Source organism: Cryptomeria japonica, chromosome 11 (assembly GCF_030272615.1).
Source record: "Cryptomeria japonica chromosome 11, Sugi_1.0, whole genome shotgun sequence".
In the NCBI taxonomy this organism is placed as follows: domain Eukaryota; kingdom Viridiplantae; phylum Streptophyta; class Pinopsida; order Cupressales; family Cupressaceae; genus Cryptomeria; species Cryptomeria japonica.
Window position 1 is genome coordinate 682,618,887 of NC_081415.1, and position 144,179 is coordinate 682,763,065.

The following is a 144,179-nucleotide window of genomic DNA, read 5'->3' on the forward strand; positions in this document are numbered from 1 at the left end:
AATAAAGAAATCCATTTATATATATTTTTTTTAAAATAGAATATTCACTTAAAACAACTTTTTTTTTATAAAAAAATACATAGAAATCTTTCAACAACAATAATCTTTTATTTGCCACAAGTGAAATATAATTAAAGACAAAATGAAAAAACAAATCTTTTATTTCTTTCCATAATACAAGAAGCTTTTGCATGCAACACAATTTAACCCCTTTTTTTTATAAACCAGAAGTAGAAATAACAAGCTTTTCTTTCTTTAAAACATCTCTAAAATATTCTACCAAATTTACAGAATGATTTCTCTGAACAGTCACAACATTAAGACTTCAAGTCTACTATTACAAATTTCAACTTGCTTCTCCTTTCTCTTGAATTTGAGGCATTTATTTACAACAACTTTAAACATACATCTGCAACTGAATTCAAATATCTTCAAATACAATCTTCTGAATATCTTTCATGAATCCTATCCTCTTTCTTCTGAATTTCCTGCATAATAGAAAACACAAAATTGACCACGGAGTGCTCACCTTCCAGCCTAGGCTAACTGGTAGCCACCCCCGAGCTCGGAGAACCAATTCCTAGACGGGTACAAACAGGCAAACACAAAGAAATACAAAACCTACAAATATTCCAGACACATTCCCAACCTGGCTTCCACAGCACCACACTCTGGTGGTGAACATTTTCAAAGGGTGGTAGTGGACCAAATACCCTGAGGAGAATCTGCAAGTATGTAATAACAAGAAGCCACCTCATGGCACAAATAACATATCAAAATCTCAACCCCATAAATTCCTTATGCCCCCCAAAGGCATTCTAGCCTTATAACCCTCCTTATGACCCCCATTGCACAAACAGGCCATGCAGCAAGGGTCACACAAAGATCCCTTGTGATCGCTCTCTAAAGAGAGTCTCTCACTCGAGGGCTGTCACTGCTACCACCCTCAAGATCCTCTTCTCTCCCAAGAGAAAGAGAGATCTTGAGAAAACTCCCAAAACACATTCATTCATAAAACAAAACCAAAAGATTTTCAAACATTCGTTTTCAAGAATACAGATTTTCTTATTCAACAACTTTCAGAAATAAACAAAAACAAGTCATTAAAAGTAAAAATGAAACCAACCTTAATCTGCCCAAAGGTTATAATGATATCTGAAGAAGAGCTGCCCAATCCACAATTCTTTATTTTCCTTAATCAATTTCTTTATCCCATAAAATTATTTTTCTTCCAAATTTTCTTCTGTCTCCAAAAATGGAGAGTGGGTGATTAACCAGCTATTCCCAAAAATCTTCCTTAAGAAGCTCACTCTCTGAGTTCTCATAGGATTCTAAAAAAAATCAACAAAAAGAAGGAAGAAAGCAAAAATGCAAAAAGACTTTCCTTCCAAGAGGGAAAATCTTGATTTGATTTTCACTTCAATTTTCAATTTTCGCTCAACTCAAAAAAACCAATTTTTAAAGCGCTAAAAAGATCATTATAAAGTAGAAACTTGCCTAAAATTACCCCTAACCCCTATGTATACCTTATGGGCTTCAGGAAACCCTAATAAACTACCCCTAGGTGTTCATTTAACCCATTTTAAACCCCTTTGAAGTTTATTTTCGGGTCAAACATAAGTTGACCTCTCCAAATATTATATTCTCAAAATATCTTTTTGACAACACATTATTTTATTTAAAATTAATTATAATTAACACTTTCCCATCAAGAGACAAAATAAAATATTTAAATTTAAATCCTCACATGTGTCAAGTGACACTAATAAAATACTTTTACAAAAATAAACATGAAATTGTCTCTTGAGGTTTTTTTACACAATAAATTTAAATAACACATAACACACATGCAGCATATACTGATACGAATAAAATACAACACAAACGGGGTGTTGTCTCTCCAAATAGACAAACCCTGGCTTTACGAACATACATAAGTCTAGGTTTGATTCTCCATAATTTTCCATGGTCACATGGTAAATTTCCTGCGCATCTCAATTTACACATTAGTACTCCCAAATATTCATATAAAATATAATTCAATAATACAACAATGCACATCATTACTTGCATACAATTTTTCATCTGCACAGATTAAATACATCTTTTGTCAAGCAAATTCACATAAGCAATTTTCATCCCAATTCACATAAACTAAACATACATCATAGTTCTATATTCAAAGTAAAGTCCTGCAAATTCAATAACGACATCTATCATTGCAATATCATTCTTTCTAATAATCATGTAGTGTTCTATCTCATAAAGCATGTAAGTAAAACATCAATTCATAGCAATGTTATCCAATATCCTGAAATCATAAAAGTTCTAAATCTCAAAATGCATCAAAACAAAGTATCCTTAGTAGTCTAAAATATAAAATCCACTGAATGTCAAACTGAGTCGAGGTGAGGCCTCACAAATATCTTCTCCATTTCACATCTTCTCCCCCTTTTACAACAATGCCAAAGTGGAGGCACAAATAGCTATGTTCCACTATGCTGCTCCTGCTAAGGAGTAGCATCTTTCAACACACCAATCCTAAAAAAGATTTATTAATGCAATACCTGACTGATGTGGAGCACACACCTTTAGTTCACCTCTTGAAGAGGCAACACCCCTAATTCACCCTTAAATAGGTAAATGTAGCCTTCGGTAGAGGCTTGGTGAATATGTCTGCTAACTGCTGCTTACTGGAAACATGTTCCAATACAACCTCTTTGTTCTGAACCTTCTCTGTCAAGAAATGATACTTGAGCTCGAAGTTCTTGGTTCTAGCATGTAAAACCAAATTCTTGGAAATATTAATTGCACTTGTGTTGTCACAAAATATACTTACCGATTCAGATACAGGAACTTTGAAACCACTTAATACATGTTTCATCCAAATTGTCTAAGTGCAGTTCATAAATGCTGCAACATATTCTGCTTCTTCTATAGACTGAGAGATACAACTCTACTTCATACTCATCCATGAGACTAGTCTACCACCAAGAAAGAATGCACCACCGGTTGTGCTCTTTTGGTCATCCACATTACTAGCCCAATCAAAATCTATAAACACTTTGAGGTTGAAATCATTACTATATGGATACCACAATCCATAGTCAATAGTTCCATTCAGATATCTAAGAATCCACTTGATTGATACCAAGTGGGATTCTCTTGGACCTTTCTGGAACCATGCAATAATGCCCACTACATGTGCAATGTCCGATCTACTATGTACTATATAGTGCAACTTACCAATCATTGATCGATATTCCTTCTCATTCACCAACACTGAGTTATCCTCTTTTGACAATTTACAACCGGTCACCATCAGTGTACCAACCAGTTTGTTTTCTTCCATGTGAAAGGTCTTCAATGCCTCTTTGACATACTTGGACTGAGTGATAAAGATACCATCTTTTATTTTTTGATTCTATAGTCCAATGAAGAACTTAATCTCCCCTATAAGTGACATCTCAAATTCCTTCTTCATCTCATCTGCAAAATCATGACTCATCTTGTCATCTCCACCAAAAATTATGTCATCAACAAATACTTCATAGATCAAAATCTGATCTCCTTCTGAGTTCAAATAGATATTCTATCTTTACTTGTTCTTTCAAATCCAATCTTCACAAGCTGGGAGTGTAAGCATTCATACCATGCTCTAGGTGTCTGCTTCAATCCATACAAGGCTTTATGTAGCCTACACACCATGTCACTATCTTCTGATAGGGCAAACCCATCTCATTTCTCTATATACACCTCCTCTTCAAGTATTCCATTCAGGAATGTAGATTTTACATCCATTTGATGTACTTTGAATCCTTGGAAGGCTGCATATGCAAGAAGCATACAAACTCCTTCCAATCTAGCTACTCGAACAAAGGTTTCTCCATAATCTTCTCCTTCTTCTTGAGCATATCCCTTACACACCAATCTAGCTTTGTTTCTTACCACTGTGCCATCTTCATTCAGCTTATTTCTAAAAACCCATTTGGTGCCAATGACATTTTTATGCTCAGGTGTGGGTTCCAAGGACCATGTACCATTCTTTTCTATTTGGTCAAGTTCCTCTTCCATTGCCTTAATCCAGTCTTCATCTTTATGTGCCTCTTTAAAAGTTTTAGGCTCAAATTTAGAAATCATGCAAGAATTTTCTCTGACCTTTCTTCTTGTAAGAATTCCTGCATCCTTATCTCCTATTATCTACTTTGGATCATGGTTCAGCTTTACATACCTAGGAATGATCTTAGTTTTTCCTCTTGTTTTTCTTCTTCATCCTCATCCTCATTAGAATTAGCATCTACTGGTGTAGAAGCACTGTTACTGGTACTAGGCTATTTTGCAACCAGTTCCCAGAAGGTTACAACTGGTTCTTCTACCACTAGCTTGCTATCGGTTTCCTTAGGTTTCTCAGAGGTTTCATCAACTCTAACATTGATACTTTCAACAATTTGCCGAGTCCTATTGTTGAAACATTTGATAACTTTTCTCTTGGTGGAATACCCTAGGAATATTCCCTCATCACATTTTACATCAAACTTGCTCTGATGTTCACTCCTCTTGATATAATACTTGCTACCAAACACTCTAAAGTAGCTTACCACTGGTGTCTTACTAGTCCAATACTCATAAGGAGTTTTATACTTACCTTTCTCTATGAGTACCCAGTTCATAGTGTACACTTCAGTTCTCATCGCTTCTCTCTAGAAGGCGTGAGCAACCTTCCCTTGAATCAACATCATTCTGGCTGATTCAACTATAGTCTGGTTGTTCCTCTCTGCTAGGTCATTCTACTATGGAGTCCGGGGGGTAGACAATTGCCTCCTTATTCCCTTCTCTTCACAGTACTTTTTGAATTCACTGGAAGTGAATTCTCCTCCTTGATTGGTTCTTAGGCACTTAATCCTCTTACCACTTTTCTTTTCGACTAGTGCTCTGAAAGCTTTAAACTTTCAAAAATCTTTAGACTTATCTTTCAAGAATGTGACCCACATCATTCTTGAGAAGTCATCAATGAGAATCATAAAGTACCTATCTCCCTACACACTCCTATTTTTCATAGGACCACACAAATCAGTATGCACAAGATCAAGTAAATTGTCTATAGTGAAAGATTTACCTTTGAAGGTTGACGAAGACATTTTGCCTAGTTGACACTCTCTGCACAAAGGATTCTCTAGTTTGCTCAGCACAAGCAATCCTCTAACTACATTGATCTTACTGACCTTCACAATATTATCAAAGTTTGCATGGAAGAGTCTGTTATGCCATATCCAACTATCATCAAACTTAGCCATTAGACATGTACTGATATTTGCATTCAACTGAAATAAGTTACCTCTGGTCTGCATACCAGTGGCCATCAACTCACCACTCTTTCCTTTTATTTTGCACACTCCATCTTTGAATTCCAAAGTGAGTGCATTATCATTCAGCTGGGAAACACTCAAAAGGTTGTGCTTGAGACCTTCTACCCAATACACATTATTAGCACTGCTTTTTCCATTTAGAGAGATGGACCTACTGCCTTTTACCATACATGGTTGCATATAAGAAAGCCCTTGATTTTATACATCAATTTGACACTAGCTATGATCCTCTCTTTAGCTTCAACACATTTGAGGAGAAAATAAAGTTCCTGATTCTTTATTTTGAAGACCTCATGTAGACTTTCAAAGAAAAGAGGGAGGCCATAATGCAAAATGATCCTGATAAGGCTAAGATGGTATTGGCTTAGCCTGCCTTTGCTAGAGATATCCCACCTGGTGACTATGTAATGCACAAAAGGTCAAAGTATACTGTGATGATGCCAGTGATAGGTGACCCTTCCACCTCAAAAGGGAAGAGGAAAATTTAAGATGTCATTGACATTCAGGAGTCCCCTAAGAGGAAAAAAGTGGGAAAGGAAATTGAAACTGATGAGCCTCAATATTCTCCATCTCAGTCTCCTATCCACATTGGAGATGAACAAGCTGTGGATGAACAATTATTGCAGCTATGGAGTCTCAGTGATATTGCCTGTACCTACAAGCAGACACAAGAGGGGATGCTTGAAGAGGCACCTACTACTGAAATGGACTTGACTGATGGTGAGTTAAAGGGCCAAGAAATGGACCTTACTGTTAAGAAAGCTAGTGAGGAATTCCTAGTTGATAGCAATTTTGTCACATCAGAAGCTTTTATGCAGTTTGTATGGAAGCAAAACATGGAACAATTCAGTGTCAGATGTGAACAAAGGAAAAGTGAATAGCCCCTCAAAAATACAACTTAGGTAGAAGAAGAAATAAAGCAAGAAATGATGGAAGAATTCAAAACAATCACCCCTGAGAAAGGAAGAGAGATGGTAATAAACGCTGGTGTGTTGATTCTCCCTAAATGGGATATTGTTGATGCCTTAGTGCTTGATGTAGTGAGGAAAGAAACAAAGCCTATGGAAGGAGTGACATTCAGTGAGGATAATGTTGCTCTTGTCATGTGGTCATTAAAGAAGGACAAAAACAAAAGAAGGAAGAATACATCAGATTCTAGCCTCTTAGGAGGCATGTTAGTTAAAAGAGTCCAAGACACAAGGGTAGTGGAAGATGCTAGAATAGTACTAGAGACAAAAAAGTTTAATGTGGCAGTAGAAGACAAAGAGGCACAAGAAAAGGCTAATCTCCAACTGAAGTTGGAGACTGTTTTAAAAGCTTACAATGATGCTAAAGAAGGAATAGCCAATAAAGACAACATAATTGCTAGACTCCAGAGTCAATTGGTAGGTCAACATCATCTAGGTGAGTCTTCTACACTCATGATAGCCTCCTCTCTAGCAAGGCCCCCTCCTACTAGTCCCATCATTGAATACCCCTCTTCTCCCATGCCTTCTAGTTCCCAATTACTTGAAAATGTCCAACATGAGTTGGAAAAGTTGAAACAAGCTCAAACCTTGTATGCAAACAAATATGACGAGAAGGTAAAAGCCACCATTTTGAAGTTTGCTGACTTAGTCAAAACCTCCAATGTATACACAAACATAAAGAGGATTCTTGAGATTTTGATCAAATTCAAAGAAGAAGAAGCCACTTTGGAACCAATTCTGAACAAGTGGGTACCTAGAGGTAAGGAGTTAGAGCTCATGTGTTCCTCCCATGCAGATGCAGAAGAGAATGACAATCTTAGGTCCACCTATGACTTTATAAAAGAGATGAATATTCTTTTAGTGGAAGGAATAGGTATAAAAAGAAAAGCCCAACTTTATAGAAAAGAATATTCAGATCATAAATTTGAAATATTTCCAGGAGGTTTCATTGGTCCTGTTCAGCTAAAGGAAGAGAAGATTTGGTTAAAGGAGGTGGACCACAATTTGTCCCTGAGGATCAATTAGATTATTAGTACTAATGACACATCCTTGTTTGTCCAAACAATTGAGGAAATTGAAAAAGTGAAATCTCATTATGGTTTCATAGAAACAAAGATTGGGCATGTATGAGTCACTTGGAAGCAGCTAGAAGATATGAAATAGAAGGTTGCTAGTTTTACTTGGCCTAGGGATGATGTGTATCAGGAGTGGAAAAATAAGTATATGGGACAGAAAGAAGATGCTCGGGAGTAGTTACAAGAGGGTGCAACAAAACAAAAAGCAGAAGAAGTCGTAGATGCTGAAAAGGACCTATAGCCGCTTCTTGGAAAAGGTTGTTGTTTGTAACAAACTTTCTTTTGAAAGGTCTGAAGCTTGTATGCATCCAGGATATTATAAATGGATAGTGGGACCTTCTAAAAAAGGATCGCAAGAATTTGTAAGAAAACTCTGCAAAAATATATCTGGGATATCGATTTTCTAATCTTATGGAGAATACTCTGAGTTTTGTAATATTTTCTCAAAATTAATATCAATATATAGACTATCAACTTTCGAGCCTAAATTTTGTGTTGTCTTCTGGTCTACTTGCAAATATTCACTGTTTTCAAATATGATTAATCTAGGGTTATTCATTTGAAGATTGGATTGTAAGGTAGCCTTAATAGAGTCATTTCTTAGCTTTTCTCTCTAGGAGGGAAGTTAAATACGCATGAAGCATTTCTATCAGTGAATTCCTTGTGGGAGATTTTGAATTTGATGAATGCAGTCTAGTTTCATAAGGGTAAAATCTTATGTATGTTAGGCATATGTGGGGTTTTATAGAAGCCAAGGTGATGGGATGTGTGGAGATATTTGATTGTGGGAGTACTGTTTAAACTTTAGATGACTCTATGGCCTGGATAAGGCACTGGTATCAATTGTGGTTATCTTTTACATATCTTGTAGGTCAATACAAAATACGATTATAAGCTTTCTGTCTTTGTTTCAGTGAGTTTTGAGGCGATAGGATTCATTGGTTTTTGGACTAGTTTACTGTGGATCTATCTTTTAAAAGTGTGAAGTCAATTCACATAAGGTATACTCACCTGAACTTTGGATAAGTTCGAAGTGTAGAAGGTTGTAAAACCTTGTCATATGTTGCTCTGAAGTTTCCTTCTCTTTGATCTCTCTTCTGCAAACAGAGTTTATCATTTTATTATAAGGGTTTTAAGGGGAATCAGATTTTGTAACCAACAAAAGTGGCAACTCTACTAGGGAGAGTCATACTATTAATCCAGATGCTGATTGTTGCTTCAATAAAATATCGGTGTTGTCTTGATATATTCATTTAAAAAAAAAGTGGCACGATATTTGATTTGTGATGTTGTTTTGAGGATTTACAATATTTCGTTTGAAGCTTGTTTTCATATTTCCCATAGATCTATGGATGGTGACTTTGTTAGTTCAACTAGTCCTTAAAATAAGAAATTCTGAAAAGGAAACAAGCATAATGCAAGGAGGAAAGAACACTAGGTCCTTCATGAAGAAACATCCTCATGAGACGTTGTAGGAGGGATTACCTAAACAGTCACAAAGAGGTGAAAAAATATCAATACAACATGAGCCATCAAATGCTGCAGGGGTGCAGAAAAGTAACATTACTGGTAAGGTATCTGATAGACCTGTATATGCAAAGTCTAATTCTTCTTCCCGAGAATTTGAACATGATGTTTTAGGATTTCATTCTAGATTATTTGGAAATATAGATGATGTTCAAGTTTTAAATCAAGAGTTATCTCATGTTAGCTTTTCTGGGAAAGATAGAAGTAGTTCCATTGTAGTCAGACACTCTATGCCTAGAACAGTTGATGGAAACATCAGCTTGATTGAGGTAGACCAAGTTAACATATCTGACTCTGAGGAGATCTTCCCTAATGAAGATGAAGTGTCCCAAGAAATAGAAGAGTTAAATAGAAAGGTCCATCACTTAATCTCCTTAAGAGCCCAAAAGGAAGCAAATAGGGAGAGAGAAGTCAAAGAAAAACTGATGGAAACAGATAGGCTTCTCAGGCAGATTGCTAACCTTGAATTGTTAGCCCAAGAAAAGGAAAAAAGTGATGATGGAGGTCCTGTGATTAGGGAAATTATAGTCCCCAAAGACAAACCAGCATATAAGTCAGTAATCCAACCAAGTAAGGAGGTTTTTAGTGACCCATAGCCTATTAGAAATGAGGTTGATAAAGGTAAACAAAAGTGCATGGAAGGTGTGTCAGGATCAAAGACTATGATGGAGATCTCCCATAGACTATTAGCACATGAGAGGGAGATGGAAAGAATGAGGAAGGAGAAAGAAGATCTACAAATGGAGTTAGAAAAAGTTGAGTTGGAGGCAGCTAACCAGGAAGTCAAAAGAAAAATTGGTTATCTCAAAGCTCCCCCTATCATTTTCCCATCGGAGGATCTCAATAAGCCTGTTCCTCAGCAAGTTTCCCTCCCCCCTGTTAAAATTCATCCCACTTTCCCTGTCAACACATCAATAGTTAGTCATGCCCCTGTAATCAATCAGAATAACCAGATATCTCAAACTCAAAACCCTACTGTGAGAATGAACATGGGTAATAATAATGTTGTTAACCATTTCCAAAGAAGACCTATCAACTTATAACATTATAGACAATTATTCTTTGATGGAATCCCAGGATATCCCAACCATGTTCCTACTGAGTTAAGAGATAGGCTCCCTAAATTTGTTGGAAATAATGAAATTAGTGCAAAGGAGCATTTAAAATCCTTTAGTGACTTGATAAATGATTATGAGATAGCTGATGAAGATGTCATAATGAAGTTATTTGTCCAGTCCCTATAGATGATGTAAGAGATTGGTTTAGAGGTCTCCCTATTAATAGCATTGGGTCTTGGGAAGATTTCAAGAATTGTTTTCAAGAGCAATATGGTGACAAAACAAATGTGAGTTTCATGTTAAATGAATTCAATAATATTAGAAAATCTGATAATGAGATGGTCAACAATTTCAATGCTAGATTTCAGAAAGCCATGCATAGGTTGTATCAGGTGATGAGACTAGATGATAACATGTGCCTGAACACTTATTATAATGCATTTGATTCCAAAATGGCTTACATTTTAAGGGATAAGAATCCACATAGCCTAAGAGATGCATTCAAAATTGCTATCAATGTGGAGAGAAATAGGAAAGTATTCGAAAAATTAGGGAGAAGAACTGATGGTAGGCTATGGCAGGAAACACAACAACAACCAAACAAAGTTGCTAAGGAGGAAGATAAGATAGAAAAGTTAGTCACTACTATGAAGGATCTAACTACCAAGGTAAATAAAAATGATAAGCCTCATTATAATTTTCAAGATAGACCTCCCAGATTGCATGATATGCCTTATAATACCAATTAGAAGGATGGTAAACTTGAAAATGAGAAGCCTAAGAATGCTCAAAGCCAAGACACCCCTGATCCCTTAAAAGGAAAAAATATTCACAATATAAAGAACACTCCCTGGTGTATTGCTTGTGATAGGCCACATTCTCCTCATAAGTGTGTAGTAGCTCAAGCCCTTGAAGAATCCTTAAGGCAAGAGGCTGAGCCTGATATTAATATGTTTGAAACCATAGTAGAAAGTGATGAGGAATCAGTACAAAGTGAATTTAGTGATGTGCTAGATAGTAAAAGGTCTTTTCAAGGACAACTAACACTTGATTGGCATCCTACTCTGAATGTGGTAGCCATTGAAGATGAAGAAGATCATCTTAGAAGACGTAGTGAGGAAGAAGTGAAAAATCTCACCAAGGCTACTATAGCTAAGGCAAAGCATAATTATAACCTACGGATCACCAAAAGAGATAGTGACTAGGGTGAACCTGGTTTTATGTTTATAAAAGAGGTTCTTTAGAAAAAGGCAACAAGTAGGGCTACCTCAGATGGGTCAAGAAAAGAAAGATCAAATTAAAGATGTACCCAAGAGTACAGATGATAATAATACAAATGATACACAAGGAGCTGCCACAACAAAGAAGGTGAGTCAGCCTAAGGTAGAAAGAGTTAAAGCTAATGCTGAGTTGAGCAACAATTCCACATTTGACATGGCTCGTGCTCTTACACAAATGAAAGTTACTGTCCAACTAATAGAGTTATTGCAAATAAAAGAACATAGAGAAGCTCCCTTGTCTTTGTTTTCTAATATATCTGACAGTGACACAATACTACCCACTGGTGCAACTAAAAATGGAAAGGATTAGGAGTTCCAAACCCCAAAGGTTTATGTTGGAACAACTATTACTCAAGAGCCTTCACAGGTAGATCCTTTTTATGTCACTTTGTTAGTAAACAACTGGTTGATAAAAAATTGTATGATAGATTCAAGTGCAGCTGCTAATGTAATGCCTTATGGTGTCATGAAAGAATTAGGATTATTAGTAACTATAGTATATGGAAAATGCTATGCTATGGATAACAGGGAAGTGCCTATGATAGGTACAATGAGAGATGTTGAAGTAAAGATAGCAGCATTCCCTGAAGTGACCTATAAGATGGATGTTATTGTCACTGACACTAAGCCTCGTTATGGCATGTTATTATCCAGGCAGTGGGCAGTAGCAGTAGGCAGAAATGTCCAATTGGATCTATCTTATGCTACCATCCCAATCAATGGGAATCAATTCAAACTATACAGAGAACCATGTGCTCCTAGAGTGATTGAAAATGTAGATCCTAGCATGCTCAATTGTATGATTGATGTGGATCTTGATAACTTTAGAGTGCAACCAATTTTACCTCAGTTAAAGAATACTGACTCCATTGTGATTGAATTAGAATCACAGTAGCATGGTCTATGGCAAATGTATTTTGATGGAGCTTGCTCCAAAGAAGGGTCTGGAGCAGGAGTTCTCTTTGTATCCCCATTAGGTATAACTTTTAAATATTCCTTTCTATTAGCCTTTCAGTGCACAAATAACACTGCAGAGTATGAAGCTCTATTATTGGGGCTTGAAGCTGCAAAGAGGCATGGGATACAATTGTTGAAAGTTCTAGGAGATTCAGAATTGGTTGTCTCTCAGGTAAGATCCAAATATGCATCAAAAAATGATAGATTAAAAAGGTATAAGCATGTAGTTTGGGATATCATTGAGCATTTTAGTGCTTTTTCTCTTAATTGGATAGAGAGATCATGGTAGACTTTTTAGCCAATGTTGCATTGAAAAATGATGATGCAACACTAACCGGCATATCCACTGTGGAAATAAAATCTAGGCCTGCCATCTCTGATAATGTGTATAATTGACAATTTTTTGCCGATGATGAAGATATTCTTAGGTTCATACAATACATTGATGATTACGACAGATAGAAGATTAACTGCAATGCATTAGTAGAGGTGGTTGACAACAAAGAGACAATATTTGGCAATGACTTGGTTAAGTTGGAAATAAATGAGATACCAAAAGGGTTGGTAGAGCTTGAGGGCATGTTCAGCTATAATGACAGTCACCTGCACCAGCAATCTACTACTAAGTTAGAAGAATTGGAGGAAGTAAACTTGGGGATAGAATTATCCCCTAAGTTGGTATACATTGGAAAAAACTTGCCTCCTCATGTCAGAACTAATCTTATTAAGTTATTGAAGAGATATAAGCATGTGTTTTCTTGGTCATATTAAGACCTAAAGGCGTATAGACAAGACCTTTTTCAGCATGAAGTTACTTTACTTCCAGATGCTAAGCCTTTTAGACAGAAGTAGAGACCTATTAATCCCCTGCTAGAAACCAAGATGTAGCAAGAATTGACTAAGCTAAGAGAAGGGGGGATTATTAAACCTATAAGACATTCTTCATGGGTCTCAAATTTGGTCCTGGTTAGAAAGAAGAATGGAGACATAAGATTGTGTGTCGATTTTAGAAATCTAAATGTTGCTTCCCTGAAGGATAATTATTCTTCTCCCAATATGGAAGCCATGTTGCAGAGAGTAACTGGTTGTGATCTTTTATCCATGATGGACGGTTTCTCAGGGTACAACTAGGTGCTAGTAAAAGAATCTGAGCAATTCAAGACCACTTTCACCACCCCATGGGGAATGTATGTTTATGTAACGATGCCATTTGGATTAAAAAATGTTGGAGCTACATTTCAGAGAGCAATGGATGTAGCCTTCAAAGAATTTATCAACATCATCATGGTTGTGTACCAAGATGATTTAGCATGTTTCTCTTAAAGGGCTGATGACCACTATGGACATTTGGAGAAGGTGTTCAATAAGGCTTTGGAATTTGGTGTGTCATTAAACCCCAAGAAATGTCATTTTTCTATTACTGAAGGGAAGTTGCTGGGGCATATTGTCTCCAAGGAAGGGGTAAGGATAGACCCTAAAAGAATTGAAGCAATAAACAATGTGCCTAAACCAAAAACTGTTAAAGGTATTCAATCTTTTTTAGGCAAAGTTAATTTTGTTAGAAGATTCATTGCAAACTTTACAGAGGTGGTAAAGCCCATTGTTAGATTACTCAAGAAGGATACAAAATTTTGCTGGGATCAAGAAGCTTCAAAAGCTTTTGCTAAGATTAAAAGAGCTATTCAGGAAGCACCTATGTTGAAATCTCTGGATTATAGTAAGCCTTTTTCTTTGTTCTCTTTTGCTTCATATCATACAATAGCTGTAGTGTTGTTGCAAAAGGACAATGAGGGACATGAACATCCCATAGCTTTCTATAGCAAGTCTTTACAAGAAGCAAAATTAAAATATGAGATCATGGAAAAATAGGCATATGCTTTGGTTAAAGCTGTCAAGGCTTTTAGGCCATATCTTATAAATGCACAAGTATTTGCTTATATTTCACATGCTGTAGTCAAGGACATTTTATCCCAATCTGAAGTCACAGGCAAAAGGTGCAGATGGATTAACAGAATCCAAGAATTTGACTTGGAAATAAAGATCACCAAATTGGTGAGAGGCTTAGGCCTGGCCAAGCTTATGGCTGAATCCAATCTTCTTGGTGTTGAAATAAACAATGTTGAGGTTGAAAACATTGTAGTCACTAGTATTGAACAACAACCCTGGTATTCAGAAGTAGTACATTTCTTGAGAGATGCTACATTTTCAGAAGTGATGACCCACAATCAGAAAAGGACATTAAAGCTTAAGTCACCAAAATATGTTCTCATCCAAGGTGACCCTTTTTAGAGAAATAGAGATGGAGCATTGTTAATGTGTTTGGATGAATTCTAGGCCAAGGAAGTGTTGATTCAAATGCATGATGGAGTATGCAGAGGTCATTACTCTGCTAAGACAACTGCTAGAAAGATAGTCAGGGCTGGGTATTATTGGCCTACCTTATTTAAAGATTCTCATGAACATGTTAGGAAATGTGACCCATGCCAAAGGTTTTCATCTAAGCTAAAATATGAAGGAGCTTTACCTTTAAATCCGGTCACAGTGGAAGCCCCTTTCGTCCAATGGGGCATTGATTTTATTGGAGAAATTGTTGAAAGATCAGGAAGAGGCCACAGGTGGATTATAGTAGCAACTAATTATTTTACTAAATGGATCGAAGCCATACCCACCAGGAGAGCTACAAGTAAAGTTGTCATCGTTTTCCTGATAGATAATGTTATAACTAGATTTGGAGTCCCTACAAAATTAGTAATGGATAATGCTATGAGTTTTAGATCTGAAGAGTTTGTTACATTTTGCACTAGTCATGGGATAATCATGTCCTACTCTTCACCCTATCATCCTCAAGGGAACAGACAAGCTGAATCCAGTAATAAAAGCCTCTTGAACATTATTAAGAAAATCTTAGAAGAGAATAAGAGATCATGGGATCAAAAGTTGAAGTTATCTTTGTGGGTTGACAGAATTACTATCAAGAAGGTGATTGGAATGTCACCTTTTGAACAAGTTTATGGTACACAAGCTAGAGTGCCAATAAACAATCTTCTTCCAGTGTATAAATTCTTACAAGCTAAAGACATGGAGTTGTCTAAGCCTATGGAGGACTGAATGATTTAGATGGTGGAAGTGGAAGAAATCAAAACTTTAGCCCATAAGAGAAATTTGAAGATCTAATTGTAGTATAAGTATCTATTTGATAAAAGGACATCATTGAGGAAGTTTCAAATTGGTGATGTTGTTCTTCAGTGGAATGCAAAAGGATAGGACAAGGGAAAGCATAAGAAGTTTGAGTCATTATGGATTGGCCCCTCTGTGGTCTATGATGTGAATGGAAAAGACTCATACTTTCTAAAGAATATAAATGATGAAGTACAGGAATTTCCAGTGCATGGACAATTCCTGAAGCATTACTTTTCTTGAGGTCCATGCACAGTAGGTCCCTATTTGTATATATTTAGGTTTCCTTTAGTTGCTATTTTTGGGCTTGTTTTTGGTCTGTTTCTCCAGAGTTTCTAAGTTTCTTGTGTTGATCTTGCAATCAACCATCCCCAGTCAGAGCTGTTGTTATCACTATTTTAAAAATGGATATTTTCGGTCCATAAATGGCTATGTTTTTGAAAACTTTGTGTCTCGTATGCCCATGTTCTTTCAAATTGTTTTAGATCCTAAGGGGTTCAGGGTTTAGGTTTTAAGTTGCTTCAATATCTAAGAAAAACCCTTTTGGTTTCTAATTTGGTGTTACTTTGTTCACTTAAGTGATGGGTCCCTTTATCATAAAAGTGTTCCCCCTTGTCATTTACCTAGGCGGTCGCTTTTAAATATTTAATTTTTGTTCACTTTTAATATGCCTTTTCTAATGTCCATCGGGCCTTATAAGCATTATGCAACTTTCTGTTAATCTGATATCCCGCGTCGATTCGCTACCAAAAAGTACTCGAAAGTTAGCTTCCACAAAGTAGAAAAAGGCAAAAGTGGACCTGGCATATAGGTTTGAACTGAAGCTAAACACCGATCAAGTTCATCTAATCGGATGAACGATGTGGTTTTGTGAGATCAAGCTGAACATGTTTTAACATTTGCGAAATGGCGAAAGGTTTTGGTGGGTCCCTGAAACAAGCAATCTTCTTTGGTTAAGGAATGATTGGGTTGGAAAGAGATGAATGGCTCACGTTGATTCATGGCCATGAGATGCATGAGTTCTACATTTAGCAAAATAGAAAAAAGGTGGTGGGTCTTGCTAAAGGTGGTAGTGAACGTGGTAGGTCCAACTGGCAATGACAAAGAAATGACAAGGTGCTTAGTTGGTGGTCTGCAGTGGGCCCGAGCATGGTTGTCATAGAAAGGAGTAAAAACTAGCAAGTTGTTTTGATCTAATAGCTCACGTGAATTTGAAAAGAGAAGATGCCAGCTGGTTAACCTTCATGAAGTGGCGAAAACACTGGTGGGCCCAAGGGACAGGTAGGGCATGAAGCTAAAAGCAGATCAGGTCTATTTTGATCTAACGGTTCTCGTACTTTCGTGGCTGCAAGCCAAACAAAGAATAATGTTCGCAAAGTTGTGAAAGATAGGTGGAGATCACAAGGAGGCGTGACATGGCATAACAACTACCACTTTTTGTAGAGCTCGATAGTGATGTGTTGGGTGACATGTGGTTTTAAAAGTGGTTGAGGGCCCGCCTAGGTGTAACCGATAGTTATGTGGGAATAATAAAGATAGTACGTGGCAGATCAAAGGTGGAACCCAGAGTAGTTTCCAAGGCTAATGACCGACCGTCATGTGGCATTTTTCAACCAGAGAACAAGTGGGGTAAGTAATTCCTAGATAAAGGGCCCACTTAAAAGGCATTCATCTCAAGATTGATCTAATGCTTCTCGTTGTTTTGTGGCCCGAAGATGCCCACAGCTTAACTTTAGTGAAATGGCAAAAAACCATTAGCCATCAAGATGAGGTGTGGTTAGTTTGTAGAATTGACCATCCTGGTTGGAGGTAAAGGTCGGGTGATTTGAGTTTGATCTAACGCTTGGCACAGCCTCACAAAGGAAAAGTGAATGACTGTTAAAGTCCACGAAGTGGTGAAAAGGAGGTAGGGCCCGACACTAAAACAAAGAGATCAATGGAGATAAAGGCGATGTAAGTCCTCATGATCCAACGACCAACGTTGTTTCGCGAAAGAAAAGATCACTGGTTTTATGTTCTGTGGCATAGCGAAGGAGCGAAATAGAGGAAAGACTTAGAGAAATTATGACCCATTGGAGCCAGTTTTGAATTCAATTCTAAAAAGAAAGCCGAAGTATGCGGAGTTAATTTCCAAAAAACCTTAAATGCTAACTTGTCATGTTGAGTCTACATCAATTTGTTTGCTAAATATTATTTCATCAAAGTTTGTTGCAAAACAAATTGTTGTAGAGAGAATTGTTGCAGGGCGATTTTCTTCAGGCGAATAATCAAGTTTTCTGTGCTTTCTTGATAACTCTTGGTTTGTTCTCAAATACAGCTGTGTGAATTACTTCATTGGAGGTCTATGATAGCTTCTAGTGCTATAATTGTTTGACCAGAATGGCACCCAGAAGAAAATTAACAGGGAAGGTGAATTACCAGGACCGAAATATCTGTGATGATTTTTTAGAACAATTAACCATGTCCACCAATGCTAGGGCCAAGGCCAAAGAGCTAGTACCCAAGAACCCTCGTCTAAAAATTGGAGATGGCCTCTATGATAAGGGTAATTGGTTGAGGGACCTTGAAGTAGGATTATCAGGCTTAGGATTATTCAAAGTCAGTTTTGGGCAGAGGAATTCCCCAGCTCCTTTAAATGGCATATGGGAACAAGATGTAGGAAAGCTTGTGGTCCCAGGTGTTTTTATGGATGTAGATATGTTAGCCCTGATTGCACAGAATTATGACCCTGTGGCAAGATGCATCAGGAACATAAAGGGACTAGTCTTGATTGAGATAAATGAAGATGAATTCAAGAAAGTGTTTAAACTCAGTGAGTCCTCCAATTAGTTAGAGCCTATTGACTTTGAGTCACTAGCCCAAGTGTACAAAGCTCAAAGGGATCATGTTAGAAGTGGCCCATTGAAAGAATTCTTTGTAAAGATAGGGGGGTTAACAGTTGTAGGCCCCAACACAATGGAACCATTCTCTGTCAACTTATTTACTCTAAGAGCTAAGGGTATGTATTGGATGCTATGCTAGATCTTTGGAGAGGATGCTGAAAAGAATATGCCAACCCATTGTATGTTAATGATTGCACAAATTCTAAACCCCTTCCTAGCAGTAACATTTGATTTTGCATCATACCTTGTTGATGCAACTCATAAAGGGCTAGTGGGAATCAAGAATGGTAAAGTGGATAGGCCTTTTGGATGGTATTCCATGTTAATGCACATGTTCTTGTTCCAGGGTGCTGATTATTTTTCAAAGGAAATGGACCTGATCAAGATAAAGGATAAAGAGGAGATGCCAATGCAATTGTGGAGTACTATTCTATCTTGGGATAGAGAGGATGCAAGTTATCTAAAATTTGATAGATGCTTTGCATCTAAAATTAGGATTCTTCTATGCAGAGAAAACCCTAGAATTCCTAAGGCTCTTTTGGATTTTATTAGACCAAAGGAGTTTGTAGAGGATATCAAAATTGTTCACAATTGGGAAAACATATATTTGTACCCTATGTCTACTGTTTTTAGAGTGTTTAGATTTAGAGGCATCCCCTATTTACTACCCTATCAGGTCCCATTGAAGATAGGGATTGCAGATGTCCTGAGACAGATTGGAGGAGTGCAGGAGGCTGAGCTAACTAATAGGAGTAAAGGGACTATTTTCCCAACTATTACCATGGCTCACCATTTTGTGATCACTAAAGGTGGATGGAAATTTTTTGAATAATTCTTCAAGCCATATAGGCTATCTACTACAGTATCATGATGTGTGGATCCCGAGGATTTTTTCAATGGCATGTTCAGAAAAAGAGCAGTGTGCAGAGGTAGGCCACATCAATTTTAGTTCCCAGAAGATTTGATTAGAAATGAGTTCAGCCTAGATGAAAAGGAATTGAGGAAGAAGAAGTGGGTTGCATATAAGAAAGCCCTTGATTTTATACATCAATTTGACACTAGCTATGATCCTCTCTCTAGCTTCAACCCATTTTAGGAGAAAATAAAGTTCCTGTTTCTTTATATTGAAGACCTCATGCAGAATTTAAAAGAAAAGAGGGAGGCAATCATGCAAAATGATCCTGATAAGGCTAAGATGGTATTGGCTAAGCCTACCTTTGCTAGATATATCTCACCTGGTGACTATGTAATGCACAAAAGGTCAAAGTACACTGTGATGATGCCAGTGACAGGTGAGCCTTCCACCTCAAAAGGGATGAGGAAAATTGAAGATGCCATTGACATTCAAGATTCCCCTAAGAGGGAAAAAGTTGGAAAGGAAATTGAAATTGATGAGCCTCAATATTCTCCATCTCAGTCTCCTATCCACATTGGAGATGAACAAGTTGTGGCTGAACAATTATTGCAGCTAGGGATTCTCGGTGAGATTGCCTATACCTATGAGGAGACCCAAGAGGGGATGCTCAAAGAGCCACCTACTGTTGAAATGGACTTGACTGATGGTGAGTTAAAGGGCCAAGAAATTGACCTTACTGTTAAGCAGGCTAGTGAAGAATTCCTAGCTGATAGCAATTTTATGACATCAGAAGCTTTTATGCAGTTTGTATGGAAGCAAAACATGGAGCAATTCAGGGTCAGATGTGAACAAAGGAAAAGTGAATAGCCTCTCAAAAATACAACTCAGGTAGAAGAAGAAATAAAGCAAGAAATGATGGAAAAATTCAAAACAATCACCCTTGAGAAAGGAAGAGAGATGGTAACAAAGGCTGGTGTGTTGATTCTCCCTGAATGGGATATAGGTGATTCCTTAGTGCTTGATGTAGTGAGGAAAGAAACAAAGCCTATGGAAGGAGTGACATTCAACAAGGATAATTTTGCTCTTGTCATGTGGTCATTAAAGAAGGATGAAAACAAAAGAAGGAAGAATACATCAGATTCTAGCCTCTTAGGAGGCATGATAGTTAAAAGAGTCCAAGACATAGGGGTAGTGGAAGATGCTAGCACAGTACTAGAGACAACAAAGTTTAATATGGCAGTAGCAGAGAGAGAGGCACAAGAAAAGGCTAATCTCCAACTGAAGTTGGAGACTATTTTAAAAGCTTGCAATGATGCTAAAGAAGGAATAGCCAATAAAGACAACAAAATTACTAGATTCCAGAGTCAATTGACAGGTCAACATCATCTAGGTGTGTCTTCTACACTCATGATAGCCTCCTCTCTAGCAAGGCCCCCTCCTACTAGTCCCATCATTGAATACCCCCCTTCTCCTATTCCTTCTAGTTCCCAATTACCTAAAAATGTCCAACATCAGTTCGAAATGTTGAAACAAGCTCAAACCTTGTATGCAAACAAATATGAGGAGAAGGTAAAAGCCACCGCTTTCAAGTTTGTTGACTCAATCAAAACCTCCAATGTATACACAAAAATTAAGAGGATTCTTGAGATTTTGATCAAATTAAAAGAAGAAGAAGCCACTTTGGGACCAATCCTCAACAAGTGGGTACCTAGAGGTAAGGAGTTAGAGCTCATGTGTTCCTCCCATGCAGATGCAGAAGAGAATGACAATCTTAGGTCCACATGTGAGTTTATAAAAGAGATGAATATTGTTTCAGTGGAAGGAACAAGTATAAAAAGAAAATCCCAACTTTATAGAAAAGAATATTCAGATCATAAATTTGAAATATTTTGAGAAGGTTTCATTGGTCCTATTCAGCTAAAGGAAGAGAAGATTTGGTTAAAGGAGGTGGACCACAATTTGTCCCTAAGGATCAATCAGATTATTAGTACTGATGACACATCCTTGTTTGTCCAAACAATTGAGGAAATTGAAAATGTGAAATCTCATTATGGTTTCATAGAAACATAGATTGGGCATGTACGAGTCACTTGGAAATAGCTAGAAGATATGAAACATAAGGTTGCAAGTTTTACTTGGCCTAGTGATGATGTGTATCAGGAGTGGAAAAATAAGTATATGGGACAGAAAGAAGATGCTTGGAAGTAGTTACAAGAGGGTGCAACGGAACAACAAGTAGAAGAAGCCGTAGATGTTGAAAAGGACCTATAACCACTTCTTGGAAAAGGTTGTTGTTTGTAACAAACTTTCTTTTGAAAGGTCTGAAGCTTGTATGCATACATGATATTATAAATGGATAGCAGGACCTTCTAAAAAAGGATCGCAAGAATTTGTAAGAAAACTCTTCAGAAATATATCTGGGATATCAATTTTCTAGTCTCATGGAGAATACTCTGAGTTTTGTAATATTTTCTCAAAATTAATATCAATATATAGACTATCAACTTTCGAGCCTAAATTTTGTGTTGTCTTCTAGTCTACTTGCAAATATTCATTGTTTTCAAATATGAGTAATCTAGGGTTATTCATTTCAAAATTAGGTTGTAAGGCAGTCTTAATAGAGGCATTTCTTAGCTTTTCTCTCCAAGAGGGAAATTAAATATGCATATAGCATTTCTATCAGTGAATTCCTTGTGGGAGATTTTGAATTTGATGAATGCAATCTAGTTTCATAAGGGTAAACTCTTATGTATGTCAGGCATATGTGGGGTTTTATAGAAGCAGAGGTGATGGGATGTGTGAAGATATTTGATTGTGGGAGTATTGTTTAATCTTTAGATGACTCTGTGGCCTGGAGAAGGTAGTGGTATCAATTGTGGTTATCTTTTACATATCTTGTAGGTCAATACTGAATACGATTATAAGCTTTCTTTCTTTGTTTCAGTGAGTTTTGAGGTGATAGGATTCATTTTTTTTTGGAGTGGTTTACTGTGGATCTATCTTTTAAAAGTGTGAAGTCAATTCACATAAGATATGCCTGCCTGAACTTTGGATAAGTTTGAAGTGTAGAAGGTTGTAAAACCTTGTCATATGTTGCTCTAAAGTTTCCTTCTGTTTGATCTCTCTTTTGCAAATAGAGTTTATGATTTTATTATAATGGTTTTAAGGGGAATCAGATTTTGAGACCAACAGGCCCAACAATTTCAAGATCTCAAGAGAGAAATATATGACATTCAAGCCCAACAAAAAGATTCAATGACCCCTCTGAAGATAAAATTTCATGATATCAAGAACATCAGATTTCAAAAAATGCTAAAACAATTATATAAGGTGGAACAAAAGTAATTGAAAATCAAATGCCAAATCTCATACAAGATCACAAGACATCTTCACCAAGACAAAAAGACATCTAACCCCTAGATAGATAATTTACACCTTTGGGGCAATCTATTGAGTTAGCTTTGTAAGAGGTTCTTGAGCACATTCTTATCATATTGCTTAATAAGATCACATGGGGATGTGAATTTTTGAGTAATTATTGTGCATATCATAGGCATAACAAGCACAGGACTTCAATGTGTAGGAATTTAAAACATAAAATTCAAGACCTTCTTGATGATGGTGTTATTGAAATTGAAGATCCTAAAAATTCACCTAAAGAGAAACCAAATGTCATTACCAAGCATGATCAAAATTATGAACCTGTGTCTAGCAATGGCTCACATGTAGCCTCCATCACTTCCATGATGCCTCCATCTCCTAAGACTTCTCAAGAAAAATCCATATCATATCCCTCAAATAATGAACCTAATGATGAAACTTCTCATGTTGACCCTCAAGGGCTATCTCAAGGGCCATCCAATCCAATGGTTGACCAAGATCCTATCTCCCTAGGATCCCATGATGGTCCCCTTATACCTTTCCATTTCTTGGAAGATGATCCCTTTCCATCTCAAGAGAAAATCATCCTTCCAAATCCCATTCCTAATCCACTTCCTAAGAAAGATCATGATGCCTCTTCCACCTTTTCAAACAATCCTATTCAAAATGAAGAGTCAAACACCCTTCCTACTCTATCCAATGGTCCTCTTCCATGTAAAGATCAAAGTATCTCTTCATCTCCTTGTCATAATCCTCCATGTTCACCTCAAGGATCCATCATGCCTACAAAGCCCTCTCATGATCCTATCATTCCCTACATTCCACCTCCACCTCATAATGGACTTGCATCTTCTTCCCAAAGCAAAGTGTATCATACAAGTCAAAATATTTTTATAGGAAAAGGGATAAACCTTCACAAGCAAGAACCCCTCCATATTAAAAAAAATATTAAGGGTCATTGCCTAAGTAACATTCCTTAAGATTTTGGTATCCCTACTAAACCAAAATCCAAATGTTTTACTTATGGTTGGGTAGTGATTTCACTATTTGAGACTTGTCAACCCAAAATCTATCAATTGCTATATCTCAAACACAATAACAAAATATATAATTCATTCTAGACACCTAGTTGATCATATATGATTGGCGAAAAATCTAAAATTGTACTTCAGTGATGCTATAATTGTCACACCCAAGTAGGTTTCATTACTTAAAAATCAAGGCAAGAAAAAGTGCTATGCCAAATATTCATCTCAAGGCAAAAGAGAAATGATATATAACTGAAATATCAGGCATACAAGTGTGACAAAAAGCTTGACTATGGGAACATGCGAGTAACTCTATCAGGGCTATGAACACTTGCTGGCAATGGACCAATATTTGAGAAATTACATTCTATAACCACGTTGGAGCTCTAAAAGATTGCTGGCAGCGAGGCTCTATTCGGGATGCTTTTGAATTTAGAATAATCCATGTATCTAGTCATATAGGATGCTAAGGATCTTTAGTGAACACAAGAGTGATCATTAACTCATGTACACACACATGGGCCAAAAAAGATCAAAGTTTCAAGAACCGGTGGGGAAGTTTTTTGTGTCTGCATTTGTAAATCCTAGTCACTAAGTGTGTTAATTTGGATGTTCCAAGGGACCTTAAAGATCGATTGACCACTAATCTATTAAATTTTTTGTACCTCCAATTCAATTGGTGTATTACAAAATGCTAAACAAACACAGTCGTCCTTGTTCAAATAGGAAATGCATCTTCATCATCCATATTGCATTAACATAAGTCATATCGAAAATTCATTGTCTCGACATGCATTTTACAGATCATCATGTCATATATGTCTACATACTAGGGGCATAGCTCAAAAAAATCATAAAAATCATAAAAAGTCATAAATTTTTGCAAAAAACGTGAAAATTGTTGGCATATGATGAACCAGTATGATGATAATGCATGTTGTCATTGATGTCAATAAGTGCAGGAGGACCGATATGAAGATTGGAAGAAGTTGTTATTGATGTTCAAGTAGGATAATCAGTATGAAGAGATGAAGTGGACCGGTGTTAGGGTTTCACTAAGTGTGACTACCGGTTGGTAGTCTCAGCTCTAGGGTTTCCGGTTTGGCAATCTAGCTTTTATGATGCAACCGGTGATATTATCTTATGAGTTAGCTAGGAGATAAGGATGAGATCGAGATGCCACATCAGTTTTGTGCACGTGAAGGATTTCCTTGAGGATCTTGCATGTGAAGATCGATTGCATTAAATGTCTACCTCAGGAATGAACATTCTTCTTAGCGATATGTGAAGAGAGCATGGTGGGTTACTAATTTCTATATGAGGTGAAGAATAGATGATGCAAAATGACTTTTGTTTTGTTTGAGATTGTTTTATTCTATGCAAAGTGTTTGAATGGTCAGGATTGGACCACTTGTAATTGTAAACCTAAAATGTTTAGGGTTTAGGGTTTATGCTACCAACCTGATTATTGTTTATAAGGTCGATGATTTTTGGTATTGTAAGTGTTGGCAAATGTTGTGTTTTATATCAAAGTGATGAGATACTTGCCAGAACAGTGAGTGGAAAACTGCAAAGTGTGATTGCAGAGTAGAGGAACTGAAAAGGATTTGCCTTAGCATGTAGTGTTGTTCATTATTCATCAATTGGTATCAGAGCAACTCTAGGTCCTCAGTGATATAAGCTTAACTGCTTGAGGTAAAAGATCCTGCTTTAATGATGAAGAGGGAAGGTCCTAAGTTCAATAGAGATAACTTCAAAATATGGAAGGATATAATGAAGATTTGTATCAAGAGTTTGGGTGCTCAACACTGGAGCTATGTTGAGACTTCCTATGTAATCCCCACTGGCACTCTAACTGATGATCAGAAAAGAGAGATTAAAAAAAATGGGCAATTCATGAAAGCCCTTATTAGCAGCTTGTCTGATATTGAGTTCATTGATGTACAAGATAAGGAAACTCCTAAGGATGTATGGGACACATTGGAAACCATTTATCATGGCAATGAGCATGTCAACCAAGCTAAGGAAGAGAACCCTAGAGGAAAATTTGAAGACATGAGGATGGTTGAAGGAGAGACCATTCAGTAATATGGCATAAGGATCAAGACTGTGGTTGGAGATATCAAGAGCACTGGTGGAACAATTGATGATGCCACCATTGTCAGTATAGTTTTGAGATCATGTCTATGCAATCAAAGTTGCTGATATTCAGGAGCCAAGGTCTATCGACAAAACCAAGGTATGCTTAGACTCTATCATTGCAAAGTTGACAACATACGAGTTGAATAGCTATGATGGCAGTGTTCAGAAGACTGAGTTAGCCTTTAGAGAATTTGCTACACCTACCAGAAAAGGATAAGAAGTAAGTACCAGTTATGAATCCAGGTAACACAGAGATATGGATGATGAAGAGATTCTAATGGAGTTCAAGGTTCTTCTTGCTAAGAGACTTCCAAAAGGCACAGGAAAATATAGAGGTAAACTTCCTTTCAAATGTTTTTCTTGTAATAAGATATGGCATATAGTTGTTAACTGTCCTAACAATGACAATAAGGATAAACCAGAGAGGTTTAGAAAGTATAAAGGAGGAGGTAGGATAAATTGTCTTATTGTAGTGAATGACGGTGTTACTGATAAAGAATCTAAGGATGAAGAGAATGAGGACATAGTGTTTGTAGTTGTAAAGGAAGAAGTGTCTGACAAGAAATCCCTTGTCTCTCGCATTGACAACTCTAATGAGTGGATTATTGATAGTGGTTGTTATCACCACATGAATGGTGACCAGAGAAAGTTTCTGTCTTTGGAAGAATATGATGGAGGTGTTGTCTGGTTTGGCAACGATACACCATGCTTGGTGAAAGGTAAAGGATCCATCTCACTGAATGGATAGAGCAGTGCAGATGATGTCTATTGGGTTAAAGGTCTCAAGCATAACCTTTTGAGTGTTGCTCAGCTAAATGGCAAAGGACTCATTCTAGAGTTTAAAGGTGGAGTCTACAGTATAATTAGAAAGAGTGGTGAACTTATTGTCACCGGTAAGTAGACCAAAGGTAACTTGTTTCAATTGAATGCCAAGATTAGTCAGTTTCTCATGGTGAAGATTGATGACAGTTGGATATGGCATAGGAGACTTTGTCATATGAATTTTTATAATATTGTAAAGGCAAGTAAGATCAAGGTAGTAAGAGGATTGCCTTTGTTGAACAAACCAGAAAATTCTTTGTGCAGAGAATGCTAACTTGGAAAGATGTCTTCCTCAACTTTCAAAGGTAAGTCTTTTTTAGCAGAGAACTTACTTGATCTTGTGCACACCAATCTATGTGGTCCAATGAAAACTATAAGTATTCAGGGAGATAGGTATTTCATGATTCTCACTGATGACTACTCAAGAATGATATGGGTCACATTCTTGAAAGACAAGTCTGAGGCATTGGGAAAGTTCAAAGCCTTTAGAGCATTGGTAGAGAAGGAAAGTGGTCAAAGGATAAAATGACTAAGAACTGATCAAGGAGGTGAATTCACTGATGATGAATTCAAAATATACTATGAAGAGAATAGTATCAAGAGGTAGTTGTCTTCCCCAAGGACACCACAACAAAATGGCATAGAAGAAAGGAATAACATGACTGTAGTTGAAGTAGCTAGAACAATGTTGATCCAAGGAAAGGTTTCTCACAATTTTTGCAGAGAAGCGATGAGCACTACAGTCTACACTATGACCCAGGTACTCATCAAGAAAGGTAAAGATAAAACCCCTTATGAGTACTGGACCGGGAAGACTCCCACTATGAGTTATTTTAAAGTATTTGGCAATAAGTGTTATATCAAGAGAGGTGAGCATCTGAGCAAGTTTGATTCTAAATGTGATGAAGGAATATTTCTTGGATATTCCACTAAGAGAAAAGCTGTGAAGTGCTATAAAAATAGGACTTAGAAAATTGTTGAGAGTATCAATGTCAAGGTTGATGAATCCCCTGAGGAGCCTAAGGAAACCTGCAGCAAGAAAGTGGAAGATGATTCGGGTGTAGCCTTCTAGGAACCGGTTAAGAAAGAAACAAGCAAAGACCTCAATGTTCCTATACTGATAGAGGCTGCAGTAGATGAAGAAGAAGATGGAGAAGAAGAAGAAGAAGAGAAAAAGCAAGTAGAACCAGCTAGAGTCATTCCTAGATATGTGAAACTACATCATGATCTGAAGCAAATCATAGGAGATAAAGATGCATGGATACTCACAAGAGGAAAGGTGAAAGAAAACTCTTGCATGATTTTTGAATTTGAGCCTAAGACCATTAGAGAGGCATTTACGGATGAAGACTAGATTAAGGCAATGGAAGAGGAGCTAGACCAAATAGAAAAGAATGCAGCATGGTCTTTGGTACCTAGATCAGAACACAAGAATGACATAGCTATTAAAAGGGTCTCAGGAATAAGCTGAATGAAGAAGGCATAGTTGTAAGGAACAAGGCAATACTTGTATGCAAGGGATATGCTCAGGAAGAGGGAGAAGACTATGGAGAAACCTTTCCCGCAGTGGCTAGACTAGAAGGTGTTTGAATGCTACTTGCATTTGCAGCATTTAAGGGATTCAAGGTATACCAGATGGATGTGAAGTCTACATTCTTGAATGGAATCCTCGAAGAGGAAGTGTATATTGAGCGATCGCATGGGTTTTCCTTATTAGAATATAGTAACATGGTGTATAGATTACACAAGGCCCTATATGGATTGAAACAAACACCAAGAGAATGGTATGAATGGTTACACTCTCATCTTGTGAAAATAGGATTTCAGAGAATAAGTGAGGAGAGTAACATCTACCCAAAATGTGAAGGTGATCAGATTCTGATCTGTGAAGTGTTTATAGATGACATAATCTTTGGAGGAGATGATGAAATGAGCCCTGCATTTGCAGATGTAATGAAGAAAGAGTTTGAGATGTCTTTGATTGGAGAGATAAATTTCTTCATGATGAACAATGATGAATAGTTAGTACCAAACCAGTAGTGAGAGGGGGGGTGAATCAGTATAGACAAAAACTTACTCTGAACTAGTTTGACTGCAAAGACTGCACTTAACTGGTAAACAGTAACATCGGTCTAAATCGAGACACTACCGGTAAAGCACAGTGAGAATGTGAAAGACATAAATTGATAACACTTAGATCTCCACACAATCTAATATGTCATTTCCACTTCACCCGTATGCATAAACAAGTAATATATTATTAGAAATATAATGACTACTGATTCAACATGATTTACCACTTGATAGAAAATATAAAAGCATCACATGAAAAGCATCACACATGACACATTGATTTTTCACGTGGAACCCAACTGGGAAAAACCACAATGGGGATGAATACCCACAAGCTATTCTTTGAACTCTTCTAAAGTCCACTCTGTTAAGAGCCTCATCCGCTTAAAGACTTTTACAATAGGTTTTTCTAGGAACCGATCCTGTTAGGGATCACCAGGTTAAGGGATGGATAAATACCTGGTTAAAGGTTAGAACCATGGTAAAGGTTACCTCGCAAGAGGATTTGAAGAACTCATTGAATTGAGTAACCCTGTTAAAGGATTTACATAAAAGCCTGTTAAAGCTACCTAGTGAAGGGATTTTCCAACTACTGAAATGGTTAGAAGTCAATAGGTAATACACTGATTTGATAACAACACACAATGCTAAGGTAGATCCTCTTTAGCTCCTTTGCTTCTGCAATCACACTCTGCAGGTATCAACACACTTCTCTAATCTATCAAGAATCAAGTATCTCTTCACTTGGATACACACATAAAATTTTCCAACAACCTCAAAATGAAAAACATCATCGACCTTATAAGAAACAGATAGGTCGGTAGCATAAACCCTAAACCCTAAATATTTAGGTTTAACAATTCAGTTGGTTCAATCCGGACTGTTAATCATACTGCATTGAATACAATAGTCTTGAATAGATCTCAAGACATTCTCCAATGTTCATTATTTGCCGCTATAGGAAGTTGATAACCCATCATGCACTCTCCACCATTTATAGAGACTTCACACATTCTCGAGGTAGATAGTATCAATCTCCATGCAAGGTCCTCAAGGAAATCCTTCATGTGCACAAGGTTGACGTGGCAACACAATCTGATCTTCATTACAATTCTAACTCATCACAAGATGTCATTAGTTGAATCACATGGGCTTTGAATGCATCAACCAAATACCTTGAAGCTGAGACTACCAATTGGTAGTCATGCCAAAAGAAACCCTGATACAGAACTTCCCATATACCAGTTCTCATTCCAACATATCGCTTCACTTTTTCACATATACCAGTTCACAATATCATACTGGCTCTCACATATACCGGTTCACAATATCATACTATTTCTCTTGCCAGTTTGCTTGCTTCAATATACCAGTTCATACTTCAGCATATTGACATCAATGACAACATACAATATCATCATGTCATCAAGCTCTGCACATATGTCAACAATCTCCCCCTTTGGCATTAATGGAAATATGCAAATATAACTCTCTACTTCACATCTTCTCCCCAATACTGTAGATATCTTCTCCATTTCACATCTTCTCCCCCTTTTAAAACAATGCCAAAGTGGAGGCACAAATAGCTATGTTCCACTATGTTGCTCCTGCTAAGGAGTAGCATCCTTCAACACACCAATCCTGAAAAAGATTTATTAATGCAATACCTAAGTGATGTGGAGCACACACCTTTAGTTCACCTCTAGAAGAGGCAGCACCCCTAATTCACCTCTTAAATAGGTAAATGTAGCCTTCGGTAGAGGCTTGGTGAATATGTCTGCTAATTGCTCCTTACTGGAAACATGTTCCAATACAACCTCTTTGTTCTGAACCTTCTCCATCAAGAAATGATACTTGAGCTCGAAGTGCTTGGTTCTAGCATGTAAAACCGGATTCTTGGAAATATTAATTGCACTTGTGTTGTCACAAAATATACTTAATGATTCAGATACAAGAACTTTGAAACCACTTAATACATGCTTCATCCAAATTGTCTGAGTGTAGTTCATAAATGCATGAACATATTCTGCTTCTTCTATAGACTAAGAGATACAACTCTACTTCTTACTCATCAATGAGACTAGTCTACCACCAAGAAAGAATGCACCATTGGTTGTGCTCTTTTGGTCATCCACATTACTAGCCCAATCAACATCTATAAACACTTTGAGGTTGAAATCATTATTGTATGGATACCATAATCCGTAGTCAATAATTCCCTTTAGATATCTAAGAATTCTCTTGACTCCTACCAAGTGGGATTCTCTTGGACCTTTCTGGAACTGTGCAGTAATGCCCACTACATGTGCAATGTCTGATCTACTATTTACTACATAGTACAACTTACCAATCATTGATCGATATTCCCTTGCATTCACCAACACTGAGTCATCCTCTTTTGACAATTTACAACTGGTCACCATCAGTGTACCAACCAGTTGGTTGTCTTCCATGTGAAAGGTCTTCAGTGCCTCTTTGACATACTTGGACTGAGTGATAAAGATACCATTTTTCATTTGTTGAATTTGTAGTCCAATGAAGAACTTAATCTCCCCTATAAGTGACATCTCAAATTCCTTCTTCATCTCATCTACAAAATCATGATTCATCTTGTCATCTCCACCAAAAATTATGTCATCAACAAATACTTCACAGATCAGAATCTGATCTCCTTCTGAGTTCAAATAGATATTCTATCTTCACTTGTTGTTTCAAATCCAATCTTCACAAGTTGGGAGTGTAAGCATTCATACCATGCTCTAGGTGCTTGCTTCAATCCATACAAGGATTTATGTAGCATACACACCATGTCACTATCTTCTAATAGGGCAAACTCATTTGGTTGCTTTATATACACCTCCTCTTGATGTATTCCATTCAGAAATGTAGATTTTACATCCATTTGATATACTTTGAATCCCTTGAAGGCTGCATATGCAAGAAGAATACAAACTCCTTCTAATCTAGCTACTGGAGTTAAGGTTTCTCCATAATCTTCTCCTTCTTCTTAAGCATATCCCTTACACACCAGTCTGGCTTTGTTTCTTACCACTGTGCCATCTTCATTCATTTTATTTCTGAAAACCCATTTGGTGCCAATGACATTTTTATGCTCAGGTCTGGGTACCAAAGACCATGTACCATTATTTTCTATTTGGTCAAGTTCCTCTTCCATTGCCTTGATCTAGTCTTCATCTTTATGTGCCTCTTTAAAAATTTTAGGCTCAAATTCAGAAATCATGCAAGAATTTTCTCTGACCTTTCTTCTTGTAAGAATTCTTGTATCCTTATCTCCTATGATCTACTTTGGATCATGGTTTAGCTTTACATACCTAGGAATGATCTAAGTTTTTCTTCTTGCTTTTCTTCTTCATCCTCATCTTCATTAGAATCAGCATCTACCGATGTAGAAGCATTGTTACTAGTACTAGGCTATTTTGCAACCGGTTCCCAGAAGGTTACAACTGGTTCATCTACCACTAGCTCACTACCGGTTTCCTTAGGTTTCTCAGAGGTTTGATCAACTCTAACATTGATACTTTCAACAATTCATTGAGTCCTATTGTTGAAACATTTGAGATGTTTTCTCTTGGTGGAATACCCTACGAATATTCCCCCATCACATTTTGCATCAAACTTGCTCTGGTGGTCACTCCTCTTGATATAATACTTGCTACCAAGCACTCTAAAGTAGCTTACAACTAGTGTCTTACTAGTCCAATACTCATAAGGAGTTTTATCCTTACCTTTCTCTATGAGTTCTTGGTTCATAGTGCAAATTGCAGTGCTCATCGCTTCTCTCCAGAAGGTGTGAGGAACCTTCCCTTGAATTAGCATTGCTTTGGCTGATTCAACTATAGTTTGGTTGTTCCTCTCTACTAGGCCATTCTGCTGTGGAGTTCAGGGGGCAGACAATTGCCTCTTGAATCCCTTCTCTTCATAGTACTTTTTGAATTCACTGGAAGTGAATTCTCCTCCTTGATTAGTTCTTAGGCACTTAATCCTCTTACCACTTTCCTTTTCGACTAGTGCTCTAAAAGCTTTGAACTTTCCAAAATCTTCAGACTTATCTTTCAAGAATGTGACCCACATCATTCTTGAGAAGTCATCAGTGAGAATCATAAAGTACCTATCTCCCTGCACACTCCTATTTTTCATAGGACCACATAGATCAGTATGCACAAGATCAAGTAAATTGTCTGTAGTGAAAGACTTACGTTTGAAGGTTGAGGAAGACATTTTCCCTAGTTGACACTCTCTGCATAAAGGATTCTCTGGTTTTTTCAGCACAAGCAATCCTCTAACTGCCTTGATCTTACTAGCCTTCACAATATTATCAAAGTTTGCATGGAAGAGTTTGCTATGCCATATCCAGCTATCATCAAACTTAGCCATTAGACATGTACTGATATTTGCATTCAACTGAAATAAGTTACCTCTGGTCTGCATACCAATGGCCATCAGCTCACCACTCTTTCTTTTTATTTTGCACACTCCATCTTTGAATTCTAGAGTGAGTCCATTATCATTCAGCTAGGCAACACTCAAAAGGTTGTGCTTGATACCTTCTACCCAATACACATTATCAGCATTGCTTTTTCCATTTAGAGAGATGGACCCTCTGCCTTTTACCATACATGGTACATCATTACCGAATCGGACTACACCACCATCATACTCTTCCAGCGACAGAAACTTACTCTGGTCACCAGTCATGTGGTGAGAACAACCACTGTCAATAATCCACTCATTGGAATTATCAAAGCAGGAGACAAGAGCCTTCTTGTTTGAGACATCTTCCTTAACTGCTACAAACATAATGTCTTCACTTTCTTCATCTTCTAATTCCTCACCAGTGACACCTTCATCAACTACTACAAAATAGTTTCTCCCGTTTCCTCCTTTGAACTTCTTGAACTTCTCAGGTTTGTCCTTATTATCACCATTAGGATAGTTTACAGCAGTGTGTTGTATCCTATTGCAAGAAAAGCATTTCAAAGGGAGCTTACCTCTGTATTTACCAATTCCCTTAGGAAGTCTCTTGGCAAGAAGAGCTTCAAATTCCATCAGGATCTCCTCATCATCCATTTCTCTACTTTGTCTTGGTTCACAACTGGTACTAGCTTCGTTTCCCTTTCTAGATGGTGCAGCAGATTCTCTAAAGGCTGATTCAGTCTTCTGAATACTGCCATCATAATTATTTAGCTCATATGTGGTCAACTTAGCAATGATGGAGTCTAGGGATACCTTTATCTTGTCTATAGACCTCAACTCCTGAATAGCAGCAACCCTTATTGCATAGACTGGTAGCAAGGATCTCAAGACTTTGCTAACAACAGTGGAATCATCTATTTTACCTCCTACACTATTGATGTCTCCAACAACAGTTTTGATTCTTATTCCATATTGTTGAATGGTCTCTCCTTCAAACATCTGCATGTCTTCAAACTTTCCCCTAAGGCTCTCTTCCTTAGCTTGTTTCACATGCTCATCACCGCCATAGATATTCTCCAGAGCATCCCATACTTCTTTGGGATTGTCTTTATCCTGAACATCAATAAACTCAATGTTAGATAGACTGGTGATTAGGGATTCCATGACTTGCCCATTCTTTTGAATCTCTCTTTTTTAATCATCGATGAGAGTACTAGTTGGGATAACATAAGAATTCTCAACATAGCTCCACTGTTGAGCACCCATGCTTCTAATGTAGATCTTTATTCTATCCTTCCATATCTTAAAGCTATCTTTGTTGAACTTTGGACCTTCCCTCTTCATCATTTAGAGTAGGATTTTTTCCTCAAGCGGTTAAGCTTTCAACACAGAGGACCTGGAAGATGATCTAATACCAATTGATGAATAGTTAGTACCAAACTAGTACTGAGAGGGGGGGGTGAATCAATACAGACAAAAACTTACTCTGAACCAGTTTGACTACAAAGACTGCACCTAACTAGTAAACAATAACACTGATCTAAATCAGGGCACTATCGGTAAAGCACAATGAGAATGTGAAAGACATAAATTGGTAACACTTAGATCTCCACACAATCTAATATTTCATTCCCACTTCACCCATATGCATAAACAAGTAATATATCATTAGAAATATAATGACTACTGATTCAACATGCTTTACCACTTGACAGAAAATATTAAAGCATCACACATGACACATTGATTTTTCACGTGGAAACCCAACTGGGAAAAACCACGGTGGGGATGAATACCCATAAGCTATTCTTTGAACTCTTCTAAAGTCTGCTATGTTACGAGCCTGGCCCAGTTAAAGACTTTTACAATAGGTTCTGCTAGGAACCGATCCTGTTAGGGATCACCCAGTTAAGGGATGGATAAATACCTGATTAAAGGTTATATCCCTGTTAAAGGTTACCTCGCAAGAGGATTTGAAGAACTCATTGAATTGAGTCACCCTGTTAAAGGATTTACACAAAATCCTATTAAAGCTACCTAGTTAAGGGATTTTCCAACTGCTGAAATGGTTAGAAGTCAACAGGTAATACACTGATCTACTAACAGCACACAATGCCAAGGTAGATCCTCTTTAGCTCCTTTACTTCTGCAATCACACTCTGCAGGTATCAACACAATTCTCTGGTCTAGCAAGAATCAAGTATCTCTTCATTTGGATACACACATAACATTTTCCAACAACCTCAAAATGAAAAACCTCATCAAACTTATAGGAAACAGATAGGTTGGTAGCATAAACCCTAAACCCTAAACATTTAGGTTTAACAATTTAGTCAGTTCAATCTCAACCATTAATCATACTGCATTGAATACAACAGTCTTGAACAGATCTCAAGACATTCTCCAACATTCATTCTTTGCCACTTCAAGAAGTTGATAACCCATCATGCGCTCTCCACCGTTTATAGAGACTTCGCACATTCCCAAGGTAGATAGGATCAATCTCCATGCAAGATCCTCAATGAAATCCTTCATGTGCACAAGGCTGACATGGCAACATGATTTGATCTTTATTACAATGCTAACTCATCACAAGATGTCATCGATTGAATCACACAGGCTTTGAATGCATCAACTGGAAACCCTAAAGCTAAGACTACCAACCGGTAGTCATGCCAAATGAAACCCCGATACAGAATTTCCCATATACCAGTTCTCATTCCAACATATCGCTTCACTTTTTCACATATACTGGTTCACAATATCATGATGCTTCTCACATATACCGGTTCACAATATCATACCAATTCTCTTGCTAGTTTGCTTACTTCAATATACCGGTTCACACTTCAGCATATTGACAACATACAATATCATCATGTCTTCAAGCTCTGCACATATGCCAACACTTCATTTTTCTATAGATTTAGCAGATGAAAGAGGGTATCTTTATTACCCAGTCCAAGTATGTCAAAGAGGTATTGAATACCTTTGGCATGTAGGAGAGAAAACTGGTTGGTACACCGATGGTGACCAACTGCAAATTGAATAAGGAAGATGATTCAACATTGGTGAGTGAGAAGGAGTACTAGTCAATTATCTATAAGCTACAGTATGTGGTACATAATAGACTAAATATTTCTCATGCAGTGGGCATTGTGGCCCATTTTCAGAAAAGTCCAAGAGAATCCCACTTGGTAGCAGTCAAGAGGATTCTTAGATACCTGAAAGAGATAGTTGATTATGGATTGTGGTATCCATACAATGGTGATTTTAATCTCAAAGTATTTATCGATGCAGATTGGGAAGGTAATATGGATGATCAGAAAAGCACAACTAGTGGAGCGTTCTTTCTTGGTGGAAAACTAGTTTCATGGACAAGTAAGAAGCAGAGCTGTATTTCCCAGTCTACAACTGAAGCAGAAAATGTGGCAGCATTTATGAACTACACTCAGGCAATCTAGATGAAACATGTATTAGATGGTTTCAAAGTACCTATATCTGAACCAGTGAGTATATTTTGTGACAACACAAGCGCAATAAACATTTCCTAGAATCCGGTATTGCATGCTAGGAAAAAGAACATTGAGCTCAAGTATCATTTCTTGAGAGAAAATGTTCAAAACAAAGAGGTTGTATTAGAACATGTTTCCAGTAAGGAGCAACTAGCTGACATATTCACTAAGCCCATACCGAAGACTACATTTACCTATTTGAGAGGTGAATTAGGGGTTTTGCCCCTTCATGAAGGAAGAGAGCCCTAGAGGAAAATTTGAAGACATGAGGATGGTTGAAGGAGAGACCATTCATCAATATGGCATAAGGATCAAGATTGTGGTTGGAGATATCAAGAGCACTAGTGGAACAATTGATGATGCCACCATTGTTAGTAAAGTCTTGAGATCATTGTTACTAGTCTATACAATTAGGGTTGCTACTATTCAGGAGCTAAGGTCTATCGACAAAACCAAGGTATCCTTAGACTCTATCATTGCAAAGTTGACAACATATGAGTTGAATAGCTATGTTGGCAATGTTCAGAAGATTGAGTTAGCCTTTAGAGCATCTATTGTACCTACCAGAAAAGGAAAAGAAGTAAGTACCAGTTATGAATCCAAGAAATGCAGAGATATGGATGATGATGAGATTCTGATGGAGTTTGAAGCTCTTCTTGCCAAGAGACTTCCAAAAGGCACCAAAAATTACTGAGGTAAGCTTCCTTTAAAATATTTTTCTTGCAATAAGATATGACATATAGATGTTAACTGTCCTAACATTGACAATAAGGATAAATTGGAGAGGTTTAGAAAGTCTAAAGGAGGAGGTAGGAGAATTTGTCTTATTGCAGTGGATGGTGTTACTGATGAAGAATTTGAGGATGAAGAGAATGAGGACATAGTGTTTGTAGCTATAAAGGAAGAAGTGTCTGACAAGAAAGGCCTTGTCTCTCGAATTGACAACTCTAATGAGTGGATTATTGATAGTGGGTGTTCTCACCACATGACTGGTGACCGGAGAATGTTTCTGTATTTGGAAGAATATGATGGAGGTGTTGTCTGGTTTGGCAACGATGCAACATGATTGGTGAAAAGTAAAGGATCCATCTCACTGAATGGAAAGAGAAGTGCAGATAATGTCTACTAGTAGAAGGTCTCAAGCATAACCTTTTGGGTGTTGCTTAGCTAACTGACAAAGGACTCATTCTGGAGTTCCAAGGTGAAGTCTGCAATATAATTGGAAAGAGTGGTAAACTTATTGCCACTGGTAAGTAGACCAGAGGTAACTTGTTTGATTTGAATGTCAAGATTAGTTAGTGTCTGATGGCAAAGTTTGATGATAGTTGGATATGGCATAGGAGACTTTGTCATATGAATTTTGATAATATTGTAAAGGAGAGTAAGATCAAGGTAGTAAGAGGATTGCCTTTGCTGAACAAATCAGAGAATTATTTGTGCAGAGAATTCCAACTTGGGAGGATGACTTCCTCAACTTTCAAAGGTTAGTCTTTTTTAGCAGAAAACTTACTTGGTCTTGTGCACACCGATCTGTGTGGTCCAATGAAAACTATAAGTATTCAGGGAGATAGGTATTTCATGATTCTTACTGATGACTACTCAAGAATGATGTGGGTCACATTCTTGAAAGACAAGTCTGAGGCATTTGGAAAGTTCAAATCCTTTAGAGCATTGGTAGAGAAGGAAAGTGGTCAAAGGATAAAATGACTAAGAACTGATCAAGGAGGTGAATTCACTTCTGATGAATTCAAAAAGTACTGTGAAGAGAATGGTATCAAGAAGCAATTGTCTGGCCCAAGGACACTACAACAAAATGGAATAGCAGAAAGGAATAACAGGAATATAGTTGAAGCAACCAGAACTATGCTGATCCAAGGAAAGGTTGCTCACAATTTTTAGAGAGAAGCGGTGAGCACTACAGTCTACACTATGAACCAGGTACTCATCAAGAAAGGTAAAGATAAAACCCCTTATGAGTACTAGACTAGGAAGACTCCCACTATGATTTATTTTAAAGTATTTGGCAGTAAGTGTTATATCAAGAGAGGTGAGCATCATAGAAAGTTTGAAGCTAAATGTGATGAAGGAATATTTATGGGATATTCCACTAAGAGGAAAGCTCTCAATTGCTACAACAATAGGACTCAGAAAATTGTTAAGAGTATCAATGTCAGGGTTGATGAATCCCCTGAGGAGCCCTAGGAAACTTGTAGCGAGCAAGTGGAAGATGAATCAGGTGTAGCCTTCTGGGAACCAGTTAAGAAAGAAACAAGCAAAGACCTCAGTGTTCTTGTACCGATAGAGGTTGCAGTAGGTGAAGAAGAAGATGGAGAATAAGAAGAAGAGGAAATGCAAGTAGAACTAACTAGATTCATTCCTAGATATGTGAAACTACATCATGATCCAAAGTAGATCATAGGAGATAAAGATGCATGGATACTCACAAGAAGAAAGGTGAAAGAAAACTCTTGCATGATTTTTGAATTTGAGCCTAAGACCACTAGAGAGGCACTTACAGATGAAGACTGGATTAAGGAAATGGAAGAGGAGCTGGACCAGATAGAAAAGAATGTCATAGGTACCAAATGGATCTTCAGGAATAAGCTAAATGAAGAAGGCACATTTGTAAGGAACAAGGCAAGACTTGTATGCTCAGGATATGCTCAGGAAGAGGGAGAAGACTATGGAGAAACCTTTTCTCCAGTGGCTAGACTGCAAGGTGTTTGAATGCTACTTGCATTTGCAGCATTTAAGGGATTCAAGGTATACCAGATGGATGTGAAGTCTTCATTCTTGAATGGAATCCTAGAAGATGAAGTGTATATTGAGCAACCAGATGGGTTTTCCTTATCAGAAGATAGTAACATGGTGTGTAGATTACACAAGGCCCTGTATGGATTGAAACAAGCACCTAGGCATCGTATGAACGGTTACACTCTCATCTTTTGAAGATAGGATTTCAGAGAACAAGTGAGGATAGAAACATCTACCTGAAATCTAAAGATGTTTAGATTCTGATCTATGAAGTGTTTGTAGATGACATAATCTTTAGAGGAGATGATGAAATGAGCCATGCATTTGCAAATGCAATGAAGAAAGAGTTTGAGATGTCTCTGATTGGAGAGATAAATTTCTTCATTGGTCTACAAATTTAGTAGATGAAAGAGGGTGTCTTTATTACCCAGTCCAAGTATGTCAAAGAGGTATTGAAGACTTTTGGCATGGAGGAGAGCAAACCAGTTGGTACACCGATGGTAACCAGCTGGAAATTGACTAAGGAAGATGATTCAACATTGGTGAATGAGAAGGAGTACCTGTCAATGATCAGTAAGCTACACTATATGGTACACAACAGACTGAATATTGCTCATGCAGTGGGCATTGTGGCCCATTTTTTAGAAAAGTCCAAGAGAATCCCACTTGGTAGCTGTCAAGAGGATTCTTAGATACCTAAAAGGGATAGTTGATTATGGATTGTGGTATCCATACAATGGTGACTTTAATCTCAAAGTATTTATCGATGCAGATTGGGCAGGTAATATGGATGATCAGAAAAGCACAACCGGTGGAGCGTTGTTTCTTGGTGGAAAACTAGTTTCATAGATGAGTAAGAAGCAGTGCTGTATTTCCCAGTCTACAGCTGAAGAAAATTATGTGGTAGCATTTATGAACTGAACTCAAGCAATCTGGATGAAACATGTATTGGATGGTTTCAAAGTACCTATATTTGAACCAGTGAGTATATTTTGTGACAACACAAGGGGAATAAACATTTCCAAGAATTTGGTATTGCATGCTAGGACAAAGCTCATTGAGCTCAAGTATCATTTCTTGAGAGAAAAGGTTCAAAACAAGGAGGTTGTATTAGAACATGTTTCCAGTAAGGAGCAACTAGCTGACATATTCACTAAGCCCTTACCAAAGACTAAACTTACCTATTTGAGAGGTGAATTAGGGGTTCTGCCCCTTCATGAAGTAAACTAGATTTTTGTGCTCCACATCAGTCATATACTATAGTGTTAATATTTTAGGATTGATGTGTTGAAGGATGCTACTCCACAGGGAGAGCAACATAGTGGAGCTTGGAAGCTTGTGCCTCAACTTTGGCATTGTTGTCAAAGGGGGAGAAGATATTTGATGATGTATGATATGGGAGAAGATATCTGATGTATGGGGGATAAGATATCTTATGATGAAGATATATGTTATAGTTGCACTAGTCTATGGTTTTTATAGTTGCAATGCTACACTGAGTATTGCCATCAATGCCAAAGGGAGAGATTGTTGGCATATGATGAACTGGTATGATGATCATGTATGTTGTCATTGATGTCAATAAGTGTAGGTGAACTAGTATGAAGATTGGAAGAAGTTGTTATTGATGTTCAAGTAGGAGAACCGGTATGAAGAGATGAAGTGGACCGGTGTTGGGATTTCACTAAGTGTGACTATTATTGGTAGTCTTAGCTCTAGGGTTTCTAGTTTGGCAATCTAGCTTATGTGATGCAACTGGTGACATTCTGTGATGAGTTAGCTAAGAGATAAGGATGAGATCGAGAGGCCATGTCAGTTTTGGGCATGTGAAGGATTTCCTTGAGGATCTTGCATGTGAAGATCAATTGCGTTAAACGTCTACCTCGAGAATGAACATTCTTCTTAGTGGTATGTGAAGAGAGCATGATGGGTTACTGATTTCCATATGTGGTGAAGAATGGATGATGTAGAATGACTTATGATCTATTTGAGATTGTTTTATTCTATGCAAAGTGTTTGAAAGGTCAGGATTGGACCACTTGTAATTGTAAACCTAAAATGTTTAGGGTTTAGGGTTTATGCTACCTACCTAATTGTTGTCTATAAGATCGATGAGTTTTGATATTGTAAGTGTTGGAAAATGTTATGTTTTGTATCTAAGTGATGAGATACTTGCCAGACTAATGAGTGGAAAACTGCAGAGTGTGATTGCAGAGTAGAGGAACTGGAAAGGATCTGCCTTAGCATGTAATGTTGTTATCAGATCAGAGCTTTACCTATTGTCTTCTAACCATTTCAACAATAGGAAAATCCCTTTATCGGGTACCTTTAACAGGCTTATTGCAAATCCTCTAACTAGGTGACTCAAGATCATTGAGTTCTTCAAATCCTCTAGCAAGGTAACCTTTAACAAGGTATATAGACATCCCTTAACCGAGTGATCTTTAACAAGATCGGTTCCTAATAGAACCTTATTGTAAAGTCTTTAACCAGACCAGGCTCCTAATAGAGCAAGCTTCAAAAGAGTTCAAAAAAAAGCTTGTGGGTATTCACCCCCACCGTGGTTTTTCCCATTTGGGTTTCCACTTGAAAAATCTATGTGTCATCAGTTGTACATTTTTCATGTGATGATTGTGCAGTCTTTGTTTAGGTGAATATGCATGCAAAGCTAATGGTTATGGTATTACTAATTAAACACATGCATGAGTATATTAGTGAAGTAGTTATCAAGTGTTGAATGTTATTTGAAGTATTCAATTTTACTGGTTTAGCTGTTTGAAGTCTTACCGTGTTTAGTCGATATTTCCATGGTTAAGTTCAATGATGAAGACAACCAGTTAGCATTTTTTTAATTTGATAAGTTGTTGAGAAGTTTTTGTATGTACTGATTCACCCCCCCTCTTAGTACTGATTAGCGTATTTGTTATTCATCATTATTCATCAAAAACCTGGTAAACATGCACTTTGGTAGTAAAACCAAATAGAGAATCTCTGCCAAGAAGGTGAAATACTGGTAAACAAGTGCCTCTTATATTGAAGTGCTCCATCTATCAATGCAAATTTGACATTTCCTATTTTATTTCCCGCTTTCCTGCATCTTTTCTTTAGCTTGTACGTATCTTTCAATCACTTTTGTTAGACCCTGGTTCTTCTTGGAACCATCATGGCTTGAAACCGATCAACGTTCTACTCTTAGGGTAATCGACTAAATAATCTAAATTTCCTAAGAAGCCTTAACCAAGTCATCTTTCTATCGCTAGTACCAGGTCATCCAATCCAAGTCAGTTACCTGTCTCCTAACCACTGTAGGGTTTTACCACTGAGTAAACAAGCAAAACAAGAACAATGAAAACAATCACTAAAACTGTTTGAGATTTGATTGAAATTTTCTTTGTGTGTTGTCTTTGAAATTGGTTTTCAGTTATTATTCCCTTTGAGTAACTCGAGGAAGTCTATCTTGATTAAGAGGAGCAATGACTGGGGCATAATACTTTTCTTTATTTTCTGCTTGTAGGAGTGATTTCGATGATCTGAAAACATCTCATAAGATGGGTGTTTGTGATAAGTGCCTTCATATTAAGGTTAAATCACCACACATACCTCGACTCCATTTATTTGTATTCTACAGGGAGGTTGGAATTGTTTCCTTGTTTGTTTTGAGTAATTTTATTTATCATGCAATCTTGATACATGCTTAATCTATCCTAAGATATGAACAATAAAAGGTCATTATGGACAAGATAATCAGTATTGCATATAAAAAGGAAGGAACTCTACTTTGTCTAGTGTGTTTGCATGCAAGCAATATTCAGGCATCTTGTCTCTTTCTGCCTTGGTGCTTATGTTCACTTACTAGATCAAAAGGACGTGACATTCAGGTCATCCTGGCTCTTCATGCCTTGGTGCTTATGTCTATCTCCGACATTGTAAAATGCTTAGTGATGATAGATAAGCATACCAAATCTAGTGACTAAGTTTATAAGTTGCATTCATACTAAGCTTTGTGCATTTCAAGTGATTTCATCATAATAACTCTACTTTTTCTTTCCTTCGAATGAAGCTTGAATTTGAAACGATCATCATTTTTTTAAAATTGCTCCGATTGCTTCAAAATTTGTACTCTTGGCACTTTTTGGGATCGAAATCATAATCTGACGTCAATTTTCTAGTCAAATTCTCACAATGTTTACCACTTGGCACTTCCATCTTCAGGTCAATCTTTACATCATTTTATTCTCAAATCTTTTCTGAATCTACTATGATTTCAAATTAGTTCTTATATCAATCTCCATGCTCAAATTATCATCGCTAAATAAGTTTATTAAAATTTCCTAAAATCACTATAATCTCGCTATCTTTCCATTTTGCTCCTGAGGGGGCATACTCATTACATCATCGAAAAGTCAAGAAATTTTTCAAATCTTCATCTAAAGTCAACCAAAAAATATTTTTAATCAAAGATTAATTGATTAATAATCAAATCAACTAAAACCTTGTTGCTAGGGGTATCTTAACTACATCGCATCATATCAAGTTGAGATTCTTTGATGTCAAATAAAAACAATCTCTAGGGGCATATCAGTTTTTTATCCTCATCTGAATCAATCTTCAAATAGGTGTTCAGTTTCATCACATCAAATCAAGCTGAACATTTTGTTTCACTAATCAGTTCTTGTTCAATCAAGTTCGAAATCGGTTTTATCTCTTCGCTCAACCAATTCTAGTTCAATCAAGTTCTAAATTGGTACCCTCTTCTTGCTCCATCAAGTTCAAGATCGGTATCTCGCTCTTCATCGGTCCTAGTTCAATCAAGTTCAGGATCGGTATCGCTTTAATAAATTTGTTCAGTTTCATCACTTTAAATCAAGTTGAACATCTCGCTCTTCATCGGTTTCTGATCCATCAAGTTCAGATTTGATATCTATTTGACATCAACTATTCTTTGAATCAATATGTCTCGCACATCAATTCAAAGAGGGGCAAATGTAATACCCTAAAAATGGTCATCTAAACCATGGGCCCCTAATCTCAACTATATCACCAAGGTCCTAACCAAAGACAATTAAATAAATCTTGAGTACCTAATTAATTAATTCTTAAATCATCAATGTCACATGGCAAATAAATCATCTTAAATTAATTAAATATTTATTTAATTAATTAATCATTCCAAGTAAATCATTTTAATCAATTATCTCATTTATTTAATTAAATATCCTAGCATATTTAATTAATAAATCAATTTTTCATTAAATCGTTAAAAAGAAATTAATTTGAAGAAAGGAATCAAATTGAGATATCTTGAAAATCTAATAAATTGAAAAATCTCAAGAAAAGCAATTAAATCTCAAAATTGAATAAAAATATGGAATAAATCAATTTTTCTAATTTTATCTTAATTTTAGTTCAACCTTATTTCCTTCAAATCTGAATAGAAGCACCCAATCATTTCAATTCACCTAGATTGTGCTTTTTCTTGAGGAATCTCAACCACTTATCATCATTCGACCTCAACCATTGGTTTCTTTTTGGATTCTCTAGAAATTCAACCTTTCATCTCTCATTCAAAAACACCCTGGAGATTTATTGTTATTATGTAGTTTTTGCTCTAGAGTCATTGAGAATATTGTGCTTTGAGATTATTGCATCTTAGCTTTTTGCATATTTAGTTTAATCATTCATAGCTTAATCTTGCATATCTACTAGATTAATATTGCATATGTAGCTTAATCTTGCATCCATTTATCTCAACTCTATGCTCATATAGATAAAATCTTCTGTCTTGGTGTAGTCTAGTCACTGGTATTGCTTAGCAAAATCTAAGAGCAAGTCTATACTTGCATCTTTTAGGATGTAATAGGTTGATTTGTTATGGTTTTTTATATTCATGATTATATCTATCTAACCATGCATGCAATGATTTATTGAAGTGTTGTGTCTTATAGCTTACAAATTACCACTTTTTAGACACACAACTCAATGTAGACTTCCTCTTCAAGATATCCATTCAGAAATGTGCATTTGACATCCATCTGATATACCTTGTAGTTCTTGTGTGCAACATAAGCAAGAAAAAGTATTGCCACTTTAATTCTTGCAACCGGGGCATAAGTCTCACCATAATTAACTCCTTCTTCCTGTGAATAACCTTTGCAAAGGAATCTAGCCTTATTTATCATAATTTGACTTTCCTCATTCAATTTATTCCTATAAACCCATTTAGTTCCAATAATTTTTTTGTCTTTAGGTCTAGGAACTAGTTCCCATGTCTTATTCTTTTCAATCTGATCTAATTCTTCTTCCATTGCCTTTATCCAATTTTCATCTTTACTTGCTTCAATAAATTATTCTAGTTCAATTTGAGAAATCAAAAATACCTCTTCAGTAGCTAGCCTTCTCCTAGTCATCACACCTTTTCTTTTATCTCCAATGATTTGATCTTCAGAATAATTTAGTTTTACATATGTGGGAGTGTTTGATTTTTTTTGATTTACTGACTCTTTCTCTTGTTCGTCTATCATAGTTGAGGTTTCTGATGTTACCGGAGTGACAGGTTCACTATTCTAAGTAGCTTCATGCATTACCGGTTTTGGTCTACTAAATTCATCTTTCGGTCCACAGTCATATGATCTGATTTGATTACTGTCATGTTCATCCACCTTGACATTTATTCTCTTTGTTATCCTATTGAATCTTTTGTTATAACATCTATATGCTTTGCTCTTGGTAGAATAACCCAAAAATATCCCTTCATCACTTTTAGGATCAAATTTTCTTCCAAAAATTCAAAAATGTCTGATAGGAGTATGACCAAACCATAATTCATAAGGAGTCTTACCAAAATCACCTTTTATGTGTACTCTATTGAAAGAGTATACAACTATATTGACAACTTCCCTCCAATAAATATTAGACAATTTAGCTTATGTCGTCATAGTCCTTTTCGCATCCAATATGGTTTTGTTCTTCCTTTCCACCAATCCATTCTGTTGTGGAGTCCTAGGTGCAAAAAGTTGTCTTCTTATTCCATTCTTCTCACAAAAGTTGTTGAATTCATTGGATGTAAACTCACTATCTTGATCTGATCTCAAACACTTTATCTTCAGTCCTATCTCAGTCTCAACCATAGCTTTAAGATTTTGAATTTCTCAAAAGCTTCAATTTTTTCTTTCAAAAATGATACCCACATCACTCTATAATAATCATCAATAAGTAACATAAAGTATCTGTTACCTTGAAAAATTTTAGTTATTGGCGGTCCACACAGATCAGTATAAATAAGATCAAGAATTTAATTATGTTTATCATGTATGCTTCTAAAAGAAGTTTTGACTTGCTTACCCATTTGACATTCTCTACATACCAGATTATGAGGTTTGACAATTTTGGGCAAATCTCTGACAACCTATGTTGAACTAATCTTCATTATGCAATCAAGATTTACATGACACATCCTCTTATGCCATAACCAACTTTCATCAATCTGAGAAATCAAGCAATCTTTTTCACCTAAGTTCAAATGAAAGATATTTCCATTGGTATGAGTTCTGGAAGCTATTTCCAAACTAGATCTATTGATGATCTTACATTTTCCATCCTTGAATTGTAAATGAAATCCTTTATCCACCATTTGAACTACACTTAAAATATTATTCTTTAAGCCTTCAACATAATAAACATAATTAGTGTTAGTCTTACCATCCAATGATATTGTTCCCTTGCCTTTGATCCTACATGCCTTGTTGTCTCCAAATCTGACTAATCCATCATCAAATTCTTGTAGTGATAGAAATTTTCTCTTCTCACCAGTCATGTGATGTGAGCATCCACTATCTATAATCCATTCATCCTTTTCTTCAATTTTAGAAGCTAGAGCCTTTTCCTCAGTATGAGTTGCTTCAATGATAGGTTCCAGATAATCACCCTTGATAGCAATAAAAAGCCAGTCCTTGTTGGCTTGATGATGGTTGTAATGAATAACTTCATCATATGTTGTCATTGATCAAACACATACACACACACATATGTTCATATTGTCTACTGGTGTGACTTCAAGGTTGTTTATATTACAATTGGTATACTAGAGGTTTATATCTAACTGGTACATGGTAAAACCGGTATATACATGGAGACAACCAGTGAATATACATAACTCAGCATCAACCTGAATATCCAATAGAGACTATCATAGGAGCATCAAAAGATAAACGGTTTATATATTTAATTCCAACTGGTATTCATTGATTATGTGATGAGTTATCCTTATCGACAATTTTTGGTGCTATTTTTGTGATGAGTTATGTTTGTTTGACCAGATACACTACACCTAGGAAATTGTGATATGATTTCTAGAGGTCGACATGAAATATAAATGTCTATATATTGACATCACAATGAATTATTTTGTATGAGTGAAGGAGATATGTTATGTGATGATTTGATGTGAAGGAAGAAGTGTTAAGTTGAAGAGTATGTTGGTAATGAAGTGTTGAGTGCATAGAAGAGGATCTAAACAAGCAAATTGTGCTACTACTAGATCACACCACCTATTGTTTTCTAATCACTGCAACAGTCAAATCCCCTAACCGGGTAAGCTCTAACAAGCTTCATTGTACAAATCCTCTAACTAGGTGATCCATTAGTTTGGATTTAGAAATCCTCTATCGAGGTTATTCCTTATAGGGTACAACCTTTTACAGGGTATAGCTTTTAACTAAGCTTTGAGATCTTTAACAAGATTCGCTCGTAGCAAAACAACCTTTTGTAGACCTTAACCAGTTAGTTATCTTGTGAGTCCCATCTCACTACAGTTTTTACCCATTTGGGTTTTTTGCATATAAACACTTGTGTTATGGTGGATGTTTTACTTATTGTGGAAGTTGTTATATCTTTTGGATTGTATGCATATCATTTAACAAACTTGTTAAGTATATCTATCGGTCAGTGTTTAAAGTAGTATTGTTTTTGGTGTCATTGATTCACCCCCCCCCTCTCTCAGTGCTTTACAAGTCCATCAATTGGTATCAGAGCCTAACTTCTTTAAAGCCTAATCTCTTGGAAGGAAACCCTAAAGCTACCATGGGGGATATAAGCTACTTTGAGATGGCTAGAGAGCTTGAGGCTTGTAGAAATGAACCTGAAACCCTAAGGGTCAAACTGAAAGCTTCTCAATTTAAAAGGAGAGAGCTAACTGAACAACTATTAGAAATATCTGATAATAGTTCTTTAGATGAGGTCAATATTGATGCTTTAGCTAAGGAAGTTGAAAAACTAAATAGTGAAAAGCTAAATCTGAGGAGTGAGCTAGAAGGTCTTACTATCCGCATGAGTCAGGAACTAGAAGCTAGGAGAACTATTGAAGATCTCATCAAGGAAAGAGATAATGAGATTGCCAAGATCAAGCAAGAAAATGCTACTTTGCATGAGCATTTGAATGCAGAGAAAGAAGAAAAAGAGAACTTATAGCTAGATCTTAAATTGGCATCATCTCTAAGAGAGAACCTATCAAAACATAATGAAGATCTCACTAGATAGCTCACTGAAGCAAATGGGAAATTGGAAAAATTTAATACAAGTTCTACCTTGCTAGAAGAGCAAATTCAATCACAAAGGATGAATGGTGATACCTCCAGACTTGGTTTTCACACATCTGAAAAAGGAGAATCCTCCGGTACCAAGAGCAACACTCATAAGAAAAAATCTTCTCCTAAGGCTAAAAATCCTACCAGTAAGAAGGTGTTTAAACCTATTTGTTTTGTTTGTCATAAACCTGGTCACACTGAAAATGTTTTCAGAAATAAACCTAATGGAAATGCAAGCTACAATACAAATGCTAGGTATGGGTCCAAGAAATTTGAAGGTCATTGCTTCACATGTAAAATGTATGGACATAGATCAGTTGAATGTAGATATGGAGCAAATAATCTAGTACCGCATATGCATCCAAGACCAAATGACAACTAGATGAGAAATTATGATAATTGGGGTAACATGAACTAGCAAAGACCCTACAACAACCGGTTTAGTCCATTCAAGATGGAAAAGGTAACAAATGTCATTCGCACCATCTGTAATAACTATGGTCATGTGGCTATGAATTGCAGAAGAAGAACTAGGAGAGGTAATGCAAGACCTTGGAGATCATCTGGAATGGCTTGCTATCATTGTCATAAACTGGGACACATGGCAAAGTTTTGTAGATCCAAAAAGAACAAACCGGTCAATCCTTCTAAAGATCAAAAAGGCAAGCAAAAGGTCAATATTGAAGAAACCAGAGAAGAAATGAATCGAATATGGAAGAAGAAGAGTGATGATTTACCTGGAGAAGAAACTAATCCTTCACCCAATGTGGAGAATCCTGCATCAGTGAATTAAGCCTTTTCAATATGGCTAAGGGGAGCATAAAGACAAATCTACTTCCATATTCCTTGTAATGAATGAGTGGTAAGAGAATTTCAATGCATAAAATTTTGATAACTTTTTGTCAATCGGTTATCAACTAGTTTTACACCTATCAATATTGTATCTATCATTAAGTGGTGTAATTAGGGTTTGTAACCCTAACGGGTGAGAATTTAATGTAGTAGGTAAAAAGGATAAAAGCGAGTTTCACTTTGTTATTTTTACCCTAATACATTCGAGAAAGAATTTTTGAGCGCTTGCAGAGCTAAGAAAGGATTGTTAGTTGATTTTAGTCAAAGTTTTATCATGATTTGAGTGATCAAGCTGATTTGAAGGTTAGTGAAGACAGAATTGGTGTACACTTGAGTATTCAACTGGTAAACGAGGCAGTGTGCGTAAAATAAGGTATTTCTTTGAAAAATCCTGCTTTGAATCTACTCTATCTAAAATGGCATCATCTTCTAAACCAGTAGAGGAATTGATGATCACATCTGAACCTATGGAAGTTGTAAAGGTGGAACGAATTTTGTTTTATAATGCTCTATCACAAGTTCCTAGTGGTGTCATAGTGAAAGGAGATTTGTCCAGCTACATTGATTGCAAGATTGAGGATTTAGGGTCATTGTCGATATATTCTCAATTGAAAACCCTTTGCAATGAAAATGAAAAGATTCAACCAGAATATCTTAGGGTTTACAAGAAAGGTTTTCATAATGTAGCTTATTTTCTTGAATATTTTGAAGAGGAACATATCCGAATTATTTTGAGTCGTGTTCATGGGGAAAACATATATTTAGAAAGGACTCATACTATAACCAAGGAAGCTATTCAAGTTGTAACTAGTTTTTACTCAATCGGTGAAGTACCTGAGTTGAGGAGAATTTCAAAAGAGACAGTAAACTCTCTAATTGGATCAACCTTTGATGGGCATTCTTTTTCTGTCAATAACATCAAGGACCCAGTGGTTAAGTTGGTAGCAATGGTTATACGCTACTGGATATTCTATTCTATCAGATTGAATAGTGTTCCATCTATAGTAGTGCATACTGCTTATAAGATGATAGCTAAAAATGCTAATTATGACCTATGTGAGGCCATAAGGAGCCAATTATTGTTGAATCTTTAGTCTATCAAGAAGGACAACAGTCAAAAGTTTAAATTTGGACAGTTGTTGATTGGTCTATTCTTTTATTTCTAGAATTTCTTACTAGGAATTAGTGATCTTGAATGGTCTAAGGATCTACCAATATCTGCCTAGATTAAGAACAACATCAAGGTTGTGAGGAACACTTTCTTTTCTGCCATGAATAAATATTTCAATGAATTTCTGAAGAAAATGAGTATGAGAGTAAGATTGCCTAGGGATGTGGTGAAACACTTTTCTAAGGACATTATTTTCACAGTTACCACTGATTTCTATTTGATGGAGGCTATTGAGCCTAGAGAAGAAGAAATGGAAGACATGAGCTATGAAGTCAACTATGACATTAATTGGTTATGCCAATAACCTATTGGCATCTCCAATGGACAAAAAGAAGGCAAAATTGGATACAGTTGAAGTTCAAACTGCAAAAGCTGAAACCAGTAGTATTCCAACCATAAGTGGTCAAGGTAAGAAGAAGAAGAAGGTTGAGCAAGAACCTCCGGTGATAAAAAGTACAAGAGTGACATGAAGTGTCCAAACCAAAAAGGAACCAGAACCTAAAGTATATGCAAAGAAGGAGACTGCATAAAAGAAAAGAGGTCCGAGATTGATTCTTCGAGAAGAATTTGAAGGTACTAATATTGAGGAGGAACCCAAGAAAAGGAAAGCAACTGGTAAAACAACCAAACAAGTGAAGGAAGTTCCAAAGGCAATTGTGCCTATTGATTTCTTAACTTACAAGCCTAAGACTAACTTTGAGAGAATAGTGAAGACATTAGGAAGAAACAGATTTGATAATGCCAAAGATCATTTTGATTCACTCAATGAAGATGAAAAGGAACAAATTATTCAATAGGTAATCAATTATTTGTGCTATTATAATAGATTACCTCATGATCTAGTAAAGGATATCTCTAATTCCTTATATACTATTCTTTTGAATAAATGAGAGGAAGCAATAAAGAAAGAAAAAGAAATCACAGAGGATGTATCTGTGCAATATTTTTTTGATTTGACAAAAGGTGAGTTAATTGAATTGGTTGATGAGTACAAAGCCCAATTTTCTTTCAAGACAAGAAGATTGAAGCTACTTAGCGGAAAGGTGCAACCTATTGAGACTGAGACTCATCAGATTGTTCGTAATATCCAATGGATGCAAGAACTTATACATTCCTCTAAGGATGAGCAAGATACTGTTGATGTACTTGAAATGGATGAGGAAGAAATTGTGCAAGCTGATGTTGTCTATCCTTTCGAGGAGAAGGATGACACTATTTTCCAAAGAGTCATACTTGTTGATGATATTCAGGATGTAATAGATCTATCTGGAAATGTTACTACACTAGATATGCAGCCACTGACAATTTCAGACTCACAAGTTACTTAAGTTGAGAAATTGACAACTCAACCGAGAGTGGATATTCCACTAGCCAAGGAACAACTAGTGAAACCCCAAATCCCACTGGTTTCACAGGCCACTCAAAAGGAATCCAATGAAAAAGTTGATACACAGATTTCTGAACAGGAAACAGAGAAAGAACAAGAGAAAAAAAAGATTATTAAGGTAACATCTCCTGAACCGGTAAAATTATTAGTCATACAATAGATTGAGGAAGATGATGATGACTCATTAGGCATCTTAGGGCCTATAATTGTTGATAATATGAGTGCATCTGAAATGATAAAGATTGCAACTGTCATGCAATCTAGGGCACACAAGAAGAGACTTAAAGAACAAAGAATGGAATTTGAAACCATTCAGAATGTTGTGGATATTCTGACAAGTCTACTTTTAAAAACTACTACAGGGCATCTGACAACTCCTATTAGCAAACTTGGTCAATTGGTTGTTGATGCATCTGACCAACTTAAGTCCCTAGAAGAAGCAGTGAAACTTATGCTGAGAAGAGTTACAGGAAGAAGCGTGGAGAACAAATTATGAAAGAGATTGATATAGGAAAAATTGCTCTATCTCTTAATAAAGATTTATTAAGAAAAGCTATTGAAACAAGAGGGAAATTCCTTGCATCAACTTCTAATGTTTCATTATTTTATTCTAAAATCAATAATAGGTGAATTGAAGCACAGAAAGAGCTAGAGAATATATGCAATGCATATGTACCACTTCAAGATTATATTTTTGCTTTTGGATGATTTGCAAAACAAGTTAGAAACCTATGATCTTGAAATGGCAAAAAGACTTTGATCCATGAAGGAATTGAGGAATCTACTCAGACCCCAAGTGGACATACTACAAAAAGCCTACAAGAATGCAGAAGCTATTTTGGCTACTCCAAAAACATGTACACTTGATTCAATGGAAGAGTTCCATACTCAGTTTATGTCTACACTTGAGTTCACTGAGAACTTGCTGGAGACATGGGAACATGCTTTTTCTCAATTGAAGAGAAAATTAAGTGACATTTTTCTGAGGCTTGCAATGCATGAGTCTTGATTCAGTTTTTCAAGTTTTTTGTATATGTAAAACATTTTGATACAAATTTTTCTATATATATATGTGTATTTTGCTTTTTAATTTGGCATTCTTGTTAAAGGGGGAGTAGAAATATGTATGTGTGTTGTGCAAATTTTGTATGTTGTATGTAGTAAGGGGGAGTATATGTATATGTGTATAATTTTTTTTTGTAAGCACACTTAGCGATATTACTGTAAAATTTTCTAAGTGTTGCCATCAATGCCAAAGGGGGAGATTGTTGGCTTGATGATGATTGTAATGAATAACTTCATCATATGTTGTCATTGATGAAACACATACACACACATATGTTCATATTGTCTACCGATGTGAATTCAAAGTTGTTTATATTACAACTGGTATACTAGAGGTTTATATCTAACTGGTACATGGTGACAACCAATATATACATGGAGACAACTAGTGGATATACATAACTCGACATCAACCTGAAGATCCAGTGGAGATTATCATAGTAGCATCAAAGGATAAATGGTTTATATGTTTAATTCCAACTGGTGTTGTTGTTCCAATCGGTATTCATTGATTATGTGTGATTTATCCTTACCGACAATTTTTGGCGGTATTTTTGTGATGAGTTATGAATGTTTGACCAAATGCAATGCACCTAGGAAATTGTGATATGATTTCTAGAGGCTGACATGAAATCTAATGTCTATATATTGACATCACAATGAATTATTTTGTATGAGTGAAGGAGATATGTTATGTGATGATTTGATGTGAAGGCAGAAGTGTTAAGTTGAATAGTATGTTGGTAATGAAGTGTTGAGTGCATAGAAGAGATCTATACAAGCAAATTGTGCTACTACTAGATCACACCACCTATTGTTTTCTAATCACTGCAATAGTCAAATCCCCTAACCAGGTAAGCTCTAACTAGGTGATCCATTAGTTTGGATTTAGAAATCCTCTATCGAGGCTACTCCTTACAAGGTACTACCTTTTACAGGGTATGGCTTTTAACTAAGCTTTGGGATCTTTAACAGGATTCGCTCCTAGTAGAGCAACCTTTTGTAGACCTTAATCGGTCAGTTATCTATTACTGCAGATAGTTAACTTGTGAGTCCCATCTCACCATGGTTTTTACCTATTTTGGTTTTCCACATATAAATACTTATGTTATGGTGGATGTTTTACTTATTGTGGATGTTGTTATATCATTTTGGATTGCATGCATATTGTTTAACAAACTTGTTAAGTATATCTATCAGCCAGTGTTTAAAGTAGTATTGTTTTTGGTGTCACTAATTCACCCCCCCCCCCCCCTCTTAGAGCTTTGCAAATCCATCAGTCCTTACTAGAGGTAGCTCATTACCGGTTGCACTCACAATTTTATCATTATCACCAGCATGATAACATGATTTATCCTTATTCCTTCTGAATCTAGGTTTGTTCTGATATTTTGGATTAGGCTTATAACTCTTCACAAATATTTCATGATTCCTAGTATCTCTTTCAGGGCATCTAGAAGCAAAATGATCAATTTTATTGCATGAAAAATATTTAAAAGGGACTTTTCCTTCATACTTACTTCCAGCTAGTCCTTTTGGAATTCTTCTAGCAATCAGGGCTTCTATCTCTTCAAGTTCTCTTTCTTCTCTTTCAATGTCCTCCATATCTTTAGTATACATCTCTTTCCAATATATATTTTTATTACCAAAGGCAGATGCTCTAAATGTAGTCTCAATTTTAGTAGCACTTTGATCTCCAAGTTCCTCAAGCTCAAAAGCAGTCAATTTCCCAAGCAGTGTATCTCTAGTAACAGGGGTACTTGACATTTTCTGGAGTTCATTGATTGTAGTAGCCTTCATCTTATAAGCTAAAGGAAGAACTCTCAAAAATTTTGACACTATGTCATCCTCACTAACTGATCTACCACAACATTTGATTTCCATAACAATCTCATTTACTCTAACCATGAAATAACTTATCTTCTCATCTTCTTCCATCTTCAAAGTTTCATACCTTACTCGAAAACCTTCAAGTTTTGCAATTTTCACAACCTAGTCACCTTCATAAAGAGTTTCAAGCTTTGTCCAGATTAGCTTTGCATTCTCCAACTCTATGACATTCAATAGCTTTTCATCAAATAGGGCGCTTAAAAATGATTCTTTAGCTCTGACATCATTTTAAGCCTTCTTTTGTTCATCAGCAGGTGTTGGTATTCCATAATTAGGATCATGAGGTATACCCTTTCTCCACTATCTCCCAAACTTCAGCTCCAAGACATCTGAGATAAATCTTCATTCGCTCCTTCCATATTCTATAATTTGTACCATCAAATCTAAGACTCTCCTTCCAATAGGGATTGAATGTAGAACCAGATGCAGTTGTCATCGAATCTCCTCAAGCAGTTAAACTTTTGCAAAGAGGACCTCGCTTTGATACCAATTGTTAGATAGATCTGATACTAGGAGTAAACTAAGAGAGGGGGGGAGTGAATCAATTTACCATCAGAAATCAGAACTTAATGCATATCAAAACCATTAAACTAGACCACAAAAGAACCAACACAATGAAGAATAGAACATGAAATATCAGTATACACAACACCAATATTTTGATGTGGAAAACCTGGTAAAGAGAAAAACCACGATGGGAAACCCTACTCACAATCAGATGAATACTCTACAATAGTATTGTGAACAATTATAATGGGATTTGCACTTGTAGAAATGCCAACAACCTAGAGCACACTGCTCATCACAAAAAGAAGTCTCACTGACTTACAAAAACATTGGACTACAATTCGGAAAGAATTATCTATGAAAGTAGCATCTCCTAATGCTTGATACAATTTTGGTTAAGCACAAATGTCTACCCTACAATACAAAAACCTTCACTGAATGATATATCGCTTGTTTGCACATAAACCTTCCTATGATAATGCAGACTTAACCATCCATCTCATCAATCCCAGTGATATCCAAATTACATGAATAAGTCACCTATAAATACAGATCATCAATCTTATTGACAAGGTCGGCTAAACCCTAAACCCATAAACACATAATACAAAAATTACATTACATGGTATCACTGGACCAATATTATGATTTACATTACATAGTATGGGCCTAAATCAAGTAATCAAACAATTCCATCCATCAAAAATTCCGCTAAGACCAAAATCCAACACACTTCACCAACTGGTAGAAACCCTTAGTGAAGTAACACAAAAAGTCTAACCGGATCCAAATAGGACCACCATAATAGCATGCCACCCAATACAAAGTCACCAAACACTTGAAATATTATCAAGAAGCACCTTCAGTATGATAGAAACTGATTCCATAAGTTGGACCAAGATCATCTGACCAAAACATCAAATATCACTTACCGGTAAAGCTAACCGAGAAAGCTAGAAGCTAGCTAGTACCGGTAAATACCAAAAGTGATAATAACTAAAGAACCAAATCATAAACCAATAGAATATAGAAAGAATATAGCCAACCAAAGTAAAGATCCAAAACCAATTCCAAAGATCTGATCATACCAGATCAAAATCATAGCCAAAACCAAGATGATCACCAAGACTAACTGAGATAGGTCCTACCAAGATAATCTCCAACAAGGATACAGTGTTGACATCAATGACAACACTTAACCAAATCTAGCATATTGCCAACAATATCACTAGGTGCTTCCCACATCAAATCTATCATCTCGAGGTCCCACTTGATGATCCTCTTTAGTCAAGGTCAACTTACCTCATCGAGAGATATATCATCTCTTTGGAAGCCACACCTTACTTTAGATCACACGTATCTTGGACTTACACTTTTGGACATTGCAAGACAACCTTAGATTCATTCCATCTCATATTCCTTTTGGTCTTCCATAGTTTTCACATTTTCTTCCATCCTTCCTTTTAGCCAAGGTTTAGTTCATGATTGAAACCTGTTCCCAAAGGTCTAGAAGAGAAGTTGAGTAAGATCTAAGATCTCTCAACATGATTACCTATGAGTTTGATGGAGATGAATTTTACAAACCATTTGAGAATCGTAATAATATACCAGATAATGACAATGACAATGCATCCATTACCTCTGTAGATATTGAACAGACTATCATAGATCCAAGGTTCAATAGATTGGTTGAAGAAATCATGAGAAGAGATAGACAATACCTCTTTTAGGTCATGGAACAAAGTGGAATAAAACTACCTCATGATTTTGATATGTCACAAATTTTAGAGGAGGATCCTAATCAAATGAATCAAACAAATACAAATCCTAGAGAACATAATTGTGGTAATAGGAGAGAATGTTTCATGCCAGAGTCACCATCGTCCTTATTTCAAAAAACTAAAGTTACCAACACTCATGCTTAAGACAATTTTGTTAGAAACTCTCATGAACAACCCTGCGATATGTTAGGTCCTGGAGACAATTGAGAGGGGGGGGGTGAATCAGTTGTCTAATAAATTCAAACCAAAAGCAACTTAATCAACTTTCTGCTTAATACTGGTGAAACAGTCTGTTATATCGGTGGACAGTTTTATTAGATAATTTCAATATCAGTAAAGATTAATGCATGAAACAATAAGACAAAGTCATCCACAACACATAACACCAATATTTGTATGTGGAAACCCTATAATGGGAAAAACCATGGTGGGAAACCTTACCCACAATCAGATGATACTACTGTAGATAGTAAGTGTATACAAATGGGGTTTGCACATGCAGAAAGGCCAAGTGCCTAGAGCTCACTACTCAAACACAAAATGGGAGTCACACTGACTACAATTGGATGGTTAAATCCAATAAGAATGTACTGCTCAAAATAACATCTTCATATGCTAGATTCAGTACCGGTGTAGTTCTGATATGCTTTCACAAAAAAAAACCCTTTAACCTTCAAATGATGTCTGCATGTATAGCTCTGCTTATTCTCGCCTATACCTTCACACAATTCTTTTCGCATTCCACACTTGATCTTACAAATAATATCTTACATTTATACCATACCCTAAGACCAATTTTAGTAGGTTGGCTCTAAAGGATAATACAATAAAATCAATTTACAAATATATTAATGCCCAATGCAATAACCGATTCAACATGTCGGCTTAGTGAATTTACAACAATAATAAATCATCTTCATAGCATGTCATGCTGATCTGGAAAAGATAAACCTGTCGGTGCATAACCTGGACCTATTTACTGGTAACAACAAATATGTAAATACGAATATACCAATAAACAATTCTCCAAGATAAGATGTCCAAACAATGTCTTCGACGTAAGCAAGTGTTTTCCATGCCATTCCAAGTGTCGTTGGTCATTATATCCTACCGGTGTACTAGATACCGATGATTGTTCATAAGTCATTAGCTTGCCGGTAAATGTTGTTGAATCTCCAAAGTGCTAGAGTTTTAGTAGGTGTTGACATCAATGACAAAACCATACCAAAATACCAACAATCTCCCCCTTTGGCATTGATGGCAACACAAGATGGAAAAACCATCAAAGTGCCAAAATAGAAACGCCAAATACCAAAGTACCAACAATTACCAAGGTATAAGTAAACTCAATCTCAAAGTAACAATCTCTCCCCCTGAGAGTAACATGTGTTTCCTTGTGTTCCATATTTTTCCATACCAATCTCTCCCCCTTTGACATCAAATTCCAAAGTTATTACAAAACCAAGTTCATATACAAAATATCAATAAATTTAGTATACCAACTACTCCCCCTGAGAAGTAGCTTCCCCATCAAAGCTGGAGTAAAATATTTCTCTGTTAATTCTGTCAGTTGATGACAATCATCAACTATCTAAGTTTCTACCGGTGGGGGTATGACCCCAAACTGATCTCTGAGATATTCAAAAGTCTCCTTAGATAGAGGTTTAGTGAAAATATCTGCAATCTGCTCTTTAGTATTCACATAAACTAGTTTTATCTCTTTTTCTTCAACATGCTCTCTTAGAAAATTTAGTTTGATAGAGACATGTTTTTTTTTAGAATGTAATACTAGATTCTTAGATATATCAATTGCTGCAGTGTTATCACAATAGATAGTAATAGGTTCCTTGCATATTATCTTTATGTCCTTCAACATTTGCTTAAGCCATAATACCTGTGTACAGTTAGTTGTTGCTGCAACATATTCTGATTCTGCTATTGATAAAGATGTACAACTCTGTTTCTTCCTTAACCAAGAAACTAGTTTGCTTCCAAGAAAAAATGCTCCGCTGGTGGTGCTTTTTCTATCATCCAAATCTCTTGCCCAATTTGCATCTACGTACGCACATAGTTCAAATTTTTCATCTCTAGGATACCATAATCTAAGATCTGAAGTGCCTTGTAAGTACCAAAAAATCCTTTTTACTATTGATTCATGATTTTCTCTAGGATTACTCTAAAATGTTGAAACAATACATACTGCATTCATGATATCAGGTCTGGTTTGTGTCAGATACAGTAAACCTCCTATCATAGATTTGTACCTAGTTGGATTAATAGGTGTAGATTCATCCCTTAGTGATAATTTGTCATTTGTAGTCATAGGTGTGCTTACCGGTTTAGATTTCTCCATCCCAAATTTCTTTAGTAACTCTTTCAAGTACTTGGATTGACTCAAGAATATACCTTTATCAGTCTGAGAAATCTGCAATCCTAAAAAGAATTTTATTTCTCCAATCAATGTATCCCTAGTTACTGATGTATTAGGCATTGTTCTTAACTCATTTATAGCAGTGAATTTCATTTTATATGCTGGTGTCAATCCTCTTAAGAATTTTGAAACAATTTCATCTTCACTTAAGGTTCCTCCACAACATTTAATACCCAAAACAATTTCATTAACTCTTTCCATAAAAGAAAAAATCCTTTCATCTTCTTCCATTTTTCAGATTTTCATACCTGACCCGGAAGCTTTCAAGTTTTGCAATTTTGACTATGAAATCTCCTTCATTCAGTGTTTCCAAATGATCCCAAATAGCTTTAGCAGTAGACCTGTCCAATAATCCCATGATTTGCTGATTTGTTAATGAGCTCAAAAGTGCTTCTCTTGCTTTGCAATCATTTTCCTCATCTTTTCCCAAGGTAGGTGGATTAGGTTGACCAGGAGTAGGAGCAGTATAACCATTCTTTGTAACATCCTAGATGTCCTTTCCAATGCAATTTAGATGTGTCTCCATTCTGATCATCCATATGCCATAGTTGGTTCCATCAAGTTTAGGATTGTCCTTCCTGAAATAGTTAGTAGACATTGGATCTCCTCAAGCTGTTAAACTTCTGCAAAAAGAGGACTAGGATTTGATACCAATTGTTAGGTCCTAGAGACAAATACGAGGGGGGGGGGGGTGAATCAGTTGTCTAATAAATTCAAACCAAAAACAACTTAATCAACTTTCTTCTTAATACCGGTGAAACAGTCTGTTATACCGGTGGACAGTTTTATTAGATAATTGCAATACCGGTAAAGATTAATGCATGAAATAATAAGACAAAGTCATCCACAACACATAACACCAATATTTGTACGTGGAAACCCTGTAAGGGGAAAAACCATGGTGGGAAACCTTACCCACAATCAGATGATACTACTGCAGATAGTAAGTGTATACAAATGGGGTCTGCACATGCAAAAAGGCCAAGCACCTAGAGCTCACTGTTCAAACACAAAATGGGAGTCACACTGACTACAATTGGATGGTTAAATCCAATAAGAATGTACTACTCAAAATAGCATCTTCATATGCTGGATTCAGTACCGATGTAGTTTTGATATGCTTTCACAAAAAAAAACCCTTTAACCTTCAAATGATTTCTGCGTGTGTAGCTCTGCTTATTCTCGCGTATACCTTCACACAATTCTTTTTTGCATTCCACACTTGATCTTACAAATAATATCTTACATTTATACCATACTCTAAGACCAATTTTAGTAGGTCGGCTCTAAAGGATAATACAATAAAATCAATTTACAAATAAATTAATGCCCAATGCAATAACCGATTCAACATGTCAGCTTAGTGAATTTACAACAATAATAAATCATCTTCATAGCATGTCGTGCTGATCTGGAAAAGATAAACCTGTCGGTGCATAACCTGGACCTATTTACTGGTAACAGCAAATATGTAAATATGAATATACCAATAAACAATTCTCCAAGATAAGATGTCCAAACAATGTCTTCGACGTAAGCAAGTGTTTTCCATGCCATTCCAAGTGTCGCTGGTCATTATATCCTGCCGGTGTACTAGATACCGGTGATTGTTCATAAGTCATTAGCTTGCCGGTAAATGTTGTTGAATCTCCAAAGTGCTAGAGTTTTAGTAGGTGTTGACATCAATGACAAAACTATACCAAAATACCAACACGATATTCCTCTTGCATGGAGGAGAAATCATAATACACATGATAATACCCCTGATCATACCAATGCATACAATTACACTCAAGGGAACATTCAAAATCATGACACAAGGAGACCCTGTGTCAAATTTGGAGGTAATATCCAAGATAATTCTTATGATACCTCCTATCCTCATAATCGTGACATGTATAATCGACCTCGACCTAGTGCGCCTTATTATAATACCATAACATGTGGTCCATATGCTAGCTACAACTATGTTCCTCCTCCATATGAATACATCTATGACCAATTCCATCCATACATGCATTATATCCCTCCTCCTCCACCCAGTGGCTCAGGTATGAGACTAACTCAAAGAGATAAGACACCACCTATATTGGAATCCAAGAACATTGAGAAGGGGGGGGGGGGAATCAATGTTCTATTGGTAATGTCAGTTTTGAACTTATTACTTATCAACCGGTTAACAGTAAATAAAATTAAAGTGCATATACCAAATAACACATAGAAAGGCAACACCATAACACCAGTATTTGTATGCGAAAAACCCTGCAAAGGGAAAAACCATGGTGGGGATGATACCCCCAATATCTATATACTTGATCAAGGTATACAAATATTACATGAGAGGGTATGCACATGTAGAAAGACAAATTGTCTAGAGCTCACTGCTCAAACACAAAATAAGAAGTCTCATTGACTTATAGAATATAACAAAGTGTTTACAACTAAAAATGAACTTATAAATTATATCTAACCATGCTGGATAAGTTTTGCTGAATGCTCTAATATCCTTCTCTTTATACCAGTTTGTTGATGCTCTATTATGCTCTATTCTACTACTAGTTATGTTGTGCACATGAAACTGCACGCAGACACTTCTAATCGCTGACCAAAACACTCACTGAAAATATTCGCAACCAATAATTTGCATTTTATCACACATATGATCTATCACTGAAAAGATCTTAAATATCCTTCCAACTTTACCATGTCGGCTTCAATGAGAAATATAAACATGTCGGTTGTTGGAACATAATGAAATCCAAACATAATCCTAATGACCATATCAATCGTCACACGTTACCATAAAATAAATAATCGGGACCAAAAGATTTCCTAACTGGGTCCTATCCGTTATCGGGTTCCATATACACGTTACCAAGATCAGAACATGTTATTGGGATCAGGACTGAGCCAGGTATGAAGTGAATACCAGTGCGGGTGTCAATGTAAAGCAATGTGAATACCAATACCGGTTAAGTGCAATGAATGTCAGTTAACCAAACAATGAAACCATTGACCCTGAGATAGTGAGTTGCCATCAATGACAACCCAAAATTCCATTAACTCTAAGAAGATGAGTGTCAATTGCCAACAATCTCCCCCTTTGGCATTGATGGCAACACTCATGTGAAAAATGATACCATCCATGAAATTGCCACTGAATCTCCATGACCTTCTGACCTGTACATGAATCTTCTATATACATCTGATTCTCCCCTTGAGAAATATATAAATTTTTCACCTAATCCTCCCCCTTTGGCATCAATGACAAAGCAGGGTGCCCACAAATAATTCTATACAATTGTAAACATGAGCCAATTCTATACAAAATTCAAAATATCTGCATATGTATTCTTCAAAAATGAAAAGTAGTTATCCCAATTATGCTTAAGAGATTCAAGAATGAAGATGAATCCATTCAAGATACTGACATAATACTCTATTTCTTCCGAGGTAGTGGGATCCTCCTTCTACAAGTTAGAAGTACACTCTGTTTTATGAAACAACAAATTTTCAAGTTGAGGACCGATCAGATTTCGGAGCTTATTTGCTCTTTTTATTATTCTATCCCTATCCTTCTCCAGTTCCAAAATTTGATCCATAATCACCAAAATTGGACCATCCAAAGAGTTTGTTAGATTGAGTGCTAGGTTGTAGGAGTTAGAAATTTGAATTAAGTTTTTCCTACAATCAGACAATTGCTTGTCTATGGAGCTAGTGAGCTTATAAAAATCTAGACAAGTCTTATATAAACTTCCTCCTTCAGCCAAAGTTGCATCAATGGACTGCAAGAAGGTCTGGAGTTTCTCCTTATTAGTCTCAATCATTTACAAAAATGTTAACTTCTAGGCCACTACAAAATTTTCTTTAGACTCTGTTAGTGAAATTTTCAAGAAAGAATCATAGTGCTTAGGGATAAAATCAATAATTTCTTCTAGTTTACTTGAAGAACTTACACCTTCCTAAGCTTGAAATTCTAGGACTAACTAGTTCAAAACCTCAAAACAACATTCAATCAATTTTTTGTCCTTTGACTCTGCTTGAGACAATTCCTAAGTGGCTTGTGCCTCAAGAGCTACCTTTGTCAAAATATTTTCTATTAGTGACATTTGTTGGTAGGGTTTGTCAAAACTGATGGAAAATTGTGGTAAATTTCCTTTAGCTATGGTAGAAGTGTCAATTTACAAGCTGGAGGAGATATCCACCATAGTCTCCTTACCCTTATCAGCCAGTGAGATACCTTAGAATCTTTTAGCTCATGTGCATTGGTGGCTTTGCCACTTGGTGCCTCATCCAAAACCTGAGTATCCTCTACACCTTTATTCTCTGAATCCTTATTTACATCTGCCTTTGTATCTTCTACAATCATTACATTTTCTATTGGGATGTCATCTAATACAAAATGTGACTCAGTAACCGGTATAGTGGTATCCAGTGGAGTGCTTGTCAGTTTCACAATATCTTTACTTTGTTGATCTATCGGTTGCTTATCCTTAGGCAATTGAATATTCTGGGATTGCACAAAACTGGAACTCAACTCATAGCCTAAACCCAAAATAATTCTTATCCAAATCTCACTTGTTTCCTTCCTAATCTCTTCAAACCTTTCCAACATAAGGCTATTTATCCTGTACTTGGGGTTAAATTTTGATGATCCGATTTTATTAATCAAGTTATCCATTTATCGAGGAGTTATTATGGGACAAATATTGACCAATTCGATCTCCTTAATGTGTCTGTCTAGAGATAGAGCATGTAGTTTTATGATCTCTAACTTATCATATAACTCCTTAGGAAAAATTTTCTCTAGTTCTATCAATTCCCCACTAAAAGAATCAAGATACAAGAGAATACCCTCTTCTATTTTATTCTTGTCCTTTTCCTCAAAATCATCAAAGAATGAAGAAATATTATCTAAATTACCATCATTTGTTATCTGATCAATCAAATCTTGAGCGTTCATTTTCTTCTTACTAGTTCTTCTTTGACTGATTCTTTCTTTTGTTCCTCTTTCTTCTCCCTCACAACACCTTTCTTCTTTGAAATTTCCTGTACACCCTCACGTGATTTTGTTTCCTTAGAAGAAATGGTCATATATTGTCGGGTAGCCTTTGGCTTCTTCTTAGGTGGTTGTACCATTGTCTGACTAGCAGGCTTAGCTGAAGATTCTTCTAATTGTTTGGAAGTCTATGTTGTAATTGGGACCACATTGGGTGTGGCTTGAGCTTCTTTTTGGGCTTGCCTTTCCTCTTTCCTCTGCTACTTCATTTCTTCCTTCCCCTATTCTTCCAAAATTTTGACTTTCTTCTCAACCTTGGCCCTGTCATGACCTTCACTTATCAATGTTTCTGCTGCTACCTTGGTCATCTTCTTCCAGATTGTTGGAGCTACCTATTATTTATGAACTTTAAGTCCTTTCTCCTGGGCAGTACCAAATTTTTCTTCCTTCTCATCTATTAGTGCCCACAATAGATGTTGTGCATAGGCATCTAGTGTGGCCTCATCAACCTCATAGCCCATTGGCATTATCTAGATTATTCTAGGTTGTACAAACTCCATCATACATTCATCTTTATTGACCATAAAAGAAATGGTATACTTATACTTCTTTATTATATATTTGAGAATCTGAGACCCATTCTTCATTTCCTCCTGAAATGTCTTGAAACATTCCCATAAATTTGCTTTGCTAACCTTGTCCCCTTCCTTATCCAAAATTTGTGCAATTTGTGTTTCTACTGGGCAGTAAAAAGTCCATTGAATCTTACCAAAATCGAGAACAGTTCCCAAAAAGTAAAATACCAAACAGATAATGAAGGAGCCATATCGGAAGGTATTCTTCTTGTATTGCTTGATCTTCAGCAGGTTAGTCATGAGTTCTTTCAACATCACACTACATAGATCATAATGGGCATCCAACTTAATCATCTGATGTGCCATTAAAATTGTGTTACCAGAGACAAAGTTTAACTCGTTTGACTGATAAACCTTATATCTGATAATCATTGCAGCAAAATTTACATCTATATATCTGACATCATCTACTCTTAGAGAATTTCCATCAAAAGTTGTGCCGATAAGTTTATTGAGCTCCGTGTTAGATAACTTACACCTTGTGCTAGGAATGCCTCTGATTTTGTGTAAACAGTTGACATTTTTTATGACTTCCTCTATAATCTTGTATGACTAGTCCAACCAAATGAATTCTCCATGAATGCAGCTCAAGACATAATGCACCCATTCTTCCTCATCGAAAGTTGGAAAATCCATGAATTGTGTATAACCCTTTCTCTATAGGTGTGCAAATTGCCATTTGAGCTGGTTGTCAAAAATTATGTTTTGGGTGGAAATGAAGGACAACTCATAATCTCCAAGTTCTTTGATATCACAATGGATATAAGCCCTAATATCCTCAGTATGAAGAACTCCATGATAGACTTTTGAAAAAGCGCCCAATGGTTCATCCAAAAGAGATTTGTATGAATGCTTCTTGAAAATGAGACAAGGGTGGTTCTTAATCTCAACCACCAAAGGAATATCGATGCAGGATGAAGATGAAGCCATTATAACCAAACACACAAACTAGGGTTTCTAAAAAATGAAAAATACCTTGAAAAACTTTTGGGAGATCAAATTGCCTTGAAAGAAAGTGCTCGCTTAGATCACCTTGAACTCTAAAATGCTCAAAAAATTCGCTCATTTGATCGCTGTGTGAAGAAAATAACTTAACCTTTTCCATTTTATCTTTGTTAACCCTAATTTTTCACTGTCATAAATGTTGTGGGGAAGCATTACCTATTCACATAGTCTGCGAGTAGGTTCCGGTAAATGTTTGAGATCTCCTGAGTACCCATCCGCAATCATAATTTTCTGACTACAAACCTAATCCAGGTTATTTGCATGATCTTCAATGATTTGCCTACCGCTAAGGCCGAGTGCCTTAGATACTGGTTGTATCTACTATCGGTGTAGGACATGATGACTTTGTTGGTTGTTCTGCCTGTGGTGTATCAAATATTCATACCCATCTCATCTCATGCTACTTCCTGATGTATTCCAATTTTGCTTTGCCTTTCTCATCTACATTTTCATTAGTTGTCAGTGGGTTCTTACTTCTGCAATATTTGGCAATACACCCAGCCTTTTTGCATGCATAACAAACAATATTGTTTTTCTAAATTGCCTTGTTAACCCCTTGATTTCCTTTTCAGCTGCATTGGTTAGCTATGTGTTCAAATCTACTACATGCATGACATCTTACATTTCCAAGACCGATGAATGATGCAATGTTATGATTATTCCAATTTCAACACTAACTAGCCATATGACCATATTTATTGCAAACAAAGCATGTACCATTGAATTTATGAGCATTAGGTTGTCTTATTGATGATTTTTGGTTTCGATTGTCATGTTTTTGCTTCTGTCCAGATGATTGATCTTGTTGTGCATTACTGGAGCTTTCTCCTTCTTCATAACCAAGACCTCGTTTGTCATTAGCATCTCTTTGATTTTTTAGTAGTTCATCATGTTTAGTAGACCTGACTTGAAATTTGTCCTTGTACTCATTTCCAGTAACCAGGTCATCTCTCATGATTATAATTTGTTTCTCAAGTTCTTGTTCATCATTCTAGGACTGGACCAATTCAAGTTTCAACATATCATTCTTGTTGGTGTAATTATTTATTCATGTTGGATATAATTACACTTTACTTAAGTTTACTTAGGTACATGCACCACATTGTAGTTTGCATATGAGACACTTAGGGAGATGTGCTACATTGGGAGTGTGTATGTAGGAAAAATTCCACCTTTTATGGTGTGATCTTGTTATTACTTTATCATATCCACTTATTGTGGAGTGATAATTCCACCTTCGGTGGGTGATCCACCTCATGTGGAATATTTTATTATTTCTTCTACCTACCCCTACTTACCCTTGCATCCCATTGAGCCACATGTCATCATTGTGTTCTCTCTTGTCTCTTAGCCTTGCCTTTATAAGAAGGCTCATCTACATTGTATGTAACAACAACAATAATCTTGATGATCCAGTTGATCACATTTTGCATCATTGTTAGGAATATAGTTTATTCTTGTCACATTTTATTCTCTCTTGTTTGTTTTTTACATTGCCTCTAGATCTTGGAAAATTCTCACATGGTATCAGAGCCATCAGAGCATCATTTATTTGTCTTGGAGTGATTTTATTGTAGTGTCAAGAGGTAGATCTGAGGAGCAACATCTTTTGGAGACCTCCTAGACTAGATCCGTTCCATGAATTTTGACTAGGCCCTGGAGGAAAAATTCAGCCTATTAGGTTGTATGGTACGATTTTTTTCAAAAATAAAATAAAATTTGGGGGCTTATTCACCCCCCAATGTTGTAGCAATCCATACTATAGCTTTTGCAGGGTGGAGGTCCCATCACCTGACACCGTACCACCGCCGCAACACCCTCTTCCGTAGCCGACAGCTTTCATTGGCTATCGCTGCACTTGCTAGTCTTCTTTCACTGATGACCGCTGCACCTACCGGTCTTCTTTCACTGATGACCATTGCACTCACTAACCTTCCCCCTATTTGCAGGGCCCTGACAGCCTGTACCTCCCCGACCACACTACCCACGGCTTCTAGCTCTTGCCTGGCGTCATCTCCCGTCCAGTCGGCAACATCTCCTGGCAGCTATATTCCCATCGACACTGCATCTCCCGACCATCTACTATTGCAGGTCTCCTCACCACACATGGTCCTCCTGCCATCCTCCTATCGGTGACATTGGTGACTATGTTTCAACCACCGCCTGTGGCCATCCTCCCGCCGATGACATTGGTTCCCCACCACCCAGTGGACCACCATAGTGCAACATGGACCTTCATAATTTTCCCATGTGGACCCATCTCGGCCATGAGTAGCACCATGCAGTGTGATTTCATTGACCGCGAGCCCAGTCATCTCATTGTTATCCAACCACGTGGAACACCACATCAGTGCCCAATTAGCGCCTATTCTGTGTATGAAATTTACACAGTCAACATACAGTTCTGATGTCATACTACCAACCGGGCATCGAGTTAGCACTACATGCCAGATCCACATCATCTGCCACATCATCAGCTCTGTACACTGCCATGTCAGATTTTTGTACGACACTTGGCACTATCTGATTGGGCCATGTCATCCATCCATATTGTACACATGCCATGCAGGCAGGGAGGTGAGGTTTTGGCAACAACCATATGACCATCAAATTTAACCTCACAGATTGTTGACATCATCATTTTTTTGAAAATTTGGCAGGCCTCTCTCATTTGCATTTTTTATTTTGCAGTCCGACTTCAAATGGCCACATCTTGCTCATTTTTGCTCCTTTTTTGGTGCAATGTTTTTTGAAAAGGGCTAATTTTTCATGTACTTTCTCATGGTGGCATTATTTTTTGATTTTAATGGACAAATATTTCATAAATCTCAGTTTTTGGTGACTGTACATGTCCAATCGATGTTTCTGCAACTTTTGGAACTCCGTTTGGGCTCATACGAACTCCTTTTCAGATATCATTTTTTTTAAGGTGCATAATTTTTCATCTACTTTCATAGACTACTATTAGTTTGCAATGATTTTGAGTAGAAATTGTACTTTCATCATATGGTCATTTTTGACCAATTTGGCACTTGTATTACATAGATCTATCTTGTTGGTCTTTTGCATTGTAGTTCTAAGCCTATTGGTAAAATTGTAAAAAAAATTAGAAGTCCACCTTGCCATTATTTGCAAGTGGCCTATTGTACACGCACTACATATAAAGTGTCAAAATCATCATTTTTCTTTTTTTTGGGGGGGAAGATACTTTGATTGAGTGAATTTGGGGGGGTGTCTGTTGTGATTTTGTGCTCTTGTGTTCTTCCTTTTTGATGCTATGGGTTCTCCTAAGTTTCCTCTCTTAACTCCTCATAATTATTCTACTTGGAAAATTGATGCATGGAGTAAATGTCGTATGTAAAATTCATCATGTAATCAAATTTAAAACAAGAGAAATCACAAATCCCTATTCAATTAAAAAATTTAAAAACAAACTCAATGAAAATAGATGCATATAGAATAATTCTAAACAATGTAAAACTCCCTATTGTGCATCATGGCTTCCATTGTTCTTCTCTTCTTTTTGGTATGGTGGCTCTCAGATATCACGCTGGCAACCTACAAGTGACACAAAGATTCAAAGTTTGTGATTGTTGAGGATGGAGATTGAATGCTCAATTTATAGATTATTGAAAGGTGGAACAAAATTGATCAAGAGGTGGAACTCAGGTGAGCATAGTTGAACTGCTGATTTGGAGGTGGAACTCAATTGATTGAATAGATAAATGAGTTAACTGACTGAGAAAAAAGTTGATTGAAAGATGAAAAAGAATGATTGGAGGATAATTAATTGATGACAAAGAAATATTTATTAGAAAAAGCTAACTAGAAGATAGAAAAAGAAAGATTGGAGAGAATTAAATAAACTAAAATGGTTAATTGATTGAAAGCTTCTTGGGAGCTTTATTTAGAAAAAAGCTAACTAAAGATAGAAATAGGAATTGAAAAGATAATGTTTTAATTAATTAATTGATTGAATTAATTAATTTAGCATGTGCTTGCATTTTGACTTTGATTTTCAATTTAATCTTTGCATGAGATTTAATTCAAATATTGAATTTATTTTAAATTCAATTTGTTATTTGAATATATTTAGAACTTGACTTTGATTTTTGAAATCATGCACATGTACTTGAAATTAGAAGAATTAGAAGAATTAGAATTTGGAGAATTAATGGAATTAATAGAAATTAAATAAAATTGGAATTTGGGGATTTAGAATTGGAAATTGAAGGATTAATTAGCTAATTAAATAATTTAAAGAAACTATTTAATTATTTAGAAATTGAATTTAATTAAATAATAAAGATTATTTAAATTAAAGGATTAAAATCATAATTAATTAGATTATAAATATTTAATTAATATTTAGAAAAAGGTTAATGATTAATTGAATAGAGATAGAAATTGAAAATGAATTTATTTAAATAATAAAGATTATTTAAATTGAGGATTAAAAATCACAATGAATTAAATAATAAATATTTAATTAATATTAAAAAATGGTTTAAATGATTAAACAATGATAGAATTAAAAATAGAATAATTAGTAAGATGATGAGTAAATATGCAATTAGAAGAATAAGATTAATTAACTTAATTAAATAATTAAAGAATTATTTAACTAATTTAGATGAATAATTAGTACATGATTAATGAGACATTTTTAGGTGTCTACATTTGCCCCTCTTTGAGACAAAGTCAATATGACATTGTTTCAAAGAAAACAAAAAATTTCCTGCCCCAGGATGCCCTGGTGACACTATATAGTGTAAATATGCCCCCTCAGAAAAAGTGGTTGAAAAATTCAGAAATTGAGACCATATTTTCGCTATCATTATAGTGAGCAATCGTGTGAAGTTTTGTGCAATTTCAAGATCATTTGAGTAGCCTACAAGTTCGTTGAAGTTGACGGGGACCATGGGTGTTGAAATGGAAAAAACCCTAATTTTGAGCTATAAATAGTGAGTTTGGCCTTTCATTTGCTCATTTGCATTCTATTGAGTGCTTGGAGATCCTTGGGAGTCTTTTGTTGTCCTGCGAGTATTTGATCATCATGGCTGGCTATAGGGTACGAGTGCACTTGTCGGACTGAGTACGTTCTTATCAAAGACCTCCGGGGACTAGCGGCATGGTATGTTTCCAAATTTTTTGCCTGTTGTTGTATTTTTTTCAAAAAAATTCTAGAGATTTAATTTTGAGTCATCACACATATGCATGTCGACTGTCACGCATTAGTCATAAGTGTTACACAAATGCCTTAAGTGTACCGCAAGATTCTAAGTGTCACGCATAGGTGCTTAGTGTCATGCATTCCTCTATACGCATTAGTGTTAACTTTTATGCATTCCTTGTTAATTGTTATGCATAATCTTTAATTGTACCGCAATAGTGTTAAATGCTACACATAAGTGTTAATCATTAGACATTCATTGTTAATTGAATATTTTTGTCATGTGTTTGATCGAATTTTTATCGCGACATCCGAGATCTGACATTTTCAATGTTTTCACCATGCAGGAGAATATTGGAGTGTTATATTATCGATAGAGTAGACCTAGTGGACTTGATCTTCGATCTGAGTTACTTGATGAGGAGGTTGCACATATCTGACATCTAGGATTATATCCTGTTTTACATTTTCCAGAGATTACAGCCAATAGGGCCTTGATTACGACATTAGTGGAGCAATGGCACTTTGAGACATGTTCCTTCCATCTTCCTACTAGTGAGGTGTCCATTACTTTAGAGGATGTTTGGCATATACTGCATATTCACATCCATCACATGAAAGTTGTATATGATCACGACAATGGCGTGACTGGACTATGTGCCCTTTTTGAGTGTGAGGAGCAGGATTTACAGATCAATGGTCATTATGATATTCCTTGGGCTTGCTTGGACTATGATGATCTTACTATAGTATTGTGTAGTATCGTAGGTGGTTTGTTGATTCCTAACAGATGGGGCCATGGCTTTCCAATTGGGTGGGGCAGAGTGATCCTTGATATGATTGTTCATTGTCGAGTATATGCTTGGGGTCCATGTCTATTAGCCATGGTTTATTATCAGATTCACATCATTGTATACTTGGGATACCGATCAATCAGCTGTTGTGTGACATTTCTCCAGACTTGGGCTTGGGAGCACATTTCTATCTCGAGGCCAGTTATTCATGTTGACTTGCAGCTTGAGGATCCATATGCATACAAATATACACTTGGTATTAGACACAGGGGTTCGGGTAACACCTTGTATTAGAGACATCAGCTTGATATCTTGCAGCATTTTATTTGGAGACCATATTTAGATTGCCCTAGTTGGGCAGATGATGCTCAACACTGATGAATACTAAGAGGGGGGGTGAATTAGTATGCCAAAAATCTTTGCACTTAAACACTTTGCAAGACTAACAGTAAATTAGTAAAATAGTTTAGCAGACAAACCAGTTAGCACACATGCAAACCAAATAGCAAATAATGCATTCACCCACAAAAGCACAAACACCATAACACAAGAGATTTTGACATGGAAACCCAAATGGGAAAAACCACGGTGAGATGGAACTCACAAGTAACTATCTATAAAATAGGAACCAGACTGATTAAGGTCAAACCGATTAAGGTCTTACAATGTTCTTTACCAGAACAGATCCTATTAGGAATCTCAATCTTTGTTAGGAGATAAGTCCGATTAAAGACTACCTTGCTAGAGGATTTTAGATCCATAGATGTGAACCACCTTGTTAGAGGATTTACAAAAGGCTTTTGGGCCTACCCGGTTAAGGGCTATAGACTTGTCGAAGATGTGAGTAATCAACAAGTGAGTGATCTAGGAAATAGCATAGATTGCTTGATTAGATCCTTGATAGCTCATTCCTAATGCATTCTAGCATTACTTCAGTCTTCTACACATTCATTCTCTCTCTTACTCCTCAACCACATTAAACCCTAGCAACAATATCAACTTCACCAACAACAACAACCTAAAACCCTAGACATGATGACCTTATAAAGGAATCTGATTTCATGTCGGTCCAATAGGATTACAATCCAATTCCCTAGGTTCAATGAACCTGGACATACTTAGTAACACGACACAAAAAGCACCATTAAAGTGTCAGCACTGTCAAACAATCGGTGGATGGTAACTCATCACAAAATTCTAGTTGGTAACTCATCACAGTGTATTACTGTTTCATACAAAATACTGGTTGCTCATTTGACAAAAATGAAGACCGGCAAAAATGTGTTATGCTGCTTTAATCCCTCGTACCGCTTGGGATCCACAAACCACTTGGGGTCGACATGCCGCTTTAGATTGGTAAACACATTCTGCAAAACACCAATAGTCTAATGACTATAATACAACATACCGGTTGCAACATATTCCGATTGAGCTTAAGCTCATACATATAAAGGAGATCTCAATGTAAGTGTGTGTCCATCAATGACAATCACATCATAAACATCAAAAATGCCAACAATATTCCCCTTTTGCATTGATGGTAACACTTAGGAAAATAAATTTTTGACATCTAAGTATTTTACAACAAAATCATGCCATTACCAAAAATTGCTCCCCCTAAGCATATACACTATCCCTTTAACAATACAATGTATAACTATTTTGCACATAGAGATATCAGAGCATACATCAAAATTTTAAATACCAGATACTTCTCCCCCTTAGAATACTTCTCCCCCTTTGCCAACAATGACAAAGTATAGCTAAACAACCCCTGTTTTCATTTGGTATTAAAATAATAAAAGTTTATGACAATAAGGAATAAAACTTATCAAAAACAGATTTAAAGTCCTGCAAGAATTGTTTCATAGATAAAGACTAGGACTCAAGTAGGGAGGTGGCTACTTCTTTCTATGTCTGCATCTGAGAGACTTGTTCTTCCATGGCGTTAATTGTGCTCATCTCCTATGTCACTGTTAAGGCATCCAGATTTAGATAGCACTTCTAAAGAATTTGCAGAAGTGGGAGTAGAACCAGTTGTAGCTCCTGCAAATCTTATGACCAGGTGCTAATCTCATGCTCCATTTTTGTTGTCTGAATATGAAATCAGTGAACAGTTTGTCCATAGGCTGTAAAGGAGTCATAAGGTGGCTTGAATGTGCTTATGTAGGACTGCAAGTCAGATTGAAGTTTTTCCTTCTGTGCAATCACATCGTCATAGAATAGATGGGGTTGGAAAATCTTGCTAAGTAGAAGATTCCCTTCATCGAGAGCATCCCTTATATCCTTTTGTGCTTTTTGGAGTTCAGTTCAGAGCTCATTTAACTTCTTCACCAGAGAAATATTTAGAGCCTTTTGATGCTCTTTCTTAGCATTTGCCTCTGCTACCTCTTCTAAGCTCTGCACTTGATCATCTACTACTATGCATAGGAGCTTTAGTTGTGCCAATGATGAGTCGATACTGGGGAGGTTTGTACCAGGTAACAAACTGGTAAGAGTGTCCACTATAGCTTGGATCACATCTTCCTCCTTCTTCCTCCTTAACACCTCAAGGCATTCTTGAGCAACCTTGATGCTCTATAGTAGCTCCATTTCACTTGCAGACTGGAGGTCAATGGGACTGGTAAGGTCAGCCAGTTTGGCTTGACTATCGGTTGCCTTAGGTGTCTCCATCTGCATGCTCTTTGCCACTTCTCCTGCCTTGTCCTCCTCTATTTTCTTCTTTGCCACTTGTTACTGTGTCATTTATTCCTCATGACAAGAGCGAGTCATCCTATAAAAATTTCATTCAATTCCTTGTCTTTCTTGTAACACCTCGGTTCAAGCCCTTAGTATGTTTGTAAATCACCTTTCAATCAAAAATGTTGAATTTTAGTAATTGGTTGAACTCTATGAACACGTTGAACCATCTTGAAACGGGTTCAACAGGTTCATTTAGGTTCCACAGGTTCCTATGTGTTCAGGGAGGTTTCATACTAACATTTTCTTTAAGTGTCTTGTAGTGACTCTTTAAAGGTTTCTTGTTCGGTAATGTGTTATATCATCTCTCTCCAGGTGTTGAACTCATTGAACCAAGTTCAAGAGGTTCAAACGTGTTCAACATGTTCAACATAGCACAAATGATCAGTAGCTTGGCATAATTAATATTCTCGGCAAAGATTTTCCCCGAGCGCAGTGTACACCTTGAACTACTTGAACTCTAATGAAGTTTGTTTAGGATGTTCATATGTGTATGAAGTTGGTGGGTCTCATGGGTTAAATGATTTGATGGTGAATTCATTGCCAAATATGAGGAAGGTGAACCATGTCTTAAGTGATGTCAATCCTTGGCTTTTCGAAGTAAGTAATCATTTCGAGAATTGGCGGTTACTTAAAAAAAACTGCCATGCATTCAATGCATGCGTGCGATGTCCAATCCACAAACTTAACACACTCAGACTGACAATTAGAATTATTGCATTTAATGGTTCGTATCATTTCCCTCACTATAAGGTATGAAGGATTATTAGTGCTCTGCATCTTGTTCCTCATTGCTGCGGTTTTATTTTTCTTGGATAGGAGTCTTGTTTGCTGCTAGTCATCGTCTGGTTGTTCAACTATGAAGGTGAGTCCTTTTCTTGTTCTCTCTAGTAGTTTTTACTTGCATTTTCTTTCTCATAGAAAGGCTTGCTGCAACCAATTAAGGCTTATTTCTTTGAATTATGAAGTCCACACTGCATTTGTTCGGGAATGTTTTTAGCCTTGCATGTACTGAACCCATAGTTAGCGATACCAACCTTAAAGGGGAAAATCTTGAGGTTTTAAAAGAGAGGGTGTTCCAAGGAATTAACAAATCTTTTGGTGTGGAGATTTTGAGTAGCAGTCTCATAGAAGCGGCAGCTTTTCCCCTAGCCATTCCCTGCCCAGAATTGATTCGGGAATGTATCGCTAGATACGACCTAGTCTCTAAGACCATTAGGAGAGACAATGGTGAAACCCTTCTTGCCATAAATTGTGAAGTAATTTCCTCCATTTTCAAGATACCTGATTACTAGTTCTCCAACTTTTCCCTTGCTTAGTCAATCACTGAGTTCAACGTGGACAAAACCAGACACCGTAACAATGTAGAAAAATTCTAGTTGAAGGTTCCTCAAAGAGGTGGTTCCAGATTACCCAAGAATCCTAATAAGAATCACATGTTGCCTCACATTCATGATGTTATGCTTTTGTTGCACCGAGACAGAGGATCTGTTGAAGCTTATAGCTTTGACGATTGGATTTATTGCAATGTGCAGCTAGTTTTAGAAGGGAAGCAGTATCTTGATTGGGCTGAATTGATTGCCGATTCAATGAGGGAACAACTGAGTATGGCTAAACAGTTCAAACAAAACTTCTTTATGTCTTCATATCTCTTTTATTGTTTGGCATGTGTTAAGGAGTTAGTTGGAATACCAAAATAGCTCACTGAGGAGGATGTTCCCGTATATGAGTTCTATCCCATGCTGCAAAAGGATAAGGCCTTGCAAGATTTCAGAAGGGTGCACAATGCCTTTATGGGTGACTTGTGCCATGAATTGAAGAATATGAAAGCCAAAATAATCTCTGAGGATGCACAGACATTGATAAAGAGGTTTGGCAGTTTCTATATCTAGTTTCCACGCTTTTGTTACATAAAGATGGGCAGCTTTGAAGAGGAGCCTTTCAAGCTCCCTCATTTTTGTTCAGATTGCTTTGTTCTAGCGGAGATATGTAGGCAACTGACCTCTGTAATCAAAAAGGCACAACCTAGGGATAAATGGGAGGGTCATTTTCCCATCCAATTGGGCGTGTTGTCCTGTAGTTCGATGTCCGATGCTTTGAGTATTGGAGCAGATCTTAGGAATTTCAATCTTTCCCTGTATCCTGAAAGGAAAGGTTTTGATAATAAGGGTTTTTCTTGAAGTCTTGGTCTAATGCCATAACTCCCAATGCCACAATTAGAATACTTCTGGGAATACTATAGTGATGAGCTCAAGGTTTTTAAAAGGGGAAATATGAGGATGGTGTTAGAACAAGTCATTTCATTACAAGTAAAGCTAGACATTAAGGGTCTCAAAGAGGACTATCTAGAGCTATTCGAACTAGGATACTTAGCTTATGCAAAAATTGAAATACCTCCAATCAACTGGGGTGAGGAGGAGAAAGATGATATATAGTTAAGGACCAAAGGGGTTTTAGAGAGGACTGCGACATAGGTTTCCAGGAAGAAAGAAGACAAATTAGGCAGTAAGTCTAATTTCATGAGAAGTAATGAGGTCCCTCTATGTTCACCAAAGTGTCTTTCTAACAATGCTTCTATGCCTGTTCATGCAAGTAAAGATAAAAAGCCACCCCAACTTAGACATAGGTCTAATTCAGCTTTGGATTTCTGTACTCCTTGACATACCCGGTCCCGAAGTGTTGCTCAAAGAAAGATGGATCAAGCAAAGGATACAGGGCTAAAAGATATGATTCTTGATGCCCAAATATTTGAAGTTGAAGACCTGGATAGCGATGTTGCTAATGCCTTGGATTCTCATATGGTGACTATGGCTATGACACCACCTTCTAAAGTGATCAAAGGAACAACTAGTTCCAGTGCAACTCCTAAGTGGTTGACCACATCGGTGAACAGAAAGCAAAATTTTCTTCCTGTGACTATTCCAATTTAGGAAATGGTGATTAAGTACATAGAGAAGGGCCCCAAGCCAAAAAGGTTCAAAACCACTGCCTACCTGGACAATGATGAAGGAACTGGAAAATGGGTCGCTGAAATCACCTCATATAAACCCAAGGACAAAAACAAGGAAGCTAGCCCCGATGATTTTAAGATCACGAAGGTGGAGCTGAGAAATATGAGTAGGGACTCAAATAATCATTCTTCTAGGTATCGGCAAAGAAAATGCTCACCAAATTGAAGAAGGATTGGTGGGAAAAGAGAGAACTAAAGTGACACATAAATATTCTTGCCCAGTTCATTGACAACATTGGTTGCTTTGGGGCACTCCCTATATCTCATGCTACAGAGAACTTCGACCCAACTTCACCAAAAAATAAAAAGTTAATGAGCCAAGTTCAACGGGCCAAGAGTATTGCAGAAGCCATGGAGAAATGGATTGAGGGAATAGTCAAGGATAGGGAGAAGCATATCACCGACTCCCAGAAGTTATGTGACAAGATATAGAGTCTTATCATTGAAGTTCAAAATCAGCTTGTGTCGTGGTAGAAAAAGGAACACAAATGGCAGAATATCTTGCCTTTGTTCACCAAAATAGAAGAATATGGGGTTACCAGGTTTCTGATGGAACACTCAATCAAACTGGTAGTGGATGAATGTCATCTCTTTATGCTAAAGAAAGCCATAATGTGGTGGGTGCTTACCTTCAAGTCTGTGATCTCCGATGCTAAGACCTTTATTTATGAGCTCCAGGATCTCCAGTGCAGTATAGTTAATGATAACAAGGTGGTTAACCCTGACTATGATTAGCAATTGGGAATTTGTGGGTTGAACACGCAGGATGCAATTAGGGCTTTTTGGATAAACATGGAGAAAATTAAAGCCAAGGGTAATTTCACTCCAGAAGATATAACAAGGGTGGCTAGGATTGAGTCTATGACCTTCATTGGAAATGATCAGTTATTGAAACATGCCGAAAAGATGGTGAAGCACCCGTGGAATAAGGAATCAATGAAGGCAAAGCTCACTATGATGAAGATTTCAAACCAATCTATTATCCAGGAGCTCACAACTGCCCATGATGTCCATGAAAGCGGAGAGGATGATGGTGATGGGAAAGTGACATAATGAATTGGTCCAGGCTTGGTTTCCTTTATTTATGTAATTTCTCATGTTTATGCAAAAACTTCAGGACATCTATCCCAAAATACATCTTGTTGGTTTCATAACTATTTTGGGGGAGGTCGAGTTTTCAGGGAGACCTCCCTTGTTCTAAAAACTATAAATTAAAGAAAGATAGATAGAATAGGGGTTAGTTTTGGTGAGGAATTTTAGTTAGTTTTTGTTTTCCCTCTGTCTTGTAAATTTTTTGTTTTGTATAAGGAGGAATCAGACTTTTAAATCTGGAATGGAAAATTATTTATGGATTTATTATCATGTCTTTGTCGCATAAGAATATATATATAAAAAGATCATACTATTTTTGGGAGAAGGAAAATTTGTGGCTTTTGAATCTGTGTAGACACATATATTTGCATATGCTTACCTAATCAAATAATAGTAATGACCTTTCTATTGCAGAAAATTATTATTTTTCTGGTACTCCTTCCTCTGAGTGTTTGTTTTTAGGAAAAGATTTGTGTTTGAGAACAAATTCTATTTCTCTTATCTGTTTGTTTCTTATTGGAATTGTGGAAATGGTGTTCTGAACTTTGATTCAGTTACTTCCACCTCTTGTATTGAAAAGATTGGAAAGATAGTTTTTCTTAGAGATATGTGTGGAATATTGGTCTCTCATCCAAGAATGAAGTAGGCAGCCTTACATGCTTTCAGGTTAAAAGCTACTACTCAAATAAAATTAATTAGATTATTCCTTGAATAATTGAAATAGGGAGCTATACCTATGGAAAATTCAGAGGGAAGTGGTTTATATAACACTTACCCAACTGTTTAGTTGAACACTTGTCTTTAAAAGAAGGCGATAGGGTTTAAAATTGATCATTTTAAGAAAGGACAAATCTGTTCACTAACAAATTTTTGGCGACTCTGTTGGGGAAGAAAAAAAATTGACAAAACAAGTAAAACATTCAATAGACCAGCATGCTTTGAGTTTGAAAGAGTTGTATTCAAAAATAATAAACAATAATCATAGGCTTGCCTTGCCTAAAACAGATTCCCAAGGTACAGGAATATTGTTGGGTTTAAAGGAGTTGTTGAAGACCTGAGAACCCTAGGGGTAACAACACTAGATTCTCATCCTTATACCAGATCACAGAGGAGGGAGGGAATAATTGATAATTATTTTGAAGAATTGCCAGGGTTGTCATTTGCCACAAACTTTACTCCCAAAAGAAACACTAAAAGTAGGCCTTCCTCTCCTGTCAGAATTACTCCTATACCCTCTTCTTCAAACCCTTGGCAAGCACTAATGCTTACTAGAGTTCAAGCTCCTCCTCTAGTAACCATTTATCCTATGTTCATTATGGCCCAACCATGGGGTGCCGCTGTTAGACCTCTTGCTCTTGGAGCTCATAATCTGCTTCCAAAAGCAGTGAGGGATGTCCTACTAAATATAATGGAGATGAAAAAGTCTCAATTGAAGAGCACTTGAATTCTTTTAATGTAGCCACTAGGATTCTGGTAGTCCAATATGAAGATGTGGCTGTTAGGCTTTTTGCTCAAACTCTTACTGAGGGGGCAGCAGATTGGTTTAGTCATCTGCAAGCAGGATCCATAACTGACTGACAAACAATGAAAACCACTTTTGAGAAAAGGTTCAAAAGTGCTGATGATGAACATTCGTTATTGGCTCAGCTCACACAAATGAAAAAAGAAATTCACAAGCCAATGAGGGACTATGTAGCCAGGTAGAATAAGATTATCCATAAAATTCCTCAGGCCAAAAGGCCAACCACTAATAATCAACAATGTTTCTTCATAAATTCCATGCCTCTTGATGTAGGTTTTCACCTTAGAAGAAATAGGCCGGCTAATCTTGAAACTGCACAAAATGAAGCTATACAACTTGAAGATGATCTAATAAGAGCCAGAAAATGGAGAAAAGATGTACAAACTCCTCAAGGTCAATCTCAGGCATCTACCTCTTCCACTGACCTAGTTGTTCAATGGCATGTCAATGATATGATTGCTTTGAAGAGGCAGATACCAAAGCCTGGAAATTCCTATCCGTAGCCTTCTCAGGATATAAGTAGAAAAACTCCAAATCAATATAACTATGGACAATTGTTGCAATTTCCTGCTGCTCCACAAAGATTGCAAATAGAGGCACCTCCTGACAAGGGTGTCATGTGTTCATTCCATCTTACCACAAATCACGATGGGGGTTCTTGTCCTGATATGATAAGACATGTTCAAATACAAAATACAAAGGATGAATTAGGTTGGTTCACTAAAGCAGAGAAAATTCAAGAGGTACCTGGCGACTCTGGATCATTCTACCTCGAATATGATTTGGATTCGGAAAGAGGTAGTAATATTTTGGCAACCCTTGAAGGTCCTGCATGTGAGATACTAACAAGGAATCAACAAACTTCCCAGTCTTCTCCTTTTGTGAACCCTTCTGGAGGTAATTTCAAAGGTAAAGATCTCCCAAATAATAGCTTTTCCTCTCATTCAAAGATTCCTGAGGTTAGGATTTTGCAAAGGAATCATGAAGATAACAATAGCTTTTCTTCTTCCTCCTCCTTTGACATCATTGAATTTTGTAAAGCTTCTACTGTTCAACATTCCACTACTGAGTATTTGAAACTAAACCCAAAAGAACTAGATAAGCTGGTCAAATATGTTAAAGGAGACTCTTCTTCAGAGTCCTTAGTACACGGATGTGTGGAGAATAGTGATTTGATTGCTGCTGAAAAATCTTTGTCTGTTCTGTGCCCATTAGCTAACTTAGCTGATCCTTGTGCTTTTCATGATGCTAAAAATGGGCTTGAGGTTGAGGTTTTAAAACCTAAACCCTTCTACATATCCCTTCTCTTGAATGGTCAAAAGCTTAGCAATTTCATAATAGATTCAGAGAAATCAGACAACATAATGCCTTCACCTGTTGCTAGGTCTTTAGGTTTAACTCTCACGAGAACATTTGGGAGATGCTTTTTGATGGATGGGAAAAAGGTTCCTCTTATTGGACAGGTAAATGGCGTCCAGGCAGTGCTAGAAGCATGCCTTGATAAAAGAGTAAAATTGACTATCCTGGTTGCTGACATTCCCACAAGTTACGGGATGCTCTTGAGTAGAACTTTTTGTAAAGACCTTGGAGGTGAAATCAAGATGGACTGGTTTGAAGCTATTATTCCTCTTGGAAAATAGAAAATCAAGTTTGAACCTAAGCCGAAAAATAAGTACACTATTTTTCCTTCGGATAACCCTAAAGCCCAGATTTTGTTTCAAGAATGCAAGTTTGGAAACTATCTCATCCTTGCACCTGGCGAAAGGGAACCTAAAGAAGCAGTTGACAAACTTGGTGGGTTGTGGCAGATGGAATTCGATGGAAGTTGCGCCAACTCTGGCTCTGGAGCAGGGGTAGTTTTGCTGTCACCCAATGGTAATAATTTTCCTTTTTCTTTCAAGTTGGATTTTAAGAATACTTATAATACTGTAGAGTATGAGGCATTATTATTAGGATTAAATGAGGCTAGATGTAAAGGTATCAAATTGCTCAAAGTTAAAGGTGATGCAGAGTTGATTGTTAGACAAGTGAGAAATGTCTATATAGTTAAGAATGACAAATTGAGACATTATAGAAATAGGGTTTGGAATGAGTTAGAATTGTTTGATGCTTTCTTGATTGAAGCCATACCGAGGGATCAAAATAGTAGGGTAGATTCGTTGGCCGTTTCAGCTTCACTTTTGTTACCACATCCAAACTTTAAGGATATTTAATATAGGATTGAAATGATTTATAGGCCTAGTGTCCCTAATAATGTAAATCATTGGCAAGTATTTGATGCAGATTCTCAGATCAAAGATTTTTGGGAATGTGTTCAATCATTCTCCCAATCATATTTTTAAGGTTCTGAAAATAAATGCAAGGAGTTTAGTCTAGACCTGGATGTTGATCCCACAAATAGTTTTATTCAGCTCAAAGGCAACAAAATTCTAAAAGGGCTAGTGACTCTAGAGAGGTTTTTTACCAGAGATGATGCGTTCATAGGCAAAAAAGTCCCCAAGGATGACAGGAAAGTAAGTTGCGAGAAAATAAATTTGGGCGATGAGTCCAACCCAAAAGAAGTAATAATTGGCAAGTGTTGTTCTCTGGAGGAAAAACGAATACTTGGCACACCACTGAAACAATACATTGATGTATTCACTTGGTCCTATGATGATCTAAAGGAGTTTAGAGATGGGCATTTTCAGCATCAGATTTCGTTGAAGCTAGGTGTCTCTCCCTTCAGACAAAAATTGAGAAATTTCAACCCCATAATGGTGGATGCAATTTTTAAAGAGGTTGATAAAATGCTTAAGGCTAGAATCATATATCCAATTCATCACTCTACCTAGGTAGCCAACATTGTGCCCATAAGGAAGAAGAATGGGGAGATTTGTATTTGTGTGGATTTTCGTAATTTGAATCAGGCAAATCTTAAGCACAACTATGCTTTACCCAATATGGATCATATTTTGCAGATGATATCTAGGTCAGAGATGATGTTGATGTTAGATGGTTTTTCTAGTTACAATCAAATTAGTGTTGTAGAGCATGAACAACACAAGACAACATTCATCACTCCGTGGGGAACATTCGCATATAACCGTATGCCTTTCGATTTAATAAATGTCAGAGCCACCCTTCAAAGAGCTATGGATTCCTCTTTTAAGGATTTTCGAGATAGAATTATTGTTGTTTACCTGGATGACCTGACGGTATTTTCTAAAGAGAGGAAGAACCATCTCAAGGATCTGAGGTCAGTTCTGCAGTGTTGTCGAGAGCATGGAATCTCCCTGAACCCAAATAAATCAATTTTCTGTGTCACAGAGGGCAAATTGCTAGGACATATTGTCTCAAAGGAAGGAGTCAATATTGATCCTGAGAGAGTTAATGCAATTCAATGTCTCAGTTTACCTTCAAACTAGACTAGAGTAAGGTCTTTCTTTGGTCAAGTGAATTTCTTAAGGAGATTCATTCCGAAGTTTGCAAAAGCTACAAAACACATCATTAGCTTATTGAGCGAACAACATCCTTTCAAATGGACTAAAGAGGCCAAAGAAGCTTTTGAAAGAATCAAGGTTTCAGTTGCTAATGCACCAACTCTCATTAACCCAGATTTCAAAAAGAATTTCATTATATATTGCTACGCCTCAGATCATGTGATGTTTGGAATACTATTACAAATTGATGAATCTAGGGCCGAAGCACCTATAGTGTTCATGAGTGTTCCACTCAAGAAGCATGAGCTTAAGTATTCACTCTTGGAGAAACATGCCTTTGCTATAGTCAAGGCTATGAAACAATTCTGATATTACATTCTGCATTCTCACTCCTTGGTTTTTGTTCTAGACTCTGCAGTGAAAAGCATTTTAACTCAGCAAGAGGTCAGACTTAATAAAAGAGCAACTTGGGTAACAAAAATCCAGGAATATGATCTAGAAATTCACCCTACAAAGATAGTCAAAGGACAAGGCTTATGTAGGTTAATAGCAGAAAATGAGATGGAAACAGAAGCAAAATTACCATTAACTCTTTTTGTTGGATTGCAGGATACTTGGTTCTCTGATGTGGCCTATTATTTGACTTATGCCAGCTGCCCAAGTCATTTGTTAGCAAAAGAACAAAGGAATCTTAAGTTAAAGGCCGCTAAGTATGTAATTTGGTGGGATGTTTTGTACAAGAAAGGTTTGGATAGAACATACTTAAGGTGTGTAGATAAACCTCAACAGCAAAAACTTCTGGAGATTTACCATGGTGAATCCTGTGGGGGGCACTTCTCATCATCCGTCACTGCTTTCAAAATTTTGAGGAATTGTTTTTATTGGCCAAGCATGTTTAGGGATGCATATATTTATGTTAAAGAGTGTGGGAAATGCCAACTCTTTTTGGGAAGCCACATTTAGTGGCTCTGTCTTTAAGGCCTGTGATAGTAGATGAACCTTTCAAACAGTGGGGCATTGATTTCATAGGGTCGATAAACCCTCATTCCAGTGCTAGTCATAAGTACATTTTGACAGCAACTGACTACTTTACCAAGTCGGTGGAAGCCATTCCCACTAAAAAGGCAAACTCAGAGGTTGTGTGTAACTTTCTCAAAGATTACATCCTAGTTCATTTTGGGGTTCCCCAAAAGATTGTTGCAGATAACACATCATATTTCTCTTCTGAGGAGTTAACTATGTTTTTCTATGAGCATCAAATTACTCTCTCACATTCTTCTGACTACTTTCCACAGGGTAATGGACTAGCAGAATCGAGCAACAAGAACCTGATAGCTATCATGAAAAAGTTGGTTGATGAAAATGCTCGAAATTGGCATAAGAAGGTATATGAAGCTTTGTGGGCAAATAGAACCATGCCTAAGAGGGCCATTGGAATGGCACCTTTTGAGCTTGTGTATGGGGTCGGCGCAAAACTTTCTTTACCTTTGGAATTATCAGCAGCCAAGCTGCAGACAGTAGTGGAAGATTCTTTCTTTCAAAATGCTTTGGAGAAAAGAGTTGTGTACCTGATGAAGTTGGAAGAAGAGAGGGAGATGCTGGTGGAAAGAATCATGGAGCATCAGAGTAGAGTGAAGAGGATTTTTGACATAAGAGCTTGGCCAAGAGGTTTCCTAAAAGGAGATGAAGTGCTTTGATGGGATAAAAGGAAAGAGCCAAAGGGTGCTCACGGCAAGTTTGATTCATTATGGAAAGGCCCTTTCAAGATCTACGAAGTGGTGGGACAAAATGCTTTTAGACTCAACTACTCTGATGGAATGGTTATGCCCTATACCTACAATAGGCAAGATCTCAAACTCTACAAATTGTAAGTCCTGTGGTCAAGAGTTTCTGTATATAGTATCTTAGGTGTTTGTTTAGTTGTGGGTCTCCTTTTCCTTTCCCCTATTTTTTTTTGGGGGGGGGCATGTGAAACCAGAGATTAGGAGTTCTTTGCATTTTCCTTTGCAAAATACAATCCCCAGTCAGAGCCGATGTTACTGCATCATTTATTCCTAATGACAAGAGTGAGTCATCCTATAAAAATTCAATTCAAAGTCTTTGTCTTTCTTGTAACACCTCGGTTCAAGCCCTTAGTACGCTTGTAAATCATCTCTCAATCAAAAATGTCAAGTTTTAGTAATTGGTTGAACTCTGTGAACACATTGAACCATCTTGAACCAAGTTCAAGAGGTTCATTTAGGTTCCACAGGTTCCTAGGTGTTCAGGGAAGTTTTCATACTAACATTTTCTTTAAGTGTCTTGCAACAGCTCTTTAAAGGTTTCTTGTTTGGTAATGTGTTACATCATCTCTCTCCGGGCGTTGAACTCATTGAACCAAGTTCAAGAGGTTCAAACATATTCAACATGTTCAATATAGCACAAATAGTCAGTAGCTTGGCATAATTAATATTCTCGGCAAAGATTTTCCCTGAGCACGGCATACACCTTGAACTACTTGAACTCTAATCAAGTTTGTTCAAGATGTTCATATGTGTACAAAGTTGGTGGGTCCCGTAGGTTAAATTATTTGATGATGCATTCATTGCCAAATATGAGGAAGGTGAACCTTGTCTTAAGTGACGTCAATCCTTGGCTTTTCAAAGTAAGTAATCATTTTAGGAACTGGTGGTTACTTCAAAAACACCACCATGCATTCAATGCATGCGTGCGATGTCCAATCCACAAACTTAACACACTTAGATTGACAATTGGAATTATTGCATTTAATGGTTAGTATCATTTCCCTCACTATAAGGTATGAAGGATTATTAGTGCTCTACATCTTGTTCCTCGTTGCTGCGGTTTTGTTTTTCCTAGATAGGAGTCTTGTTTGCTGCTAGTCATCATCTGGTTGTTCAACTGTGAAGGTGAGTCCTTTTCTTGTTCTCTCCAATAGTTTTTACTTACATTTTCTTTCTCACAGAAAGGTTTGCTACAACCAATTAAGGCTTATTGCTTTGAATTATGAAGTCCACACTGCATTTGTTCGGGAATGTTTTTAGCCTTGCATGTACTGAACCCATAGTTAGCAATACCGACCTTAAAGGGGAACATCTTGAGGTTTTAAAAGAGAGGGTGTTCCAGGGAATTGACAAATCTTTTGGTGTGGAGATTTTGAGTAGCGGTCTCATAGAAGCGGTAGCTTTTCCCCTAGCCATTTCCTACCCAGAATTGATTCAGGAATGTATCGCTAGATACAACCCAGTCTCTAAGACCATTAGGAGAGACAATGGTGAAACCCTTCTTGCCATAAATCGTGAAGTAATTTCCTCTATCTTCAAGATACCTGATTACCAGTTCTCCAACTTTTCCCTTACTCAGTCAATCACCGAGTTCAACGCGGACAAAACTGGACACCATAACAACGTAGCAAAATTCTGGTTGAAGGTTCCTCAAAGAGGTGGTTCCAGATTACCCAAGAATCCTAATAAGAATCACATGTTGCCTCACATTAATGATGTTATGCTTTTGTTGCACCGGGCCAGAGGGTCTGCTGAAGCTTACAGCTTCGACGACTGGATTTATTGCTACGTGTAGCTAGTTTTAGAAGGGAAGCAGTATCTTGATTGGGTTGAATTGATTGTTGATTCAATGAGGGAACAACTGAGTATGGCTAAATGGTTCAAAAAGAACTTCTTTATGTGTTTGTATCTCTTGTATTGTTTGGCATGTTTTAAGGAGTTAGTTGGAATACCAAAACAACTCACTGAGGAGGATGTTCTCGTATATGAGTTCTATCCCATGCTGCAAAAGGATAAGGCCTTGCAGGATTTCAAAAGGGTGCACAATGCCTTTCTGGGCGACTTGTGCCATGAAATGAAGAATATGAAAGCTAAAGAATCTTTGGGGATGCGCAGACATTGATAAAGAGGTCTAGTAGTTTCTATATCCAGTTTCCATGCTTCTGTTACATAACGATAGGCAGCTTTGAAGAGGAGCCTTACAAGCTCCCTCATTTTTGTTCAGTTTGCTTTGTTCTGGTGGAGATATGTAGGAAGTTGACCTCTGTAATAAAAAAGGCACAACCCAGAGATAAATGGGAGGGTCATTTTCCCTTCCAATTGGGCATGTTGTCCTGCAGTTCAATGTCCGATGCTTTGAGTATTGGAGCAGATCTCAGGAATTTCAATTTTTCCCTGTATCCTGAAAGGAAAGGTTTTGATAATAAGGGTTTTTCCTGAAGTCTTGGTCTAATGCCATACCTCCCAATGCCACAATTAGAAGACTTTTGGGAAGATTGTAGCGATGAGCTCGAGGTTTTTAAAAAGGGAAATATGAGGATGGTGTTAGAACAAGTCATTTCATTACAAGTAAAGCTAGATATTAAGGGGCTCGAAGAGGACTATCTAGAGCTATTCGAACTAGGATACTTAGCCCGTGTAGAAACTAAAATGCCTCCAATTAACTAGGATGAGGAGGAGAAAGATGATATATAGTTAAGGACCAAAGGGATTTTAGAGAGGACTGCGACGTAGGTTGCCAGGAAGAAAGCAATGAAATTAGGTGTTAAGTCTAATTCTGTGAGAAGTAATGAGGTCCCTCTATGTTCACAAAGCGTCTTTATAACAATGCTTCTATGCCTGTTCATGCAGGTAAAGATAAAAAGCTGCCCCAGCTTAGACATAGGTCTAATTCAACTTTGGATTTCTATGCTCCTTGACATACCCAATCCGGAAGTGTTGCTCAAAGAAATATGAATCATGCAAAGGATACAGGGTTGAAAGATACGATTCTTGATGCCCAAATATTTGAAGTTGAAGACCTGAATAGCGATGTTGCTAATGCCCTGGATTCTCATACAGTGACTATGGCTATGACATCGCCTTCCAAAGTGATCGAAGGAACAACCAATTCCAGTGCAACTCCTAAGTGGTTGACCACTTCGGTGAATAGAAAGCAGAATTTTCTTCCCGTAAATATTCCAATTCAAGAAATGGTCGTTAAGTACACAAAGAAAGGCCCCAAGTTGAAAAGGTTCAAAACCATCGCCCACCTGGACAATGATGAAAGAACTAGAAAATGGGTCACTGAAATTGCCTCATACAAACCCAAGGATGAAAACAAGGAAGGTAGCCCTGACGATTTTGAGATCACGAAGGTGGAGCTAGGAAATATGAGTAGGGACTCAGACAATCATTTCTTCCAGGTATCGGCAAAGAAAATGCTCACCAGATCAGAGAAGGATGCGTAGGAAAAGAGAGAACTAAAGCGATACATAAATATTCTTGCCCAGTTCATTGACATCATTGGTTGCTTTGGAGCACTCCCAATATCTCATGCTACAGAGAATTTTGACCCAACTTCACCAGAAAATATAAAGTTAATGAGCCAAATTCAACAGGCCAAGAGTATTGCAGAAGCCATGGAGAAATGGATTGAGGGAATAGTCAAAGACGGGGAGAAGTATATCACCAACTCCCAAAAGTTATGTGACGAGATACAGAGTCTTATCGCTGAATCTCAAAATCAGCTTGTGCTGTGGGAGAAAGAGGAGCACAAATGCTAGAATATCTTGCCTTTGTTCACCAAAATAGAAGAATATGGGGTTACTAGGTTTCTGATGGAACACTCAATCAAACTGCTAGTGGATGAATGTCAGCTCTTTGTGCTAAAGAAAACCATAATGTGGTGGGTGCTTACCTTCAAGTCTATGATCTCCAACACTAAGACCTCTGTTTATGAGCTCCAGGATCTCCAATGCAGTATAGTTAATGATAACAAGGTGGTTAACCCTAACCATGATTGGCAATTGGGAATTTGTGGGTTGAACACACAGAATGCAATCAGGGCTTTTTGGATAAACATGGAGAAAATCAAAGCCAAGGGTAAATTTTACTCTGGAAGATATAATAAGGGTGGCTAGGATTGAGTCTATGACCTTCATTGGAAATGATCAGCTATTGAAACATGCCGAAAAGATGGTGAAGCACCGGTGGAATAAGGAAGCGGTGAAGGCAAAGGTTAATGAGATGAAGGTTCCGAACCAATCTATTATCTAGGAGCTCACAACCGCCAACGGTGCCTGTGAAAGTGGAGAGGATGATGGTGATGGGAAAGTGACATAATGCATTGATCTAGGCCCAGTTTCCTTTATTTATATAATTTCTCATGTTTATACAAAAACTTCGAGACATCTGTCCCAAAATACATCTTGTTGGTTTCATAACTATTTTGGTGGAGGTTGAGTTTTTAGGGAGATCTCCCCTATTCTAAAAACTATAAATTAAAGAAAGATAGATAGAATAGGGTTTAGATTTGGTGAGGAATTTTAGTTAGTTTTTGTTTTCCCTTTGTCTTGTAAAGTTTCTGTTTTGTAGAAGGAGGAATCAGACTTTTAAATCAAGAATGGAAAAGGATTTATGGATGTATTATCGTGCCTTTGTCTCATAAGAATATATATATACAAAGATCATACTATTTTTGGGAGAAGGAAAATTTGTGGGTTTTGAATCTGTGTAGACACATATCTTTGCATATTCTTATCTAATCAAATAATAGTAATGATCTTTCTATTGCAGAAAATTATTATTTTTCTGGTACTCCTTCCTTTGAGTGTTTGTTTTTAGGAAAAGATTTGTGTTTGAGAACAGATTCAGTTTCTCTTATCTATTCATTTCTTATTGGAATTATGGAAATGGTGTTCTGAAATTTGATTCAGTTACTTCCATCTCTTGTATTGAAAAGATTGGAAAGATAGTTTTTCTCATAAATACGTGTGAAATATTGGCCTCTCATCCAAGAATGAAGTAGGCAGCCTTACATGCTTTCAGGTTACAAGCTACTACTCAAATAAAATTAATTAGATTAATCCTTGAATAACTGAAATAGGTAGCTATACCTATGGAAAATTTAGAGGGAAGTGGTTTATATAACACTTACCCAACTATTTAGTTGAACACTTGTCTTTAAAAGAAGGCGACAAAGTTTAAAATTGATCATTTTAAGAAAGGACAAATTTGTTCACTAACACCACTTCTCTTCTCTTTTCCTCTTCCTTCTTCCTTATCTTTGTTTCCTTCTACTTCTCCTCTTTCTTATCTTCTTCTTCTTTCTTCTTCTTTGCATCTTCTTGTTTCTTTTTCTCTTCTTCCTTTTCTTTTCTTTTCTTCTCTTCTTCTTTTCTCTTTTCTTCGTGTTTCTATTTCTCCTCATCTAATTCCTTCTTCTTCTTGTCCTCTTCCTTTTTCTTCTTCTCCTCTTCATCCTTCTTCTTCTTTTCCTCTTCATCCTTCTTCTTCTTTTCCTCTTCATCCTTCTTCTTCTTCTCTTCTTCATTCTTCTTCTTCTCCGCTTCATCCTTTGCTTCCTCCTTTTTATCCTTAGTTTCCTTTTTCTTTATTTCCTATTCTACCTACTTCTCCTATCTTGTAGCTTTCGATGGTGTACCCTAAGCAACATCTTCTCCATCCAGAGTATTGACATCAATAGTGTCGATCGGTTCAGCAACCAGATTTCCTTCATCATCAAACACTTAATCTGGTTTAGTTGTTGTTGGTTCTTGCTCAGCCTTCCTGTTGGCTTCAGCCACTCTATGCATCTTCAAGGCTTCTAGAGAAAGGGTGTGTGTATTCTTGAGCACGTCTTTACCCTTCCCTTCAAGTAAAAGGAGTCTTCTTCTTCTCATGAAGAAGAGGCCTTTGTATTTATTCATTACTTCAGACAGTTCTGAGTTTGATACATCAGGAAAGTGTTCAGCAAAAACTTTTTCTCTCATTTCCTATTCTTGCTCTATGGCAATGCACCATTTATTGTCTAAGGACTTATACAAAGAATCTAGTGTCTCAAATCTAATTTCTAAAGGCGACCGGTCATTAACACATAAATACTGAATTATTTCTTTTTCAACCGCTTCCTTTTCATCATCATTAAAGTATCAAAACAATCAATCAAATCATTCAAAAATTTTCTCCTAATGTTTTTGATAGTTCTTTGACAATGTGTCAAAGGTTTGTAGGAGGAGATGTCAATATTTACTGGTGCCGATGATGCTGGTTCATTCTTTGTCTTTTTCTTTGCTTGACATGTCTTCTTTGGTTTTTCCTCAGACATAGTTTCTTCTGAGTCTGGAGAGGTATTCCTTGTCTTCCTCTTTCTCTCAAACACTTTAGCAGGTGCTTCTTTAGGTTTCTTTTTAGTCGGTGACTGCTTGGTCACTGTAGGACTGGCTGTAGTAGCTGGTGCCAATGCTGAAGGCACTGCTTTTGCCTTCTTCACTAAAGGCTCTTTTCCTTTCTTTGTGGAGGGTTCCTCAACTGGTGTTATCCTTTCTAGGTAGGTGTCGGTTCTTTTTTCCTTTGGATCAAGTGGTGAGGCAATAAGGGTAGAGGCATATCCTTCTAGCATATCATTCATTACCTCATAACCCATATGCTCCACTTTCTCATGTCTTGGCTCAATAGCCTCCATTATGCATTGATCCACTTTAATGGTGAAATAGATATCATCTTCATATTTCTTGACAATATCACCTGATATTCTCACCCTCTGACTCATTTTGTGTCTTAACTCATCAAAGTACTTGTTCAGAACTTTAGGGTAACCAGTTCCAACTACTTGAATGCTTTCCTTGATTTGCTTGGTTACCGGTTGGTCAGCAGACTACTGGACATCACCTACTCCTAGAAAGTAGCCTTGGAAGTAAAAGAACAACCCAACTAGTAGTTGTCCAAACTTGAATCTCAATGAATTATCCTATTTGATCAATTTAAAATTCAATAGGAATGCCTTTTCATACCGGTGCATAGGTCAAATGATGCATCCTCCTTGATAATCCGATAAGCGACATTTACCACTGCAGCAGATATAGAGTCAATTTTGCTGGCTGAGAACGTCCAGTATCCAATCACCATACATGCATATTTCACCAGATCGTCCTTGATAGAATTAACGGTCATACCTTGTGATTTGCTCACTAAACTGGTGAGCTTGGACATTTCAGTTTTGCTTACCATCCTTAGGGCTAGCACTTCCCCTATATTGCATAAATTGGTGACGGCATAAATTGCTTGTGGTGTTATATCATGCATTCTTTCTAGATACATTTTGTCACCATGAACTCTTCTTAGAATGATCCTAATGTGATCATCTGTGAAATCCTCCAGAAAATAAACAGCATTGTGGAGCTTTTTCTTCTCCAAAATACTATACTCCAGTTTGATCTTTTTATCTTGTCCACAAAATAAACCTAGCTACGAATGAATTGCTATAGACCCTAGGTCTTTGATTTTACAATCTATGTAATCTTAGATTCCCTCTTCTACTATCACACCAGTTGGAACTTATGATAGGGCATTATATCTAGACTTGCATTGAATAAAGCTTGTTGAATCTACAGATGTACTGGAGCTAGTATGGGATGCAGAAGCTATGATAGAAACTGAAAACTCAAAAAATACCTTTCGAAAATCATGAATTTAGGGCTTTCAGATTCTTCTCCACCTCACACTCCATCGGTTGCAGAATCACCGCTTTGCATTCTTCACTTGACTATTTGCAATTCGAATTTGAATCTCCTTCAAGGTTCCTTAAATTTCTCAGAATCGCAGCACAAATCACTTTGCTTCACTCTGCACTTGAAAACCTTCTTCGCTTGAAAATTGATAGTGAGAAATGATTTGAAAAATCATTTTAAACATATTCCTCACCTACCATAATTAATGCTCCACCATTAGGGCTAAAACCCTAATTTGCCTTTTACTGTTTTTGGTCTTCCACCAAATGATAGGTATCACATACCAGTTAAGGTCTTTTACCGGTGTAAATCGAGGGTTCGAAACATTTTGCCGTTTTCTCCCCCTAAGCTTTTCTGAAGCTTAGTTTGTCAGTTCCCTGATTTCCACACTAGGTGCAGAAACCGGTTCCTCTTGTAACACCACTAGTTTTTTCTTCCAGGTCTTGTTCATATCTGCTTGAACAGTGTCAACATCAATCTTTCCTTCTAGGATGACCAGTATATCATCTGATATACTCTTTCTTGATCTATAGAATCTGGCAATGTGACCCAGTTTGTTGCAGTGATAGCAGACCAATCCAGGTTCTCTCCAAGGTCCATTGTTCATGTTTCCAATCTTCCTTCTGCATGTTGTAGTAGTGTGACCATGACTATGACAAATCCAATAGTTTTCTCTCCATCCGGTTGCCGCTTGATAGTCACTGCTTCTTGGCTGATGATTGAAGGCATTAAATCAGTTGTGATTCCAGTTCACAAAAGGTTCAGGACTAACTCCTTGGGTCCTCTGAGGATATCTTCCAGTGTTATTCATAACAGATCTACATTCAGAAGCTCTATGCCCAAACTTGTTACATGCAAAATAGTTACCATTGAATTTATAGGATCTAGGCTTATCATTTAGAAAATAGGGAAAATTATTGTAAGCCTTAGTCCTACAAAAAATTGGCAATATGTCCTTCTTTAAGACAGTTAAAGCAAACACGTTTAAACTTTTGCTTACCTTTATCCTTTGATGCCGGTTGATTCTTTGATGTTCCAGCATTTTTACCAGAGGTCTCACCTTCCTCATGACCAGAATAACCAAGTCCATCAGTATTCTTAACCGGTTTGACAGATTCAAGCTTTTTCTCTAGTTGACAGTACTCTTGTTGAACTTAGCAAGTATTTCCTTTGACTCAGAGAGTTCTTTGGAAATAGCAGCATTTGTTTCCATCAGGTTTTCATTCTCAGAGATGACAATGTTCAGTTCTCCTTGCATGTCTTCCTTTTCCACTTTGCTCACACGGAGTTAAGCAATTAGGGCACTGATCTCTTGCTTCAACTTAGAGATTTCATGATCCTTGTCTTTGACTAGATCTTCAGCTTTCCTTTGGTTCTCAAGCTCTTGGAACATTCAAATAGTCAGTCCTTCCAATTCTTTTCTTAGGTTGGAATTGGATTCATTCAACTTTTCTACTTCTTGAATCAGGGCTTCCATGTTCTCTTCATCAGAGGAACTATTTTCAGATAGCTCCATCATCTTTTCTGCATGTTCTCTCCTTTTTTCTTGAGATGCCTTGTATTTGACCATAAGATCATCATAGGCTTGCTCAGACTAAGTGAGCCGATGAGTAAGTTCCCATAATGTGTATTCCCCCATATCTCTTTCCAAGTGGTTAAACTTATAGAAAGGTAGGCTCTGATACCAATTGATGAATACAAAGAGGGGGGGTGAATTAGTATGCCAAAAATATTTGCACATAAACACTTTGGAAGACTAACAATAAACCGGTAAAATAGTTTAGCAGACAAACCAGTTAGCACACATGCAAACCAAATAGAAAATAATGCATTCACCTACAAAAGCACAAACACCATAACACAAGAGATTTTGACATAGAAACCCAAATGGGAAAAACCACAGTGAGATGGAACTCACAAGTAACTATCTGCAGAATAGGAACCAGACTAGTTAAGGTCAGCCCGGTAAAGGTCTTACAATATTCTTTACCAGAATAGATCCTATTAGGAATCTCAATCTCTATTAGGAGATAAGTCTGATTAAAGACTACCTTGCTAGAGGATTTTAGATCCATAGATGTGAACCACCTTGCTAGAGGATTTGCAAAAGGCTTTTGGACCTACCCAGTTAAGGGCTACAGACTTGTCGAAGATGTGAGAAATCAACAAGTGAGTGATCTAGCAAATAGCACAGATTGCTTGATTAGATCCTTGATAGCTCGTTCCTAATGCACTCTAGCATTACTTCAGTCTTCTACACATTCATACTCTCTCTAACTCCTCAACTACCTTAAACCCTAGTAACAATATCAACTTCACCAACAACAACAACCTAAAACCCTAGACATGATTTCCTTATAAAGGAATCCAATTTCATGTCAGTCCAATAGGATTACAATCCAATTCCCTAGGTTCAATGAACCTGGACATACTTGGTAACATGACACAAAAAGCACCGTTAAAATGTTGGCACCGTCAAACAATCAGTGGATGGTAACTCATCACAAAATGTTGGTTGGTAACTCATCACAGAGTATTACCGGTTCATACAAAATACCGGTTGTCGGTTTAACAAAAATGAAGACTTGCAAAAATGTGTTATGCCGCTTCAATCCCTCATACCGCTTGGGATCCATGAACCACTTGGGGTCAACATGCCGCTTCAGACTGGTAAACACATTCTGCAAAACACCAATAGTTTAACGACTATAATACAACATACCAGTTGCAACATATTCCGGTTGAGCTTAAGCTCATACATATAAAGGAGATCTCAATGCAAGTGTGTGTCCATCAATGACAATCACATCATAAACATAAAAAATGCCAACAAACACTTGCCTTTCTTCAAACAACAAAGATATCTTATTGGGAGGATCGTTGAGACACAAAGGATTGTTGGGATGTCTCTTCTAGGATGGGTACTCAGATAGTTTGGGGAGGTACAAGTGACACTTGTTGTTACAATGTACTTTGCATGAGTTTCTCTTGAGGTTTTTTGATTGGGGTGTGTGCATATAGCCATATGTGGTGGCTGTCAAGTTTGATACTCTTCAGGCATTACAGTGGGGTTGGAGTGCAAGTACAGTAGATCCAGGGACTACTCCTGAGTATGATACATGGTGGGCCAGACATAGGCCTACTCCACTAACTAATCCAATTTTTTCAATCATAGCGTAGTAGATACAACATCCTAGACAATAATTGAGGATTGACATGGGGGAGAGGACGAGAGATGATAGAGGAGGGGAGGGCGGAGTGGGGGAGGAGGGTGATGGAGGAGATGAGGGGTAATGGAGGATGTAGACATTGGTGGAGACACTGAGTCTATGAGTAGCGGAGATGATGACGATTCCTCAAAGTCATCAAGAAACGAGGATGGGGATGATGATGATATGACTGAGTTGGAGGATGTTCCTATTGTAGAGGGTGGAGGAGGAGGATAGGTGGTGATAGAGATGATGATGATCCGTAGATTCTCAGAGTACGGATTCAGAGTCTAGAGAACAAGGTTGCCAGACTTAGGTAGCAACAAGATGCTGAGCGGGAGCGAATCCACAGAGACTATGATATATTAGAGACCAAGAGAGATCATCTCTAGAGAGAGAGATGATGCAGTTAGATAGACGTAGATGGTTTAGGCTACTTATGATCAGCATTTTGCTCCGGGTACCGATGCATGCAGATAGTCTGACAGACTCTATTATGGTATAGAGGAGGCTTTTATTATTGACAAATCTACCATGAGGTTGTAGCTTAGGGATAGAGAGCTTTGAGCTTTAGTGAGGTTAGAGGTCATTCTGGTTGTAGTAGGACTTCTACATAGAGGACCAGTAGTGGTGGTGTTATGGGTCCACCTCAGCATCCTGGGGTAGGATTTAGCAGGTAGGATCTAGCTAGAGGTAGAGGTAATGTGGGTTGATACATTGAGATCATGTTATCTGAGCCTTTGGGCCTATTTTATAATTTATTGTATTCTGACACATCACCATTTTTGAGTTATATATATGATATGCAGTATTTTGGCAGTGATCTATTATGCTTTGTTTTCCATGTATGTTGTATGATACTATGTGTTATGTGATGCATGTCTATATGATTTATAAATGATTTTTTTTATGAATGCACTAGATTAATGAATGGTTTAATGCAATCTTATATGATACTCAAATGAATGTAATCAACACTATAGAAATGCAATTTAAAACTAAATGTATGCCACTTAAAACTATATGGATGCAACTTAAAACTATATGGATGCAACTTTTGTTTTTGTATGATAATGCCAGAATATTCTTTTAACTCAGATGTACCTTGAAGAAATGTTAGTAAGATGAAAGAAAGAAGATTCATCCACACCAAGGAGATTTATCCTCTTCCAAGAAGAACAATTCACCAAATAAGGAGAGACCTACTTGTGCCTATTATAAAAATGTTGGTCATGAGGAGCATCGTTGCCATTCTAAGAAGATTGATGAGCTCACACACATCCTCAAAAAGCACAACATTGATTTTCTTAATAACTACAAAAATGAGGGTTCATCACCTTCCACTTCCTCACACTCAAAAGGGAAAGGGCAAGCATTCATGGCTTCAAAAAGTGGGAAGACTCACTCTTTTGGGATAAGAAAAGGAAAATCTCTTTGTGCTACTACTAGTCATGATTCAGGGGCTTCTCATCATATGGCATCTTTGCAGTCTATGTTTTCTACATTTGAGCCTTTTATCATGCTACAGATTTTCATGGTCAATCATACATACATGAATGTGATTGGGAAAGGAACTATTGCCATTGGGGATAACTCCTTCAATGATGTATTGTGTGTACCCCATTTGACAAACAATCTCCTTTCCATCTATCAAATCACACATGGGGCAACAAAGAGAATTGTGGAGTTCACACCTTAGTCAGTTATCATTAGAGACTTGGAGACTAGAGCTATCATTGCAACTGGGGTGGTGGATCATGCATCTCGGTTATACTCCTTTTCAGATTTTTTTGATGAGGATGATTTTACATATGATGATTCTTCACATGATGATTCTACATATGATGATTCAGATTTTGAGGAGAACTTTGGGTACTTGAACTTGGGGATTCTCACATGTGACCCCATTCTTGAGCCTTGTGTTGCATCTCCTCCTATTGATATCACATCACTTATTGCACCTAATGATGTAGCTAGTGCAATAGTTTTACCTTCTTGTGATTCAGTGCAATAGGATATATCTTGTCTTCTAGCTTCAGTTTCATGGGATGAGTACTTGACAAACATTGCAGGTTTGTTTGTGGAATCGTACATTGTAGATCGGGGAGACATCATTGATGATATTAATCTTCTCTTTGATGAAGATGATCCTTCTTCGATTGTTGTGAGGGAACACTCTGACCCTCTTGTTCATTCTCTACATGATCATTCTTTCGAGGTTGACATGATTGTGGATACTTATGTACAACAGTTGGAGGAGGTCTCTTTATCCTTAGAGGAGACATGTGAGTCTTTGGGACTTGTTCTACATTAATCTACACTAGATCTTGGAGTGCCTTTTTCAGCAGTGTGGAGTAGTTCACCACCTTTGGAGGGGGTATCTTTCATCATCGACATAGGGACACTTGAGCAGTTTTCTAAGAAGTTTAATAAAAAAAATTATTACTTTTTTTAATATTAATTTTGTTTTAATAAAGTTTTTTAATAATGTTTTTTAATTTTTTCTTTATTATTTTTTAATAAAGTTTTTCTTTATTATTTTTTAATAATTTTTTTTGGGGGGCATTTTAATAAATTGTTTTTATGAAACTTTTTAATTAAGTTTTTAAAAACAAAAATATCATGGAATGAGCAAAAATGGGAACACTATTCTTTCTTGTCACTTCATACCTGTCTTGCAGCACTTCCAACCAACAACCAAGGGGGGGGGCCTATTGCTCCTATTTTTTTTCTTTTTGGCAATTCCAATCAGAGGCATTTTCATCTGTAGTATTCTACAAGGCTTCTTTGGTGGCATCATCTTTATATTTTCATATTTGTATGCTCTTGCATGAGCAATGTTGTATATGCTTTGTCATAAAGTGCCACACCTCTTTGTATCTTGTCTTTGATGACATATTTGATGTAATCCTCTTGTACACGTAGATTAGGAATATCTTGTGAGACTTGGTGCATGGCTCCAGTTGAGACTTAGGTTGTACACATTTGTGCATGTCTCCTATGAGACTTTTATTGTACCTATATTTCTGCCATTTACGAGTATCTAGTTGATGTTCAAAGCAGGTTGTCTCCATGCTTGATCTTCATTTTGTTGCAGCGAATGATTCATCGTTATCGACTTGGTAATTGGTTTTGTCACACTTTGACATTATTGGTGCAGCATTGGCTCTCTTTCTTCCTAATGGGGAGGTATTATGGTCAACATCATTGGACCATCTTTGCAGGAGATTTTACATTGAGGGGGGGCTTCATGGTCTCTCTTCTTCATCTCTCTTTTGGAGGGGAATTTTTTCCCATGTGTTTTTTCTCTCTTTCTCCATTTGTGAGAGATTGCATTGGTTTGTGTGCATTTGCATTTGTACATGGGTACCTAATATGGTCTCATAGTCGTGACCCATCTTGCATTGTAGACTTAAGTGCATTCCCCTAAGTTGCACTTAAGGGGGGGTGTTGGTGTAATTATTTATTCATGTTGGATATAATTAAACTTAAGTTTACTTAGGTACATGCACCACAATGTAGTACGCATATGAGACACTTAGGGAGATGTGCTACATTGGGAGTGTGTATGTAGGAAAATTTCCACCTTTTATAGTGTGATCTTGTTATTACTTTATCATATCCACTTATTGTGGAGTGATAATTCCACCTTTGGTGGGTGATCCACCTCATGTGGAATATTTTATTATTTCTCGTACCTTCCCTTACATCTCATTGAGCCACATTTTATAATTGTGTGCTCTCTTGCTTCTTAGCCTTGCCTTTATAAGCAGGCTCATCTATATTGTATGTAACAACAAAAAATAATCTTGATGATCCAGTTGATCACATTTTGCATATTGATAGGAATATAGTTTATTCTTGTCACATTTTTTTATCTCTTTTTTGTGCTTTCCATTGCCTCTAGATCTTGGCAAATTCTTACAAGTCTCATGAGTCAATCTATTGCATTCCTCAGATCTATCCTTCAACACATGAGCTAGGTTTTCTTCATTTTTCTTTCTTTCCTCAATCTCCTTGCACATTCTCATAGTTAGGGCTTTCATCTCATTCTTCAAGATAGTGTTTTCCTAAGTAAGTTTCTAACAATGATCCTTCATAACATCTTCCTCATCATTGTTCTAATTTTGCAATTGATCACAAATTTCCCTTCTCTTAGCCTTGGAAATAGAAAGCTTTCCTTGCAATGAAATGATGTGTTCTTTGGCTTGCTTCAATCCATTCTTCAGTTTACTATTCTCCATCTTATCATTATCAAGGTCCTCAAGAGCAAGTTGAAGTTGTTGTTGCATGCCGGTTTCCATTGATTTCAAATTTCATATCTTCCTCAAGTGGTTAAAATTCTTCGAAGGAACCAAGCTTTGATACCAATTGTTGGAATCCAAGAACACTGAGAGGGGGGGGCTGAATCAGTGTTCTACAGGTAATGTTAGTTTTTTACTTATTACTTATCAACTAGTTAATAGTAAATAAAATTAAAGTGCATATACCAAATAACACATAGAAAGGCAACACCATAACACTAGTATTTGTACGTGGGAAACCTTGCAAAAGGAAAAACCATGGTGGAGCTGACACCCACAATATCTATATACTTGATCAAGGTATACAAATATTACATGAGAGGGTCTGCACATGCAAAAAGGCCAACTATCTAAAGCTCACTGCTCAAACACAAAATAAGAAGTCTCACTAACTTACAAAATATTACAAAATGTTTACAACTAGAAATGAACTTATAAATTGCATCTGACCATGTTGGATAAGTTTTGGTGAATGCTCTGATATTCTTCTCTATATATCGGTTTGTCGATGCTTTGTTCTGCTAGTGGTTATGTTGTGCACATGAAACTGCACACAGATGCTTCTAATCATTGACCAAAATATTCACTAAAATTTTCACAGCTAGTAATTTGCATTCCACCACATATATGATCTATCGTTGAAAATATCTTCTCAAATATCCTTCTAACTTTACCATGTCAGCTTCAATGAGAAATATAAATATGTCGGCTATCAGAACATAATAAAATCCAAACATAATCATAATGACCATGTCGACCATCACACGTTACCACAAAATCTATAAAAGAAATAATCGAGACCAAAAGATTTCCTAACTAGGCCATATCCATTAACGGGTTGCATATACATGTTACCAGGATCAGAAGATGTTACTGGGATCAGGACTAAGTTGGGTATGAAGTGAATGCCGATGTCAGTGCCGATGTAAAGAAATGTTAATACCAATACTAGTTAAGTGCAATTAATATCGGTTAACCAAACAATGAATTCATTGACCCTAAGATAGTGAGTTTCCATCAATGACAACCCAAAATGCCATTAACTCTTACTAGATGAGTGTCAATTGGCAACAACCTAAGAATGACTTGCAACAAAAAATAAGGTTTTGCAAAAAAAATGGACATGAATACACTGAAGCAAGAATACACAATGAAAGACATATGTCCTTATCCATTTGACAGAAGTATTCCAATGCCTCCATTTCCTCCACATTTCATGAAACAAAAATTTGATAAGTATAGAGGCAAGGGAGATCCTAAGGCACACATAAGAGAATTTTTCATAGCTTGCATTGGGGTAGCAAGAGAAGAAACATACTTAATGAGTTTGTTCCCACAAAGTTTAGTTTGACAAGCTATGGAATGGTTCTCCCAATTTCTACCTGGAATCAAGTCATGGGGTGATCTAGCAGAAGCTTTCATACAACACTTCTCATTACATACAATATTGAAACAAATGTGTCAGTAACTACTTTGTGCAATACCAAATATAAAAATGGAGAGTCATTCTTACAGTGATGGAGACGTATTGCTAATTGATGCTCTTGTGACATCCCAAAAAAACAAATGGTGGAAATGTTTACTAAAAATTTCAACAAGGATATTGGATATGAACTAAGAAAATCTTGTTTGTCCACTTTTAAGGAAGTCATTGAAAATGGATTGGCCATTGAGAAAGTCCTTATTGAACAAGGCACCATTAAGCTATTCAAGGATAACAAAAAGGAATCAAATGGGAAAGATAAACCCCTCTTTTGGAACAAGAACAAGAACACAATCAATGATGGTGTAGTAGATGAAAATATGGTGAAACTAAAGATGACTTTCCCAGGTACAAGCTCATCCAATTCAAACAATCAAGTGAATGATCAAAGGCCATCAAAGGCCATCAAAGCCTCCAAGAAAATACACTCCATTAGAGAGCTAATTGAGATAGCATTTAAGAAATTGGTTGCAAACAAGCTTATAGAAATATCAAACAATCCACCTTATGAACCAAAATTGAAACCTACATGGTGGAATGATGATGAGTATTGTGAGTACCATAAGAAAAAGGGACATAAAACTAGCAATTGTCATAGATTGAAGAACATTATACATGAACTTATTGAAAAAGGTGACATAGAAGTTGATGGTCACACTTCCAATGAGGGACATGTGATGTTTAAGGAACCATTTCCTAAACATGATAAAGGAAAATCCAAAGAAACTAATCAAGCTAATTATGCTAAGATGTCCTATCACTATGATTCTACCATTAACTACATTTCAATGGACAATCATGTTTCTACCATTATTATAAAGGACAAAACCCTTGAAAGTTCTACCCAAAGGAGTAAAGTTATTTTGAAAGGGATTGGACCATGCTCTTCATCATCTAATGACGAAACCTTCAAAAGTAATGTCATGACCCATCGAGATAAAGTCACCTTGCAAGGTGTTCCACCCAAGACCACAACTTCATCATCCACTAAAAATGAGTATGACCTTGTAGATCAGTTAGGGAAGACACCTACCCTCATATCCATCATTGAGTTACTCTATATCTCTCCATCACATAAGGCTATCCTTGAAAAAGCATTGAGAGAAACCTCCATTCCCAATGATCTGAAGGTGGACCAATTTCAAGCCATGGTGGGATATCTTTCCACTCCACATTGCCTAACATTCATAGAAGTCGATGACTCATATCCATGTCAACCACACAATGCACCTCTCCATATTGAATCATTTCTCCATAAAATCCACATCAAATGAGTCTTGATAGATGGAGGAACATGTCTAAACATTTGTGCATTAAATATTGTTAAACAATTGGGATACTTTGAACAAACTATGAATTCAAGAAATAAAATCACCATTAAAGCATATGATGAGAAAGAATGCTCATCCAAAGAAACACTCACCTTACCTTTAAGCATTGGTCCAGTGACCAAGGATGTGGTTTGTCAAGTCCTTGATTTATATCTCAACTACAACATACTTTTGGGACATCCTTGGATACATGAAATGAGAGTAGTACCATCAACATATCACCAATGTATCAAATTTCCACACAATAGAGTCAAAGTGACAGTCAAAGGAAATCCAAACCCATTGATATATTGCAACAACCTGCAATCAAGAACAAAAACAATAGTCCCAATTAATCAACAAGATATTCCTTCTTCAACATATGTTGATCCTGAGTCTTTGAAAGATTCCACTTCAAAGCAAGTAGAGGTAAAAGACATGGAATGTGGTGAGTATATCCTTCATGTTTATCAACTCCCACTATCTCCTAAGTCATTTAGTCAACAGGAACAACCTACAAACAATTTATAATATAAATTAACTAGGTGTGAACCACCTAGTGTTGTGGCTACTGAGTCTGAATGTAAATCTCCTCTAGTAGTGCAAGTAGCTCTTGATATCAGTAGTCCTAAGAGTGGTTCCAACAAAGAGTTTGTTGAATATATCGCCAGCTCCCTTGAGAACTCAAATAGGCTTACCATTTCATTTGCTCATTCCATTTCCACTCCGCACTTAGACTTGGATCAACAAGAATTATAAAATCCCTTACGCATTGGGGATCAAAAATCAAGCTTTGAAAAGAAAAATTTTAAATTCAAAAATAAAGAAAGTCCTTTAGTCCAAATCAAAATCAAAAGCTATTGGACTCTACAAAAATAAAAGTCAAGGATAAAAATCCTATAAAGGAAAAAGAACAAGAGTTGATCTCACCTAATATCAAAATAATTAGGGGAAAAAGTTTTAATATTTCAAGTCAAAATGTATAATTGTTGATCCCGAGTCTCCATCATTCCATGCTACTTTCATTTTTTTTGCCATCATAAGCCTTCATCCCTCATCAACTTGTACCACACATCAATTCCCTTCTGGCAATATATTACATCAATGGAATTTTAATGGAACTTACTTGAGGGACTTTGTTGTCAGGGATGCCCAAACTTCTTTAGGTGACATTCATATGGGCCTATGTAGTTCACACACTAGTAATTATACCTCAGTTCCTTCATCAAGGAAGACAAATGGAGATACACATCATTCAATCAAGGAATGTTGTAGTTATAATCATAAGGTAAAGCCTCACACATTTGAGGTGGCCTGTTTAGTACTAAGAGAGAATGTTAAGAATTAACAAGATAGAGAAAAGAAGGGCAATTTTGAACCAAATTGGCTTGGCCCTTATATCATAACAACAGTATATGGATAAAGTGCATATTAGCTCTCGACACCAAATGAAGAACCTTTAGAGGATCTTATTAATAGCATGCACCTTTGCAACTTTTACATAGTTTTTCAGAGTATACTAATAAAAAATATTAAAAAAGAAAAAATACAAGAAAATAAAAAAATTGTCACTATGGTGAAAACCTAGCAAACAAGTGCCTTGTGACCAAATTTTTTTTTTTAAATAGAAATAAATTCCTCCAATGGTGAAAACCACTTCAGTGGTGCCCTGGGCAAGTACCATGGTGAAAACTGGGTTATCGACACCATGAGTAGAGACTTTGCTCCTCCCTCCTTCAAGATTCAATCTCACCCTTTCACTTTGCACACACTCACAACCTACCATCCCATAATAAATTTACCCATTCCCATCATGTCTTTTTATTGATCTACCTAAGATTGGTTCGCCATTCATAATAAACCCCTTTTCACCCTTTCCTTCCATAATAAATCAGGTCCAATCTATAACTAGGGAAAAATCCTAAATCTAGTGATGGAAGTGGAACCCTGAGCATCACGCGTTTTGAGGAGCATCATCTTTTCATTTCTCATTTTTGCGCGCAATTCGCAATAAAAGGTCACTTGCATTGTCGATCTACAATAAAGTTTCATTCTTCTCCATAATAAAAGTATCAATTTCATGTGTGAATGGGGGATAAATGTATGTGATCATATGGATTTAAGATCCAAATTCAATCCAACATTCTCAATAGAGTACCTACAAGAACAAACATGCAAAGCTAAAAGAAACTAAACCAACATGCAATCAACAAGAAATTTTTAACTCTATTGTACTCCTATCACCAAGACTTTGTACTTAAGAATTTGAATATTCTCAGAAAGCACTTGCACAAAGAGCCATGATGAATGAATATTTTGAAGATGAAATGCAAATGGTGCGCAAACCAGGAAAAAGCCAAATGTAAGATAATAGAAATGAAAGAATGCCAAAGATAAACTAAGTGCTAGATTGCTAGATAGCCTCAAATGAGAGAGGGGGTTAGGTTTTTATAGAATTCCTCTGGATGAATCCATGTTGTGGGATGAATATGGGATAAATAATAAGGCTTGAAAGTTTTAATCCCACATGCATAAGGTGGATGTAAATGGGTAGAGGAGAAAACATAAATGAATGATGTAAATGCTTATGCATATATTTGTGAAAATGGATAAATAATGTTATTATTATTAAATATATAGATGATAGATGATAGAATAATAGTATTATTAAATGATAAATAGAATATGAGATAATAATAATATTAATAATGGATAAATAAATAATGATTTATAATAATGATTTTAATGGATAAATAATATTATAAATGATAATGATAATAATAATAATATTAATGAAATGTATGATAATATTAATGGATAAAAATATAATAGATAGAATAATGATAGATTATGAAATGAATTCACCCAGGAATGAAATGCTAAATTTTATGTGTCTACATCATGAATTCAATTAGTTTTAGGTGAGACACAATTAGCAGTGGGCTTTCAACAAATGAAATCTTTTAGTAGACTCTGGCAACGACATGGTTTTTCAGCATTATTTGTCCTTTATTAGGAAAACAACATTGTGACCAGATCAAACATGTTAACATATGTGGCAAGAGACACTAATAACTTGAGGATTATAGAGTTTTTGTTGGTGTCAAGTCTTCGTTTACTTTTGATTTTATCTTATGGTGACATGTCTTTTTACTTTTCTAGGATGTCTCTGACTGGAGATTCTATCTCAAGGATGTCTTTGACTAGAAAGATGAGGATGAGGTATGCTCATCTATTTTGCTGGTTGTGGATTGTCTCTTAGTAATACTATGGCTTGTCCAAGGATATGAGGACTTTGTGAACTTCTAGTGTGAACTGGGGCATTCCTTGTTTGTGATTGTCTGATCTCCATGCAAATAGGTCGAATGACTTTCTAGGTCGAACTTATACCTGGATGGTCATAACCTATTTTCCATAATAAAGCTCAATGATGCTAAAGCACAAGAAGCTCTTTTCACCTCCATATCTTCTACCTTCCATCCTCTTTTCTTTTGTCCTCCATTGTCCCTTCCCAAGTCCATGTAGCTTGCTATTACATGACTGAGTAATAATGACATGCCAAAAATATATGCATCTCATGTAGTGTTCATCTACATCATCACATGTTAGTAAATTTCATTACATGCATATATAAATCATAATAATATCACATCCTATACACACCACTTGTTAGTACATAATATAAGCATTATATTCATGCATCCATTGGCATAAGTTCATATACATTTGCATTATATATAATATTAACATAAAAAGTACAAAAAAATATAAGGCATCACATCATCCACATAGATTGCATCACATAATCAAAAGAATCACATTGACATATAAGCATCATGCACAATATATACATCCCATGAATCATATAGAAAGCATACATATACTGCATCATCTCATCACAAATCATATCAAAACATCATAACATCACACCACATAAGAATGCATGCATATAATCGCTACAAAGGATAGTCATCTCATATATATATCAAAAATATCAGTGTCATGATACAATGATGTCAAAATATCATATGGCTACAAAATCACCCAAAGGTGTCTATATCATCATACTAAAAATGATACAAAATGCGATCCAAGAGAGCTATCATGAAGACCCTCCCTCGGAGCTGACAAGCCCTCAATAGAATCTGAGCACTCAAAGGCCCAACCCCTGGATCATTTCATCGGCCTCCTCTTGCAGATGTAGTGGTACATATGTCTATCACATGGTGCTTCTCATTAGGCTCTATCCTAGTGCTTATGCTTATCACATGGTGCTACATCCTATTAGTGTATATGCTTATCACATTGCACTTGATCATATTTTGCTAGAGCACTCATTGGATTCTATCAATTTTATGGCTTATCCATTATTAGCTTTGCAACCTATCTTGAGCACTCGTTGGATTTTATTAATTAGATGACTTATCTTATACTCAACTTAGCAATTTTATCCTATCCTTTCTAGGGCACCTATTGAGTGAATCCTCTCAATAGATTATCCTAGCCTTGTTTTTAGTTTGTCTTCCCTAAGGCACCTATTTGAGTGAATCCTCCTAGCAACTTATCCAATTGATAGCGTATGTTCATCACAAAACGGTCAATTTTGGCCTTTTAAAGACATTCATGATTTTGTTGATTCTTCTTGAGTCAATCTTTTTCCTGCATGGCCTTGTCACCCTATCTTAACAGTCTTGTCTAGCCTTTCTTTCTTATTGAGAGATTGTCTATGATCTTTTTCAAAAAAAATCATCCAATCTCTCGAGGGGGCATATCATTCTTGTCTTGGGGAAACTTTGTATCAATTTATTTTATCTTCTTTGAGCCAACATGACAAGTTGGATTGTCTCAAAGAGGGGCAAAATGTAGACACCTAAAATTGTCCTAGCTTAATTAAATAAATATTTTATTTATTTAATTATTTTATCCTAAGCCTTCTATTAATTAAATAGATTTTTATTTATTTAGTTAATTCATTTAGCCTCTTCTAGCCCTTTCCTCATTTAAATAATATTTTTTATTTATTTAAATTATTTTTCCCTAAATTAAATAAATATTTTATTTATTTAATTAATTCATTAGCTTTTTCTCTTTGTGACACATGTCATTTATCTCTTAATTTTCCTCTACCTACACCCTTCATTATTTTCTTTTACCTACCCTTTAGTCCTAGCTGGCCATTTATTTCTTTTCACCTCTTAATCTTATCCCTCTATTTTCTAGAGAATCTTCTATATAAGAGGATACTCTCATTCTTTCACAACCCTGACTAATGTGTTTGTCAAGCCTTCTTGTGATCAAGTGACTTCACAACCACAATCTCTTCTTTGTTGAGCTCTTGTGCACATACAAAATCCGAGAGCAAATATATCAAGCAAGATCAATGGAGATAGAAGACAATAGAGATCAAACCCTACTTGGCATGTGAATCGTATTATTATTTCAATTTGTTAATTTTCATGTTCTTTGGTTTCTTCATTGGTGTATGGTGAATGTTTTATTGTAGGACTAGGGATTGTTTGTTGTTGGATATTTGTGGTTTTGCAATAGTTTTTATCATCATTTTTCACCTCACACACTAACTATCCACAGTTCTTTTATTCTTGGTTTGGCATGATGCTTCAATAACTTAAAATTTGTTGGTATAACAAAATGTGAATACATGAGAATGGTTTTGTGTCTCACATAGTCTTCAAATTTAGGTATGTCGTTCTTCCTAATCATATACATTCACAACCAAGTTCCATCAATAACAATTGAACCTGTAGGATGCATGAACCCATCATCATCTATCATTGGTTGGGTTAGCTTATTATTTCCTCATACACATTGTGCCAACCAATAGATCGATCTCTCATTATTCTCTTATGACACAACAACCATATAAATATGTCCTAGTTGTACAAGATCTAAAAGAGGGTCATAGTCAAGTGAACTTTCTATTTGATCGTGTAAATAGGATTTTGCTTGAGATAAATGAGTTAGATATTGGGGAATCCATTTTTCTACGCACTCACTTCTCACATTGATACCACTCACACTTAATACAATTGTGACAAAATCAAGCCAACTCTCATGTCCAAATGGTCCATGTACTTGCATCTTAGCTTTGAGATGAATTCATCTTTTTGATTCTCTAATTGTTTGATAATCCAATCTATCTCCCACTATGCCCTCATCAATCTCAACACACTTATGGACTGAGTGTCCCTCCTTATGAAAGTTCATGGTTATACCAATCAACAACTGAATGTGTATGAATGTAGCAACACCTATAATATATAGGTTTTCCTTAACCAGAGCTCTCTTCACACATGCACCTGATCCATCATGCTCCCCTTTTCCATGCCCAACTTAAATAAACCTCCATATATGAGGTACACCCCTCTTTGCATGCATTCTAATTAACCAATAAAACATATGAGCATTCATGAATTAACTCATGTAGTTATCTGAACAAGTGATATGTTGACCCAGTGCAGTATCTTTTTACTACAGTGCTAAAAAAAACTATAAAAATAATATTGCACGTACTCTGATGATTGATACTTGTCATCACTCATGTAAAAATGATACTTTTTCCCATTTTACATTATCATGGGCATGTCTATATGTGATGTGCACAAAAATAGAAACTTGAGTAGAATTGTAATATTAAGATTGTACCTCATTTTGCAGTTGCAATGTGTATTATTTAGAAAAATAGACTACAAATATAATAGCACCAATTAAAAAAGAGTCCTTACACATCTTGAATTGCTCATCCAGCCACTGAGACCTGTGGCAATGTCTTGCATACTTGTAGAAAAGATTTTTTTTAAATCTAATATAAAAATCAGCAACATTGATTTCTCTTGTTACCAACTCACATCTTGAACCTTCACTTCCACTCTTCAAATTGTCTTTCATTGTCTTGTACCTATTTTTTTAAACAGTTTTCCTTCCAAATTCATGTTTGTTTCCCTCACAAAATAATGGTAAAAAATTTGACAACCCACCACATTGTAAACACTTCTCATTTAAGCAATCATTTTTATAAAAATAGAGCCATTGACTTTAGCACATAAAAGTAAATCTATCAAGTCCTTGGATGACTTAGGGAGTTGCATTGCACCACACTCATACAACATTTCCTAGTATACAAATTAGAATGAATATAGTGTAGTAGCTCATGATACATTGAAAAATTTACATGGTTTTTACAACATGTATTATGAATTTTAAGAGGTACACAGTAAAATGACTTACAAGATTCAAAATCCCTTTGAGAGATTTGCAAAGTTAGGTGTTTTTATGGTGCAGGGGCACTTAGAAATTTTTGTTGAGTTTGTTTCCAGGATGTTGGAGTCATGTTTTTAATTCTGTAATAAGGTCAAGAGGCCATTGAGTGTGTTCTCAAATGATTGTAAGGGCCCTAAGAGTCTTTGTTTGGCCAATGTTGGCATATGAGCTCTTAAGGGTGCCAGGTAGAGAACTTCATAGGATAAGTTTTTTTTTGGGTTGGTTGATGTTGTTTTGAGATTGTCAAGGTCATATGATTCATTTGAGAGTGACCAAGTTTGGGTTTGAGAAAAGATGCTCACTTGTGCAACAATTTGCAAAAGTTGCAAAACTTGCTCATAGCAACTTTGCAACATTTTCATACTCCAACAATTAATTGGTTGACACAATCAATTGTGAACATTTGTAACTACTCCAAGGCCAGTATAAGGCTTGGAAATACTAATGATAATAAATTTTTGAAGATCTGAAGAAAATAAACAAGTTTTGGTTTCCCTTTTGTGTGTATTCTACAGAATTTTTGTTGTTTTTTGCAAGTTTGAACGACCTATATGGATTGACCATCCCAAAATAGGAACATGGATTATTACTCTGGTGTCTTGTCTTCATTTTGTTTTTTATTTGGAGTCTTGAAGTGTTGTAGTTTATAAATAAACTCTATTTTGTTGCAGGTGGATTTAAGAGCCCTAAAAACCAGGGTTTTGAGAGCAAGATGGCTCCAACCTAACGTTCCATGGTGGATTAGCACTCTAAAACCTTATGGAATGTTAGGTTTCAATTTATCTTATGTTTTCTTTTTGGTTTTGAGTCAGGGGAAACCAAATCAGATATTTGCCACCATACCCTAAGCTTGGCACGTTGAGTTGGCAAGTGTTAGGAATCATGGATAATAGGCCCTAAGTGGGTGAGTCTAGTGGGGAAAGGATAAGTATGATAGGTTTTGAAAATCATATAGAAGAAAAAACCCCAAACTATCATCAATACACTCAAGCAATCGGACTGGTGAACGAGTTTTAACCAATCCCTATTTTTAAGGCCTAGAAAGGGGCAGTTAGGCCTAGTTAACCGGTAAGGGTTATATATGTTAGAGAAAAAACCCACCTTCAGTTTTGAGATATTGTATGTAAACACCAAAAGGATGTCTAGAATGTGTTGGTATTTTGGTATGGTTTTGTCATTGATGTTAACACCTACTAAATACACCTACTTTGGAGATCCAGCAACATTCACCAGCAAACAGTAAACTATGCAACAGTTACCAGTATATGGTTAACCGGCAGGATATAATGTTCATTGGTACCTGAAATGACATGGAAGACACTTGGTAATGTCGAAGACATCATGTGGACACTTTATTTTGAAGTAATAATCATTGGTATATTCTTATTTGCATATTTGCTTTTACCGGCAAATAGGTCTAGGCTATCTAGGGTTACACCGGTAGGTTTATCTTTTCCAGATCAGCATGGCATGCTATGGAGATGATTTATTATTGTTGTAAATGCATTAATCCAACATGTTCAATCAGTTATTGCATCGATATTGTATTATTTGTAAAAAAAAATTATTGTACTATCTTGTAGAGCCAACCCACTAAAATTGGTCTTAGGGTATGGTATAAATGTAAGATCTTATTTGAAAGATCAAGTGTGGAATGTGAAAAAGAATTATGTGAAGGTATATGCGAGATTAAGCAGAGGAATACATGAAGACATCATTTGAAGGTGAAGTTGGGGTTTTGTAGAAGCATATCAACATTACACCGATACTGAATCTAGCCTATGAAGATGCTATTTTGTACAATACATTTTTATTGGATTTAACCATCCAACTGTAGTCAGTGTGACTCCCATTTTTGATTGAGTAGTGAGCTCTAGGCTATTGGCCTTTCTGCACGTGAAGACCCCTCTTTGTACACTTACTATCTGCAGTAGTATCATCTGATTGTGGGTAGGGTTTCCCACCAGGGTTTTTTCCCTTATAGGGTTTCCATGTACAAATATTGGTGTCATATGTTGTGGATGACTTTGTGCTTATGTTTCATGCATTAATTCTTACTGGTACAACAATTTTCTATTAACACTGTTTACCAACATACTTAACTAATTTACTGGTATTAATCATTAAGTTGGTTAATAAGTTTTTGGTTTGAATTTACTTGACAACTGATTCACCCCCCCCCGCCCTCTCAGTTGTCTATGGGACCTACAATTGGTATCAGAGCCTAGTCCTCTTTTTGCAGAAGTTTAACAACTTGAGAAGATCCAATGTCTACTAATTATTTCAGAAAGGATAGTCCTAAACTTGATGGAACCAACTACGGGATATGGAAAATCAGAATGGAGACACATCTGAATTGCATTGGTAAAGACATCTAGGAAGTTACTAAGAATGGTTATACTGCTACTGTAGCTAGTCAAACTGCTCCCACTACTTTAGCTAAAGATGAAGAAAATGATTGCAAAGCTAGAGAAGCACTCTTGAGTGCATTATCAGATCAACAAATCATGGGATTATCAAATAGATCTACTACAAAAGCTATTTGGGATCATTTGGAAACATTGAATGAAGGAGATTCCATAGTCAAAATTGTAAAACTTGAAAGCTTCCAAGTCAGGTATGAACATCAGAAAATGAAAGAAGATGAAAGGATTTCTTTTTTTATGGAAAGAGTAAATGAAATTGTTTTGGGTATCAAATGTTGTGGAGGAACCTTGAGTGGAGATGAGATTGTTTCAAAAATCTAAAGAGGTTTGCCACTAGCATATAAAATGAAGGTTACTGCTATAAATGAGTTGAGAACAATGCCTAATACATCAGTAACTAGGGATATATTGATTGGAAAACTTTTAGCTTTTGAAATTGAGGAATTTGGTCCTGTTACTACTATAAAAACTGATTTGGCCTTCAAAGCATAAACATCATCTACTCCATCCTTTGACAAATCAAACTAGAGAGCCTTTTATGCAAGAGAACTTGAAGAAACCATGAAGGAGAATGAAGAGCTTGAAGAACTTGAAGCACTATTTGCAAGAAAAATGCCAAAAGGCCCAATTGGAAGTAAGTATGAAGGTAAAGCACCCTTTAAATGTTTTAACTACAATAAGATTGGTCATATGGCTTCAAGATGTCCTGATAGACATGCTAGACTAAGAGAAGAAGCTAGAAGAACATACAAACCTAATCCTAAATATCAGAGATACAGATTTAAGAAAAACAAAGATAAATCTTGTTACATTGTTGATGAAGGTGTGACTGATGATTCTGATGAGGATCCAGCAGATAATGGATGGGTCTTTGTTGCTATAATAGAAGATCAACTGGTACCTATTGCTCAACCAATAGAACAAGCCCTAGCAGCTAAAGTTGAATCAAAGGATGAATGGATTATTGACTCAGGATGCTCACATCACATGACTGGAGACAAAGGTAAATTCTTGAACTTTCAAGAATACAATGGAGGTTTAGTAAGATTCGGAGATGACAAAGCCTGTTCAATCAAAGGTAAGGGTTCAATATCTCTTGATGGTAAACATAACACTGACAATGTCTACTATGTTGAAGGATTAAAACATAATCTTTTAAGTGTTGGTCAATTAGTTGAGAAAGGTTTTCAGTTACAATTTAAAAATGGAAAATGCAAAATCATGAATAGAACTGGTTTGGAAATTTCAACCGGTAATTAGACTAGAGGTAATATCTTTCATTTGAATAACAGTGAAAAGGCATGCTTAATTGCACATATAGATGAAAGTTGGCTATGGCATAAAAGATTATGTCATGTAAATTTTGATTGCATGGTAAAAATCAGTACTTCTAAGGCAATTAGAGATCTACCTAAAATTGTGAAACCTCAGAATACAATTTGCAAGGAATGTCAATTTGGAAAACAAGTTAGAGCTAGTTTCAAAAGTATTCCAAATAAATCCAATAACGCCCTTGATTTAATTCACACTGATTTATGTGGTCTAGCTAGAACTAAAAGCTTACAAGGTGATAGATATTTCATGCTAATTATTGATGATTATTCTAGAATGTGTTGGGTTACTTTTCTCAGAGAAAAATCAGAAGCACTTGGGAAGTTCAAACTATTCAAAGCAATGGCTGAAAATGAAACCGGTAAGAAAATTAAATGTTTAAGATCAGATCAAGGAGGAGAATTCACATCTAAAGATTTTAATACATTCTCTGAAGTAAATGGAATCAAAAGACAGTTATCAGCACCTCGAACACCACAACAAAATGGAGTTGTTGAAAGGAAAAATAGAACTATTTTGGATGCAGCAAGAAGTATGTTATCATAAGAAAATCTACCACATGTGTACTGGATAGAGGCAGTAAGAACTGCTATCTATACATTCAACAAAGTTCACATCAAAGGTGAAACCGGTAAGACCCCTCATGAACTATGGTTTGGTAATACTCCTACTGTTAAGTATTTCAGAATTTTTGGAAGTAAATGTTATATTAGAAGAGATGAGTATATTGGCAAGTTTGATCCTAAAAGTGATGAAGGAATATTTCCTAGTTATTCATCTAAAAGTAAAGCATATAGATGTTTTAATAAAAGATTACAGAAAATTGTTGAGAGTACAAATGTAAAAATTGATGAACAATTCAGAGGAACTTCAAGGTATATAGACTCTGAACTGGTAACAGAAATTATGACAAATGAACCTACAATAAATCCACCCATACAGAATGATGATCCAGTTACTCCGGTATCATCAAAGGATTCCACAGTAATTGAAGAACAACAAAAGACTAAGACACCCCGGTATGTAAGACTGAACTATTCTGAAGATCAGATAATTGGAAGCAAATTTAAAGGAGTCATGACAAGAGGAAGATTGGCAAATGAAGAGGTATGTCTTATTTCTCAAATTGAAGCATTATCTATCAATGAGGCATGTGAAGATAAATTTTGGATTAAAGCTATGGAAGAAGAATTAGGACAAATTGAGAAAAATAATACTTGGACATTAGTTCCCCGGCCTAAAAATAAAAATGTAATTGGAACCAAATGGGCATTTAGAAACAAACTCAATGAAGATGGTAAGGTTGTTGGAAATAAAGCAAGACTAGTGTGTAAGGGATATTCTCAGAAAGAAGGAGTTGATTACAATGAGACCTTTGCACCAGTAGCTAGAATTGAGGCGGTTAGATTATTCTTGGCCTTTGCAGCTCACAAGGATTACAAAGTTTATCAAATGGATATTAAATGTGCATTTTTGAATGGAGATGTTGAAGAGGAAGTCTATATTGAACAACCTGATGGATTTTCCTTGACATATGATAATGATATGGTTTGCAGATTAAGAAAAGCTCTGTATGGATTAAAACAAGCTCCAAGAGCTTGGTATGCAAGATTGGATAAGTATATTTTAAAGATTGGTTTTACTAAAGGAAATGTAGATAGCAATTTATATTACAAAGTAACTAATGATGATATCTTGATTATTGAAGTATTTGTTGATGATATAATCTTTGGAGGAGAAAATGAATTATGCAAAGAATTTTCTCTTGAAATGCAGCATGAATTTGAAATGTCTATGATAGGAGAAATAAAATTCTTTTTAGGATTGTAGATTTTACAGACTAATAAAGGCATATTTTTTAGTCAATCTAAGTACTTGAAAGAACTACTTAAGAAATTTGGGATGGAAAACTCTAAACCGGTAAGCACACCTATGACTACAAATGACAAATTATCTCAAAGGGATGAATCTACACCTGTTAATCCAACTAGATACAAATCTATGATAGGAGGTTTACTGTATTTGACACAAACCAGACTTGATATTATGAATGCATTATGTATAGTTTCTAGATTTCAGAGTAATCCTAGGGAAAATCATGAATCAGCAGTAAAAAGGATTTTTCGGTACTTACAAGGCACAACAAATCTTGGATTATGGTATCCTAAAGATGAAAATTTTGATCTATATGCATACATAGATGCAATTTGGGCAAGAGATGTGGATGATAGAAAAAACACCACTGGAGGAGCATTCTTTCTTGGAAAAAGATTAGTTTCTTGGTTAAGTAAGAAACAGAGTTGTACATCTTTATCAACAACAGAATCAGAATATGTTGCAGCAGCAACAAACTGTACACAGGTACTTTGGCTTAAGCAAATGTTGAAAGACATAAAGGTAAAATGCAAGGAACCTATTACTATATATTGTGATAACACTATAGCAATTGATATATCTAAAAATCTAGTATTACATTCTAAAACAAAACATGTTTCTATCAAACTGAATTTTCTAAGGGAAAAAGTTGAAGAAAAGGAAATAAAACTGGTTTATGTGAATACTAAAGAACAGCTTGCAGATATTTTCACAAAACCTTTGCCTAAGGAAACTTTTGAGTATCTCAGAGAGCAGCTCGGAGTCATACCTCCACCAGTAGAGACTTAGACAGTTGATGATTGTCATCAAATGACAGAATTAAATGGATAAATCTTTTATTCTGGTATTTGATGAGGAAGCTACTTCTCAGGGGGAGTAGTTGGTATATTGAATTGGTTGGTATTTTGTATGAACTTGACATTTTGTAGCTTTGGCATTTGATGTCAAAGGGGGAGAGATATATGGAAAAACTCATTATCAATTGAGGAGAGATATCTATGGTGAAAATTGGTTCAGGATAACATAAAATAACTCTCTATGGTGAAAATTGGTACAGGATAACATAAAATAACTCATGTTGCTCCCAAGGGGAGAGATTGTCACTTTAAGGAGATTGTTGGTTTTACACTTGGCATTTATGTTTTGGCACTTTGATGGTTTTTCCATCTTGTGTTGCCATCAATGCCAAACGAGGAGATTGTTGGTATTTTGGTATGGTTTTTTCATTGATGTCAACACCTACTAAATACACCTACTTTGGAAATCTAGCAACATTCACCAACAAACAGTAAACTGTGCAACAGTTATCGGTATATGGTTAACCGGCAGGATATAATGTTCACCGGTACCTGAAATAACATGGAAGACACTTGGTAATGTCAAAGACATCATGTGGACACTTTATTTTGAAGTAATAATCATTGGTATATTCTTATTTGCATATTTGCTTTTATCGGCAAATAGGTCCAGGTTATCTAGGGTTACACCGGTAGGTTTATCTTTTCCAGATCAGCATGGCATGATATGGAGATGATTTATTATTGTTGTAAATGCATTAAGCTGACATGTTCAATCAGTTATTGCATTGATATTGTATTATTTGTAAAATGCTTTTATTGTAATATCTTGTAGAGCCAACCTACTAAAATTGGTCTTAGGGTATGGTATAAATGTAAGATCTTATTTGAAAGATCACGTGTGGAATGCGAAAAAGAATTATGTGAAGGTATATGTGAGATTAAGCAAAGGAATACATGAAGACATCATTTGAAGGTGAAGTTAGGTTTTTGTAGAAGCATATCAGCATTACACTGGTACTGAATCCAGCATATGAAGATGCTATTTTGTACAGTACATTCTTATTGGATTTAACCATCCAACTGTAGTCAGTGTGACTCCCATTTTCGATTGAGCAGTGAGCTCTAGGCTGTTGGCCTTTCTGCATGTGCAGACCCCTCTTTGTACACTTACTATCTGCAGTAGTATCATCTAATTGTGGGTAAGGTTTCCCACCGTGGTTTTTCCCCTTATAGGGTTTCCACATACAAATATTGGTGTCATATGTTGTGGATGACTTTGTGCTTATGCTTCATGCATTAATTCTTACCGGTACAACAATTTTCTGTTAACATTGTTTACCGGCATACTTAACTAATTTACCGGTATTAAGCATTAAGTTGGTTAATAAGTTTTTGGTTTGAATTTACTTGACAACTGATTCACCCCCTCCCCCCTCTCAGTTGTCTATGGGACCTACAAAATGTCCAAGAGTTCATAGGGTTGTTCAAGAAATTTAATCGGTGAATGCAGAATACCACGCTGATAGGGCTACTAGAACCAGTTAAGCCTAAAAGTGCAGTCTGTTTGTAAAACATCATACCGGTAAGTCTCAAAAGCTCCTAAGTAAGGAATAGGGTTGGGAATCCATCCAAAATCATCCAACCTAATGTGTGGGGAATGAAGATCTTGTGGTGGAGGGGTTGAACTCTCTGGTTGAGTGTGAAAGGGAGGGGGGGAAAAAACAAGGTCTCTGAAGAAAGAAAAAGGAACTCACAAAACAACAAGAGATTATCCTATCCTAAGGACCTTGGGAAGGTCAGAGAGGGTAATTCTAGTAGACCCTTGGAGGGTGTGAGGTGTAGAATCATTGGCTTGGAGGAAAAACCTAGTCAAGGCAACACTAACTGGTGAGAGACAATCCACTCTATATTAGATTGGTATCAGAGCCAATTGATTGAACAAAGAAGTGTATGTCAGGCCTAGAGGTAGAGCCAGAAGCCAACAACATGCCACCAAAGGCAATGAGTCAATAGGCCATCAGGAATTTGCTCCAAGACATGCTTAGTGAAGCTCAAGAGTAAGAAACCAAGAAAGGCAAGGGCAAGGTCACTGAATGGGGTGATGAAACTAATGATGAAGATGCAAATGTGATAGGGGTCATAACAGAAAAGAAGGAGTTGGAAAAACATCAGTAGATCTTCTTGGATGCCCTTAAGTCACTCAATAAAGACAACATAGAAGGTTTACCTATCTACAATGGAAGCCTAAATGGCAAAGAGTTATTGGATTGGAAGGAAGCCTTGAACAATCATTTTGAATACAAGGAAGCTGCAGAAGAAAAGAGGGTCAATTTGGCCAAGTCCAGGTTGAAGGTATCAACCCTAGTGTGGTGGAACATGATGCAAGAAGAAAGAGAACAAACTAGAAGAAAGACTATTATCTCTTGGGAGAGAATGAAGATCCAGATTAAAAAACAATTCTTACTAGTAGATTATGAGGTGCAGATGCACAAGAAGTTGCAGAATCTGAAACAAAGAGAAATGGATGTGAGTGCTTGTACAGAGGAGTTCAACAAACTTACCCTAAGAGCTAGGAAGCAAGAGGAAGAAGTGGAGAAGGTTGCAAGGTACTTAAATGGCTTTAGAAAAAATATTCAAGATGAGATCAACATGATAACACGTGTCATAGTCCATAAATGCTTTCAGTTAGCCTTGAGAGTAGAAGATAAGATCAAAAGGAAAGGTGAACATAATCAAAGGGGTAGAGGTGGTAGATGTTACAGAGGAAGAGGCACCTTTGGAAGGGGCTATAATCCCAACAAGAATGAAGAAGGCAATCAATTAGAGAATGGTGGTGATAATCCTATTAAAGGAGGATAGTTTAGAGGCAACTCTAGAGGAAGAAATAACTATAGAGGTAGATTTGGAAATTCAGGAAGAGGAACCACAGTCTTCACTAGCAAATGATACCATTCTCATCAAGTGGGGCATACCATGAACCGGTGTCCTAAAAAGACTTCAAGCTCTCACATAGGAGATAGGAGAACTTAGTTGGTGCAAGAAGAGGATTGTCAAAGTGTTACATCACCAATCAACAAGGCAAGACCAGTCCTAGAAGGAGATAACCTGATGCTAAGAAGGACCTTGTTGAAGGTACCACAATCCAAAGAACCTACACAAAGGAAGACACTTTTCAAAACCACCTACAGATCTCATGGTAAGATTTGTAAAGTTATAGTAGATTCAGGGTCTACTAAGAATATTGTAGCATTTGAGATGGTAGACAAACTAAAATTGAAAAGGTTTCCACATACCACCCCCTATAAGGTATCTTGGTTGAGTAAAGGGCAACATGTGCTTGTAGATGAGCAAGCTTTGGTAGATTTTGAAATAGGAGATTATAAGGATAGTGTGATATGTGACATATTACCCATGGATGCATGTCACTTACTATTAGGATGCCCTTGGTAGTATGATGTCAAAGCCATACATGATGGGGAGAAGAATTCTTATGTTATCACCAAGGAGGGTAGAAAGTTTCAAATGGATCCTTTGATTGATCAAGGAGAAGAAAGACATGCTGGATCAAGTGTTATGTTGCTCAGTGGAAAAGAGTTCTTGAAATTATTGAAGCATGAAGGGAACCAAGGATGTGCTCTCATAGTGAAACCCAAAGAAGAGACAAAGACTAAAACCAAACCAGTGATACCGCAAGAGGTGCAGAACTTACTAGACCGGTACAAGGACATAGTTGTCAATGAGATATCGGATGCCTTATCCCCAATGAGAGATGTTAACCATCAGATAGACCTCATACCTAGTTCAACTTTTTGAAACAAAGATGCTTGCAAAATGACACCTACTCAAAATGAGAAAATAGCAAAGCAAGTGCAGGAATTGCTAGATAAGGGGTTGATAAAGAAGAGTTTAAGTCCATGTGCAGTGCCCACTATTTTGGCACCTAAGAAAGATGGTCGGTGGAGGATGTGCACTGATTAAAGGGCCATAAACAAAATCACAATTAGATACCAATTTCCAATGCCAAGGATTGAGGATCTAATGGACTACCTAGGTGGAGCTTGCTACTTTTCTAAGGTAGATTTGAAATTAGGCTATCATCGAATTAGGATCAAACCTAGAGATGAATGGAAGACAACCTTTAAATCAAATGAGGGGTTATATGAATGGTTGGTGATGCCCTTTGGGCTCACAAATTCACCTACCACTTTCACAAGACTCATCAATGAGGTTATTGCAAAGTTCATTGGTAAGTTTGTCATTCTTTATCTTGATGACATTTTGATTTTTAGCAGGTCAAAGGAGGAGCATATCAAACATATAAATCAAGTTTTGAGGAAGCTACATCAATAAAAGTTGATGATCAACTTGGATAAATGTGAGTTTTCAAAAATCAATTGGTGTTTCTTGCTTTTGTAGTTTCCCAAGGTTGTTTAAAAATGGATCCATCAAAAGTAGAAGCAATAGTGAATTGGCCTACTCATAAGTCAATAGGAGATGTAATAAGTTTCCATGGTTTAGCTTATTTTTATAGGAAATTCATTAGAGGTTTTAGCCATGTGTGTGCACCTATCTTGAACACCATAAAAGGTGGGATAAAATGTCAGTTTAAGTGGACTAGTGCAACAAATAAGAGGTTTGAGTTGTTAAAACAAAAGGTAGCAAAATTTCTTTACCTCAGGCTCCCTAATTTCAATCATCTCTTCACTATGGAATGTGATGCCAACAAGTTGGCTATAGGGGCCATTTTAAGCCAAGAAGGTCACCTGGTTGCATTTTTCTTTGAGAAGCTCAATGAAGAAAAACAAAATTATTATACCTATGATCTATAGTTATATGCTATGGTGCAAGCACTCAAGAAGTGGTAGCATTATTTGTTACCTAAAGAGTTCATAGTCTACACTGATAATCATGCACTTAGTTTTTTGAATGGGCAGGAGAAATTGAATCAAAGACACCTCAAGTGGATTGAGTATTTATAGGCCTATACCTTTTCCATCAAGTACAAGAAAGGAGTCACTAATAAGGTAGCATATGCCTTAAGTAGAAGGGTTCTAACTATTCAAGGAGTAAAGCTGTAAAGTGTGGGGTTAAATAACCTCAAAGATCTCTATCAAGGTGAAACATATGATGTTTACTCAAAAATTGCAAATGCTTGTCATGTTGCCTATTATGATTTTATGTTGTAGGAAGGATTATTGTTTAAAGGACACCTACTTTGCATACTATAGTGCTCTATGAGAGACAATATCATCAAGGAGAAGCATCAAGGTAGTCCAAGTGGACATTTTGGTCTTGACAAGACCTTAGAGCAGGTTGGCAGATTCTACCATTGGCCTAGACTATAGTCAGATGTTAGAAGATTTGTGGAGCAATATGCTATTTGTCAAAGGGCTAAAGGTACCTCCAACAATGCAGATTTATATTAGTCTCTAACCATACCAACAAGGTCATTAGAGTGTGTAAGTATGGACTTTGTTCTTGGTTTACCTAGAACTCCAAGAGGATATGACATTGTTTATGTCATAGTGGATAGATTTAGAAAGATGGTGCACTTTGTGCCTTGGAAATGCACTAATGATTCCTCCTACATAGCAGGGTTGTTCTTCAAAGAGATTGTGAGGATTCATGGTTTACCACTTAGTATTGTGAGTGATAAAGATACAAAATTTGTGAGCCACTTTTGCAAAACCTTGTGGAAGAAACTTGGTACGAATCTTTCTTTTTCATTAGCATACCATCAATAGTTTGATGGTCAAATTGAAGTAGTAAATACATCCTTGGGTAATTTACTAAGATGTCTCACCAAACAGCATGATCAAGTTTGGGATCTACTATTGGGACAAGTAGAGTATGCCTACAATGACTTTGTCAATAGAAGCATAGGCCAAAGTCCATTTGAAATTGTATATGGATGTCATCCAAGGGGTATCTTAGAACTTAGAGACCTTGGTTCTATGGACCATAGGAGTGCTCAAGGTGAAAACTTTGCAAAGAATATGAAGGAGATCCATGAACAAGTCAAGAAAATATTGCAATAGAATAATGAGAAGTACAAGACACAAGAAAACTAAACAAGAAGAGAAGTACACTACAAGATAGGTGATCTGGTTATGGCCTATCTGAGAAAGGAAAGTCTTCCTAAGGGATAGCCTAGCAAACTATGTATGAAGAAGTTTGGACCTCTTAAGGTTATGCATAAGTTTGGCAATAATGCCTATGAGGTAGAACTACCACCATAATTGGGAATATCACAAATCTTTATTGTATGTGATTTATTATAGTATAAAGGAACTTAGACAGCTTCAAACCAAGAAGAGACTACTACTATTGAAGAAGTAGATTGGATACAAGACCTACCCCCAAGCCAACCGATGACATTGGACTGCATTTTGGACTCCAAGATTGTCAAAAGGACTAGGAAAGGAGTCTATAGAGACTACTTGGTTAAATGGATAGGTATCCTTGAATCTGAAGCTACATGGATGTCTGAAGGGGATATACTAAAGCATGGAACCATTGTTCAAGCCCTATCCACTCAAGGGACTTGAGTTTTTTCCTACCCTGGGAGTATGGTGCAGGAGCACTTAGCGATTTTTGTTGAGTTCATTTCTAGGATGTTGGAATCATTTTTTTAGTTTTTTAATAAGGCCAAGAGGCTATTGAGTGTATTCTCAAATGATTTCAAGGGCCCTAAGAGTCTTTGTTTGGCCAATGTTGGCATATGAGCTCTTAAGGGTGCCAGGTAGCGAGCTTAATAGGATAAGTTTTTTTTGGGTTGGTTGATGTTTTTTTGATATTTTTAAGGTCATATGAGTCATTTGATAGTGACCAAGTTTGGGTTTGAGAAAATTTTCTCACCTATGCAATAATTTACAAAAGTTATAAAAGTTACTCATAGCAACTTTGCAACATTTTCATACTCTAATGGCTAGTTGGTTGACACAATCAGTTGTGAGCGTTTGTAACTACTCCAAGGCTAGTATAAGTCTTGGAAATATTGATGATAATCAATTGTTGAAGGTTGTTGAAGATTTGAAGAAAATAAACATGTTTTGGTTTCCCTTTTGTGTGTATTCTACCGATTTTTTGTTGTTCTTTGCAAATTTGTACTATCTGTACAGATCGAGCATCCCAAAATAGGAACATGGATTATTATTCTGGTCTCTTACCTTCATTTTGTTTTTGATTTAGAATCTTGAAGTGTTGTATTTTGTGAATAAACTCTATTTTGTTGCAGGTGGGTTCAACAACCCTATAAACTAGGGTTTTGAGAGAAAGATGGCTCCAACCTAATGTTCCATAGTGGATTAGTGCTTTGAAACCTTGTGGAATGTTAGGTTGCAATGTATTTTATGTTTTATTTTTGGTTTTGAGTCAGGGGAAACCAAATCAGATATTTTCCACCATACCCTAAGCTTGGCACGTTGAGTTGGCAAGCATTAGGAATCATGGATAACATGCCCTAAGTGGGTGAGTCCGGTGGGGAAAGGATAAGTATGATAGGTTTTGAAATTCATATAGAAGAAAAAACCCCAAACTATCATCACTACACTCAAGCAATCAGACCGGTGAAGGAGTTTTAACCAATCCCTATTTTTAAGGCCTATAAAGGGGCAATTAGGCCTAGTTAACTGGTAAGGGTTATATATGTTAGAGAAAAAATCCACCTCCATTTTTGAGATATTGTATGTAAACCCAAAAAGGGTGTCTAGAATGTCCAAGAGTTCATAGGGTTGTTCATGAATTTTAACCAGTGAATGCAGAATACCCCATTGACAAGGCTACTAGAACCAGTTAGGCCTAAAAGTGCAGTCTGTTTGTAAAACATCAAACTGGTAAGTGTCAAAAGCTCCTAAGTAAGGAATAGGGTTGGGAATCCATCCAAAATAATCCAACCTAAGGTGTGTTGTGTCGGGAATTAAGATCCTATGATGGAGGGGTTGAACTCTCTGGTTGAGTGTGAAAGAGAGAGAAAAAAAACAAGGTCTCTGAAGCAAGAAAAAGGAACTCACAAAACAACAAGAGCTTATCCTATCCTAAGGACCTTGGGAATGTCAGGGAGGGTAATTCTGGTAGACCCTTGGAGGGTGTGAGGTGTATAACCATTGGATGGTTCTTGTGTAGCTTAGAGGAGAAACCTAGTTAAGGTAGTACAAACCGGTGAGAGACAATTCACTCTACATCATTTTCACAAAATTGTTTGGCTACACTCCAATAAATGTTTAGGATGCACAGTGTGTGGTCTTTCTTATCAATTCTCAAATTTAAAAAATCCTTCACATTGGGTGATACTCTCAAAATAGATTGCCAAAATTATTCAATTTCATCCTTTACATTCTCGACTAGCTTCTTGTAAATACATGGAAGCCTTCCACTAAAATCTCATGTATCATTTTGAAGAGGACTATCTTATTGTATTCTCCTTTTAGTTTCTTTAAATAATGTTTTACGATTTAGGTTCATATCAAGACAAGTTTTCCATAGTAAATGAGCCTTCTTCAAATTATGACTTACTAGTGAGGTTGTGATTACTCTTCAGGGAGCTCTCTTATCTTTTTCATTACTAGTCTTTCCAATAGAATTGAGAGCATTGAAAATATTTTTTTATAATAATAACATTTTTCTCAAATTTTTTATTCACATTAATCTTCAATATGTCTAGCAAAGGTCTCATATTATGTTTCTTTAATATTTGTACAAAAAGTTGACATTGTTCGATCAATGTCTTATTGCTAAAGTGTTCATCAAAAAAATTTGTAGCCCACAATTGAATGGTTTGAGTTTACCTCTTTCCTTCAATATTTTCAATTATGGTTTCATCAATTTCAACTAACCATTTTGGGGTTCTTGAATGTGTTCGATTTTCAATTTATCTTTCTTTCACACAAATATATTCTCTTCTCATTAAATTTGGCAATACATAATGTTGAACACTTTCATTTCCAATCTCAACATTTACATTTTCATTTTCAATACCAACATTTCCAAAAGTAATTTCAACATTTTCATTTTCAAGATCAGCATTTCCAATATCAATCTCAACATATCCATTCTCAATATCAATTTCAATATTTTAATTTTCAATATCAACATTTCCAAAATTAATTTCAACATTTTTATTTTCAATTTAAATATCATGCTCTACATTTTCAAATTCAATTTAATCTTCACTTGAAATAACATTTACGGGTAAGGAAGAAGATTGAGCATATTGATTAGCATATGATATAGCTTGTCTTTTCTTCCTATGTATTTTTCTATCTTGGGGTTTTCATTATTGATGACTACTGCCCCCCATTATACTTGCCAAAGAGATTCAAAAAATGATTGAAAGCTTGAGTTTTTTGTAAACAAGTGGTCCAAAAGGTGAATCTTGTCTAATATAGATAAAGATAATGAGTTTTCAAACAACAAAAGGAATGGGAACTGTTGGAATTCTCAAAATAGATGATTTATCCCTTTTTGTAGGTCAACCAAATAAATATCCATTTCTAATTTAATTTGGTGGCAAAGCTAGCACAAAGGGTACCAAAGGTTTTATTCCCCCAAAAAGGAAATAATAGATATCCATTATATATTAATAATATATATAGACCCGAGAGAGAGAGATATGTGTGTAATGAGATAGGGAGGGAGAGAGAGAAGAGGAGAGAGTTATCTTAGCCTAGGTGAGAGGGAGGGAGCGAGAGAGAGAGAGTTATGTAGGTATGGTCGAGATGCTAGAGGGATCCCTTGAGAGAGAGAAAGAGAGATGTGTAATGAGATAGGGTTGAAGAGGTAGAGAGGTAGGGGGGAGGGAGAGAATTGAAGAGAGGGAAAATAGAGGTGAGAAAGAGAATAGAGTAAGGGGAAATAGGAGGAACCATTGAGGGGTCTATATAGGGATAGAGGTAGAGAGGTGAGAGACCTAGAGAGAGAGAGAGAGAGAGAGAGAGAGAGAGAGAGAGAGAGAGATTTGTGTTGTGGGGGGATAGAGGGAGCTTGAGTGAGAGGGAGGGAGGGAGGGAGATAGATAGAGAGAGAAATGAGGTGGAGAGATCTAGGTTAGGAAGGGAGGGAGAGAGAGAGAGAGAGAGAGAGAGAGAGAGAGAGAGAGAGAGAGAGAGAGAGATTCATCTGTGTTGTGGGGGGATAGAGGGAGCCAAATCTCTGTTGTGGGGGATAGAGGGAGCATAAATATTTATAATATTGACTATTATATCAAGCATATACAGTATCTTTAATATATATTATATATTAATATTATTTATTATATATGATACTATACTATATTGTATATTATAGACTAAAAAAATAATTATCAAAATATTTAGTTGACATAGAAAATTAGTTATTAAAAAAAAGTTAAATAAGTAGTGAACTAAACGAATATCCATTACCAAAGATATTAGTTCTAATTGGATATTCTTTTTTTTTTTGGCAAAAACTACAACCTTGGGATTTACCTTGAGTTTCTTTAGGATTTGGTTTGGGGGTGTTAGACTGATGCAGGAGCATCCCCGTTTCATGGCAATCTTGCATCAACCAAAAATATTTCTTTTTTGTTTGTTTTTTGTTTTCCAATTTCAGCATTTCTTTCTGCGTTTTCTTAAATTGGCTCACCGGATCTTTTGGAGCTGGATTTTACTTGAGGACATGATCATATTCCTTATCCCTAAACTGTGGAGTGTTTGGATCATTTTTTGGTAAGTTATCGAGTTCCAAATTCTGAGATAGTTTTCTGGCACCAAAACCGCTTGGACCTATTTGCATTGGTGAATCTACCAGATCCTTTTCATGTCTTGAGGAGCCCAAATCGTTGATTCCGATGTTCCTTAGCATGTGGCTGACCTTTTCCTTGACTGCACTTCATCCTTTGGATTTTCTGGAGGAATATCTTTGGCCGAGGCCAACCTATTGGTTTTACATGTTTGATCTTGTTCTTCAGCATTTGATCCCTCTTGAGCTGACTGGATCTCCTTGGATGATTTAAATCAATGTAATCCAACATCATAAATTAGTCAGATAAACATAGAGATAGATCTTAAGATCTAAAGGTCCGGAGTTGACCAATTCTATAATTAAGCATGTATGTAGCAGGCCAGTGAGTTGAATCTTGTAATCAGGATGTACCGATTATCTGTAATCCATTTTCATGATCTAATTCATTCAGTTCTACATTGCCTCCATCATATCCTCTTATTTCTATTGTGTTTACACTTGTTTCCCAGTCTAGATTGATCTCTTTGAGGTCCCTCCTAACCAGTGACTGCACGAAGTGGTATCAGAGAAAGATTTCATTCCAGAGATTGTGTTGTTCTGAGAATCTTGTTGTGGGGTGGTAGACTATGGATCCAAATTGTAGTTGCAAAGGACTAGCATGAAGATGGTGCAAAGAGGAAATAGAAATGGTGGAGCATGTGGGAATGTAGGCCCTACTGTGATGGAAATGTTGTGAGGAATTGCACCCAGATTGAAAGCCATTGAGATAGCCCAAAGAAGAGGTCGGCCTATTGAAGATGTGAGTGAAGATGAGGAAGAAGAACTAGCAGAACAAATAGTGAATCCATCAGTGATTGATGTAGATGAAGAAAGGTTTTTGAGGGTTTTGAGTAGGGCAAACACTAAACCACATTTTACCCCATTGGAGTATGATGGAAAGTTGGATTCGGATGAATTAATGGATTGGATCTCGAAGATGGAGAAGTATTTTGATTTTGAGAACACCACAGAGGAAAGAAAGGTGAAATATGTATGTACCCAGTTGAAAGGCCATGCATCTCTTTGGTGGGAACATTTGCAGGTTGATAAAAAGAGAAGAGGTAAAGAGAAGATTAAATCATAAGAGCAAATGATTGTTAAGTTGAAATCAAAGTTAATGCTAGCTAATTATCAAGTAAATTTATTCCAAAAGTTGCAGAACTTGAAGCAGAAGGAATCTAGTGTGAAGGAGTATACTGAAGCATTCTACAAGTTGAATATCAGATCCAGACATGTCGATAATGAGGTTGAAAAAGTTGTGAGATATATGAATATATTATAGATGTCTATATAGGATGAAATTAGTTTGACCAAGTTGCAGAGTGTTGAAGAAGCTTACCAATATGCCCTATTGGCAGAAGATAATTTGAACAAAAGACATGAGTAGAGACAAAGGGGTAGAGGTGGAAGATTTTTTAGAGAAATATTTCGAGGAAGAGGATATACTGGAGGAAAAGGAGCCTGTATAGATCATAACTAAGATAAGGAAGTAAGTAAAGATGGAAGTTCATATTGGAAGGATGACAAAAATTTCTACTAGAGGAAAGAACTTGATGGTTACCGGAATGAGGGTTTTGGAAAAGATGACAAAAGAAAAGATAAGAGAGCATTTAGAGGAACTTTCTATGAGTGTGGAGGAGAAGGAGATCATGATTTTGAATGTAAGAAGATAGAGAACACTGAGAGAATAACAATGGTGGAAGAAAGTCCCACCAGATCAGCTAACAAACCAGAAGATGGAGAACTGTTGATGATCAGGAGAGCTTTGTGTCATACCGGAGAAGATGAAGAGCCCTTGTAGAGGCAAAATTTGTTCAAGACCAGAAGTAAGGTATCCGATAAGTACTGTAAAGTAGTTATTGATAGTAATAGTTTTGATAATCTTGTTTTAAAGGAAATGGTGAATAAGTTAAAGTTGGAAATATTGAAACACCCTAAGCCTTATTAGATAGCATGGATTCAAGATGATCATAAGTTGTTAGTAAGTGAGCAATGTTTGGTAAAATTGAAAATTGGGAATTATCATGATGAAGTCTTGTGTGATATTATGCCTATCGATATTTCTCACCTTTTGTTGGGTAGACCTTGGAAGTTTGATAGACAGGAAATACATAGTGGGAGAAAGAAAAAATACACTATTATGGTGAATGGAATGAAACAAACCTTGTTACCCTTGAAGGAGCCTTTGAAGAGTGAAGTCTATACAAATGCTAGAATCTGTTTATTGGATGGAAGGAAATGTTAGGATAACTGGTGAACAACTAAGAAGGGGGAGGTGAATCGGCTGTTAATAGATTATAACATTTAATCCACTTAATAACCTTTAACCTGATTAAGTACCAGTAAACTAGAAACAAATACGAGTAAACAATACAACTTAACAATTAAAAAGATAATCAATGCAAAGCAACTATACCACATAACACCATGATTTATATGTGGAAAACCCAGAAAGGGAAAAACCACGATGGGAAGCCTACCCACAGTCAGATGATACTTCTGCAAAAAGTATGTGTTACAATGAGGGGCCTGCACATGCAGGAAGGCACACTACCTAGAGCGTACTACTCATTACAAAAAAGTCTCACTAACTACAAAGAGGCTACAACCATCTCAAGATAAATGGACAACAATCTAGAATAAAGAACTACTAGAAATAGCATCTACCATGCTTGATTATAGTCCTGATTAAGCTCAATATCGGAGGCCTTTAACCTCTTCCTTAATCCCAATTTGATCACCTATGATCAACCAAGTCTCTTTCACATATGATATTGCATTTCAAGACCATGAACACTTATTCCATTCCCATACCATACATGCCACGATCTACAATGAGATCTTACATCATTTTATAGAAGTTACCCTAAGGCCTAAACCAATTAGGTTGGCCACCTAAAAGATATTACAATAAGATCATTACATAGATCCATATTACAATGATTTGTCATGTTGGCTTAAGACCAAAACAACAATTATAAATCCATAAAACATCTTGAAACATCTTGGTAACATTTAGAGTACATGTTAACATGATACCGGTCCATAACCTAGATAGGCACCAGACCTATTCTAGGTCCACCATGCCAAAGCAATGTCTTAAAGTAGTTGAAGCATGATCAAAGAACATCTTTAGCATCTTGAAATCCATATAGAAGCTACAACAACACCAATTATGCATCTTGTCAAGATTCCTTAGTGAGAGCTCTATCAGTAAAGCCTTAAACTAGTGTTGGTAAGGGTTTACCAGAGTGTATGATGGCATGCAATTACCAAGTCAATACTAACTGACCAAAACATGCTCCAGGAGCAAGTACCACATATAAAAAAACATATTCCATAGATCCAAACATGCCAGAAGTGTCCAACAGATGGTCTCTTTTGTCAGTAACACTTGATCTTCTACTGGTAACCAAAACCTATCTATCGGTAACCAACCATAACAGCTAGTGTTGACATCAATGACAAAACATCAATGCAAAACATAATCAATTATCCAATAATGCCAACAATCTCCCCCTTTGGCATTGATGGCAACACTAGATGTGAAAAAAATCTAAGTACCAAGAAATGCCAAACAAGTCTCCCCCTGTGAATGATATCTATGTAAAGTTCTAAAAAAAAAATTCACATCACTATCTCTCCCCCTTTGACATCAATGCCAAAAATCTGACAAAAATATCAAAGCAATAATGTAAACCTCTAAATCTCAAATCTGACTACTCCCCCTGAGTAGTAGCACCACTCATCAGTGCCAGACTGATGACAAACTGCATCAATCAAGTCTCTACTGAAGGGGCAAAAACCCCTAATTTGTCTCTCAAATACTCAAATGATTCCTTAGACAACGGTTTAGTGAATATATCTGTAATCTGTTCTTTAGTGTTCACATAAACCAATTTGACTTCCTTTCCTTCTACCTTGTCCTTCAAAAACTTATACTTTATTGATATATGTTGTCTTAGAGTGAAATACCGGATTCTTAGACATGTCAATAGCAACAAAGTTATCACAATAGATAACTACCGATTCAGTACAATTTACCCTAATATCCTTCAATATTTGCTTCATCCACAAGACTTTAGTGCAATTAGTTGTTGCTGCAACATACTCAACTTCTGTAGTAGATAAAGAAATGCATGATTGATTTTTTGCTGATCCATGAAACTAGTTTCTTTCCAAGAAAGAAATCTCCACCAGAAGTGTTCTTCTAGTCATCAGTATCTCCTGCCCAATCTGAGTTAGTATATGCATATAAAGTGAAATCATGATTTTTAGAATACCATAAACCATATTCTGTTGTTCCTTGCAAATACCAGAATATCCTCTTTACTGCACATTCATGATTTTCTTTAGGATTAATTTGATATCTTGAAACAATACTTACTGCATTCATAATATCCATTCTAGTCTGAGTTAAATATAACAAACCACCAATCATAGACTTATACCTTGTTGGATTTACTGGTGTAGAAGCATCCTTGATAGATAATTTCTCACTTGTCACCATAGGAGTACTTACCGGTTTGGAATTATCCATACCAAACTTCAACAATTCCCTCAGATACTTAGTTTGATAGATAAAAATGCCTTTGTCAGTTTGAGTAATCTACAAACCTAAGAAAAATTTCATCTCACCAATCATGGACATTTCAAATTCATTCTTCATATTGTTAGCAAATTCCATGTACAATTTATCTTCTCCTCCAAAAATGATATCATCACCAAATACTTTAATAATTAGAATATCATTATGAGTGATCTTATAATATAAATTAATATCAGCACTACCTTTAGTAAAACCAAGCTTCAAAAGATATTTATCCAATCTTGCATACCAGGCTCTAGGAGCTTGTTTCAATCCATATAAAGCTTTCTTCAATCTGAAAACCATATCTTTATCATCTGTTAGTGAAAATCCACCAGGTTTCTCAATGTATACTTATTCTTCAAGTTCACCATTTAAAAATGCATATTTAACATCCATTTGATAAACCTTATAGTTCTTATAAGCTGTATAGGCAATAAACAGTCTAACAACTTCAATTCTAGCTATAGGTGAAAATGTCTCACCATAATCAATTCCTTCCATTTGAGAATATCCTTTACAAACCAATCTAGCCTTGTTTCTTACAACTTGACCATCCTCATTCAGTTTATTCCTAAAAACCCATTTAGTTCCAATAACATTCTTGTTTATAGGTCGGGGAACTAAAGTCCAAGTTTCATTCTTTTCTATCTGATCTAATTCATCTTCCATAGCCTTTAACCTATGTTCATCCTTACAAACTTCAATAACAGATGCTAGTTCAACTTGAGAAATAAGACATACCTCTTCATTTGCCAGTTTTCTTCTTGTCATAACTCCCTTGTTCCTATCTTCAATAATTTGATCTTCAAAATGATTTAATCTTACATACCTTGGTGTCTTCTAAACTTTAGGTTCACTGCTTTGATCATCAGTCACAGTTGGATTTTCTGATTGTGTTTGTGTAACTATCTCAGTTTCTTGTATTGATTGAGGCATTTTTGGTTTAGTTATGATCATTTCCACTATCGGTTCCCTGTTATATGATATAGAATGATTTATGTACTTCGCATCCACTTTCACATTAGCTTTGCTTTGAATTGAATAACCAAGAAATATCCCTTCATCACATCTAGAATCAAACTTTCCAATTGAATCATCTCTTTTGATATAACATTTACTTCCCAAAATTCTGAAATACTTAACAATAGGTGTATGTCCAAACCATAATTCACAAGGGGTCTTACCGGTTTCACCTTTGATGTGAACTCCATTGAATGTGTAGATTGATGTACTCACTATTTCTCTCCAGTAGATATGAGGCAATTTGGCTTCCATCATCATAGATCTTGCTTCATCCAAAATGGTTTTGTTCTTTCTTTCCACTACTCCATTCTACTAAGGAGTCCAAGGTGTAGATAATTGTATCTCGATTCCAATTGTTTCATAATAATTGTTAAATTCATGAGAAGTGAACTCACCGCCATGATCTGATCTTAGACATTTGATTTTCAATCCAGTTTCTATTTCAACCTTTTCTCTAAAGATCTTGAATTTCTCAAAAGCTTCAAACTTCTCCTTAAGAAAAGTCACCCACATCATCCTAGAATAGTCATCAATAATCAACATGAAATACCTATCACCTTGAAAGATTCTAGTCCTTGGACCACATAAGTTAGTGTGAATAAAATTAAGTACATCATTGTATTTATCATGTGGGCTCTTAAAAGAAGTTCTAACTTTCTTTCCCAATTGACATTCCTTACATACTGGATTATGAGGCTTTATAATCTTAGGTATTTCTCTAACTGCCTTAGTTGAACTGATCTTAACAATACAATCAAAATTAACATGACACAACCTCTTATTCCATAACCAACGCTCATCAATATGAGCAATCAAACATGTCTTATTACTAGTGTTCAAGTGAAAGACATTACCTCCAATCTGAATACCGGTTGCAATCTCCAAACCAGTCTTGTTAATGATTTTGCATTTTCTATCTTTAAATCGAAGTTGGAAACCCTTATCCACCAATTGACCAACACTCAAAAGATTATGCTTTAAACCTTCTACATAATAGACATTATCAGTGTTATGCTTTCTATCTAGAGAAATAATACCTCTACCTCTGATCATACATGCTTTGTCATCTCCAAATCTAACTTGACCGCCATTGTATTCTTGCAAGGACAGAAATTTCCCTTTATCTCCAGTCATATGATGTGAGCATCCACTATGAATTACTCATTCATCCTTATCTTCAACTTTCTTTGCTAAGGCCTTTTCTTGATTTATGATAGCCAGTTTTGGTTCATCTTCTTTTAAAGTATAGAGCACCCATTCCTTTCCATTTCTAGATCCACTAGCAAGGTCTTCTGTCGGTTCATCTCTAGAGTCATCAATTACTTCTTCCTCATCTGCTATGTAGCATTGTTTACTTTTCTTGAATCTATATCTGTTTTGTTTAGTCTTAAATGATTTCTTAACTCTTTCTTCAAACCTTGCATTCCTTTCAGGACATCTAGATACAAAATCACCAATCTTATTACATGAAAAACATTTAAAAGGTACCTTTCTTTCATACTTACTTCTTGTCAGACCTTTAGGTACTCTTCTAGAAAATAAGGCTTCAAGTTGCTCAAATTCTTCATCTTCTTTCCTCATGTCTTTCAATTCTTTTGCATATAAGACTTTCCAATCACTTTTGCTGATAAATGATGATGATGATGTATAAAAAGTAGGTTCAGACTTTACAGCTCTAGAAGATCCAAATTCTTCAAGCTCAAAAGCAAATAATTTTCCAATCAGAATATCTCTGTTAACTGAAGAGTTTGCCATTGTTCTCAACTCATTAATTGCAGTTGCCTTCATCTTGTAAGCTGGTGGAAGGGCTCTCAAGACTTTGGAAACTATTTCATCTTCACTTAGAAATCCTCCACAACATTGAATTCCCATAACAATCTCATTTACTCTTTCCATAAACACAACAATTCTTTCATTATCTTCCATCTTCAAGTTTTTGTATCTTACCTGGTAACCATCAAGTTTAGCAATTTTGACAGTAGGATCACCTTCATTAAGAGTTTTCAATTCATCCCACATAACCTTTATTGATGATTTATCAGTTTAACCCATTATCTGCTGATCAGTAAGTGCACACAAGAGGGCTTCTCTAGCTCTGCAATCATTTTCAATATTCTTATCCAAGTCTACAGGAGTAGGATTGCCAGATTTCGGATCATAAGTTGTGTATCCTTTCTCAGTGATCCCCCAAATATCCTTGCCAAGACATATAAGATGAGTCTCCATTCGATTTTTCTATATCCCATAATTTTTTCCATCAAGCTTAGGGATTTCTCTTTTGAAAATAGTTGCTGGTGGATTAGAAGTGTTAGCTACCATAGGATCTACCTCAAGCAGTTAAGCTTCTGCAAAAGAGGACCAAATCTCTGATACCAATTATTAGGATAACTAGTGAACAACTGAGAGGGGGTGAATCAGTTGTTAATAGATTATAACATTTAATCCACTTAATAACCTTTAAACTGATTAAGTACCGGTAAAGCAGAAATAGATACCGGTAAGAAATACAACTTAAAAATTAAACAGATAATCAATGCAAGGCAACCATACCACATAACACCGTGATTTGTACATGGAAAAACTAGAAAGGGAAAAACCACGGTGGGAAGCCTACCCATAGTCAAATGATACTTTTGGAGAAAGTATGTGTTACAATGAGGGGCCTACACATGCAAGAAGGCACACTGCCTAGAGTGTACTACTCATTACAAACGAGTCTCACTAACTACAGAGAGGCTTCAACCATCTCAAGATAAATGGACAACAATCCAAAATAAAGAACTACAAGAAATAACATCTACCATGCCTGATTATAGTCCCAGTTAATCTCAATACTAGAGGCCTTTGACCTCTTTCTTAATCCCAATTCAATCACCTATGATCGACCAAGTCTCCTTCACATATGATATTGTATTTCAAGACCACAAACACTTATTCCATTCCCATACCATACATGCCATGATCTACAATGAGATCTTACATCATTTTATACAAACCCTAAGGCCTAAACCAATTAGGTCGGCCACCTAAAAGATATTACAATAAGATCATTACATAGATCCATATTACAATGATATGCCATGTCGGCTTAAGACCAAAAAAACAATAATAAATCCATAAAATATCCTGATAATGTGTAGAGTACATATTAACACGATATCGGTCCATAACCTAGATAGGCACTAGACCTATTCCAGGTCCACCATGCCAAAGCAATGTCTTCAAGCAGTTGAACCATGATCAAAGAACATCTTCAACATCTTGAAATCCATGTAGAAGTTGCACCAACACCAATTATGCATCTTGTCAATATTCCTCAGTGAGAGCTCTATCGGTAAAGCCTTAAACTAGTGCCGGTAAGGGTTTACCAGACTGTATGATAGCATTTGATTACCAAGTCAATACCAACTGACCAAAACATGCTCTAGGAGAATGTACCACATATAACAAAACATATTCCATAGATCCAAACATGTCAGAAGTGTCCAACAAATGGTCTCTTATGTCGGTAACACTTGATCTTCTACCGGTAACCAAAACCTGTCTGTCGATAACCAACATAACAGCTAGTGTTGACATCAATGATAAAACATCAATGCAACACATAATCAATTCATCCAATAATGCCAACAGGAAATTCCTGGATGGGGTGAGACATGAGAATGTGTATTTTGCCTTAGTTCCTAAGAAGATTCAGAACCTAGAGCATTAGGAAGAACAATCAAAGGAGATAAGGGAGTTGTTGACAGAGTACGAAGACATCATTTCAAATAATGTGCCTGATGGATTACCACCTATGAAAAGTATCAGTCATTGCCTAGACCTAATTCTTGGAGCTAGTTTGCCTAACAAAGTTGCACACCAGATGACACCAGTAGAGAATGAAGAGTTGAACAGACAAGTGCAAGAATTGTTGAAGAAAGGTTTGATCAGAGAAAGTTTGAGTCCATGTGTAGTACTAGTAGTGTTAGCACCTAAGAAGAATGGAGAATGGAGGATGTGTACTAATTCCAGATCAATAAACAAGATCATAGTGAAGTATCGGTTTCCTTTACCTAGGATGGATGAAATAATGGATTGTTTGAGTGAAGCCAAATACTACACAAAGATAGTCTTGAAAATTGGATATCATCAGATCAGAATCAGAGAAGGAGATGAGTGGAAAACAACATTCAAGACAAATGAAGGATTTTATGAATGGTTGGTGATGCCTTTTGGGTTGACTAATGCACTGAGTACTTTCATGAGATTGATGAATGAGGTATTGAAGAAATTCTTGGGTGAGTTTGTTATTGAATATTTAGATGACATTCTGATTTTTCAGTAAGAAAAAGAGGAGCATTTGTTGCCTTTAAGACAAGTTTTGTAGAGGTTGAGAGAAGAGAAGTTGTTGATAAACCTTAAGAAGTGTACTTTCATGAAGATAGAGTTAGTCTATTTGGGATTTGTAATATTTGTGGATGGATTGAGGATGGATCCTGAGAAGGTAAAAGCAATTGTTGAATGGCCTACACTAGAAAGAATTAGAGAGGTAAGATCATTTCATGGATTGGCTAGTTTCTATCGGAAGTTTATTAGAAATTTTAGTTTAGTTTGTAGTCCTATGATTGAGACAATGAGGGGAGATAAGAAAGAATTCAGGTGGACCACCAAAGCAAATAAAAGTTTTGAATTGTTGAAGCAGAAGGTCACTGAGAAGCATGTGTTAGCTTTACCGGATTTCAACAAAGTATCTCAAGTGGACTATGGTGCAAGTGGGAATGCAATCAGAGTAGTATTAAGTCAAGAAGGGAGAGTAGTAGCTTATTTCAATGAGAAATTGAATGATGCCAAGAGGAGATATTAAATGTATGATCAAGAATTTTATGCCATAGTTCAAGCCTTAAAGAAGTGGAGACATTACATGTTTCCTAAGGAGTTTGTGTTGTATACTGATCATCAATCATTATAGTATTTTAACAGTCAGAGTAAGTTGAATTAGAGACATATGAGATGGGTAGAATTTTTGCAAAGTTACACCTTTGTGTTGAAGCATAGGAGTGGGAAGTCAAACAAAGTTGTTGATGCATTAAGTAGAAGGAGGAATTTGTTGACAAAGATAAGAGTGACAGTATTAGGATTTGAGGAGTTGAAGACCTTGTATGATGATGACCTAGATTTTGCAGAACCTTGGAAAGCATGTAGAGAACCGATTATGGTAGATAGAAGCAAATGGTTGGATTACTTCATTCAGGATGGGATGTTATTCAGAGGAGTTTAGTTGTGCATACCTAGGAGTTCTATGAGGGAGAATTTGATAAAGGAGAAGCATATTGGAGGATTAGTCAGACACTTTGGTGTCGATAAAACAATAGCATTGGTAAGTGAACATTACCTTTAACCTTAGATTCATAAAGATGTTAGGAAATTTTTGCAGAGTTGTAGAGTTTGTCAAGTTGCAAAAGGTAGTAGTCAGAATGTGGGATTGTATAAATCCTTGATAGTACCAAAGAGACCTTGGGAGGACATAAACATGGATTTCATACTTGGGTTACCTAAGATACAAAGAGGGAATGATTCTATATTTATGGTGGTGGATAGATTCTCTAAGATGGCTCATTTCATACCTTGTAAGAAGACATCAGATGCAGTGCATGTAGTTGACTTACTTTTCAAGGAGGTAGTGAGATTGCATGGATTACCTAGACGCATAGTTTTAGACAAAGATACTAAGTTTGTTGGTTATTTTTGGAGAACACTTTGGAAGAAGATGAAGACATATTTGAAATTCGGCTCTACTTTTCACTCACAGACTAATGGATATATAGAGGTAGTAAACAGGAGCCTGGTAAATTTGTTGAGATGCTTAGTTGGAGAGAAAACTGGGAGTTGAGATCTGATTCTTGCACAAGTAGAGTTTTCTTACAATAATTCGGTGAACAATAGTACTAGAAGAACACCTTTTGAGATTGTTACTAGAGCACAGCCTAGAGGTGTATCAGAATTGAGAGATATCAATAATGAAGATAAGAGGACTGCAAAAGTAGAAGAGTTTGTAGAACACATGGTAGCCTTACATATTCAGGTTAAACAACATTTGGAGGATATAAACAAGAAGTGTAAGGAGAAAGAAGATGAGAAGATGATACATAAGGAATTTGAAATTGGCGATGAAGTGATGGTATATATGAGAAAAGAAAGATTTCTAGTTGGAACCTATAACAAATTGTAGATGAGGAAATTTGGACCTTGTAAGATCTCAAGGAAGTTCAGTTCTAGAAATCCATATGAAGTCGAGTTACTAGATAGTTTGAGTATTTCACCTATATTTAACATTGTAGATCTACATCAGTATTAATGAATCAGAACTCAGTGAAGACAGTATTGTAGACATGGAGAAGTAGTTGCCCCAGAAGGAACCAGAGAAGATTGAAGGTATTTTGGACAATAGGATTGGATGTAGTACCTGAAGCAGTCAGTATAAGGAGCATCTTGTGAACTGGAAGGATATACTAGTTGAAGATTCATCTTGGATTTATCAGGAAGAGGTGGACCTCCTTGGTTTTCCTCTAACCCCAGCAAAGTGAGAGACTCACTTTTCAACAACCCCAAATGTTTGATGCAGGAGCATCCTCAGTTCATGGCAATCTTGCATCAACCAAAAATATTTGTTTTTTGTTTATTTTTTGTTTTGCAGTTTCAACATTTCTTTCTACATTTTCTTGCATTGGCTCACCAGATCTTGTGCAGTAGGATTTTTCTTAAGGACATGATCATATTCCTTATTCCTATACTATGGAGCATTTGGATCATTTTCCAGCTAGTTATCGATTTCGGATTCTGAGATAGTTTTTTGCCACCAAAACCACTGGACCTATTCACATTGGTGAATATACTGGATCCATTCCATAGCCTATGGATCCCAATTCATTGATTCCATTGTTCCTTAGCATGTGGATGACCTTTCCCTTGATCCGCACTTCATCCTTTGTATTTTACGGAGGAATCTCTTTGGCAGGGACCGACCTATTGGTTTTACACGTTTGATCTTGTTCTTTGATATTTGATCCCTCTTGGGCCAATCAGATCTCCTGAGATCATATAAATCAATGTAATCAAGCATTATAAATTATTCAGATAGAACATAGAGATAGATCTTAAGGTTTAGAGGTCCAGAGTTGACTAATTTTGTAATTAAGCATGTATGTAGCAGGCCAGTGAGCCGAATCTTTTAATTCGGATGTTACCGGTTATCTGTAATCAATTTTCATGATCTAATTCATTCAGTTATGCATTGCTTCCATCATATCCTCTTGTTTCTATTGTGTTTACTCTTGGTGCGTGGTCCAGATTGATCTCCTTGAGGTCCCTCCTAACCGGTGACTGCACCATAGACCTAGAAATTCAACACCAAAAATGTGTTTAGAAGTTTTCCTTGGGTTTCCAAATTTCTCCCATGTGTCTAACGACTTTTTTTATCCGAATTTGATGAAACGAAAAGAGTTTATTAAGAGTTTTTTATCTTTCTTACAATATAAGTTTTTCTTTATTTTGAATATAATAAATAACTATTATTGATTTTGTACATACATTATGACTAAAGTCTTGATTGATAGGTTGATTTAAAACATCTATAACTTTAAAATAGTTACACATCTTTTGAATTTGGTAAATATTGCACATTATATGCTTCATCCATTATAGAATAAAATAAAAATTGGATTTCAAGGATTTTTTACCAAGTTATGGTTTGCGAACATACACATTTTTTCATTTTTTAAAGTTATAATAAAAAATTCATAATTAATTATTTAATTGCCAAAAAATTACCAAAAAAGTGTGGAACATTTGGGCATGTGTCCTCTACTTATAATGAAAGTTAAAAAAAAAATTATGATTTGTTTGTACTTAGATTCTTCAAACATACACCTACTTTTCATTTTTTTTCCTTAAATTTAGTAGTACTACATTGAAATTTTAATTTTTCAACAAATAGATTTAGATTTTTCCAAAAAACAACTAGTAGCTTAGAAACTAGATCAATTTGCTACAAATTTTGTTCTTACATATTTTTCAAATTATGTTTATAAACTATTTAAATTTTTATGTGAAGTTGGCTAACTCTAATTATTTAATTTTTTGTTGTCACTTAAGGGCCTAGTTTGGACCCCCATAATATTTCACACACCCAACTCTCTCCCTCCATCCTTCTCTATAGCCCCCTCTATATCTCTCTATATCTCCCTCTTTCTCTCTCCCTCTCTATCTATCCCTCTCTATCTATATTTATCTCTTTATCTCTCTATCACACCATCTACGTCTCTCTATCTATATTCATCTTCTGTTATATCTCTTTATCTCTTCCTTTTTGTATCCCTTTCTATGGCCTACTCTCTATCTCTACCTCCATATCTCTCTATATATTCATCTAGATACCTTCACCTCTCTCTATCTCTATATCTATTTGTCTCTCTATGTTCCTCTCTACCTTTCTATCTCTATATATGTCTCCCCCTTTCTATTATATATATATATATATATTCCCTATTGGTAATGAAGCTTGATTATCCTTCTAATTTATATTTTTATGCATTAGCTATATTTGGATCATAGTTCTTAAGGAGGTGTGTGGAGTATCTTTCCCCTCTTATTTTTGTTGCTAGGGAGGGAGGGAGAAATAGGAAGTGGTGTGTATGAGTAAATTAGATATATAAATATAGATTCATAGAGGGTAAGAGATACATAAATAGAGAGAGAGGGGGGAGAGGAATAGATAGATGAGAAGCAAAGAAATATATAAAGAGTGAAATATGTGGAGAGAAGGAGATAGAAGGAGAGATATATAAACATAAATAATTAGAGATAGGGAGGGAGAAATAGGGACTCCATGTGTATTAGTGAGAGAGATATGGAGATATAGATAGAGAGGGATTAAGGAAATAGATTAGAAAAAGGGAGACAAAGGGAGATAGCTAGATGTTTAAGTGGAGAGATATAGAAAGAAAAAGTAACATGGGAAGAGAGAGGGATAGAAAAGGTTAGAAAGAGGAATAGATATCTAGAGAGAGAGAGAGAGATAAATATATAGAGATGAAGAGAAGGAGAGGGAGAGAGGAAAACTAAATAAAAAAGATGTGTAGAGATTGAGAGACAGAAGGAAGGAGGGATTCAATGAGAGTTAGAGAGATAGGTCTAGAGATAGATGTCTAAAGAGGGACAAAAAGAGATAGAGGGATAAAAGGAGAGGTGGAGCAATAGGTTTAGATCTAGGAGAGATAGAGGTAGAGAAAGGAACATAGAGAGTGTAATGGTGGGAAAATGGTGAATGATAAATCAAGAAGGAAACTACTCTTTCCCTCAAAGAGAGATGAGAGTTTCGATATCGATTACCATTCAAGCACTTTCCACCATTACATTAGAAAGAGGAGAGGATAATTCACTAGATTCAATCTCTCCACGAAAATATGGTAGATTGAATTCTAAATGAATTGGGAATGCTAAGTTGATCCCCTCTTTCTTGTTTGAAATAGAAAGGAATTTGATTGAATTGTGTAGTGCAAAAGTGATAAAGAATTGATTATACCTTGAGATCGGAATATGGGATGAAGCTGTGCATTTGGATCTAGTGGTAAAATGTTGAGACAAAGTCGCCCTATAAATTTGAGGAAACGTTACCAGGACCATGGCGAGAATGTGCACAGTCCTCAAAAAAATCTATGAAATGAAAACGGTTTTTCTGCCTCTGCAAATGAAGCCCGAATCCGAAAGTATAGTTGCGCACCTGCAACCTACACATAGAAAATAGAGGAAAATGGGTTGGGATTGGGGGTTTGTCTTTAGGTCAAACCCCAATTTTGGAATTAACCAAGTAATGAAAGAGAGTACTTGCAAGTAGATGTAAATGAAAGACTGGATTTTAAATCACCTCAAGGGAGGTTGTAGTAGCAATGTTGGTAGAAATGTTTGTGTGGAATTGAATGTTGAAAT